The sequence below is a fragment of the Lepisma saccharinum genome, chromosome 6 (genome assembly GCF_977018435.1).
Source record: "Lepisma saccharinum chromosome 6, izLepSacc3.1, whole genome shotgun sequence".
Lineage (NCBI taxonomy): Eukaryota > Metazoa > Arthropoda > Insecta > Zygentoma > Lepismatidae > Lepisma > Lepisma saccharinum.
The window spans coordinates 19,068,152-19,212,330 of NC_139234.1; positions in this window are offsets into that span (position 1 = coordinate 19,068,152).

Sequence of the window (144,179 nt, forward strand, 5' to 3'; positions counted from 1 at the left end):
CTCTTCAATGTCTGCACAGTTCCAGAAAGACTGAACATATTTTGAAGAAAAAACAAGTAAGTAATGCTTTCTCGTTGATACAGCCATTCAAATTTGAAAACTTTCCTTGAAAATCTTGATCCTTTCCGAAATATCAAGACTGTGGTTCCATAACTTTTTATGACGTCGTCTGCAATACTGACATGGTCGTCTTGTATGACTGCTAGAGTTCTCGTATTTTGCATGTTCTCCAATATATCAATGATGGAATGGATAAGAATGTCTTCTTGTAAACTAGTGTCATAACTGAACATGGTGCAAGCTCCAAATATAATACATGAGCAAATTGTGGAAAACAAAAATATGGAATCTGCATTTGTCATGATGAAAATGTGCTGGAAAAATAAAGTAAAATGTAATGTTAAACGTATGATTGAGAAAACATGGTAAATGTATTTAATTCATCACTTCAAATATTAAAATCTATATTTAGAAGACTGAAACAGCAGATCTCAAAAGTTGCAAAGTTGAAGGTCTAGTTTAGAATGTAAAAGATGCTTAAGTGTATGAAGAAAAAAAATATTATGGAGTCCTCACAGCGACAAATAGTACTGAAAGGAATGTTATTTTTGTCCCAATGTATAGACATGACCCCTGTCACAACAACACCTGGCCGCGTCAAATCACAGTTATGTCTAGCAGCACTGGAGACTGGCCGTTCCTGGGAGTAACAGTGATGTTAGTGACGGAAGCTCAAGTACTTTTCTTGAAGAACTCGATGGTCGCAGGACGCACTTGGAAGACTCTTTTCTTGAGGTACAGCCATAAGAAGAAATCAGCAGCTGGCAGATCCGGGGATCTGGGTGGCCAATTGGAGGCAGACGATACGGTAATCTCACGTGCATATTAGTATTATGTCACCGTATTGAGTTAAATATTGGCACATAAATGATATTCCTTTCACTACTCACTGCCAGGAACAACTGAAGACCATTTGTGTTCTTGCATTTTCCATTTCAAACTTTCCTATGTAAATTCTGTATGTAAATATATATGTGTACCCCTACACACATAAATAAGGGACTAATTTTTGAGAATTCTGTAATATTTCATTAGCAATTTAGAATTTATTTCTAAATGTTGCATTTACTTCAAATATGCACTGCATTAATAAAGATGTCTGGGCGAGATAGCCCCAAGCCACATTTTTGTAGTTGTAACAAACACAGACTTTAAAGTTCAAACAAATCCAGACGCATACAGTGACAGTTGAAATTTCTTCTGCTGCTACTGTGTAGTCTAACTCATCGAAAACAAAAGTTGCCTTCATCATGAGGTAACTGATTTTCATATTCAGTTTGGAATGTTTTGTAAGTCTGAGAAACATAAATAGCCTATAACTTGGCAACTATCTCTCTCAAACTCCTTTAATTATAATAAACACTAGCGTTTAAATCTATAAAAAACAATTAAGTGTTATTTAATACTAACCGTGCACACCTTTAGTTACTTGATTGCATTCGTTATATGCACATTATACATCAATTAGTATTAAAATGTACTACGCGAAGCACAATATACCAAGCCTAGAAGCTGATAGAATGAAACTTACAATGAACACTTTCGTTATTAATTCCTTTGAGATATTTTTTGTTCGTTAGAAAAACGTCGATTAATTTATCTGAGATAACAATGCGACCGAGATTCTAGTTCAATTTGTTGTTAGATATACGAAAAGGAAATTAAACTGAAGGCAGTTAATTATACACCTTTGAATATATACAGTAAATTTCTTCTTCATTTTCCTTTAATGATATGCAAAATTGACAAGGTAAACAAGCGCTAAGAAGTCTAGTATAATTAAAGTACTTAGGACGACAAGAAAATTGCCACTTGAACAAATGGTGCTACAACTTGTTTATTAACTTTCTGTTCATTGTGTTTTCACAATTTCCTTTAACACTGTCAGTCTTAGTGTGACGTTAAATGTTCATTACAGCATCGTAATTAGTTCATTAAAGTACAATTGACTTGAAGCAAGTTTAGTTGTGCTTAATATTTGAATTGAAAATTCGATTATTCGATCGATTTCTGCGTCGAGCGATCGACGTCTGTCACACGTTGTCATGTTGAACACAACACTGCCAGGTGTTTCGACTTCGCCAGGTGATTGTTATGAAATAAGCGTCTAGTCACAAAACGTAGTACAGACAAAGTAAGTTAAGAAGTCTATTATAATTAAAGTACTTAAGATGACAAGAAAATTGCCACTTGAACAAATGGTGCTACATTTTCTTTATTAACTTTCTGTTCATTGTGTTTTCACACTTTCCTTCAACACTTTCAGTCTTTAATGAAATAATTACGGTGCTGTAATGAACATTTAACGTCACACTTTTTCCAAAAAAGAAAAGAAGTAAGGAAAATTGGTAAAGTATTATTTGTGTCAAAACCAAAAGTACCATTATCTGTTGCAAAAGAACAATTATATGATGCTACTGAGATTTGCTCACAGTGCAATTCATATTTTACAAATGAAAATAATAAAATTCATCATCATTGTCACTTCACAGAAGAATATTTGGGTATTTTGTGTAATAGCTGTAATCTCAAAATATAAAGAGACAAATTTGTCCCCATATTTTTTCATAATGGCAGTGGCTATGATTTCCACTATTTAATTAAACATTTCAGTTATGATAAAGAAAATATACAAATATAAAAAGAGAGATACATTAGTCTTAGTAAAAGAGTAAAAATTCCTGGTGGTGGTACTATTAAGATGAGATTTCTAGACTTTATGAGATTCCTCTCTGCTGGCGTGGATGCTCTTGCCACCAAATTATCTGATGAACAGCTCAAAATTACAACTAATAGTGTTCCTGGCTTAGGCATAGAACATATTAGATAAAAATTGGTCCATCCATATGAATATGTAACTGACCATACTAAGTTTAATGATGAAGCTCTTCCTCCTTTCAATGAGTTCTACAGCCAATCAGAGAAAAGAATATTATAGATAAAGATTACCATCATGCACAATTAATGTGGAAGAAATTAGGGTGTAATACACTGGAAGATTACCATGCTGCTTATCTAAAATTAGATGTGACAATTCTTGCTGACGTATTTCAAGGCAGCTATGTTGCAAAAAACAAAAATTGAGCTGGAGCTAATTTCAGATGTGGACATGTTGCTTTTTATAGAAAGAGCTATACGTGGGGGCATGGTACAATGCACACAAAGATATGCAAGGGCCAACAATATACATATGACAAAAGAATATAATCCAAATGAACCCTTTAGCTATATATTCTATGTTGATGTGAATAATTTGTATTGTTATTCAATGATGCAGAAACTTCCCTATTGTCATTTTGAGTGGATAGACTCTACATCAATAGACATAGAAAATTTTGATGATGCTGAGTATGTTTTTTTTGCTGAGGTGGATCTTGTTTTCCCCCATGAGTTGCATAATCTGTTTTCTGATTTGCCACCAGCCCCTGAGTTCAAGTCAAGTGTCCACCTGAATCAAAATAAAAGAAGCTTCTGATGACTCTTGAATCTAAAGAGAGCTATTTCATACACTATAAGAATCTCAAATTTTTAATAGAGAAGAAGGTTCATATAGTATATAGTTCGAATTCGAAGAGTCCTCAGATTCAAGCATTCAGAGTGGTTAAAGCCTTATATTGAAACTAACACAAGACACAGAACACTTGCTACTTCAGATTTAGATAAGGATTTCTTCAAATTAATGAATAATGCTGTCTATGGTAAGACCATGGAGAATATCAGGAAGCATGTAGATGTAAGACTAGTCTCTGATCCAAAATAATGTAATAAATTAGTGGCAGATCCAAAAGTTAAATTTCGTACAATATATCATGAAGATTTATCAGTTTTTCAAATGGAAAAGCCATGGTTCTAGTTTAACAAATCTATCTATGTGGGAGCTGCAGTTCTAGATATGTCTAAGCTACATATGTTCCAGCTTCACTATGATACAATAAAGCCTTTTTATAAAAATGACCTTTCTCTTCTGTATATGGACACAGATAGTTTTATATATCATATCAAGACACCTAATCTGCATGAAGATATAAAACATCCTAAGTTGGTTGATTATTTTGACACATCTTCATACCCTCCAAATTTTGATATTCCTTCCCGCAATAAAAAAGTGCCAGGTAAACTAAAAGATGAAAAAGTAATGATATTGTTAAGGAATTTATTGGATTAGGAGCAAAGATGTATGGAATTAGATCAGAAATAGATATTATTAAAAAACCAAGGGAGTAGGTAGAACCATAGTAGAGAATAAACTCTCCTTTGATGATTATTACAACTGTCTCAAAACTAAGTCTCCCAAACTAAGGGAAGAAAAAATAATTCAAAGTATTAATCATATATTAACTACAAATAAAATAAGAAAAATTTCCTGGATTCAGAGGATGACAAGAGACAGATTCTCTCATGTGAAATACATACATTACCATGGGGTCACTATTGCCTAGGAGATGACAACCAATGTAATATTTGCCAATAAAATAACCATGAATCTATTTGGGTTTAGAAAACAAACCATGGAAGTGCCTGTTCAGATAGTCTCACCAAATTTCACTAATCTCTTGTCTAAACTAAATGGACTACTAATTATTCACTTGAACAGTATCCTAACAGAATATAATGATGATACTGGTAAAATATTTTATATTTTTAATAATAATGTAAATTATTACAAATTCCCCATTGGTGCGAAACTGCAATTCACCATAAATCCCTAGAACAAGGGTGAGATAAAAATATTTACTGGGAGTATTATCTATCGTATTAAATATGATAAAATGGATACTGTCACTACTGTCATTGCAAATGATTGTCTGTATATAGAGTTGCTGGGAGATTATGATAAACTTATTCCTCTGTTTTTGGAGTTGTAAATTACTTATCCTATAATAAATAACCATTTCCAAAATGCCTAATTATATTTTTAGGCATACAAAACACAATGATCACCGTGATGAAATTCTTGTAGTTGATATTAGACAAAAAAATACGTACTGATCTACGAACATTACAAGAAACTCTCAACTCTAGTCTCCAATCTGAGATAACTAGCCTCCAGTCTCAGTGTCTGGACCCTATTCTCAAAATTGATGCTGAACTCAAATCCTTACTGCAAAAATACACTAATATAGCCTCAATAGACAATCTTCAAAACGTAGAAGAAAGTGTAGGCAAATTAAAAAATCAGGTTGAGAAATTCAGACAAGCTCAGACTTCTAATGTAGAACAACTGAAACAACAATTAAATAATCAAACAAACAGTATTCGTACAGAACTAGAAACAATTATCCAAAGAATTAAAACTCAAGAAGATTATGATAGTATAATTGCTGATTTGCGTGAGCAGTTTCAATCCTTTGAGATTCCTACATTGGAAAATATAAAAATTGAACTACAAACAGATGAGCTGCACACTGCCATAACTGAAGTCAAATATTAGAAATTTTTATAAATAATCTACCTCCTCCACTGAACTTAATGCCATTGCTCGTAATGTTACTAACATCAAACTGCAGCTTGAGACTTACGAGGATTTTGGGAAAATTCAAAGTACCATAGCCCACATTGAGGATACTTTGACAACAATGAAAAATGAACGAATGAGTGTCCAGGAAATACTGGAATCAAAATTACCTGGCATTACTGAAACTCTGAGTATAATCCAACAACAAATTACTAAGCTGGAAAATCTGAACACTGAATCTGAATTATCTCATTTTCATCATTTGATAGATGACATACAAAACAAATTAGAAACACTTCAACAATTAACACCTACACAAAATGACATAATACAACTCCAAAATGCCTTAAGTACTGTAGCTAATGCCACTGAATTAGATGCTGTGACAAAAGCTTTGACAATACTTCAAAATAGTGTACGTAGCTTACCTACTTCTCAGGAACTAAGAACTGTGAAAAGATCAGTAAATAGAATACTCAAATCTGAAGATATTAAAAACATTCAGGTGGAAATTGCACAAATTCAAGATACTATTGCCACTTTGCCCACCAACCAAATTGTCAGTGAACTTCACTCATTATTTATGGAAATCAGAAGCCAAGTACATGATCTTTCTAGCCAGAGTTCCAAATTGAGGCTTGTGGAAAGTTTACAGCAAATTATTTGAAATATTAAGCTTCAAATTGGGACTATAGAAACAAATCAAGAATCAGCCTTATCAAGTTTCACCACACAGCTTCATGCTTTAAATGAACAATTTAAACAATTGTATGTTGATGTGAAAATCAAACCCAGCTTTGATGAGATTGTTCGTACTATAGGAGAACACTTGGAACCATTGTTGAGCAGATTGGATGAAGTAGAATCTAAAGTATAAATCACCAACCCTGAGACCTTCTCTAAACAAACCGTCTCACCGATTCGATGTATCACTGAACACGGAGACCTTCCCGCACGCAAAGAACTCGCCATGTTGAAAGTGGTACTACTTCCTTGCTGTTCACATGATTATTTTTAGAAAATAACAAATGTTATAAAATATCATTATGTACACAAATCTCTAAGCTCATTGAAAGTTACAATGCATATTCCTACAAAATGTTCACACTTATCTTGCCTTGCCATGTCACCAAGTTATTTTACGAAGTACACTATATTTGGCGGAACAAAAATCGTTATTAGGATGCTTGTCAAATTTTCCAACCGCAATAAACTTACGAACTTTCTTTATCTTGTTTTGATCATCATCATCAATATATTTATTGGACTTACAGCATTGCATATGGCTGTTTATGCCCATTACATATTTTATTTACATAAGATACAATTTATATAAAATCTACAAAGAAATTTCAAATACACTCCTATCTATATCAAACCTTATAAATATAAATTACATTGTTATATCATTTTGTCTAAGCCTCATCTTTTCCTGAAACACAGAGAAAATATCTTAAGAAAGAAATGTTCAAAATAAGTAGTGCTTATTGAAATGTGCAGACTTTTAAAGATTATATTGGGAAATTATTTCAAGTACAAATTATACTAAGTACATAGTATAATTTGATTTTATATTTTTTTTTCAAGAAAAGCTTAAAATATGTTTTTCCATGTTACCTGTAAACATGTTGTGATGGAACTAATTTGAAATTTTTAAACTCTTTGTCTTTACTATAATTGAAGAAGCAAATACATTTCTCCTTGCCAAATGTAAACATTGTGGTTCTGGCGTGTTTGTGTTTGTCTTGTGTAGTAGTTGTGGTGTGCTTGTATGTGGGTTTGTCTTGTGTAGTAGGTTTGCTGTCTAGTGTTGTTGGGATTGTCTTGTGTAGTAGTTGTGCTGTCTAGTGTGTTTGTGTTTATCTTATGTAGTAGTTATGCTGTCTAATGTATTTCTGTTTGACTTGTGTAGTATCGGTGATGTGTATGTATGTGTCTTGTGTTGTAGTTGTGCTGTCTAGTATGTTTGTGTAGTAGTTGTGCTGTCTAGTATGTTTGTTTTGTCTTGCGTAGTAGTTGTGCTGTCTAATTTGTTTGTGTTTGTCTTGTGTAGTAGTTGTGGTGTGTAGTTTGTTTATGTTTATATTGTGTAGTAGTTGTGGTGTGTTTGTATTTGTATTGTGTTATAGTTGTGATGTGTTTGTGTGTGTCTTGTGTAGTAGTTGTGCTGTCTAATGTGTTTGTGTTCGTCCTGTGTAGTAATTGTGCTGTCTAATGTGTTTGTGTTTGTCTTGTGTAGTAGTTCCTCCATTCATATTGGGGGTTAGGCGTAGAGCTGACAACTCTGCACTGTAAAAAAAATGTCAAGAAACAGCAATATAAGGCCATGGATGTTCCCAAGGTAAAATATTCCGGAGGTAAAATAGTCCCCCGTTCGGATCTCCGGGTGGGGACTATTTTGGGAGGTCCCTGAACTAAGGATAAGATATACGTTAGGAGTAAGGATATTAAATTAGGCACCTGGAATGTTCTGAGCCTTTACCGGCCTGGGGCATTTCAGTGTACTGTTAATGAGATAGTGAAGTATAAATTAGATGTAGTAGCTGTCCAGGAAGTTAGGTGGCCAGGAGAAGGGAATTGTAAAACTAAAAATTATACTTTTTTCTATTTTGGTACTGAAAATCATAATTTTGCAACAGGCTTTTTCATAAATAATAAAATTATCTCGGCTCTTAAAACAGTAGAATTTATTAATGATAGGATATCATATGCAGTTTTACAGGGTAGGTGGTGTAAAATTATTGTAATAAACATACATGCACCAACGGAAGATAAAGATGATAATACTAAAGATGATTTTTATACAGAGTTAGAACAGGTCTTTGATAAATTTTCTCAGTATGATATGAAAATTCTGTTAGGTGACTGTAATGCACAGATTGGCAAAGAAGAGACATTTAAACCCACGATTGGTAAAGAAACTCTTCATGAATTAAGTAATGATAATGGTATAAGATTGATTACTTTTGCAACCTCAAAGAATTTAATTGTGAAAAGTACCACTTTTAAACATAAAGATATCCATAAATATACCTGGTCTTCTCCAGATGGTAAAACTCATAATCAGATAGATCATATTCTCATTGATAAGAGAAGGCATACTAGTATAATTGACGTTCGTACACATAGAGGTGCTGACTGTGCCAGTGACCATTATTTAGTAATTGCTAAATTAAGAGAAAGACTCTCAGTGATAAATCATAAGCAACAAAATCAAAAAGTTATAAAATTTGATACAGGAAAGTTTACTGATGAAAGAATTAAGAAAGATTACCAAATTAAACTGTCAAATAGATGTGATGTATTGCAGAATTTAAATGATGATGAAAATATAAATGAAACAGACGTAAATAAGAATTGGGAGCACATACGTAATGCAATAGAATCAGCAGCTGAAGAAAGTATAGGATACCATAAACCGAAAAAAAGTAAGCCATGGTTTGATAATGAATGTCATAATCTAATAGAAATAAGAAATCAGGCTAGACTTAGGTGGTTAAATAACTCTGATGATACAAATCTAAATAATTATAATAGAATAAAGCGAGAAGTTAACCGCACGTTTAGAAGTAAAAAAAAAGAGATTACTTGAAAAGCAAAATTAACGAAATTGAAACAAACAGCAAGAATAAAAATATCAGAGATTTATATAAAGGTGTAAATGAGTTTAGAAAGGGGTGGTAACCTAAAGTAAACTTGATAAAAGATAAAGACGGTGATTTTCTAGCTGACCCAAGCGATATTCTAAATAGATGGAAGAACTACTTTAATGACCTTTTAAATGTCCATGTAGGAGATAAATCAGAAGTAAATGAAGTCCACACAGCAGAACCTTTAGTTCCAGAACCTAACTTGACTGAAGTTAAAGATGCTATTAAAAGGCTAAAGAATAACAAAGCACCTGGCATTTATTTAATACCAGCTGAGTTAATTAAATATGGTGGAAATTCATTAATATGTCAAATTCATAAATTAATTTGTTTAATATGGAATAAAGAAGAAATCCCTCAACAGTGGAAAGAATCCATAATTGTTCCTGTGTTTAAAAAAGGTAAAAAAATGAACTGCAATAAATACCGTGGAATTTCTCTACTCTCAACAACATATAAAATATTATCTAACATTCTCTTAACAAGACTAACGCCATATGCGTTTGGAATACCTAAGAAGCTTGTTAGTATGATAAAAATATGCACCAGTGAAACAGAAAGTAAAATTCGTGTGGGTATTAATATGTCTCACAAATTTACAATTCATGATGGGTTAAAACAAGGAGATGCATTATCTCCATTGCTCTTTAATTTTGCCTTAGAATATGCTGTTAGGAAGGTAAAAGAAACTAAAGAAGGACTAAAATTAAATGGTGTGACTCAGTTGTTAGCATATGCAGATGATGTAGACTTACTGGGGAATGATGTGAATACAATTAAGAATAATGCTAAAATATTTTTTAAATCTGCTAAAGAGATAGGTTTGGAAGTAAACAAAGAGAAAACTAAATATATGCTTACAGGCCGAAACCAAGTGTTAGGTAATAATCAAAATCTAATTATTGATAACAACTCGTTTGTACCAGTTTCCAAATTCAAATAATTAGGAGTAATATTAACAAATGAAAATTATATTAAAGAGGAAATAAAAAGCAGGCTTAATTCAGGAAATGCATGTTACTTCTCTCTTCATAAACTTTTGTCTTCTCGTTTAATATCTAAGAAGCTAAAAGTTAAAATATACAAAACAGTAATTTTGCCTGTAGTGTTATATGGATGTGAAACTTGGTCCCTTACATTGAAAGAGGAACATAAATTGAGATTATTTGAAAATAAGATCCTTAGGAAAATCTTTGGACCTAAAAGGGATGAGGAGACAGGTGAGTGAGTGGAGAAGGTTACATAATTTAGAACTACATAATTTGTATTCATGCCCAGATATTATTAGAATAATTAAATCAAGAAGACTTAGGTGGGCAGGCCATGTGGCACGAATGGGAGAGGAAAGAGGAGTTTACAGGATTCTTGTTGGGAAACCTGATGGTAAGAAACCTGTAGGAAGGCCAAGGCGAAGATGGAGGGACAACGTTGAGATGGACCTAAGGGAAATCGGTAGGGATGGAAAAGAGTATATAGAACTTGCTCAAGATAGGGAAGAAACGATAAAACGTTTAAGAACGTATAAGAACGTTTACTGAAACGTTTCAACATGCGAGAAAAAAGGTTCCTGAGCGTCGCTTTGTTCTTCTGCTCCTACACATGAAACAACTCATGAATCGTCATACATATGGAGTTTAAATTAATCCGATTCAGTTTTTTGTAATAACGAATTCAAAAATGCTACTACAGGTTGACGCCTCAGTAGCACTTTCACCAAATTCAACGGAAACGATGCTATTTCGTAGTCTAGGTTATGTATCGTTTTGAGGTTGTTCAAAACTATACAAAACCCATAGATCATCCTGGCATAGGAATTTTTCGAATTCAAAACAAGTGCTGCTATAGAAGTATTTTTGATTGGGTTCCGCTGCAGGACAGGAACCTTTTCTCTCGCACAATTTAAATTCGGTCCTCACTACGTATGTTTTCCACCTTGATTTTTTTTTTAATTGTTGCAATTCCAATTTCTTTTAAACGCATGCGTTCACGAGACCTCTCTGGAAGAGACAAACATATATGGACGGAACACAGCACAAAACCCCACAGAGGCTTATATTAACTGGTGTCTAAGACGCTAGAGTGGGCATGTATACCGAATCTGTGCGCTTGAGCCTCGTTATATAGCCCTCAACAAATCAGTCCAAAGCGTACTACATAGAGTGCCTTCAGTGACGGTAAGCCGACCTCGGTGGCGGAGTGGTTATCACAGCGTGCTACAATACCACGGATCTCGGGTTTGAATCCAGGCCTAGGCGCAGGTGTTCTTTAGTGTCTCTCCATCAATTTAATCATATCATCATCATCGCGATTAGCCAAAAATAGCAGAAATAAAAAATAAATAAACAAAATCAATAAATCAATTCAGCGAAAATAATCTTACACTCCAAATAATTTGCTGATGTGATAACATGAAAAAAATTTGCTGGAGGCTAAAATTCCAGTTTTGTGCTGGAATCCTGGTGTACTGAATTTACAAACAGAAACACAAAACAAAAAGGGAAAAAAAATTAAATAGACGTCGGGACGCGCTGATCATTCGCCCAATTCACTTGTCCAAAACACGCACAGACTTCCTTGTTAGAAGAACAAGCGGAAAAAAAAATGCGCAAAAAATCCATTGAACTTCTAATAAGCTTGCTTAGTATATCGGTCAGCTACCGTGCATAATGGTTCGTGGGGCTATTCGTCAGCTAACCAAGCATAATGTACAATTTGCACAAGTGACTAACTGGATAGTAGGTATTGGATGTTGGAAACACTGCATGCCCACTACGGTAGTCAAGATTTCCCACTATATTCTGTGTTATGGAAGCAAAAAATTGGAGTTTTTTTCGTGTGAAAAGCATAATGGAACCTTGAACTATGTTCCTCAATACACAATTGGTAAGTACGAACCATGCGAAACACAAAATATCCGATTTTAATGTGTTGCCGATCTATCAAACTGGTACCCTTATAAATTATTTTTCTCCCAAAAAACCTTGTTGGCATTTATTTTTCTTTCGTTTATTATGTGAATAATTTTCGCCTTATTTAAGTAATATTGAACTCATGCATGTTTCAACATTGCTGAAGGAGAAAAGTGTGAGAAAAATATATTTCATGCTCAGTTAGGATATTGCCTTTCAGTTAACATTTCTTGTGCTGCTAAAGTGTGGAAGTGGACAGGTTAATTTCGAACACAAAAAAGATATTTGTGGAGGTTCTAGGTGTCACACACTTATTGCTACAACACCATTAAGCCTTGTTTCTATGATATGAAAAACTCAATATGCTGACCAAGGCAGAAAATTTATTTTATTTTAAAACATAAACTAAACGTAAAATTTCAAACAGACGAACTTAATAATCAATGTAAGATGCATGTCTCTATCGCTTTTTGTACAAAATGAAAACGAACATTGATAGAAGACAACTGTGGAGTCGCTTGCAATAATTTTCTATGCTTAGTGATGGTCTGTGTGGGTATTTATCAAACTGATGAAAAAAAAAATAAGGTTTTACATATTTTATGCACTGCAGACGATTTATGGAAGTGTTCTGGTGTTCTTCCCTATTGAAAAAACTCTGTAAAAAGTACCTTCTTCCATAAGCAAGGATGAAAAAAACTGTTTATTTAACAAATCCAAGTAGCCCTAAACATTTAAGGTTCCGTTGATGGAAAATTGACTAACCAATCGTGTTCCACACAGCACGCCACACCATTAACTTACCAACACTAACCATTCAGCTTTGATCTGTTGAAAATAGGTTATCAGATGACAAGAGTCACATATTCTGTTTATAAACTTCCTTATGAACATAAACATTAGCCTTGTCACTGTGAAGGATTTTTAATTCAATGGAAGCGTCACACTGTAAATTGTTCACGACAACCATTCATAATACACAGCTCTTCATGGATGTATCCGATTAAAATAATGTGCAATAGCATGCGAACGTCTCTCCATAGACGTCACTTTGATCTCGATGCATTACCGAAGTGCTAAACAAATTTTAAGGCATTTTTCTAACACCTCGAAAAAAAGCAAATTGGTACAAGAATTAAGTCATAACTTTTTACTGGTTAAAGATATGTAGAAAAAACCTTCACCATTGCATTTCTCGTGAAATTCTAGCCCATTTTGATATGTCGCACGGCCCCCTTCCCATTTAAAATTCTGAAGTTGAATTCAAGATGGCGGACATCAAGATGGCCGCCGACCGTGTGGGTGGCGTCAATGTGGTTCCCCCTTGGCCTGATAACGATTGGTCATCGCCTGTTGAAACGTTTCAGTAAACATTCTTATACGTTCTTAAACGTTTCAACGTTTATATAAGAAACGATAAAACGTACTGTGATACTTATCTTCACGATTAGTCAAACGTATCATTCATTCGCTCTTCATATTTTCCATCCTTAAATTGTGATAATTATGTATTTTATCTAACAACAGATTAAATTATATACCAAACATTATCGAGAAGCAATTCTCAAAACATTATACTAAGATATTAACATTATAATAAGTGTCCTTCCATAGCCATTTCAGTCTTCAAACTGCTTCCAACGGCTTCCGTACGTTGATTCGTGATTAGTCAAACATGTCAAATATAACTGCTATTAGTAAACGTACGAGGAAAAATAAGTTTTGTAGAAATTCTCTTCTCAATAAGAATACTACACTGGCTGACAAAAAAAGTGAAGCACCCAGAAGGAGTGGTTGGACGTGAATGAAACTACATATGCTGAAAGTCCATGTACCTTTATTGAACTGATTAGAATATAGGATGCAAGAGTCAAGGCCGTTGGCAGTTACAGGTGGAATGGTGGCGCCAGGTCAGTAGGGTGTCGCACCCCCTCTGGCCGCAATGTATGCCCTTATGCGGTTCGGAATAGTGTCAAACAGCCTTTGGATCCTCTCCTGAGGCACGTTCGTCCACAGGTGTTGCAGCTGTACCTCCAGATCCCGCAGGTTGGCACTAGGACGGAGTCTCCGTCCAATGTCATCCCACACATGTTCAATGATGGAGAGGTCCGGGGATCGTGCTGGCCACGGGAGAACCTCAACATGCTCTAGGCAGTCCATAGACACATGGGCTGTGTGTGGGCGTGCATTATCTTGTTGGAACACTGTCCCAGGGTGCTGTGCCATAAGGGGTAGGACATGTTGACGCAGAATGTCTGTGACGTATCGCTGTGCCGTCAAAGTCTGCCAAAGCACTATTAGAGGTGACCTGAACGCATATCCATTGGCTCCCCATACCATGATGCCAGGAGTCACACCTGTGTGTGTCTCCACAATGTATGCAGGATGTGCCCTCTGCCCTCGACGCCGCCACACCCACACACAATGGTCATCGGAGGTCATGGAGAAGCGGGACTCATCACTGAACATGATGCGATGCCATTCGTCCTCTGTCCATGCCTCCCGAGCACGGCACTACACCAACCGCAGGCGTCGGTGTTGTGGTGTCAACGGCAACCGGCGCATGGGGCGGTGGACCCGAATCCGGCGGATGCGAGTCGTCGAGACACCGTGCGGGAACTCACAGGATGTTGTAGAGTGTCCAGTACATGCTCTCGGATGACGGGTGCCGAAGTTGTGGGATCCTGCACTGCTTGGAGTGCCATACGACGGTCCTCCCTCGGGGTGGTGTTTCTTGGTCGACATGAACCTGCACGACGTGCATGGGTGCCCTCGTGTACCCATTGATTCCAACATCGGGCCTCTGTGATCTCTGAATGGACCACATGCCTGGCAATTGGCCGATACGACCAACCCGCCTCATGCAGTCCCACAATGCGTCCTCTGTCAAATGCTGTCAATTGCTGGATCGGCTGTCTAACGCATCTGCGAGGCATCGCCGGTGCTTCGTTTTCCTCTCTGAACTTCGTGCTGCACTGTCTGACTCACAGCAGGTGACTGGTCCCACCTTACCAGCAACAGGAGGTGACGTCACAAATGCCCTCTGGTGGGCGTTCTACACATTACAGATCCTTGTACATCTAATCATTTACTCACACATCAATGGTATTCATGTAGACCGAAATGGGGTAATCTTCGACCACTCCTTCTGGCTGCTTCACTTTTTTTGTCAGCCAGTGTATATTACTACCTTCATTATATTAAATATTAATTAATTAATTAATTCTCTAGCACTCTTGATTCTGAAAATTCGTAGTTACAGTTCAATTTGTACTTATCCTGAGCAAAATTTATATATATTCTATTCCAATCTTTACAGATTTCTTTTAGATTCATCTCCATGTTCGTTTTGGTCCTTTACCATCAGGTTTCCCAACAAGATTCCTGTAAAAATCTCCTTTATTCCTTTCTCATTCGTGCCGGTTTAAAAAAAAACATAGAGAGTTAGTTAGTTAGTTGTTTCCCACTGTACTATTTCAATTTTTGAATAATCACATGTTAGTTATGAATGCATCGTTGACATCCTGTCTGATCATATATGTGTTTGGGCTGAGGCTCCGTATCTACCTGCAACATTATTTCTTTTCTTCTTTTTTCTTGTTATCTGCTTTCTATATTTAACATTAGAAACAACACATTCCCATTAACAATATTTCATGTTATGCAAAACATTTAAGTTTTATACACCATCAGAGGTGTGATTGCAACAAACGTTACCACTACGTCATCCGACAAAAAAACCAGAATCAGTATTGTTATATTTTATTGCTCAGGTCATTTCATTTTTTTAATATGTATAGCTATAGTGAATATACTAACTTAAGCCCTCAGACTCGTAAACCAACAAATATACACACCTCTGTTAACTGTCTTGTATTTTGAGGAGAGGGGGACAATTGTAGCTGTTGGTGCAATACACTTTGAAGTTTTTGTTTTCTAAGTGCCACACATCAATTTCATCATAATTATCATTATTCATCCTCATCGTTGCCATTAGCCTCTTCTTTTTTACAAATTTTTTCGTACTGATATCGCCTTAGCAGATTAACAAAAATCGTCTAAAATTTGAACTCGTGACACCTCCTAATACCATTGCAAGCTTACTTGTGATTGTCCCCCTCAATTATTCAAAATACCTCACTTTCATATTCAAATACACACAAGTAAAAAAAGTTCATATCACATTAGTGATTTTAAATTTTATTCTTGGGGCCACTTTCTAACATTGTTGCCTGATATTAAAATAAGCGAAAACACTCTGCTATGCTTAATAAAAAACAACATCTATTCGTTGCCAGATTGTACAACTGTATAAGTCAAGGTTCATAAGCCTCATTCATCTCATTCTAGGGACTGCATATTTTGTATACAGTTTTTGTAGTGGAATCAAAACACAGGTTGTTAAGAATATCGTCAGTAAATATGAGAATTTTTGCTGTGAAATTTCCATGCTGTTTAACCTAATAGAATTCGAATCTCTGAGAGAGCCAAGTACTAAGCTTTAGCATTCCATATTAGCAAAACCTTTATACGTACGTATTTATAACTTCAATTTACTAATCAAAAAATCCCCCCTAACCAACCAATTAGCACATTTATATGACCTTCTATAGAGGAAGAGGACATGACATTTCCGAGCCGGTATTATTAATGTGACATTCTTAACAGGTTAATGCATCAATCTTTAAGCAAACACTTAGGAATGTTTGAAATTCAAACAATTCTTGTGACAAAAAACAAATAATTAGGAAATTCTTTTTAACCAAACAATCAACACAAATCTCTCTTTTTTATAGAGAAAAGAGGAAGCGCATAACATTCCTGAGACAGTAATAGTGAACACTGTCGTTTGAAATTAGAAGAAGATTAATCACACGAGCATCATCATCGTCGACATCGCTTATCCTGACGGGGATGCACGACATGTTTATCCAACGTATAGGAATACACGTTGATGATTAAGCGTTTTTCTTCTGCATCTCGTGCTCGTGTTTCGAATTTTGATGTATCAGAAATAGTCACCGGGTATTCGATGCCAGACATTACACTTTCAAAACTCGGACTCGTATTGTTTGTAATATCCAACCCACTGTGGATTATTTTTGCAATAAACAGGATGCAGTGCAGCCAATATACACCAAAAAAAACACTTGTTATCGCTGTTCTGTATATTTAACACAGCCCTCTTGTGTTGAATGTTCGGTGGAAGAGGCATAAGTTAAGTACGTGTTGCTAGAAGGCCTTCGTCGTTGCAAGACATCCATAACCCATTCACTAAGAAATAAGAAAAAAAATATTGACGTACTGAAAAAAAAAAAGTGGACTTGTTCACCGAGTTCACAGATGTTTACTCATTGATGACTCCGTCGTTGTCGTCTATCAAAAAACCTAAGTACGTTGGAAACAGTGAGAGAGTTATCGAAAAATCTCCCCCCTTGTCGATTTTTTTTGGTGACTGTAGGTCCAGTTTCGATTAGCCTTACTGTGCATAAAATAAACATAAAAAAACAAATCCAAACCAGAGTATCAACAAATTAAAAAAAAAAAAATTTCCCCCTGTATACTTGTATAATTTAAAACACCAAGTTCGATACCCGGCGGATCCCACTGTAGGTCCAGTTTCGATTAACATTGCTGTGCATAAAGTAGACTTAAAACAACAAATCCAACCCAGAGTACACGCGTCAATACCATCCACCATGAGTAAACTAACATGATCATGATCATCGTCCCCTTCCCCTCCCTCCGATTGTTACCTCGCTTTTATGTTATTCGCAATAAAAAATAGTTTTTTTCAAGCGCACGTTATGTATGCTCATATTTTTTTTTTGTTTAGCGTAAATTTCGATGTTTAATCAAAACACCACTTCCTGTTCACTAACGCAACTCGCAATTATTACACACACATACAAAAAAAATAACAAAAAAAAAACAAAACTTACCTACAAAAAGCTGCTAGCAATTTAACACACACAAAACAGTTGTATAATCGCGTGCAGTTGCAAAAAAAAAAACATTACTCTTCTCTACAGAAGCTTCCACAGAAAACGAAAGTCATCCCCCTCCCCTCCCTCTCCCTCCTCCTCCTCCTCTGCTGTATGACAAATAGCACAAACATAAAATCAATATTTTGGAGAGCAAAACATAAAATTTGCATGCATCTGATGTCGAACTAGGAACTTTATCTTTCGGGGAGTCAACATTATTTTTTACTCAGTCGTCATATAACATAAACACACGCAAACATTCACATGTGCTTTTATTATTTTGTGTCTGGTAAGTACAAGTATATTCTTACATAAATTATTGTTTAATTTAATAAATTGTAAACTTGGAGCCTGCTATACTAACATTCCTTCTGTGTTTCATTATACTATTGAAAGCGAATGTTGCGTGCATACGGAAATAACACAGAAAAAAAAAAGCGGATGGAAGCAATTTAAAATCAGTGGAGCAAGGTTAGTATTACGAGAACGTAAAAACATGTGCTTTCATTCAACTTCGAAAAATAAGAATAAATATGTGCATACAGAACACATATGCTTTCTTTTCACAGTTGTAAAATCATATAAATTGTACATGAAGTAAGTTGCGGGAAGGCTCTCTCTTTTATGTCTGTGTATATGTATGTTGTACAATTAGGTACAAGTATTGTACAATTAGGTACAAATTGTTGTACAATTATTTCCCCCAGTTGCCCATTTGGAGTTGGGGGGGGGCATAACACTGGTACTATTTGTACCCACAGTGTTTACTCATGTATTTTGTTTAATATTTTATTTCAAATTCACTGTCAGAAACTAGTGTTGCCAGTTCCTGGATGTAGGTTTACCTACTCTGTTGGTTGTCACTGTCAAGCTCCCAGTATTCGTACAGAATAAAAAACCATAACCCCCCCCTCAAAATATATACATTGTATACGCCAAGATGCCCAATAGCCTAGCAACACATCATGAAAAAACATGCCAAAAGAACCCAGTGGGTTTATAAGTCAGTGCTGCCAACTCCTATTTGTAGGTTAGCTTAGCCTGTGAAAAATCATATAGTGGAATTTTCTTCGGATGGGTAGGCAAAACCCAAGCCTCAAACAAAAAACATCCAATAGAGTTGCCAAATATAAAAAGAGGACAATAGGTCCCCCTCATAAAAGGCTACAGTAAGAGTCCACAGTGTTGCCAACACTAGGCCCCCAACAGTGTTGGCAGACATAAAAAATACATGGACCCCTCAGGTCCTTTGATAAAAGTTTACAGTGAAAAACCCAGTAGGTTTAACAACACTGTCAAAGAATCTACGGCAGTATTACCAGATGTAAACAGAGGGCAATGGACCCCCCTCATAAAAGGCTACAGTGGGCCCACAGTGTTGCCAACTCTGCCCTCAAAATATACATCATAAAAGGCTACGACGAGCCCCACATGATGATTCGAGCCCCAAATGAGGGCTTAGAACCGGGGCACCTGTACTACTTACAGGTTACCAGGCTTCACTCTTTGGATTCCTACAGAACCCTAAAAGGGAACCGTACCTGAGGACAACGGAAGAATTGGTGCAATCTCATCAACCTTTCGGTGGGTTTAAAGGTTTCCTCAAGTTATTCGAAGACAGAGCAGAAGCCACAAAGAAAGCAATTTCTGAAAATTATGTTAACTTGGATGGGGAAGATTTCAATGAATTGTTCGAGAAAAAAGAAATAGCATTTATATTCCCGGAATTCTCATTTGATTTTGCTATTAGGATTAATCTAGCGATAGATGAGTCAGGTGATCCATTCTTTTACGCACTTCCGGAAACTATCAATTCTGTACCGGCAGTATATCTTCTACGACGGGACTCACTTTTTACCATTTCATTTACGGCAATCTTGGACACCTGTGTAGAGTCTGGTCTTCAAGGCAAGTGGAAGAGAGATACTCTTCTCCTCGTAGATGACGTAGGCAGGAAATCGAAGAAAATAAGACCAAATGAAGTTAATAAGAAAATTGTTATTGAAAACATAACATGTGCATTGTTATTACTTGCTGGAGGTTTATCTGCCTCTATGTTTTTCTTCCCGTTTGAGATCATGGGACATTACCTCAGAGTTAGGAAGAGAAGGCAACCCATGTGATCAATATTCAATGTCACTTTCACAATAGTTTATGCAGAATTTTACAGTTATCAGTATCATTCAGGTATTTTCTTAATTTTAATATTTAAAGTGTTCTTGATGAAATAAGAAACAGCAATTCAATTAGAGACCTAAATATCACGCATTTTGTTAAATCTTGAAAATGAATGACACCGGATCAGTCCTGTGACGTCACGGAAGCTGATGAGTGTCGAGTAGTACTAATGTCTCCTAGGTTGCTGACTGCCGTCATGATGCATAGGAATAATGATGCTTGCGTATATAGGCTGTGGCTTCTTTCTGCTGTCCCAAAAATGGTAATGGTTAAACGGATATCAATTAAGAATTAATGTCTATTGCGGAAGTAGTTCGTTTCTCTCAGTATTTTCTTTAAAAACTAATAAAAATGTCCACTATCGTTGAAATATTATTTACTTCAAAATCTTTTATTGGTGGTCAGTCAATAGAGTTATCCCGCACATGGTTTCGCTACATCTGTTTTTAATGTACAGCACCTGTACGCTTGGTAAAACAAACAACATAGGTATGTTTCTAACTCACGCACCATCTAAAAAGCATTATTTAAGGCTTCGCCTTATTTTTCGCTTCCCCTATGGAATCGTCTCTGCCAGTGCTGCCGCAACGGGATCTGTTGCCTTTGAAACACAGTAGATGTTGACGTTGCCTTTTTCCTCCTAGAGTAGAGATGTTACTTCATTAAATTAGGCACACACAGGAGATGTGTGTGATACATCTCCTGTGTGTGCCTAATTTAATAACATTCCTTGTTATTAACTTCAGGAATTTTCGTATGATGCATGTAAGATGCTCTCATAAGTTGGCACAAAATGGCAATTCTAAAGCTTTTTCTCTATTGGCGCAATGTACATTTACGCATACCCTACGTAATTATTTAATAAATGAATGACACAATTATAATTATAATAATCTTGTTCTTCAGAATGAATATGACAGATTCTGATTAGTTGCATACAGTAACTAAGGTCCAACTTATTATTATTATTATCCTTTTAATGAATATGCGTCAAATACATATCACATTTTGCATATACTAATGTTGTTGAAATGGAATAGTATAAATTGGCTTCCATTAAGTAGATTATCACTCTTAAAATCTTGTAAATCTTATCAGAATTTGCAAATGCTCAACAAAACAGTAAATAAAAATTTTATCTTTAAAAATTTAAATGAATATTTGATTGTTTGTATGTGCGTTTTATTGTAAGAAATAAAAATTGCATTTTCACCATTTTCCAAAGATTATCTTGTTGAAAAAGAATGCATTGCATACAGTATGCAGCATTTATTAAAAATCCCATCAAAAATATCTTATTGTTAAAATTGTTACTAATTGTCCATGGGAACAACGATTCCATGGAAATTCCAAAAGAGAAATGTTATGATCCTTGAGTATTGATTTGTTTTGTAACTGGTTGAAAAAATAGTGACAAAAAAGAAACGTAAATGTTTCCGTCAGCTTCAGCGTTCACAGGAGAATGGTATGTATAGACAACTAGTACACAATCATCAGTTTAGAACTTGCCTTTTCATAGTTATCACAAAATTTAAATATTTCATGAAACTTTTGAACATGTAAATTGTTACTTCCTAATACATATTAGATTTGATTTGAATATAGAAGTGGTATTGCTATTCAAGAAGCTAACTTCTGATCTTAAAATATAATATCGTACGATGAATTTCATAATAGCAAGCGTGTTTCGTTGTTTGCGTATTTTTTTCCGTGTCTAAATGTATTGAACGTTAATAAAAAATATTAATAAATATGTCTGGGACACGCCTCTGGTAATTTTCATCGGCATGACAAGAAGGCGAGAGGGATCAAAGCAATTTCAAATAACATAGACGAATATTTTCCTTGGCAAGGAAATCTTCAGCTCAATAACCCACATGTCACTATATACAGTATATGGAAATATGGAATGCTTTTGAACTCTGGGTACAATTCCAATGGATCAACACGCCTAGAACAATGAATCGTCTTCAATCCAGTGAAGCCTTACGCCTCAAAATTACTAATCCTCTTGAACATGGAGTACATAAGTCTAGAGGAGCCCCACGCCTCAAATTACTAATCCTCTTGAACTTGGAGTACCTAAGTCTTGAGGAGCCAAACGCCTCAAAATTACTAATCCTCTTGAACTTGGAAAGTCTAGAGGAACCCCACGCCTCAAAATTACTAATCCTCTTGAACATGGAGTACATAAGTCTCGAGGAGCCCCACGCCTCAAAATTACTAATCCTCTTGAACATGGAATATCTAAGTCTAGAGGAGCCCCTCGCCTCAAATCACTAATACTCTTGAACATGCAGTACCTAAATCTAGAGGAGTCCCACGCCTCAAATTACTAGTCCTCGTGAACATGTAGTACCTAAGTTTAGAGGAGCTCCACGCCTCGAATTACTAATCCTCTTGAAATTGGAGTACCTAAGTCTAGAGGAGCCCCACGCTTCAAATCACTAATACTCTTGAACACGGAGTTCCTAAATCTAGAGGAGTCCACGCCTCAAATTACTAGTCCTCTTGAACATGCAGTACGTAAATCTAGAGGAGTCCCACGCCTCAAATTACTAATCCTCTTGAACTTTGAGTAACTAAGTCTACATGAGCCCCACGCCTCAAATCACTAATCCTCTTGAACATGCAATACCTAAATCTAGAGGATTCCACGCCTCAAATTACTAGTCCTCTTGAACATGGAGAACGTAAATCTAGAGGAGCCCCACGCCTCAAATTACTATACCTAAGAAGTCTAAATGAGCCCCACGCCTCAAATCACTAATCCTCTTGAACATGGAGTACCTAAATCTAGAGGAGCCCCACACCTCAAATCACTAATCCTCTTGAACGTTGAGTACTTAAGTCTAGAGGAGCCCCACACCTCAAATAATGAGGTGTCTGGACATGAAGTACCTATGTCTAGAGTAGCCGTACGTTTCAAATGATTAATTGTCTTGAGCAATGAGTACCTATAGTGTAAATCACCAACCCTGAGACCTTCTGTAAACAAACCGTCTCATCGATTCGATGTATCACTGAACACGGAGACCTTCCCGCACGCATAGAGCTCGCCATATTGAAAGTGGCACTACTTCATTGCTGTTCACATGATTATTTTTAGATAATAACCAATGTTATAAGCTCATTGAAATTTACAATGCATATTCCTACAAAATGTTCACACTTTTCTTGCCTTGCCATGTCACCAAGTTATTTTACGAAGTGCACTATATTTGGCGGAACAAGGATGCTTGTGAAAGTTTCCAACCGCAATAAATTAATTAACTTTCTTTGTCTTGTTTTGATCATCATCATCAATATATTCGCGTTTATTGGACTTACAGCATTGCATACGGCTGTTTATGCCCATTATATATTTTAATTACATAAGATACAATTTACATAAAATCTACAAACAAATATCAAATACACTCCTATCAATATCAAACCTTACAAATATACACTGCCATGTTATATCATTTTGTCTAAAAAAGAGCAAGTAAAATACATTCAATTCGCATGCAAGAAAGAAGCTAAATGTATGGGAAATGATTACTGGTGCAAAGAGTTAACCATAATGGTGCAGCAATAAATACAAAAGAAAGAGCATTGGGTTTGAAAAGAGACGTCATTTGCGGCAGCGTATCCCATACTACAAATTGGCCGTTGTTTTACCTTACGTAATGAATCCTGTAACAACGCTGGATTTTCGTGTGGATTATTTTACTTCTATGAGTTTGCAATGCTTTCTGCATGCACGTGGTTTTGTTTTTAAGTTTAGAGAATCTCCACGTATCAAATTATTAATCGCGGACTTCCAATGGTTATTACAGCATGGTACGACAACAAGGGTCTCGTGTTCGAATCCCGACTTGGGCATGGGTGTTCTTCCTGAGTGTCACTTCATCAATTTCATCATATCATCACTCATCCTCATCGTCGTGATTAGCCGAAGTGGCGAAAAATCGTCGCTAAATAACAAAAATATTAAAAATCGAATTATTAATCATCTTAGATAAAATATATCTAATTCTAGAAATGCACCACCTCAGTCAATTGGAGCATCACTTTCCTAATGATTAATGTTCTCGAAGAAGGTGTACCTAAGTCCAGTAGAGACCCTCGCTTCGAAGTATATATTACATTATCATGGAACTCTGCAACGTAGAATGTCTTCTGTACAGTTCTTTCTTCTCGCCCTCTCTCTTTTAATCAAGTGGGCGCGAGGACTTCAATTTCGTTAAGTCATTAGATGCATACCATGGCATCATCATCACGTGTGAAGATTAAATGAAGGGAAATAATAACAATGGTCCAGAGGGGAGGCCCGGAAGTGGAACGATAAGCCGTTTAAGATTGCGGAGACCGATAAGAACGTATCTAATGGCAGCCTCTTCGTCCGTCCTCCAAAACTTCCTCCTCCCGAGGCGTTCGTCACATCGGGGAGCTTCTCCCGGAAACAGCCATGTCATCAGCAGGGGAGCCCTCTGTCGCCGGGAGATTTCAATAATCGAGCAATCAGACTCGCGAAGTAATTTCGAGATATCGCGATGCGGGACCCTTCAGTCGGCGGTTGACGATCCGTCTCCCAGATGGCGGGAAATTGGTCGTCTGCTCGCGCCGTACGGTTCTCCGTTTGGTCTCATTTAAACTAGACTTGGGCTTCAAACTCGACCCATTCGCCGAGATGAGATTCCGCGGATACATGAAGCATTCTGTGCAGTGTTTCCAACTGTCGTCGACTATTTTCCACCAAAAGGGACATAGGCATGATTGTACGCAGTCTTTAGAGCCACGTACCGCATGAAATACTTACATATATATATTGTCGGGTGCATATTATCAGTCTTGCGTTAGAGTTATTTAGTTGAAAAAAAGTATAATAAAGCAGTTTTTGTTATTTCTTTCAGAGAGTAACGTTGTTAGGGTCATTGTTTTGAATGAAGGGCTCCTGGGTTTGATTTGCGGTGAAGGTACATTTCATAGTGGTTCGTATCACACTTTAAACCGTGGCTGCAGTCCTGTTTAGCCATTCTGAGTGTAAAGTAGATAATAATAAACAAAAAGTTGTTGTAACTTCAAAATTAACTATGAATAACTCTCCAAATCTAACAGTTCCATTATATTCTCCTTGAAAATGTTTTATACATATAAATATACTAGCCGATTGCCCGGCGTTGCCCGGGTATTTATTTATATTCTATTAGACAGGAAAGTAATGAATTCTAACTATAATGTAAAATAAACTTGAAGTTGAACGGCATTGGCAGTGTCACTATTCATCTTAGCGACCCCGAAAACTATGGATTCCACACTAAAATCGCCAGTTTTACATATCACCCCCTTCCCACCCCCAACCCTAGGAGTGCCAGAGGTGTCTTGCAGTTGAATGGCATTGGAAGTGTCACTATTCATCTTAGCGACCCCGAAAACTATGAATCCCACACTAATATCGGTTGCTTTACATTTCACCCCCTTTCCACCCCCACCCCTAGGGGTTCCAGAGGTGTCTTGGTGTTGAACGGCATTGGGAGTGTTACTATTCATCTTAGCGACCCCGAAAACTATAGATTCCACACTAATATCGATCGTTTTACATGTCACCCCCTTCCCAGGTGCCAGGGGTGTCTTATCACCACAGTATTTGTTTGCAGATGGCAAGTGTACCAAGTTTGGTTGAAATTTTCCAGACGGAATAAATATACATACATACACAAAACACACATACATACATTCATTTATATATATATATATATATATATATATATATATATAAGATAACAGAAGTTTTCAATTTATTTCCATTTATCATTTATAACCCAAGGGAAGAAACTTATCAGGAAATGAAAGGACCTTTGCCTTTCAATCAGCATCTACTTAATTGGAGGACTACATTATAATGCAATTACAACAACAGCGGTGTGTCTGTGGGGCCTCATCCCCCATCCCACCAAACATTTCCTATCCAAAAAAAAAAACATATTATACTTCAAACCGGGAGCTGGATTTATATGCGTCAAATACCAAATGCTCAACAATATACAAAAATATTATTAGGTACGTATTAGAACAGGCGAGAGGAACTCGGTTGCACTTGTGTCACTGAGCTCTCACGTGCGGTGTGAACTTTCTGCCTGCATACTGCTCTAATTTATCAGTATATTTTAAGATATATGTGTCGTTTATCGACCTTCGTTTACTGAACTGTTAAGCACATACTTGAGTAGAACACTACAATAAAACGTCAGCGAAACACGCTACATTTACGAAAACTTTAATTGGGTGGCCGCGGTGGTTCAGTCGGTAACGCGTCTGATTACCATGCTAAATGTCCCGGGTTCAATCCCCGACCGGTTCAAATCCGGGAACTTTTCTAACGTTGGAAGCGGCCCCGGCTCCCACCCAGCGTCCAATGACATGGGTACCTGGGGAAACCCGGGGGGGTAAAGGCGGTCAGGGGCGTGATGCTGATCACATCATTCCCACTCACGACCGGATCACGCCTTCATGGCGTGCTGCTAAGCACTTTTTTCTTTTAATTGAGAATTGAGAGATATTCTCATTTGCACGCTGTTTTATTGGGTTTTGTCTGAAAAGAAACGAAAAAATAGAATAAATTAGTCATAACTAAACACAAGCAATTATTTTAATCATTGGCAAAGAATGTACTTTTTTAAGCTATAAGCTGGAACACTGTCGATCAGAAAATATAGCTCAATGGTAAGAGAATTTGACCTACCGTATTGTAATGTTCATAAGTTTTGATATCCGTATCAATCAAAACGGAAGTCCAACTAAATACTGTGCATAGAGAACGTTTTTGTTAGATCTAACAAGCTGTACTATTTTGTAACTAAATCACAGAAACAATTAAATAATTGCTTGTGTTTGGTTATGACTAACTTATTCTATTTTTTCGTTGTTTTTTTTTTCAGACAAAACCCAATAAAACCCGGGCAAAACTGGGTTTTATTGGGGTTTTTATGGTTATGTTTATAAATACATATATTTTAAAAATGAAATACATTTTTCAGTGATAGTAATGTATTGGAACATTCAATTTGTATTGTTTAGTTCACTGAATAAAAATATATATAATATTTTCTGTTAACATTGTTAAGAATTGACAATCAAGGTCTCACACCTTGAAATGATTAAACTAAAAACATACATAATTCGTTCCGCAACAGACTATTTAGGGTCTAGGCCTACCTACCGACTGCCGGCCATACTATCACCTGATCCTACGTGTGGTCAGCACGACGAACCCCCAGTTGTCGTTGTAGGGTTTCATAAACGGGTTATGCTACTCATTCGTAGCTCCCCAATTTAATCATGATAGTGAGTGTTCACCAATCTCATACGTAGGCCGAAATCTCATGAGAAAAGCTGACACATTTCTCCAAGGAGACTCAAACCTGCACGCGTCCCATAGCCGAAGCCCAAAGCATGACAGCACAGCCACAGCGTGGGACAAATGATTAAATTATCTAAAATACTATGTTCTGAAAAAATTGACCAACAGTTCGATTCTACTCTTGCTGGATGGCGTAATAGTTAATAGATCTGTGATCAGTTCCCAGGTTTGCGCATTGCAATACTATACTAATGCTTGATAGCTGTGGTGGTTTAGTCAACCTCCGTGGTGGAGTGGTTAGCACAGCATCTGCAAAGCAAGGGCTCCAGGATTCGAATCCTGGCTTGGGCATGGATGTTTGTCAGTGTTCATTCATCAATTTCATCATATCATCACTCATCTCCATCTTCGCAAATTAGCCAAAAGTGGCACAAGAAGCGAAGTAAAATAAAGCAAATCAATCAATAGATAATACAGAGAAAATTGATGTGTGTGAAAATTGAGAAAATAGAGAGAAGAAGGGATATACTACTGCTTAGGGGTATTACTTTTATTACAAATGTAAAAAAAAGGTAGACAGGCTGGCTGACTGTCATGCAGAACAGCCGGGTTCGAATCTTGGGGTGGGTGATCTAAGGTCAAATTTTTTTCAAGTCTTTTCCCTGCATAAAGCAGATGAGAACTCACCCATCCTCAAATCAATGGGTCCTGAGGGGTAATGGCAGCCAGAGTTTGGTTGTGATCACATCACCTCCAAAATGGCCGAGATCAAGAATATGTCGGGCCCTACATCCATATCCCCTGAATGTGCCTTCACGGCACGATGCTATATGGACAGGGAACTTTACCTTTATCTACTATACAACATACGGTAGCTGCACACACACTTTTCACTCTGCTTCAATACAGTTTGTTCACAGTTGTGTTTTCTCAATTTTTGTGGATGTTTCAAGTTTAAATATCTCCTTCGTGTATTAAGTATGACAGAATTATAAGGCTGAAATATTTGATTGTCTTGACTGATTTTATCCAAATGGAATACCATATCCATCCTCCAAAATATCTGGTTGCTATGAAACTAACAGTTCCCAGGGACAAAACATTAGTGGCCCCCATTTGGATCCTAACATGCATTTGCACTACATTGTTAAAAATAATATATTTGTCAAGCCACAAAACATAAGTGGCCCCCATTTGGATCCTACAATCCATGCATTTGCACTTCATTGTTAAAAAAAATATTTGTCAAGCCATAGCTTAAGAAATGCCCTAAAATATTTAAGTCTCCATTCTTTATGTCCAAAAATGTAGTTTAGGCAGATATTTGAAAGTTGCTTCAAAATTTGGTGCTACCTCAGAATATGGAAAATCAATTTTTCATCCACCATCTTGAAATGCTTTCAACAAATGCAAATGCAAAATAAAATCATTCCCTGGGTGTATCTATTTGCGACATGAATTTCAGCTTAAAAGCTCTAAATTTGCTACAGATGTCGTGTTCTCATAATTAGTGACTTTCCCCCACCCTTCCTAAACCACACACTATATCACAGAGTAATGCTCAAGTAATGTCCTAACGTAGCTGAGGCTTGGTTGTTTTAATCTACGAAAATCAAACCTCAAATATTTGCATAACTTAAAGCTCTCGCAAGGCATGTTAAATCAGTCTGTCATCTACCATCTTTAGACGTGGTTACGTTTTTTTCTCAAATACTATATGACACCAACCCTTTAAGTTATCTTGTAACTCTAAAAATTGCAACTCAAAAGTTTTACATTTATGGCAAAATGTATGTTTGCGATTTTACCACCACTCCTCTCCTAACTAACTAACTCTCTAGCCTTTTTGAACCCGAAGGTTCATGGCTGCAGCAACACAGGCCTTCCATCTGACCCTATCTTGAGCAAGATCTATATACTCTTTTCCATCCCTACCAATTTCCTTTAGGTCGATCTCAACATTATCCCTCCATCCTCATTTTGGTCTTCCTACTGGTCTCTTACCATCAGGTTTCCCAACAAGAATCCTGTAAACTCCTCTTTCCTCTCCCATTCGTGCCACATGGCCTGCCCACCTAAGTCTTCTTGATTTAATTATTCTAATAATATCTGGACATGAATACAAATTATGTAGTTCTAAATCATATAACCTTCTCCACTCACCTGTCTCCTCATCCCTTTTAGGTCCAAATATTTTCCTAAAGATTTTATTTTCAAATACTCTCAATTTATGTTCCTCTTTCAATGTAAGGGACCAACTTTCGCATCCATATAATACTACAGGCAAAATTACTGTTTTCTATATTTTAATTTTTAGTTTCTTAGATATTAAACGAGACAAAAGTTTATGAAGAGAGACGTAACATGCATTTCCTGAATTAAACCTGCTTTTCATTTCCTCTTTAATATCATCTTCATTTGTTGGTATTACGCCTTATAAGTACTTGAATTTGGAAACTGGTTCAAACTATTTTTATCAATAATTAGATTTTGATTATTACCTAACACTTGGTTTCGGCCTGTAAGCATATATTTAGTTTTCTCGTTGTTAACTTCCAAACCTATCTCTTTAGCTGCTTTGAAAAAATATTTTAGCATTATTCTTAATGGTATTTACATCATCCCCCAGTAAGTCTACATCAGGTGAGTCACACAGTTTAATTTTAGTCCTTCTAAACTAGGAAATATAATTTTAAAAGTTTTACTGCAAAATTGCGGACCGACGAATTATCTACAATTACTGAGTTTAGTTCCTTATACTCCGAAAATGCATTGTAGACAGTTTTTTGGGGGGAAGCATGCTATAGAGCGTGTGTGCAACATGAGGAAAATCAGTTTTTCATTCACCATCTTGAAACACATTGTTCAATTTCACTCACATCTCGTAATACCATTGCAGTCTGTCAAGTTTTCTAGTTGCAGAAACATGTTATCATGGTCACTAAATAGATGACTTGTCTATCTTTGCCCATCCACCCCACCCATGATCCTCCTAAATCGTGCATTTTGTTTCGATAATTTTATTGTGAATTTATAGTGCAACTGATGTCACAATGCTCCTGAAAGTTTTATGCACAAGGCTCGGAATTGTAGTCTCTAAAAAAGTTTCAAAATTTCAAAAATGACCAATTTATGAAAGTATATGTATGCATTGTATTTACTTGAGTACCCAACATTCCCTATTTTTAAGGAAAAAAGAGATTGTGGTAGGTTATGAGAGTGCTCGACTTCTTGGATGTAGAGCTCCTAACCACAAATAGCATTTATCTTACATGGGCAAACAACCCATTGCGTTCAATCAATGCACTGAACTGGTGGGAGGGAGGAAGGGGGCACTGTCTCAGTGCAAAGCATTGGAAAAAAAACATTTGCACACATACTAAATTTTGAGAAATGAAATGAATCATTTGAAAAGTGTTTGGTTTAATTAAAGCACAATTAACTTTATTCTACTTTCACATTTCAATAAAATATACTCAATTCTCCTTTGTAATGGAAAAATTTATTGTAAAAGTTGATCATCACAGGTGAAACTATGTGGCTTGATGCGTTGTTTCTTGAATATATGTTCACATTATTTCTGTTAGAAGCCAATTTCTAACATAATTTGAGAAAAATATCCTTAAAAAAACCACTGTGACTGGTATCACATTAATTATTTTGAGTATTATAAGCTTGGCTAAGCCTTTATTTTACACGTTTTCTCAAACGGCTTGCAATTCTAGAACCTCTCAATTATTTACAACAATAATTTACAACATTTTCTGAAAAAAACAACATTTTGAATAGGTTTTTGTTTGTGGTTTTTTTTTCAAGGTGGGTTTTTCTGAAGAAAAAAAAACACGTCGGGGAAACTGGGTTGGGCCCATCCGGGCGAACCCTGCTTAAAAGTGTAATAAGATAATTACTAAACACTAATTGTCTGCCTTAACAAAACCCACACTCTCAGTTATTATTTCTCCATTTAAAGATAGGGAAATATAAGTATTTGCTGCAAATATACACACCAATCCGCACACAGGCGATACCTTAGTTTATGGTGATACCTTAGTATATGGTGGTGAAATTATTTGTGGGTTAGCAACCGTTGCGCTGTCACCGTCGGGAACTCCTCATTTCGTTCTACAGCTCGGGGTAACAGAATCATTCTCTAATATCATCACAAACTCTTCCCAACTCTCGGCCATTGTCAGCATTTACTTCCCTAACGAAGCGTCTCACTTCGGGAGGGCCCATTTCATTCGTGAAATAGGACACCCAGCGCCACGACGGTGGTGTGACGAAGTTCGGGCGTATAGCTTCTCCCTCGTATCTTCCAGAATGCATTGCCATTACGCTAAATAGGTGAAGAAAGGCAAAGCGGAGACTTGCCATTATACTTTCCCTCTGAAACTGAAAGAATCCGTGACAAGTGGTGAGTTCTCTATGTTCTTCGTGTGTTACTAGCCCACCTGTTAAAACTAGATACAATGAAGCTACTACATATTCTTGATATTTAAGGAAATATTGCCACCTCGGCAGTAATTTGACCCAATCGCTGTGGGTCCGTATTTTCTTTCAAGGCAACTTGCGAAGCTATTGCATATTCTCAAAGTTTTACGTCATCGCTGATTGCATGCAAACGTGGCTTGAAAAAACGTAATTGGTAAACTTCGTTATTAAAATAACATTTAATTAGATCATAATTCCTAATTAATACTACATCATGCTCCAAATTTAACACATATGCAATTGAACGTTTGATATTGTGTAATTTCTTCTTACCCCAATGTTTAAACTGCCACTATTGGCGATCCTTCTTCGGATCACACGTAACAACATTGTAAATATATATATACATATATACATACATAGTACATCATACATACATAAATACATATATACATACATACATACATACATACACATACAGAAAAACATAAACATATATATATTTGTAGATGTGACCCACTCAAATCTTTGGCAGTCATTAAGTCTGACAATTTAATGTTCGTACGTACAAAACAATGCCATATTTCTGAAGGTGCCATTATGATTGAATCGCATAAAACATAAGGCACATGTTCTCAACTCATTATTCAATGTATTGCAAGGTAGCTTCCAATGGAATGTTGAATTACTCTAAATATTTTGTAATATAATGACACATACGTTCATTCATCTGATATCATTGAATGTATGATAAATTATCCTTCAATACAGTGGCACGCATACATACACAGAAATAATTACACTTTGAGAACTAGTTTTGAACTCTGTTAACAAATTCTCGTACCTACACTTAGTGATGCGTATATTACAATACGTTAGTCTATTTCTATGCATAGACAATGCAATCTATATAATCAGTATGGGATAACTACGCGGATTGTGGAATTCAAACAGGTTTGTCCTGCTTTCTTAACTGTAGAAAATACCTTGCACTCTTCTTCATAATTACTATCAACATATACTAACATGTTCTCGTGAAATCTGGGAAGATATGCCCTATGTCTACATCTCACCTTTTTTTACTATAGCTGAATCTCGACGTAGAAGGCGAGAATATTTTGTTAAAACGTACTTCTTGGTTTAACAGAAAACGAAGCTTGAATATCATTGCGTCAAATTTAATTTTCAACTACACTAGGAATAGGCCCAAAGATTGGACCTTGTTGAAAGTATTTTATTCAGCACAAACGGAAGGGCAAACTGTATTCTCGCCTTTACAAGAAACGAAATAGTTTTTATATAATTTCTTATAAATAATAACCACAAGAATTTTCATATCTTCTTTCTTGAAGGAAGTGCATGTCTTTTAACGTCGGACAACTTTTCAGCAATTTGAATGTATAATTCAATACCCACAATTTCTAAAAATAAAATTTGAAAATTAGGCGACAGAAAATTAAATCGTAAAACTACGATCAACGGTGCCATCAATGATAATCATACTGATAGGTAAAACTGAAGTTAAATATAAATTGATTCCAGTTCAGTATCTGCATCGGATAATACAAGAAAAAGTTGAAAACTGCAGAATACTTTGCAATATTTGTAAAGTAAGTAGAATAACTATTCCTTGTTTAGTTTGTGAGGCTAAAAATGGCAATATGTGTCGACGCATCCAAAAATGTTAAATCATTCATTCATTACTTAGATTTTACAAAAAGTGATCCCATTAAATTACAAGTTTAAATTATTTTGCTTCACACAAATGGCAAAATGTTGTCAAAGTGGCAATGACACGGTTTGTCTTCTCTTCCTAGCTCTGAGGCAATGTCCCAAAATCTCGAACAAAAAGAATAAAATAGAGGTAGATAAACCCCCAGCGAGCAATACCAATGCACATGTTATATTTTCAATTACAATTTTCTTATTAGGTTCCTTTATCATTAAGGTTTTCAACTTCCTGGCCAGGACAGTTAAGTAGAGGAGTGTGTCTATCTTCCACTTACCTTGAAGGCCAGATTCCTCGCAGGAGTCTACGATTTTCGTTAAAGGAATAGTAAATGGAGAATCATGTCGTAGAAGATATGCTACTGGGACTGATTTGATTGTTTCTGGAAGTACGTACAGCAGAGGTTTTCCTAGGGAGTCCAGCGCTGCGTTAAGGCGAATAGCATAATCATATGTAAACTCATGGCAGATAAATGATGTGTCTCCTTTCGTGAAAGCTTCAGCAGTAGCTTTATGATCCATGTTGACGTATCTCTCGAAAATAGCTCTCTTTGAGGAATCTGTACTGTCTTGGAACAGCGTGCGGAAAACTTCTAAGCCGCCGAAAGGCTGACCAGATTGGAGTAATTCTTCGATTGTACTCAGATACGGCTCCTTTTTGGGATTTTGAAAGAATCCAAAGAGAGAAGCCTGGTAGCCCGTACTCAGAACAAGAGAACAGAATATCCATAAAGAGAGCACGGTCCTTAAAACAAGTACTCTGGGTGGTAGAGCTGCCGATATGCCTAAAAGCAAAGAGAGGTTGTACAGGATTGGTGACCGAAAGATCAAGTTCTCTTCACGAACAACTGCCTGTTGAAGCTTTGCAAAAATGGCCATCAGCACCAAAGCAAGGAAAGTGCACAGCCATGCTAGGAAGTCGAATGGGAAAATCAACGTCAACCACTTGGGTAGATTAGCAGGTTGTGGCACCACCCACACGAGACGATGGAATTCTCTGGATAGAACCGGATCAAAGTCTATGTAGAACAAAAATGACGGCTGCATTCCAATCATGAGTCCTTCTGACTTTCCAGTCGACACTAAACCCAATATATTGGTGTACGAACCATTCTTCAACTTCCGTCCTATCCCGTAGTCAAAAGGTTCTAGCGCTAACGTCAAATTCAATTTACCTGCTAACAACTTTAGCAGCTCTGCTATAGGACCTATTAAGTTAACTCCACCTCCAGGTTTCTTAAAAATTATAAAGTAAGGTTTTAAAGTATGGCCACTAACGGTTAAAGAGCACGAATGAAGATTCTTCACCTTGTTAGGGTACAATTGTTTATGGTACAACCCCTTGTCATATTGATCGAAAACGTCTTCTTCCCACTGATGACCACATTTGAATCCTTTGTAAGGAAAATAAGTGTATACATGTACCATAAATCCTTTTGATACATCCATACTTGGCTTTGACGTAGCTAACGCGGCAATATTGACCAGTGTGTCTTCATGGAATGCTTCTAGAGCATTAAGCATATCTTCATGGCTGATGGTTTTAGTCACAACTACCAAAACATTTGAACGGCTACTCCAGAAAGAAAACCTCTTCAATGTCTGCACAGTTTCAGAAAGACTGAACATATTTTGAAGAAAAAACAAGTAAGTAATGCTTTCTCGTTGATACAGCCATTCAAATTTGAAAACTTTCCTTGAAAATCTTGATCCTTTCCGAAATATCAATACTGTGGTTCCATAACGTTTTATGACGTCGTCGGCAATATTCACATGGTCGTCTTGTATGACTGCTAGAGTTCTCGTATTTTGCATGTTCTCCAATATATCAATGATGCAATGAATAAGAACGTCTTCTTGTAAACTAGTGTCATAACTGAACATGGTGCAAGCTCCAAATATAATATATGAGCAAATTGTGGAAATCAAAAATATGGAATCTGCATTTGTCATGCTGAAGCTGTGCTGGAAAAATAAAGTAAAATGTAATGTTAAATATATGATTGAGAAAACATGGTAAATGTATTTAATTCATCACTTCAAATATTAAAATATATATTTAGAAGACTGAAACAGCAGATATCAAAAGTTACAAAGGTGAAGATCTAGTTTACAATGTAAAAGATTCTTAAGTATTCATAGTATATTTTTAAACGCAACACGTAAGAAGAAAAGTAACATTTATGAAGTCCTCACAGCGACAAATAGTACTGAAAGGAATGTTATTTTTGTCCCAATGTATGAACATGACCCCTGTCACAACAACACCTGGCCGCGTCAAATCACAGTTATGTCTAGCACCACTGGAGACTGACCGTTACTGGTCGTAACAGTGATGTTAGTGAGGGAAGCTCAAGTACTTTAAAGACTTTAAAGTTCAAACAAATCCAGACGCATACAGTGACAGTTGAAATTTCTTCTGCTGCTACTTTGTAGTCTAACTCATTCAAGTCAATCGGGGACTTTCTTTTTTTCAGGTTTAAATAGACGCCTAGGCTGGAGGTTTTGTATGCAGTAGGAACTGGCAACTGTGTGCTGTTACTGGTAGGCGGCGCTCATTTCCCGCGTTTCTGCATAGATCGTTATTCAAGATGGCGGACAACAGTGTGAATGTCTACATGGAACAGCGTGTTGTGATGAAGTTTTTTGTGAACGAGGACAGAAAACCTGCAGAAATTTACAGAAGACTTCAGGCTCAGTACGGTGATGAGACACTCTGTCGCAGTAAGACATTTGAATGGTGTAAGCGCTTCAAAGATGGCCGTATCTCTATTACTGACGATCCCGGTCGTGGTGGATCAGAGCCCACGGCAATCATTCCTGGAAACATTCAGCGCGTGGAGCAGCTGATCCTGGACAATCGTCGCATAACCTGTCGTGAAATTGCAAGGGTGTGTAATCTGTCGTTAGGAACAGTGAACACAATAATTCATGATCATTTGTTGTCCCGAAAGGTGAGTGCACGGTGGGTCCCAAAGCAGCTGTCCGCTTTTGACCGACACAGAAGAGTTGAAGTCTGCAGAGAACTCAAGGACCGCTATGACATGGAAGGCCAGGATTTTCTGAATCGCATCATGACATGTGATGAAACATGGGTTCACCATTTCACTCCAGAATCCAAAAGAGCATCGATGCAGTGGAAGCATACTGAATCACCACCTCCCAAGAAATTTCGAACAGTTGCGTCTGCTGGTAAAGTGATGGCAAGTGTCTTTTGGGATAAACAGGGGATTATTCACGTTGATTTTTTACCCCATGGTGTCACTATCAACAGTGAGTATTACTGCCGTGTTCTGCGTGATGTGCATAAGAGTTTACGGAAGAAACGTCCGGGTTTCATCACAAAGGGTGTTCTCTTTTTGCAAGACAATGCACGACCGCATACCGCTCAACACACATTCCAAACATTCCAGGAAATCGGCTGGGAGATATTACCACACCCCCCATATAGTCCTGACTTAGCGCCAAGTGATTTTCACCTGTTTGGACCCCTGAAGGAATTCCTTGGAGGAAAACATTTCAACACTGATGATGAAGTGAAGAATGCTGTCCTAGAATGGTTCCGCCGTAATGATAAATCCTTCTACGCGAAAGCATTCCAGGCGTTAGTTAAACGCTGGGATAAGTGTATAACTGTAGCAGGAGGTTATGTGGAAAAATAAATCCAGTTACCACACTTTGAAATTTGTTCTTCTATTTTTTTTAAAAAAAAGTCCCCGATTGACTTGAACGACCTAGTAGAAAACAAAAGTTGCCTTCATCATGAGATAACTGATTTTCATATTCAGTTTGGAATGTTTTGTAAGAGTCTGAGAAAAATAAATAGCCTATAACTTGGCAACTATCTCTCTCAAACTCCTTTAATTATAATAAACACTAGCGTTTAAATCTATAAAAAACAATTAAGTGTTATTTAATACTAACCGTTACGGATTTGAATCTTGTGCACACCTTTAGCTACTTGATTGCATTCGTTATATGCACATTATACCAATTAGCATTAAATATACTATGCGAAGCACAATATATCAAGCCTAGAAGCTGATAGGATGAAACTTACAATGAACATTCTCGTAATTAATTCCTTTGAGATATTTTTTGTTCGTTAGAAAAACGTCGATTAATTTATCTGAGATAACAGTGCGACCGAGATTCTAATTCAATTTGTTGTTAGATATACGAAAAGGTAATTAAACTGAAGGCAGTTAATTATACACCTTTGAATATATACAGTAAATTTCTTCTTCATTTTCCTTTAATGATATGCAAAATTGACAAAGTAAACAAGCGCTAAGAAGTCTAGTATAATTAAAGTACTTAGGATGACAAGAAAATTGGCACTTGAACAAATGGTGCTACAACTTCTTTATTAACTTTCTGTTCATTGTGTTTTCACAATTTCCTTCAACACTGTCAGTCTTAGTGTGACGTTAAATGTTCATTACAGCACCGTAATTAGTTCATTAAAGTACAATTGACTTGAAGCAAGTTTAGTTGTGCTTAATATTTGAATTGAAAATTCGATTACTCGATCGATTTCTGCTGTCACACGTTGTCATGTTGAACACAACACTGCCAGGTGTTTCGACTTCACCAGGTGATTGTTATGAAAAGACGCGTCCAGTCACAAAAGGTAGTACAGACAAAAGTATTTCACCAAATATATAGATCACTGCAGTAGATCCAATGTCAATAACAGCATTCTTTCTTTTACAAAGTGAGTCACCTAAAATTACCACCGGAAATATTTCGCGAACAACAAAAATATTGAAAAACTACTTTCGCAGATATAAAGGTATGAGAGGGGCTCAAGAAATTAGTGGACACAATACCTTCAACTACGTAAGGAAGTATGATTTTCAACACAAACTTTCGTGTTTTAAAATGGAAACCCCATATTATTTTTAGTGCAATTCAAAGTAGAGAAAAAATCGTTATGTATGGCGTTTGTTATATTGTAATACGTCAAATAGTTCTCAAGTAATTGTAACGTGAAGTTGACGCTTGAAACAAACATCTCAGAAGTAGGGCTATTTCGATTTATCGATGTAGAGTCAATATTTTTAAATATCGAAGTGTCGATATCTTAAAAATATCATCGACATGTCGAATATTCGACCCTTCGATATTTAAAAATATCGACTCTACATCGATATCTTTATATCCTTTATATCTGCGAAAGTAGTTTTTCAATATTTTTTGTTGTTTACGAATTATTTCCGGTGGTAATTTTAGGTGACTCACCCTATATATTGTGGTATTTTAGAGAGTATTAACTTTACAAATTAGATATCTGATGATTTCGAAGATATGTGAATTACGAACTCGGTATGTCTCTTCTAGTCAAGAATCGAATCGAATCGATATTTACAGATACTCATAAAAAAATACGAACATAAAAGTAAATGTTCTAAAATACTTAAAAGGTGCTAACTTATTTCAATATAAATTATTCCAATAGATGCATCCATCCGACCAAGGGAACAAAATAAAAAAATCAAGACTTAGCTCTTTAACTTTCCACCTCTCGGAAAAACTAAAGCTGCATACATAAAATTAAGCGGACAAACTTGTATATTAATATTTTTATTTTCCTATCCACGTGTTTGTCAAGCAAAGGAATCTAAAAGTGTTTTGATTTCTCCGAAATTATGACAAACGCAACGATGAAATTTTGTGGATACTGTACATTCAATACATTATAATAGAAAATAACATCACTGGCCAGTTTGTTCAAAAATCTGTAACCAATTAAATATCGATGTGTCATTTTCTGATTAGCACACATGTAGCACCTCGCGGTTACACAGTAACTGAAATTTATTTTACTAGCCGACAAATTTATTTTGTCTTTTTGAGACAAAACCCAATGCTATATTAAGTGACAGCTAATGTCAAGAAATAATGCTTGTTTTAGGTTATAACAATTGATTAGAGTCTCCCCGATGGCGCAGTGGTAGCGTCGTCGTCTTGTAATCAAGGGGTCCTCGGTTCGATACCCGGTAGAGGCACATAGTGGTTCGGATCCCACTTTAAACTTTAGGATCAGTCCCATTTAGCCTTACTGTGCATAAAGTGGACTTAAAACACCAATCCAATCAATCAATCAATAACAATTGGTGACAGATGACTGGTGACTGTTGGTTTCTTCTTGAAATTAGCAGATGTAATTGCTTTCATTGTGAGGAGAACTCTTGAAACCGAATTCTTCAAAATGCTCAAATATCCATCCACTACAACCAAGTGATGCAAGACGAGATATGGGGTTACCCAACTATTTACGTCATGGCTTGTTGATCCAACGCTTGCTGATTTCAGCTAACAAGGTATTTGGCAATATTGGATTACACAGGGTAAGCTATCATCACAAACAATTTAAAATATTTGGATATAATAATATTTTTACTTGAAGATTTTTGTTGACGTTACACCTTCTGCAAGATACTAGGAGATACTTTGAGAAATAGGTTTATATTTTGAATTTGTCTTTCAAATTACTCCTCGTAATATCTTAATGTATCTTTTAGTTGATATTAGTGACTACCCAAAAAGTCACTCCTTACGCCATTATAATAGTAATGCCACTACTGCTATTACAACTAATAATTATTATTATTTGAGTGTTATGAGCAGGTTACTTGCCAGATCCAGCACCTTGCAAGAGGACAATAAATCAATGCTATATGCGGTAATAATAATAATAATAATGCGCAATAGAGACGGGAATCTATGACGGAAGGGTTAGCACAGCGCGCTACGACGCGAGGGGTCCCAGGTTCGAGATCCGGCCTGTTCATGGGTTTTCTTTGGGAGTATTCCTTCATCAATTTCATCATATCATCATTCATCCTTATCTTCGCGATTAGCTAAATGTGGCAGAAAATCGAATTAAAGTAAACGCAATCAATCAATAAAATATCCAAGCAATCCTAGCAATAGCCCCAACATTAGACAGTGCAAATTTCGCAAAAGTCTACATTAGAGGTGCAATGGTGAAGATCATTACCCATATTTACCTGACAATTGCTGTGTGGTTTTTACGCACACAGGTGCAAAATGGAAAGCATATGTGTAAAAGTTTCGATATTTGTAAATGCTCTTGTCTAGGTTGCTTTTGCCCAGGTTGTTAAGAATATCGTCAGTAAATATGAGAATTTTTGCTGTGAAATTTCCATGCTGTTTAACCTAATAGAATTCGAATCTCTGAGAGAGCCAAGTACTAAGCTTTAGCATTCCATATTAGCAAAACCTTTATACGTACGTATTTATAACCTCAATTTACTAATCAAAAAATCCCCCCTAACCAACCAATTAGCACATTTATATGACCTTCTATAGAGGAAGAGGACATGACATTTCCGAGCCGGTATTATTAATGTGACATTCTTAACAGGTTAATGCATCAATCTTTAAGCAAACACTTAGGAATGTTTGAAATTCAAACAATTCTTGTGACAAAAAACAAATAATTAGGAAATTCTTTTTAACCAAACAATCAACACAAATCTCTCTTTTTTATAGAGAAAAGAGGAAGCGCATAACATTCCTGAGACAGTAATAGTGAACACTGTCGTTTGAAATTAGAAGAAGATTAATCACACGAGCATCATCATCGTCGACATCGCTTATCCTGACGGGGATGCACGACATGTTTATCCAACGTATAGGAATACACGTTGATGATTAAGCGTTTTTCTTCTGCATCTCGTGCTCGTGTTTCGAATTTTGATGTATCAGAAATAGTCACCGGGTATTCGATGCCAGACATTACACTTTCAAAACTCGGACTCGTATTGTTTGTAATATCCAACCCACTGTGGATTATTTTTGCAATAAACAGGATGCAGTGCAGCCAATATACACCAAAAAAAACACTTGTTATCGCTGTTCTGTATATTTAACACAGCCCTCTTGTGTTGAATGTTCGGTGGAAGAGGCATAAGTTAAGTACGTGTTGCTAGAAGGCCTTCGTCGTTGCAAGTCATCCATAACCCATTCACTAAGAAATAAGAAAAAAAATATTGACGTACTGAAAAAAAAAAAGTGGACTTGTTCACCGAGTTCACAGATGTTTACTCATTGATGACTCCGTCGTTGTCGTCTATCAAAAAACCTAAGTACGTTGGAAACAGTGAGAGAGTTATCGAAAAATCTCCCCCCTTGTCGATTTTTTTTGGTGACTGTAGGTCCAGTTTCGATTAGCCTTACTGTGCATAAAATAAACATAAAAAAACAAATCCAAACCAGAGTATCAACAAATTAAAAAAAAATAAAATTTCCCCCTGTATACTTGTATAATTTAAAACACCAAGTTCGATACCCGGCGGATCCCACTGTAGGTCCAGTTTCGATTAACATTGCTGTGCATAAAGTAGACTTAAAACAACAAATCCAACCCAGAGTACACGCGTCAATACCATCCACCATGAGTAAACTAACATGATCATGATCATCGTCCCCTTCCCCTCCCTCCGATTGTTACCTCGCTTTTATGTTATTCGCAATAAAAAATAGTTTTTTTCAAGCGCACGTTATGTATGCTCATATTTTTTTTTGTTTAGCGTAAATTTCGATGTTTAATCAAAACACCACTTCCTGTTCACTAACGCAACTCGCAATTATTACACACACATACAAAAAAAATAACAAAAAAAAAAACAAAACTTACCTACAAAAAGCTGCTAGCAATTTAACACACACAAAACAGTTGTATAATCGCGTGCAGTTGCAAAAAAAAAAACATTACTCTTCTCTACAGAAGCTTCCACAGAAAACGAAAGTCATCCCCCTCCCCTCCCTCTCCCTCCTCCTCCTCCTCTGCTGTATGACAAATAGCACAAACATAAAATCAATATTTTGGAGAGCAAAACATAAAATTTGCATGCATCTGATGTCGAACTAGGAACTTTATCTTTCGGGGAGTCAACATTATTTTTTACTCAGTCGTCATATAACATAAACACACGCAAACATTCACATGTGCTTTTATTATTTTGTGTCTGGTAAGTACAAGTATATTCTTACATAAATTATTGTTTAATTTAATAAATTGTAAACTTGGAGCCTGCTATACTAACATTCCTTCTGTGTTTCATTATACTATTGAAAGCGAATGTTGCGTGCATACGGAAATAACACAGAAAAAAAAAGCGGATGGAAGCAATTTAAAATCAGTGGAGCAAGGTTAGTATTACGAGAACGTAAAAACATGTGCTTTCATTCAACTTCGAAAAATAAGAATAAATATGTGCATACAGAACACATATGCTTTCTTTTCACAGTTGTAAAATCATATAAATTGTACATGAAGTAAGTTGCGGGAAGGCTCTCTCTTTTATGTCTGTGTATATGTATGTTGTACAATTAGGTACAAGTATTGTACAATTAGGTACAAATTGTTGTACAATTATTTCCCCCAGTTGCCCAGTTGGAGTTGGGGGGGGCATAACACTGGTACTATTTGTACCCACAGTGTTTACTCATGTATTTTGTTTAATATTTTATTTCAAATTCACTGTCAGAAACTAGTGTTGCCAGTTCCTGGATGTAGGTTTACCTACTCTGTTGGTTGTCACTGTCAAGCTCCCAGTATTCGTACAGAATAAAAAACCATAACCCCCCCCTCAAAATATATACATTGTATACGCCAAGATGCCCAATAGCCTAGCAACACATCATGAAAAAACATGCCAAAAGAACCCAGTGGGTTTATAAGTCAGTGCTGCCAACTCCTATTTGTAGGTTAGCTTAGCCTGTGAAAAATCATATAGTGGAATTTTCTTCGGATGGGTAGGCAAAACCCAAGCCTCAAACAAAAAACATCCAATAGAGTTGCCAAATATAAAAAGAGGACAATAGGTCCCCCTCATAAAAGGCTACAGTAAGAGTCCACAGTGTTGCCAACACTAGGCCCCCAACAGTGTTGGCAGACATAAAAAATACATGGACCCCTCAGGTCCTTTGATAAAAGTTTACAGTGAAAAACCCAGTAGGTTTAACAACACTGTCAAAGAATCTACGGCAGTATTACCAGATGTAAACAGAGGGCAATGGACCCCCCTCATAAAAGGCTACAGTGGGCCCACAGTGTTGCCAACTCTGCCCTCAAAATATACATCATAAAAGGCTACGACGAGCCCCACATGATGATTCGAGCCCCAAATGAGGGCTTAGAACCGGGGCACCTGTACTACTTACAGGTTACCAGGCTTCACTCTTTGGATTCCTACAGAACCCTAAAAGGGAACCGTACCTGAGGACAACGGAAGAATTGGTGCAATCTCATCAACCTTTCGGTGGGTTTAAAGGTTTCCTCAAGTTATTCGAAGACAGAGCAGAAGCCACAAAGAAAGCAATTTCTGAAAATTATGTTAACTTGGATGGGGAAGATTTCAATGAATTGTTCGAGAAAAAAGAAATAGCATTTATATTCCCGGAATTCTCATTTGATTTTGCTATTAGGATTAATCTAGCGATAGATGAGTCAGGTGATCCATTCTTTTACGCACTTCCGGAAACTATCAATTCTGTACCGGCAGTATATCTTCTACGACGGGACTCACTTTTTACCATTTCATTTACGGCAATCTTGGACACCTGTGTAGAGTCTGGTCTTCAAGGCAAGTGGAAGAGAGATACTCTTCTCCTCGTAGATGACGTAGGCAGGAAATCGAAGAAAATAAGACCAAATGAAGTTAATAAGAAAATTGTTATTGAAAACATAACATGTGCATTGTTATTACTTGCTGGAGGTTTATCTGCCTCTATGTTTTTCTTCCCGTTTGAGATCATGGGACATTACCTCAGAGTTAGGAAGAGAAGGCAACCCATGTGATCAATATTCAATGTCACTTTCACAATAGTTTATGCAGAATTTTACAGTTATCAGTATCATTCAGGTATTTTCTTAATTTTAATATTTAAAGTGTTCTTGATGAAATAAGAAACAGCAATTCAATTAGAGACCTAAATATCACGCATTTTGTTAAATCTTGAAAATGAATGACACCGGATCAGTCCTGTGACGTCACGGAAGCTGATGAGTGTCGAGTAGTACTAATGTCTCCTAGGTTGCTGACTGCCGTCATGATGCATAGGAATAATGATGCTTGCGTATATAGGCTGTGGCTTCTTTCTGCTGTCCCAAAAGTGGTAATGGTTAAACGGATATCAATTAAGAATTAATGTCTATTGCGGAAGTAGTTCGTTTCTCTCAGTATTTTCTTTAAAAACTAATAAAAATGTCCATTATCGTTGAAATATTATTTACTTCAAAATCTTTTATTGGTGGTCAGTCAATAGAGTTATCCCGCACATGGTTTCGCTACATCTGTTTTTAATGTACAGCACCTGTACGCTTGGTAAAACAAACAACATAGGTATGTTTCTAACTCACGCACCATCTAAAAAGCATTATTTAAGGCTTCGCCTTATTTTTCGCTTCCCCTATGGAATCGTCTCTGCCAGTGCTGCCGCAACGGGATCTGTTGCCTTTGAAACACAGTAGATGTTGACGTTGCCTTTTTCCTCCTAGAGTAGAGATGTTACTTCATTAAATTAGGCACACACAGGAGATGTGTGTGATACATCTCCTGTGTGTGCCTAATTTAATAACATTCCTTGTTATTAACTTCAGGAATTTTCGTATGATGCATGTAAGATGCTCTCATAAGTTGGCACAAAATGGCAATTCTAAAGCTTTTTCTCTATTGGCGCAATGTACATTTACGCATACCCTACGTAATTATTTAATAAATGAATGACACAATTATAATTATAATAATCTTGTTCTTCAGAATGAATATGACAGATTCTGATTAGTTGCATACAGTAACTAAGGTCCAACTTATTATTATTATTATCCTTTTAATGAATATGCGTCAAATACATATCACATTTTGCATATACTAATGTTGTTGAAATGGAATAGTATAAATTGGCTTCCATTAAGTAGATTATCACTCTTAAAATCTTGTAAATCTTATCAGAATTTGCAAATGCTCAACAAAACAGTAAATAAAAATTTTATCTTTAAAAATTTAAATGAATATTTGATTGTTTGTATGTGCGTTTTATTGTAAGAAATAAAAATTGCATTTTCACCATTTTCCAAAGATTATCTTGTTGAAAAAGAATGCATTGCATACAGTATGCAGCATTTATTAAAAATCCCATCAAAAATATCTTATTGTTAAAATTGTTACTAATTGTCCATGGGAACAACGATTCCATGGAAATTCCAAAAGAGAAATGTTATGATCCTTGAGTATTGATTTGTTTTGTAACTGGTTGAAAAAATAGTGACAAAAAAGAAACGTAAATGTTTCCGTCAGCTTCAGCGTTCACAGGAGAATGGTATGTATAGACAACTAGTACACAATCATCAGTTTAGAACTTGCCTTTTCATAGTTATCACAAAATTTAAATATTTCATGAAACTTTTGAACATGTAAATTGTTACTTCCTAATACATATTAGATTTGATTTGAATATAGAAGTGGTATTGCTATTCAAGAAGCTAACTTCTGATCTTAAAATATAATATCGTACGATGAATTTCATAATAGCAAGCGTGTTTCGTTGTTTGCGTATTTTTTTCCGTGTCTAAATGTATTGAACGTTAATAAAAAATATTAATAAATATGTCTGGGACACGCCTCTGGTAATTTTCATCGGCATGACAAGAAGGCGAGAGGGATCAAAGCAATTTCAAATAACATAGACGAATATTTTCCTTGGCAAGGAAATCTTCAGCTCAATAACCCACATGTCACTATATACAGTATATGGAAATATGGAATGCTTTTGAACTCTGGGTACAATTCCAATGGATCAACACGCCTAGAACAATGAATCGTCTTCAATCCAGTGAAGCCTTACGCCTCAAAATTACTAATCCTCTTGAACATGGAGTACATAAGTCTAGAGGAGCCCCACGCCTCAAATTACTAATCCTCTTGAACTTGGAGTACCTAAGTCTTGAGGAGCCAAACGCCTCAAAATTACTAATCCTCTTGAACTTGGAAAGTCTAGAGGAACCCCACGCCTCAAAATTACTAATCCTCTTGAACATGGAGTACATAAGTCTCGAGGAGCCCCACGCCTCAAAATTACTAATCCTCTTGAACATGGAATTCTAAGTCTAGAGGAGCCCCTCGCCTCAAATCACTAATACTCTTGAACATGCAGTACCTAAATCTAGAGGAGTCCCACGCCTCAAATTACTAGTCCTCGTGAACATGTAGTACCTAAGTTTAGAGGAGCTCCACGCCTCGAATTACTAATCCTCTTGAAATTGGAGTACCTAAGTCTAGAGGAGCCCCACGCTTCAAATCACTAATACTCTTGAACACGGAGTTCCTAAATCTAGAGGAGTCCACGCCTCAAATTACTAGTCCTCTTGAACATGCAGTACGTAAATCTAGAGGAGTCCCACGCCTCAAATTACTAATCCTCTTGAACTTTGAGTAACTAAGTCTACATGAGCCCCACGCCTCAAATCACTAATCCTCTTGAACATGCAATACCTAAATCTAGAGGATTCCACGCCTCAAATTACTAGTCCTCTTGAACATGGAGTACGTAAATCTAGAGGAGCCCCACGCCTCAAATTACTATACCTAAGAAGTCTAAATGAGCCCCACGCCTCAAATCACTAATCCTCTTGAACATGGAGTACCTAAATCTAGAGGAGCCCCACACCTCAAATCACTAATCCTCTTGAACGTTGAGTACTTAAGTCTAGAGGAGCCCCACACCTCAAATAATGAGGTGTCTGGACATGAAGTACCTATGTCTAGAGTAGCCGTACGTTTCAAATGATTAATTGTCTTGAGCAATGAGTACCTATAGTGTAAATCACCAACCCTGAGACCTTCTGTAAACAAACCGTCTCATCGATTCGATGTATCACTGAACACGGAGACCTTCCCGCACGCATAGAGCTCGCCATATTGAAAGTGGCACTACTTCATTGCTGTTCACATGATTATTTTTAGATAATAACCAATGTTATAAGCTCATTGAAATTTACAATGCATATTCCTACAAAATGTTCACACTTTTCTTGCCTTGCCATGTCACCAAGTTATTTTACGAAGTGCACTATATTTGGCGGAACAAGGATGCTTGTGAAAGTTTCCAACCGCAATAAATTAATTAACTTTCTTTGTCTTGTTTTGATCATCATCATCAATATATTCGCGTTTATTGGACTTACAGCATTGCATACGGCTGTTTATGCCCATTATATATTTTAATTACATAAGATACAATTTACATAAAATCTACAAACAAATATCAAATACACTCCTATCAATATCAAACCTTACAAATATACACTGCCATGTTATATCATTTTGTCTAAAAAAGAGCAAGTAAAATACATTCAATTCGCATGCAAGAAAGAAGCTAAATGTATGGGAAATGATTACTGGTGCAAAGAGTTAACCATAATGGTGCAGCAATAAATACAAAAGAAAGAGCATTGGGTTTGAAAAGAGACGTCATTTGTGGCAGCGTATCCCATACTACAAATTGGCCGTTGTTTTACCTTACGTAATGAATCCTGTAACAACGCTGGATTTTCGTGTGGATTATTTTACTTCTATGAGTTTGCAATGCTTTCTGCATGCACGTGGTTTTGTTTTTAAGTTTAGAGAATCTCCACGTATCAAATTATTAATCGCGGACTTCCAATGGTTATTACAGCATGGTACGACAACAAGGGTCTCGTGTTCGAATCCCGACTTGGGCATGGGTGTTCTTCCTGAGTGTCACTTCATCAATTTCATCATATCATCACTCATCCTCATCGTCGTGATTAGCCGAAGTGGCGAAAAATCGTCGCTAAATAACAAAAATATTAAAAATCGAATTATTAATCATCTTAGATAAAATATATCTAATTCTAGAAATGCACCACCTCAGTCAATTGGAGCATCACTTTCCTAATGATTAATGTTCTCGAAGAAGGTGTACCTAAGTCCAGTAGAGACCCTCGCTTCGAAGTATATATTACATTATCATGGAACTCTGCAACGTAGAATGTCTTCTGTACAGTTCTTTCTTCTCGCCCTCTCTCTTTTAATCAAGTGGGCGCGAGGACTTCAATTTCGTTAAGTCATTAGATGCATACCATGGCATCATCATCACGTGTGAAGATTAAATGAAGGGAAATAATAACAATGGTCCAGAGGGGAGGCCCGGAAGTGGAACGATAAGCCGTTTAAGATTGCGGAGACCGATAAGAACGTATCTAATGGCAGCCTCTTCGTCCGTCCTCCAAAACTTCCTCCTCCCGAGGCGTTCGTCACATCGGGGAGCTTCTCCCGGAAACAGCCATGTCATCAGCAGGGGAGCCCTCTGTCGCCGGGAGATTTCAATAATCGAGCAATCAGACTCGCGAAGTAATTTCGAGATATCGCGATGCGGGACCCTTCAGTCGGCGGTTGACGATCCGTCTCCCAGATGGCGGGAAATTGGTCGTCTGCTCGCGCCGTACGGTTCTCCGTTTGGTCTCATTTAAACTAGACTTGGGCTTCAAACTCGACCCATTCGCCGAGATGAGATTCCGCGGATACATGAAGCATTCTGTGCAGTGTTTCCAACTGTCGTCGACTATTTTCCACCAAAAGGGACATAGGCATGATTGTACGCAGTCTTTAGAGCCACGTACCGCATGAAATACTTACATATATATATTGTCGGGTGCATATTATCAGTCTTGCGTTAGAGTTATTTAGTTGAAAAAAAGTATAATAGAGCAGTTTTTGTTATTTCTTTCAGAGAGTAACGTTGTTAGGGTCATTGTTTTGAATGAAGGGCTCCTGGGTTTGATTTGTGGTGAAGGTACATTTCATAGTGGTTCGTATCACACTTTAAACCGTGGCTGCAGTCCTGTTTAGCCATTCTGAGTGTAAAGTAGATAATAATAAACAAAAAGTTGTTGTAACTTCAAAATTAACTATGAATAACTCTCCAAATCTAACAGTTCCATTATATTCTCCTTGAAAATGTTTTATACATATAAATATACTAGCCGATTGCCCGGCGTTGCCCGGGTATTTATTTATATTCTATTAGACAGGAAAGTAATGAATTCTAACTATAATGTAAAATAAACTTGAAGTTGAACGGCATTGGCAGTGTCACTATTCATCTTAGCGACCCCGAAAACTATGGATTCCACACTAAAATCGCCAGTTTTACATATCACCCCCTTCCCACCCCCAACCCTAGGAGTGCCAGAGATGTCTTGCAGTTGAATGGCATTGGAAGTGTCACTATTCATCTTAGCGACCCCGAAAACTATGAATCCCACACTAATATCGGTTGCTTTACATTTCACCCCCTTTCCACCCCCACCCCTAGGGGTTCCAGAGGTGTCTTGGTGTTGAACGGCATTGGGAGTGTTACTATTCATCTTAGCGACCCCGAAAACTATAGATTCCACACTAATATCGATCGTTTTACATGTCACCCCCTTCCCAGGTGCCAGGGGTGTCTTATCACCACAGTATTTGTTTGCAGATGGCAAGTGTACCAAGTTTGGTTGAAATTTTCCAGACGGAATAAATATACATACATACACAAAACACACATACATACATTCATTTATATATATATATATATATATATATATATATATATAAGATAACAGAAGTTTTCAATTTATTTCCATTTATCATTTATAACCCAAGGGAAGAAACTTATCAGGAAATGAAAGGACCTTTGCCTTTCAATCAGCATCTACTTAATTGGAGGACTACATTATAATGCAATTACAACAACAGCGGTGTGTCTGTGGGGCCTCATCCCCCATCCCACCAAACATTTCCTATCCAAAAAAAAAAACATATTATACTTCAAACCGGGAGCTGGATTTATATGCGTCAAATACCAAATGCTCAACAATATACAAAAATATTATTAGGTACGTATTAGAACAGGCGAGAGGAACTCGGTTGCACTTGTGTCACTGAGCTCTCACGTGCGGTGTGAACTTTCTGCCTGCATACTGCTCTAATTTATCAGTATATTTTAAGATATATGTGTCGTTTATCGACCTTCGTTTACTGAACTGTTAAGCACATACTTGAGTAGAACACTACAATAAAACGTCAGCGAAACACGCTACATTTACGATTTGGCCGGGGCGGCAAGTGCGTTGCTGACGTGTGCCTTACCACGGCATCTGTTGACATCATTGAATACTACGCCTATATAACAAGCCAGCCACACTGATTAGCATTTGCACAGGTTAAATGTTGTTCTGCGGCATTATGCGTGGAGTAATACTATTATTTGTAAGCATTGTTTAAAATGCTCATATGCACACCAGACTCTTACTGCGCCTTTATCTGCCCAAGAAAAGGGATTCTAGTATCCCCACACAGCAAAAATAGATACGAAACTTTGCCTCCTAGCAAATCCATCAACACAGCACCCTCTACTGACGTTCTCCTTAATAGCTTAAGAAGCAGCGTCAAAATGGCGTCAAGCAAGGATCATTCTCTTTGAAGAAACCTTCGAGGAGTTCAAAAGTTGTCTCTCAGTTGAAAGACCTCTACTTCTTTCAGCAAGCAGAATAACACAACCTTAGTAGCCGTGTTCCCATCTTTAGCCCCTCCCGAACATGCACAAAAGATTCCACTTGCCCCGTATGCTTTATCAGATACTTGGAAATGCTTCGCCGGGAGGGGTTTTGAACGAAAGAGGGGGGGGGGGGGTTAACTGCCACGAATTCGCCCTTAAGAAGTTTATGTGCAGTGACTTTCCCATTACTGACGTAAGCACTGACGGTATCTCCACTAGTTATAGCCCCAAGTCCTGCTAAGTCTGAATAGAGGTTTCTTTTCAAGACGCTTGATCGATTCTTCGTTCCCTCTCCGAGCAAGGAGATCCTGCCTTTCACAAGTCTATGAAAAAAAAAATCTATATACAAACGAGCCAAGAATAACGACGACACATTTGTTGGTGGTTGCTGGCCTCGGGGAGGATTATCCGTGCTGAGCTCAATCTTGGAGGCACGCTGTTGCAGAAAATTCTGCTGAAGTTTTAGTCGGTAACGGGAGTTGTAAGATGTATGATGGCTTAAGGAGTATTATGCCAAGACTTTATGAACCTCGTGTCGTCGTAAAGTTGGATCCTCTGTTATTCTTCCCAGATGAAACTCGTGAATTAGGGATGGTCTCGACACGAGACTTGGTAAAAGCTCGTCTTTCCTCGTGGGTGAAGAATTGTATCGTTCTCCTTTTTCGCTCTCGTTGTAAACACCTAAGTCGTACTACATCTCGTGTCCATTTATATACATTTGGGGCATTCCATGTCAAAGTCGTCCTGAATCCTATTTTTTTTAAATGAAATGCTGTAATTTCATCCTATATTGTGAGTGAACAATCAAAAATTGTCATTTGGATAAGATTGATTGATTGATTTTACTTCGCTTTTTGTGCCACTTTTGCCTAATTTGCGAAGATGTGGATGAGTGATGAAATTGATGAATGGACACTCACAAACATCCAATGCCGAGGTCGGGCTTCGAACCCGGAACCCCCGGCGTCGTAGCGCGATGTGCTAACCACTCCGCCACGGGGGCCGGCTCATTTGGATAAGAATTCAAGTATTATACATAATTATGTTAGAAAGGTATGTACGTATTTTAGATATTGTTCGTCTATTTTAACTTCTTGATTTACTTACGTTTTGTATTAGCCTTGGGGGGGGGGGGGGTATGGGTACCCCTGGCTCTCGAGTTCGCCTCGGTCTTTGTTCGTTGGAGGTGCAGTTCTAACAGAAAGATAACCACTTACTTAAACAGTCAATCAATGTGGTGCACTACTATGTATTCAGTTTATGCGAGTGAGAAGTCACCATTGAAGCAACTTTGTAAAGAAAAGAAGGAAGAAAAGAGTGGACCATCTAAGAGAAACTTGATGTTTCTTTTGTATTATAATATTAGTTGAGAACTTCTTTCACGAATTGATTTCCCTGAAGATTGTTATCAGATTCTCGCAACGGAAAACAAAACAAAAAAAATTCATTCCATATTCCCCCTCCCCCCCTCCAATGTTAGGACTTTTGTTGCCTGTCTTTCAATCCTTGGAATTCTCAACTAAATCAATACGAGTCCATGACGGAGTTGTCTCCATAGTTGCAAGTTCTCAAGTTTTTATCCCCCTACTGGCAGCCTGGTCGGGATTGACTCCAGTTGACTTTACATTATCCTGGACGCGGGAAAGAGGAAGAAGCTGTCAGCTCCCTGCCTTTCGGTCGTTTTCCAAACTGACGTTTCGGATTGGGGGCGCCACTGGGAGTTTCAGAGGGCGCGGCAGTTGATTTGATTCCGTCAACAGGCATGTCAAATGCTTCCGCTTTGCTTTTAACATTGTTGTTTCGCTTACTGTGTTATAACATCCTCAATAGTGTGCCTCAGTGTGTGAAAATAACTGCTGTTTTGTTGAAATCAGTCCATTTCTGGATTCACGTGTTTAAGCGCAAAAATTACACATATTTTGAAACGAAACTTGCAGAGAAGTGAAAGTGTCACATAAATAGGTTCTACAAGAAGATTATGAACATTACAATATGAAAATAGACACGCAAAATCGAATGATCTATCGTTGCTAGACTCGCTTCCGCTATCTACATGTTACTGGTTACTGCTGCAAAGAAACAACCACGGAACAAAATTATATTGAATTGAAAACATCCACATTCTTCGTTTGACACCCTGTGTATATATACAGCTACTGGAGACATTTGAACGGAAGATATATAAGTTCTCTTAACATAGCCATCGATACATAAAGCTGTTCTAAGGACGCCTCGGTGGCGTAGTGGTAACGTCGCCGCCTTGATTTCAAGGGGTTCTGGGTTCAATACCTGGTGGAGACACATAGTGGTTCGGATCTCACTTCAAACTGTAGGTCCAGTCCTAATTAGCCTATATGTGCATAAAGTTGACTTAACAACAAGTATAAAACTGTTCAAAGGTGAGATTCGACCATGAGGATCTGCTTATGTCCTCTTTAGAAAATTAAGGCTAATCGGGACTGGACCTACAGTTTCAAAGTGGGATCCGAACCACTATGTGCCTCCAACGGGTATCGAACCCGGGACCCCTTGATTACAAGGCGACGACGTTACCACTGCGCTATTGGAGAGGCACATAAAATTGAGTTCGAATTTCACTTTCCGTTCAATAACTTTTGGGTGGCAAGGCGAGCACTAAATATCCGATTACATAAATGAAATTCAACAACTTGCCATTTGATTCCACCGACAACGATGTCCTCTGGTTGAAAACACCCGAAACAGTCTCCCCAACGCCTCAAATTGATTCAAACGTCGGCTTTCCGTTGGGCTTTCCGTTAGCGTCTCCGTCCCGTAAATCTATTATTTGCTTTTTATAGACTTCTGCTTACCAACACTTTTTTTTGTCTTCCTATTACGCATTCGTACCCCTCCCCCCTCCAACCTTTAGCGACGTTTCCCTTTCTCGGAGACGTTCATCAGGAATTCATTAGTATGTTTTTCCCGCCCCCCTCTTGGCTACCGCCCCCCTCTGCCCCCCTCTGGCCTTGTCAGCTTTTTACTCGAAACTCATTTCCATTCCTGTTATTAATGGAACCTTAGGACGAGAAGGCGCCTCAGGATGAGGAAGTTTAGGGTGGGGAGCGTTCCTCAAAGGGGGGCGGGGTGAAGGGGGGGGGGGCTAGAGTGAAAAAGGAAGTTCAAGGGAATATCTTTCTCAGAAAACCTAACCGGCATCAGCGTAGGAAATTAATGAGCCGACGTATTGAATGATATAAAAATTCATAGGAGTTGGTCTCGAATATGATCGCAGGAAGCTGCGAGAACTTAAGTACCAAATTTTTGCCCCCGGCACTACTGGTGTCTGCTAAATGCTTCCTAAGTCCCTCTCGGAATCCTATCCCCTGGCGTGAGAGATAAGCAAGCAGAAATGCTGGCTTGTAATGCAAGAAGGAAATACCTCACGCTTTGTGGTAAGGTTGTCCTCTTGTTCGAGAAAATGAAAAGTACAGCGGAAGGAGGTGGTTGATAAACTGATTTATAGCCATGCCGTTACCTGGTTTTTTTCTTCTCCTTGTTTTTCCGCAACAAATAAATCAAGCAAAGAATTCGTGTCGGTAAATTATGTTTTTCTAGGATTTCTTCGCCTCTTCTTCCTTCGTTTCCACAGTTCCAACTACACAATGGCACAGCAGCGAGACTTGAGACTTAACTTTGGAGGCAGAACACGAATCTCAGATTCCAGAAGGTCTAAAAATACCCCTAAAATAAATTTTAATAAACCTAGAAATTCGGAGGACGAGTACCTCCTTTGTTCCTCCGAGTTACGCCTATGTATTGACAAGCCCTGTGTCGATTTTCATTGAATAGCTTACCGAAATCCAAAAAGGACGGATTCGCCCATTAGTATATTTGTTTATTAAAACTACCTTGGGAAATCATGCCTTTTCATATCAATTTCCATATTTAACAACTCAATTCAAAATTTTAAATCATTATTGTTCTCTGCCCATTGAGCATGTTTTTAACTGCAGCTTTCCGCCCTTACCTCCTACGTTTCATGCCAGCTTAGGAGACACTTAATTTAATATCATCTGCGTATATCAGCTGACATCTTCTTCTTCTCCGGGCATTTTTCCGGTTAACCTTTCCTTCCTGAAAATGTTGTATCATTGAGTTTCTTCTTAGCCAGTGTCACAGACAATTTCATTACATTCTACTGTAGTATGCGGTTTTGCATGGTTCGGCTGAAGGCGGAGAACAAAGTCAAGTCAAAGTTTGTATTGAGTGCACTTTATGCACAGATAGGCTAATCTGGACTTCACCTACTGTTTAAGGCTCGACTGGACCGAAAGGGCAAATTTTTTCAAATTTTCCTCTCCATTCGAAAAACCGCTGTGATATTCCAAATTGTGGAAAATTACATATCTTTAGAATTCCTTCTAGAGCACTGACGTGAATGATCGTGTAGTTTGCTTTCACTGTTATCTAGATATTATCAATAGCTTAATAGACTTATGTAATCGCGAAACTTTTGAGAATTTCTAGGTAACAGTGAGAGCAAACTACATGAACATTCACGTCAATGCTCTAGAAGCAATTCTAAGGATATGTAATTTTTTTCAGATTTTGGAATATCAAAGAGGTTTTTCGAATGGAGAGGAAAATTTGAAAAAAATCGCCCTTACTGTAACATAGGACTTTATAATGATGAAACAGAAATATGTTCTGGCAACATTTCTGACGTCATCGTAAGATCATGGCGACTGACATTTAGAGTAAGCTTCTTACGTAGTGTCCAATGAATAGACTACTGGATAATGTGTTTATTACTAGTTTATAAACACGTTAAAGTACGAAACACTTACTGCTTCAAAAAGTCCAGTCGAGCCTTAAAGTAGAATCCGAACAATGTACAACGGGGATCAGATCCGGAAAACCTTCACTACTATATAGGAATTTCGGAGTTGCTTGTATTGTATTTTTGCTTAATGCCGATTTCTATTCCATTTGTCTAATAGCAGCGATGATGATTAGACGAAGTAGACGAAAGAGCAAACACAGTAAAGCAGCCGTACCCAGGACGGGATTCGAACCCAGGAACTTTGGAGTCGACCCCACTGAGTGGTTAGCACCAGACACGAAGGGCGAACCTCATGAAGGCAGATGTCACCTACCAAAAGACTTGTGAGGGTGAGGGCTTAGGCGAGTCATGAGGGTTAGGGCGTGTGGGGTGAGGCCGAGGGCAATTCGTTACGGGGAGGGGAGGGATGCTTATTCAAAATGAGCACTTCCAATTAGCACAGGGTGCTACGACGCTAGGGATTCCGGGTTCGAATCCCGGCCTGGGGATGGGTGTTCTTTCTTTGCATTAATTTCATCATAGCATCACTCATCCTCATCGTCGCGAATAGCCGAAAGTGAAAGAAAAGCGTAACAAAAATCAAATCCAAGAATTTTGGAAGCGAGATCCTAAGTATCTTGGAAACTGTATTAAAAGTGTCCTGAAGCCATGAGGATGTGATGACTACAAGAGAAAGTGTCCGATAGACAGGGAGGAAGAGGAGAGCGACTACACAGCCGGTTCCTAGGGCATGAATGGCCCGAACTCTTTTGCCTACCAAAGACCTCATCCGCTCCAGCCTACATCCATCACCCGCAGCACACCCTTGCATTCAGACCGGATGAACAATGGCATCCTTTCCAACGTCCAACAAATCACGTTCGAAGGCATCGGCGCCGGACATCACCCTACCCGGAAGATCAAATATCTGAAGGCTACGAGGCTCCGGCACATGTAGCTCCGGAGGGCAGGGACCAATCAGCAACCAAACAACTTCCCGGAGGTTAAAGATCCGGCTTTCCCAGCAACGATGGAAATCCATGAGTTCGGATCATTGATTCGGCTCGTAATAGACATGGACACCGCCCGAGGAATTCAAGCAGCAATGCTCCTCTTCCTAATTGAATTCTCCCTCGCCAAGGTTCAGGAATTCAAAGGAGGGAGCAATGGGTGGATTTTGGGATGGCCGACCCTGGATCCTGTTCGATAAGACAAGAGAGAGATGAGTCAGGAAAATAATACGAGCTTCTTTTCCCGCAGTGGCCTCTGATAGGAATGCAGTGGAATGAATTCAGTTGGGCAACGACTTCGAAGCTCCCTCCCATCTCCCCTTTCTGCAGGAACGGGATGGAATTTCTTCAAGATCCGAAGCTACTTTCTTGTTTTAGCAGGATTTGTTGCGATTGCCCTGAGATCAAAATACGATTTCGGCAAGAGATTTTACGCGGCCTCATTTAAATAAATCTTCTTTTCCAACTTGGAAGTTTGCCCCCGATGTTCTTCGCTTTATTTCGCATGTGAATTAGTCCAGCTGAAATTGGCAATAAAAAGAGAGATGTGGTCTGATACTAATTTCAAGAAGATGTGGCGGTGCCTTGCACCAGAGGGTGGCGGGAGCTTTGACGCACCACTCTCCCCGCCATAGCTACATTTTAGGTAGAGTGGCATTGTTTTCATAACATTTCTCATCTCCGAGTGTTATGCAGGGTTACGACTCCCAAACAATCCAATCAATGAGCCACTGACGTCATCTGAACCAAGCGCCACATATTCTCGATCTCGACCTTACTTGAAGTCACTGAAAGTCACAAGAACACTGAAAAATTCCCATCTGAGATCACCCACGCCGTAAATCGAATCCTGGTCCCTCGTGTGGCCGTCAGACGACTAACCGGCTGCAATACGACGATGACTTGACAATGCTCAAACCACCATTAACAATTCATCCATCCAAATCATTCCTGTGTTGGAACATTTCATCTCCGATCCTTCGACTTGTGGTAAAGAAAGTGAATGCGAAGGCAATAAAGCCAGACTGCAATATAATGTATAGCAAACTCGTACATTTAGAATTTAATATTTTATTTATTAAGCTGGTGACACATCAAGATTCTAAATCTATTTAAGTTCTTGATTGGAATGTAAATGATACACTCGATTAACTTGACATAGTGGTTCGGATCCCACTTTAAACTGTAGGTCCAGTCCCGATTAGCCTTACTGTGCATAAAGTGGACTTAAAACACTAAATCAATCAACTAACTAACTAACTAACTCTCTAGCCTTCTTATACCCGAAGGTTCATGGCTGCAGCAACACAGGCCTTCCATCTTTCCCTATCTTCAGCAAGATCTATATACTCTTTTCCATCCCTACCGATTTCCCTTAGGTCCATCTCAACGTTGTCCCTCCATCTTCGTCTTGGCCTTCCTACAGGTCTCTTACCATCAGGTTTCCCAACAAGAATCCTGTAAACTCCTCTTTCCTCTCCCATTCGTGCCACATGGCCTGCCCACCTAAGTCTTCTTGATTTAATTATTCTAATAATATCTGGAGATGAATATAAATTATGTAGTTCTAAATTATATAACCTTCTCCACTCACCTGTCTCCTCATCCCTTTTAGGTCCAAAGATTTTCCTAAGGATCTTATTTTCAAATACTCTCAATTTAAACTACATCAATCAATCAATCAAAAATCATTCGATTAACTTGAAGTTTATATGATATACATGCATGTACACTCATCTATAAGTATACGTAAGTATGTATATACTTGTATGTATGCGTGTATACATACAGGATCTAATCACATAGTATGGTGGTGTTCTTTGATCTTTGAGGTTAGGTAGGAAGCAGGGGTAGATTCAGTGGGTGTACCATTGTTGTCATAGAGATTACACCGTTGTATTTGCAGTGAAACCTATTTTTATGATAATGTGAGCCTGTTGTTCCTGTCCAAAGGATGTTCCGCCGGCAATTAGGGTTAAAACGTCACGAAAAGTCTCAGACAATAGGACGATCGTAAGGGGGTGGAACATTTCAGTGGTACTACATCAAAGAGACGGCAAGAAAATAAATAACAGCGGGCATACAATTAGTGCAAGGTCTACAAACACTGCTCCAAGGTATTGGACTATCAGACGCATCTTTGTTCTGGGACTGTCTTGAAAAGGACATTTCACTTTCATTATACTGTACACAACACACTACTGTAAATGACCCCCCTTTATCTGTGTACCAGCGTTATTTTTCACTACATTTCTCCTCTCCTTAGTCTTTCAAATCCTTCTATCTCTTTAGCCCAACCCTGCATATTTTGCTAATACGTTACTCCAACACACAATTAACTGTTTTGAAGTAACAAGACGGATAAATCTTTAGGAAATACAACCATAGGCTAGATTGTAAATCTTTCCTATACAAAATATCACATGCAGAACATTCTGATGTTAATTGATGCATTTATAAAACGAACACTTATGTTTTAACGAAAACTGTCAAAAAATCAACACACTAAATATAATATCATTTACGAACATTGAATAATAAATATAGAAAATTCAATATACTTATTGATTTTAGTTTCTAAAAATAAATTATCACGTAAGCAATAACTATATTCGAAAATGTTATTCGTAACGTACAATGAAACGAAATTCTGTTAAATTGTATTTCCCTTTGAAACTGAATAGCACAAGTTACTCACTCAAAACGTCAGACATTTCAATGTATTTACCTCCACATAATCCTCATGTGAAAATGTTGTTAAGTATTTGCGTTTTTCTGTGTACACAGATCTCCAATCACCACAGTGAGGACTGCCATAGTGTTCTAGATTTAACTCGCAAACAATAAAAAAATGCGTTTTCTATCAAATATCCTTGGCGTTTCAATCGATTTTCATGATGTTTGTTCTCTAAGAATTCTTTCCCGTTGAGAATAAAGTAGGCACACAGAGAATTGTCCCAGTTGCATCATTTGTAGTGATAATTCCATAAATGTCTAGGATCACTATAGAAACGTCCAAACAATGATTGATGATTCCGATAATTCGCCCATGTAAATGTTACCGACAGAGTCTACATGTCATGTTAACATTTCCTTGGATACATCGGTTACTGCACGTGGGAAACCCATAGAGGCTTACAAACACAAATCTACACACAATAGCCCTGTGTGCAATTCCTTAACATTTAGAAAAATAGATTGTTAGTAGTAAATATGCTTGCTCCTTCTTTCCAGAACAAGTACGTACACTCCATGCGAGGTGAGAGGCCTCTTGAGAACTGGGCTTCCATAGATTTGATTTCATTTAGTTTATCTTACTACGCTTTTCTGCAGAAAAGTGGCAGCCTACAGTGTTGGCTAATTTCGAAGATAGTGATGAGTGATGATATGATGAAATTGATGAATGGACACTCAAAAACATCCATGCTCAGGCAGGCATTCGAACCCGGGACCCCTGGCGCCGTAGCGGTCTGTGCTAACCACGGGGACCGGCGAGCTTCCATAGAATCTATTTTTCCCTAAATTTCGATGTTGTTTTTTTCTGCAATTCGGTGTTATTTTTCGAGGTTCAGGGTAAATTTTTTAAGATTTTCACATTGTGTTGGTTCTGGAAAATTGAGACAAATTTTATCCTTAATGACAAAAAAAATACGGCTTGCCTTTTTGAGAAATAACCAAATTTCTTCCATTTGGAAAATTATTTCATCTTATCAGACACTAAATATGAAATGTTTATTGAATGATAACACCCAATTCTTTGAACACAATCACACATTTCCCTAACAATGCCAAAAGATCCCTCTGCGACCACGAAGTACTGTTTTGTGTACACACATATACACGCCTCCCCCCCCCCCCTTCCGAAACACAACAGGTTCTTCTCATTGGAATTTTCCGTTCCTACAAAATTTCCCTTCTGGGAAGATCCCCCAAGATAAAACTGTCAGTATGTCTGCGCCAAACTGCAATAAATGAATAGTGACAATCTCTTGTGAACCGAACTATCACCAGCTAGAAAATGCACAATGTTACATAAATATGTCAACCGTTTAATTTCTATTTTCTCTTCCATGAGCGTCATTCAAAAGGTAAAGAAAGGTGAAAATGGAATATGTTATGTCACAGGACAGAATAGCGCTTCACTTCAGGTAGTTCATTTTGAACAGAAGAAGTGTTATCCTGAGTTAATATTGCATATTTCGCGGTGTTTTTCGCGTTAAAGTGTAAAATTCAGTTATTCTAAAAAATGGCACTTCGCGATTCCGAAACAACGAAAACTTGCCTCCTTTACCTAAGCAAATACATTTTAAACACTGTATTTTGCTTTCCTCAACTTTTCGGTGTTGTCGTTAAAACGAAAACTTCACGTCCCTTCGACATGAGGTAATGAAGTTCTCATAGTTATCTTAGTTGCTCCATATTCGTGTCCAAGTGTCTACCGTACCGCTCTACGAAAGCAAGAGTTTGACACGTCCTTTCCCATTGCACTGATATTTATTGTTATTAATTATCTTTTCTCTTGTACAAATGTTTATTGTTCTATAATCTTAATTTCTGTAATTTACCTATCACTGATAATGTCAGGATAGTGACTAACCTATATATACTTATCTTGTAAGGGCTGCTACCATGGCAATTACGAGTGTGTTTTGTCTTGACTTTAAAGTTCGGGCTCGGTTTTTTTAATAGAGTGATGAAGTTGAATTATAAGAAGTTTAATTTCTTTGAGTGACATGGATTATACTATGTTAGGCATAGTATAAGTATTTAGTTTGCAAAGAAGTAAAATAGACTTCCTCTTTCTTAGTGCAAACTTAACTTTGATTTTTATTGAACGAACTAACAGACAGATATTACCCCATACCCTGAGAGGCATCACGCGAATGCTTTCGAGTCTTTCATGTGAACTTATTATTTGCTCTTTTAGTTAAATCATGTTCTTTTGATTAAAGAACGTGTCACGTTCATAGGTTCGAATGAAATGGGCATTTATTTCACTGTTTTGTTCTTTCATCAATTTCGTTAATTAACCTATAGACGTAAACAACAAACAAATAATCAAATTACAAAGCGAATAGCCGACCTCCGTTGCGGAGTGGTTAGCACAGCGTGCTACGACGCTAGGCGTTACGAGTTCCAATCCTGGTCTGGGCATGGATTATTTTTTGTGAGCGTTCCTTCCTCTGATGTGATGGCTTCCCTGCAAAAGAGCCCTGCTCGAATAGATTAAAAAAGAACCTTCTTGACTCATTCTCACCCACTGTGTTCCCATTGCTCGGTCTTGCTCAGATGTGTTTTCTTCCTTGAGAATGAGTCATTTACGAAAAGGATAAATTATTTTTTCTTGACTAGTTCTCACGCACAGTGTTGCCATTGCTTCGGATTGCTCAAATGTCTTCTCGGAGTCCTCCACGTAAATATTAATGTAATCCTCTTGACTCATTCTCACACAGTGTTTCTGGCGCTTGGACGTACTCGGATATGGTGTCTTCGGGAAGATTGAGTCCTGCTCGAAATTGTTAAAATTAGTTAAATTTGGAATCAGAAGACGATTATGAAACAAAGCTCAATGACTTTTATTACAAGATAATTTTTACTGTATCAAAAATGAATGAAGTATTTGAGCAACAGCTTTGAAGACGTTATCTAAATTTTCGTTACTAGTCTATCAGTTGTGGTAATATTCCGAAATGAAGACCAGGCCAGAGCTTGAACCCAGCTCTGGTTGTGACGTCGTGGGTTGACCTTTCGATGGTTTAGACCGCAGAGGCGGCAACTCTTTTATGTGATACAGCACATACACTCACAGCTTACCATTGGCTTATTTAGGAAATCATCGGATATATTTAAAGAGAACGGTTATTCCAACAGATGATAGATTTTTGCTTTTTAAAATTAAAATTGTAACATTTTAAGAATGAAATTTAGCATTTTGAAGCATTATGACAACTAGCAATCTTTTACCATTCTTGGATAGAAATATATTTTTTTATTTAGAATTGGATGGTAAAAATCAGCTTGTTAACTAGTGTATTTTCTACATTTTCCAGTTTCAATTATTCAAAATTACCAAAGGAACATATCAAATTAAAGTGAATTTGTCAACATTAACAAATATTTAAAATGTTATGAAGCATTAAATCATACTATTGTATTAGTTGAATCCTTTCATAGATTCTCACCACGAAATTATGTTTGTACTAAATTGAAAACATCACCATTGTATGTGAACTTGGTGTTATTCGAATACACACACTGAAAGTTTAACAAAGAACAAATTTCAACATTGTTTTCTTTTAATGTCTTTCGTCTGTCTGCAAATATTATACTCTACTTACTGAAAAATCTTTCAGCATCTATACTATTAGTAGGTGACCAGACGAACTTAATATCGTCTTGAACATAGCTTCCGATTTAAAGTCCTTTGAAAGTACGGGGTGGGAAATAACCTTTTGCTAGGGGTCTACAGTAAAAAGTAACAACAATTAAGAAATTACGGTAATGCCAAATGTTTACTATGACAATTGTGGTTACAAAAACAAAATTAAAAGTTAGTATGTCCGCCGTAAGCTTCTCTCACAGCACGAAGACGATCAGGGTAGGAGCTCAGAAGATTCGCAAACAAGTCCGTATACCATTCCGTGTCTTGTTCCAGATGTGCAAGGAGTGTTGGCCGGGAATAGCTGTCCGGTCCGCGTTCCACTATAATCAAGGACTCAACTGCGTCCTTCAGAATAGCCCCAAAGTGCTCCGCTGCATTCAGGTCCGGTGATGCACCCGGCCATTCAGAACTGCTGAAGAAGTCAATGCCACTTCGCCGAAGAAGGACTTGGTTTTAGCATTTGTCTTGAAGCAAAGTGCTTTGTCGTGAACTAACTTTTAATGTTGTTTTAGTAACCACAATTGTCGTAGTAAACATTTGGTATTACCATAATTTCTTAATTGTTGTTACTTTTTCCTGCAGACCCCTAACAAAAGGTTATTTCCCACCCTGTACATGAATCCCTTCATATACACCCCAGATATGTCTTCATATATGCGAAAATGTCTCATAGATACATAATTTCGCTCTTATTACGAGGGCGGGCTGAAAAGTAATGCCTTCTATTTTTTTGTGAAAGTTTAAAGACATTTTAGATATTGAGCAACCATGCATTGTACTCTGTACGTCAGTACTGTATGATGTTGGGCTGTTCATGCTTACAATGAAGACCCCTGCTGAGGAACGCTTAACTCTCAAGAAGTTCCTTGTCACACACGTTGAGAGTTCCTCCGCAGGGGTTTTCATTGTGAGCATGAACAGCCCAACATCATACAGTACTGACGTTACACATTCATTGCCATAAAAAGCCTTCATTCTCTGATGAATGTCAATTGGGGGATACATTTTCTGCAGTTAGAAACTCTGTCACCACCCGCAGTTTCACGTGCACCGACATAGTATGGTTACATGCTGCCATTTTCCTCGCTCTAGTTCAGCAACCCCTGGTGATAGAAGTTTGAACTTGTTATGGAGAAGGGGGAAAGTCTGAAGAGTATAATGCATGGTTGCTCAAAATCCAAAATGTATTTACACAGTCACAAAAAAATAGGAGGCATTACTTTTCAGCCCGCCTTCGTAGTACGTATTTTGAAGTCAATTTCGCATTTTGTACAATATTTTGCATTTTATCGCAGATTCAAAACCACGTTAATAAACTTAGTTGTCTTTTAAACATCAAATGCACTTACTTTTACGGCATTTTGTCGCATTTCGCATTTATCGCGATTGTGGAAATCTATCATTTCTAGTTATATTTGCCCTTGGAGGGTGGATGGTACATAATATACCATAGCTTCGAAATACGTTCCTGGACTTTCTTTCACTGGAACCTTTCTCAAATACCATACTGGAGTCCACGTGCGTCACTCATCTTCCACAAACTGTGAAATCTTAATTTCCATAATACGGCTTTACAACGAGAAGGAAGTTTAACGTCCTAGAGTCTTATCTTGCTTGTGGATTTGAATACTATAGCCTTGTACTGTTTCCAATGCACATACACCTTATAATTACGAATTTATACTTAATCTTCTTCCGGTTTCATCCACAGTCAAGCCATGGATGGCCTATCTGGCTCCTAATCTTTCCAGGTATCCAAAGCGGAACGAAGTTTCGGATGAATGGTATCGTTTATTGACGCAGGAATTACCTGTAGAAAATTATGTATGTGCTCATAGGTTTCATCTCACTTTATAATACCTGAGGTTGGCCTTTCCTGTACGTACGAAAGGAAGTTTTACACAGAAATCAGCTTCATACGCAGTGCGTGAATTTGAACTTTTGCTTATTATATTTATATGCCAGAATGTCAAGTAAAGTGTAAAATATGCATAGAATCCTTGCAGAAAAGGCCACAAAATAGTTTCACTAGATATATCTCTATACAAGTGCGAGATATGAAAAAAACTATAAGAATCAATTAGGCTATGTTGCTTTTTCAATTCTGAACAAAACATGTATCTATAATTTTTTAAAAAAAGAAACACTATTTAATATGATGGATTTTCGTAGTTAGTGCATGAAGCGGTAGCCATCTTCGATTTATGACGTCACACAAGCCTTCTGCCACAATTGCGAGCAAAACACCTGGCAGTACGTTATTGTGTACCACACTAGCAACATATTACCGGTAGTCATATATTCCCTTCATTCAGAATCCCACGAGATTACAAATGCCCCTGGACTATATGGGCAGAATGAAGAAACAATCACCTCTTCATTCAGGTGAAAACGGGAAATGCATATATTAGCAAGAAATTACTCCCCAATTAAAGAAAAGTGATTCAATTGAAAAATATAAAGTCTAGTATATAATCAGCTCTTTTACAAGTTGTACTTATGTGTCTCTCAAATAAAAGATCCTTATAACTTAATGCATAAGAACGTTATGGGATTTAGTAAAATAACTGGAAACAACATGTTTTTTTTCCTTCTACATCTCATTTCTTAAAATTAACATAGAGGGAAAGTAGCGGTCATTTCAGTACTGTTCCGGTGTAAACACGCATTGTTATCAGAGAATGCTGTAGATGGCCAGCCAGCATTAGTGTGGTTGTGCACAACGTTAATTGTGGAAAAGGATAATGCAAAGTGGAGCAGTGGTGAAATACAGTAAAACCTCGTTCCGGTTTATCGGGGTCCGGATTAACGAGGTTTTACTGTAGTGCTTTTCTTGACAAGTGTATCAGAATAATTAACTTTTGTGGAATATTCAGCCCAGTCTAGTTCGCTGCACTCCTTTTCCTCTCTCTGCACTCGCGCGTCTAAAGGTATTTTCTACTATTACGGCGGCCGATCCTAATGCTGGCAAGGGTAGTGCGGAGCGGTGAACCGACCAATCGAACACGATAAGAAACATCAGCAGCCACGAGGTTCACGTAGTACTTCTTCCCGCCGCGTCGTAGCTCTCGGCGTCACCGCTGTTGTCTGGTTGCTCTGCGGCGTAATCCCCGCTCCCCACTTCCCTTGCCAGAACTAGGACCGGCCGCCGTAAGAGTAGAAAAGACCTATAGTTTTGTTACACGGTGCAACACCGACTCGTCTACTTCGTTGATTTCGTGTCAAGTATTGTATTTTGGTGTCTGTACTACATTCTGGAGCGGTGAAATGTGTGGTGCATGGTCACGTGGTGCGTGCTAACTAATGAAATTATGGTTTAAAGCAGCAGACAGGCATTTGTGAATGTGAATCTTTTGAATTTGAACACCGCTATTCGTGTGAAATAGAAAAAAATAAAGAAAGATTACGAGGTATGGCAAGAAGAAAATCGGACTGTTGCTACAAAATATTTTATTGGTTATTTTGTACAATACGAACATTACCCCCTTCAAAGTACTCCCCTGCACTATCGATACACCGCTCCATACGAATCTTCCATTGCTGGAAGCAGTGCTGGAAATCATTTTCTGAAACCATGTTCATGACCCCCGTCGCTTTTGTTTTAACAGATTCTACGGTCGTAAATCTGGTTCCTTTCAGTGCTGATTTGACCTTTGGGAATAAGAAAAGTCACACGGAGCAAGATCCGGCCAATAGGATGGATGCTCTAACATTGGGATTCCATATTTGGCCAAAAAAGCCTTGACTGACAATGCCCTGTGGGCAGGAGCATTGTCCTGATGAAGAATCCATTACTTGCTTTTCCACAAATCAGGTCGTCATCTTCTTACTTGCTCATGGAGGTTCGTCAGCACCGTAATGAAATAATGTTGGTTGACAGTTTGACCTTCGGGTACCCAATTCGAATCAATTCACCGACATTTGCAATGTTTGATTCCGTTTTTGACGTGCAAGGCCGTCCAGGGTGCGAGTCGTCCGCGATCACTTCTCGTCTCTCTTTAAACCTTTGAAACCACTCAAACAATTGAGAGCGTGATAAACACTCATCTCCGTACACTTCCTTCAACAAAACATAGGTTTCTGTGGCGGATTTTCCGAGTTTCATAAGAAACTTCACATTGATACGCTGTTGCACTTTCACACTTAACATTTATCTCAACGAGCACAGATGTACAGCGGAACTGAGCGTCGCGCACCCTGGGCAATCACGCAGTCGATAGGCAGGATATCACGTTATACACTCATGCACCGCTTGACCTTGACGAGCTTGCCGTTTGCAACATAAATCCGTTTTTTTTCTAGCCACACCTCGTATATACCGGTAGTTAACGAACCTTCAAAATATTTGTACGAACATAATTAACAGAGCACGAACCACCAAAACTTCACATTTATTTTTCCATTTCTTGTTTTTCCTGTCCGCGCTACACGTCAGAACAACATGGACTTTCTGGCAGCTTAATTAGACAAAAATAGTCAGCATTTTCAAAGTTGGCGTAAACACAAAAGTGCATTCTGTTCGACCAACCGATTTCTCTGTCTTTCTCTGGCTATCATTTATTCTCTCTCTCTCTCTCTCTCTCTCTCTCTCTATCATTTATTTTTTTGCTAGGCCGACTTAAACAATGCCCGCAGCGCATCGGAACGACCCCAGCGGGGGCGTGCGAACTCTATATTTTGCACTGTTCTGGACCCAATGTTCTGTGCGAACAACAACAATAGCTAGGAAAACTGGCTGTCGCGATCGTCATTTGTCTTGTTGAAACGGTTGAGTGGGCAGCGGCAGAACGTTACGCTTGTTCCCCCTATCCATTCGTTGCTTTCGCCACTGGGCAAGCACCATTAGGTCCTCAGAGTGCATGGCGGCTCGTGGGCACTCCCTCCCCTCCCTTTTCTAGCGACCCCGTGCACTCACCCTTCTTCGAGCCGTGCCATTCAAACTTTGTGCGAGGCGATTATTAACTTTCCATTTACTCCTCTGGAAAACCGGCCGAATAGAGGGGGAGAAATAGGTTTCGGGGAGGCGAAAAGGGGTGGAATGATCGTACGGGGAGTGGACATAGGAAGAGAATGGGCGGTGTATTCCCTCTCTCGAAGTCGATAGATTCTTGTCTCCTTCCTAGAGACTGGGAATTGAAAACAGAATCTGCCTGGCCACATTTGCAAGGGCACCGAACGCATTTAGTAAACAAATGTACAAGATCTAAAAATAGAAAAAAACTAAAAGAAAATACACTAGCCTGTTAGAAGTTATCGCAAAGTTTAACACTGTGCTTGTTAATTTACACAAAAGGGGACACAACCTTCTCTTGTTTTAGTGAGCGCAGGAGCATTCATAACGTCTCTGTGCTGTGGTTAGAATAAGAAGTAAAGATGGTGCTGGTAACAGTCTAAAATATTAAACGCAGACATACGCGCATATATGTTATTATATAGCCCTATAATACAACATTGAATCACAAAAGAAAACATTTGAAATGTAGATTTCTATATTATACCTTGCACAGAAATAAAAATAACGATAGTATAAGCCAGAGACGGATTTCTTAAACTTTACAGGAGAAAAGACGAGAAAGTACTTATGGAATTGCGTTGTTGAGGACTTTTTGAAGCCGGGGAAATTGTTTATTCGAATCGTGCAACTTAGTTGGCCTGTAAGTAAGGTATTTTTCGTCATTCATGCATCTCCGTTGTACGATAGCTCGTGCCGCCATTACCGTCGACTACGTGAATCAAATGTTCCGTGCGTTCGATCATGTAACCCCCTGTCAGTGTAGCAACCACGCGGTAGTTTTACAAGATGACGTGTGAGCGGTTTTTTTTTCCAATTTAAGGTAAGACTCTAGTTTACGTCCTTTTCCTAAGGAATACGTGTCATATATCGATGGAAACCTTATTTTATAAGGAATTCAACAACGTAAATCCCAAAGCGAGGAAAAATTTCCTGAAGGAGTGAATCGAGAAAAACCGATGTTGTCCGGATATGCGTAATTGAACGTACTGAGGAATTTTTTAGATGATGAAGCACATATTTAGGGGTGAAATGAGTGCTAATGGAACCTAACCTAACAGGTCTAACCTAACCTCATAGGCATACCTCGACCCCGTGAATGGATAGTGGGGCTATCGTGAACAGAAAGTGTAAAAAGACAAAGGTACTTACCCGAAGAGTTGCCGGGTGCCGCACCACGATCGCGCACCGCGAACGCAAAGAAGCAATCACCATGCAGATAAGGACGTAAAGTAGTGTCTAGCCTCAATTTTCGCTTAAAAGCCTTTTGTGAATAGTTTGTGCGGCATTTATCGGTTCATAACTTTGGAAACACTGCACATCAGCTGACGACAGACAACGTGAGTCAAGATTTGCCCGCCGAATTAGCAACGACCAATAAATGATTATAATGTTAAAAATAACGCTTTTTTCATGGAAAAAAAGTGATCCCCAGCTTGAAAAATGTTCCGGTATGCATATGAGGTAAGTAGCAATGATTCTTATTTGAAAATAAACGAGTTTAATGTGTCTCCGGCTTATACTACTGTTACCGAAATGGATAATGACTGAAGCCTGCAGTTATGTGTATACACCATAAATATATTTTAAGAACTAATCATTAAAATTAGGGTGAGATTAGACGATATGTATGTATGTATTTGTTAGTAAGAGACTTAATGTCCTTTCATTAGAATAGTTATAATGTGGAAATTCTTTATTGTGGTACAGCCGTCACATATTTTTTGGGGGGTGAGGGGTTCGGCTCAAGTGTGGGAGAGATAATTTTGAAATAGGCTCTGTTTTGCTCTAACTGACAAGGACATGGTTGATCTCTCTCTCTCTCTCTCTCTCTCTCTCTCTCTCTCTCTCTCTCTCTCTCTCTCTCTCTCTCACTATTTTCTGTTCCTATTTGTTCCTCTCTATTTTTCTCTTCATATATTTCAATGTTTTTAATTTTTCAGGCTTCTTTACCTTTCCCCTTTTATTTTTTTTTATCTGATTCTGCTCTGTCTTTTACTCTTTTGTAAGCCATTTATTGTAGTGATAAATATTGAGTGTTCTTGAAATTTTAATATACAGGATGTTACACCCTTTCATAATTTCTCTAGAAAAAAACATTATTTATATGCTAATTTCTTAATAAAAATGGTGCAAGGCATATTCATTTGTCTAAATTTGAAAACGTTTGGACGTCATCAGGCTTTCGTCTGTTCAACTCATAAGGTTTCTTCAGGGAGAGCTTTTATTTTCAGATTACGATACGTTGCATAATTTAACTAGATAAAAATCTGAAAAATTCTGACAGAGTTCCATTCTTGATTTTGTGTCACTCCCAGACACATGCAGGCGAAAATGTTTATAAACAGAGGAATAACAAGTCAGCTCACTTAGCAGTAAGATTATACCACAGATAAAGATATATAAGCAGATCTTCCTCGAAGGCAGGAAAACCGTTCCCACTGAGAACGGCCGCTCGCAAGAAGCTTCGGAATAATACGTTGGGAGGCGTTGAGAGGCACCACTCGAAATCTTGCTTCCACAAAAAGACAAGAGATGGCACTGCTAAATTTCAACGCTCGGGTGCTAAGCCTGACGTCATCGAATTCCGAGACCACATTCACGTGCGAAACCTCAGGTCTTCGGCATTCAAAACTGACCGCGAAGGCGTGGCTTTATCTGTGATTATACAGTACAAAAATATATCTTTATCTATCTGTACCTTACTTTCCGGACAGCCCTCGCGCATGAGTGCTCCATAAATGCTAAAGTTACCAAATCACTTCTACAATGATGCTAATAATGTGACATAAAAATTGATCTCGAGTTATGCCTGAAGGTCACCCACTTCTTCGCTACAAAAAAGAATCGTGCTGAAGCAAAGGATGTTCATAGAATAAAAACTTTATTTCGTGAAAGTTTTTTTTATGTTCAGACATCTTTCATTTCATCCTCTCAAGAAAACATTTAAAATTTGATGGCAAGTTGTTTATTAAAGTCTTAAAACTGCGCCATAAAGTTTTCACATAACCCTGGAGGTAATTATTCAGGGGAATGGAAAGGGGAGTCATCTGGTTGACAAAGTACTCCCGCCGTTTACGTGTCATTTTGCAAAGGAATGGATTAAACGATTCAAATTTTCTAGGAAGGAGAAAACAGTTTAAATTTAGCCAGAAGGGTTAAAGACGATTTTTTTTTCAGGAAGGTTTGGTAACCAGTTCTCGAATATCGTGGTTTTTACTTCTTCTTGTAGAAAGGGCACACGTTGGAGTTCTGTCCATGGCAGCAGTGATATATCCTTATCTGTGGTAAAATACAGTTTCAGTAATAACCCAAAACTTTATTTTTACAAGGGTCGTTCAATGTTGACAGATACTTTTGTGCTTAAAAAAAATCGATAAAACATGCGGGGGCGGCATGACGTATTTGGCGCATGCGTAATAGTTGCAGAAAACATGGTGGCGAGCATTGTGTGTATAGCTATGAAACAGCAATACATAATTAAGTTTCATGTGAAGAAGAACGTTAAACCAGCTGAGATTTTAAAAAGACTGCAAGTATGCGAGGTGTTATTCATGTGTATTTTTGTAGAAATTTGTCAGAATTAATGACCAGTATTACTGCACACTGATGAAGGGTGCCGTTGGAAATGGCATTCGTAAGCGAAAACCTAGGATGGAAGTTATCTGGAAATGTTATTCTTCACCATGGCAATGCCTGGTCTCACACGGCCAACTTGACGACAACTCTCGCTTAAATGTGCTGGGAGTTTTTATCCCATGTCTTTATAGCCCGGACTTAGCCCCCAGTGATTAGCATTTGTTTTGGCCTCCTAAATAGGTTTGATTGATTGCTTTGTTGTTTTAAGTCCACTTTATGCACAGAAAGGCTAATCGGGACTGGACCTACAGTTTAAAGTGGGATCCGAACCACTATGTGCCTCCACCGGGTATCGAACCCGGGACCTCTTGATTGCAAGGCGATGACGCTACCACTTCGCCATCGAGGAGACCTCCTCCTAAAAAGGAACCGAGAGGGAAGAAATTAAGGACAGATGGATCACTGAAGAAATACAGTAAACCCTCGTTAACACGAATCCCAAGTGACCGAAAAATCAAGAGTTCGTGTTAAAAAAAATCGTGCTAACCGGGGACTCAAATTTTATTGTTGCAATACAGTTCTTTCTACACATTAACCATTTACAATACGTATTATGTATGTCATCATAGAAAACACTACTACAGTACTACAGTAATTAACTTTTAAAAAAGTACTCGCAGATCATTTTCTGGTGAAAAACAGTTCAGTATGTGTTGTGATGACAGATTCCCAGGATGCGGTGATAGCTTTTATTGTATCAAGCACACTCCTATTTGGGGTTTCAGTCTTCTACGTTTTAAAGAATAGAAAAACACATCTGAACACACAACTGAATTTCTTGGTTAAATACAAATAAGCTCATTGTTGACGCGGTGATGGCGATTGTCGAGCAATTGCAGCCAAGTTTTAATCTTTATGTTACTCGTACTGGCTATGTTTTAAAGAATAGAAATACACCTTTGAACACATTGTGATCTGAATCGTTTTGTTACAATACTGTATAGGTTGATTGTTGACAAGATGATAGAGGTTGTTGAGCGATTTCTTACATACCTAGCAGAGGAACGACAGAGGAATAACAGAAAAAAATATGAAAAACTTTGAATGTTCGTCTTAAATGAAATTAGATCTATTGACACAACGGACTAAAAAACAGTTCGTAATTCGTGGTGACCGAAATTCGTGTTAACCGATAAAACTTTCTATAAGATATAATACAACATTGACGGGACCAACATTTTGTTCATGTTAACCAAGTGTTCGTCTTAAGCGAGTTTGTGTTAACGAGGTTTTACTGTATATCCAGTGGCTACGACAGCATGAAGAGTTCTTTCTACGCCAAAAGAATCGGGAAACTTCCACAACGATGGCAGTGATGCCTCGGTGCGCACGGGGCATCACTCTTCATAAAACAGACCTAGTTTGGTGCTTGTCGGACTTTACATTTCCTCTGAATAAATAAAAGTCTCGATCAACGTTGAACAACCCTTATAACTGTCTCGAAATGTACCCCATGCTAAGTACTGACGATATCTCAGAGAAGACAACATCGGCACTGGAAATATATACGACAGAAGACCAACAATAGGAGAATGCAAGCAAAATGTCAACTAATGCACGGAAAAATAGTGAAGTTTACAAGTATGGAACTTCTACGACTCTCCCAGTTTAATATGCAGAAATGATTATTTACTGTCCCTCCGTTCATACGTGAAAGACGCTGAGGTAGACATGTTTCTCATACCTAAAGTTCAAATCACCAACCCTGAGACCTTCTGTAAACAAAACCACCTGCATGCAGAAAGCATTGCAAACTCATAGAAGTAAAATAATCCACACGAAAATCCAGCGTTGTTACAGGATTCATTACGTAAGGTAAAACAATGGCCAATTTGTAGTATGGGATACGCTGCCGCAAATGACGTCTCACTTTAAACCCAATGCTCTTTCTTTTTTTACTTATTGCTTCACCTTTATGGTTAACTCTTTGCACCAGTAATCATTTCCCATAAATTTGGCTTCTTTCTTGCATGTGAATTGAATATATTTTACTTGCATTTTTTTAGACAAAATGATATAACATGGTAATGTATATTTCTAAGGATGATATAGATAGGACTGTATTTGAAATTTGTTTGTAGATTTTATGTAAATTGTATCTTATGTAAATAAAATATATAATGGGCATAAACAGCCATATGCATTGCTGTAAGTCCAATAAATGTATTGATGATGATGATCAAAACAAGACAAAGAAAGTTCGTAAGTTTATTGCGGTTGGAAACTTTGACAAGCATCCTAATAACGATTTTTGTTCCGCCAAATATAGTGCACTTCGTAAAATAACTTGGTGACATGGCAAGACAAGATAAGTGTGAACATTTTGTAAGAATATGCATTGTAACTTTCAATGAGCTTAGAGATTTGTGTACATAATGATATTTTATAACATTCGCTATTTTCTAAAAATAATCATGTGAACAGCAAGGAAGTAGTGCCACTTAGTAATATTGCCTCACTTATCCTTAGAAAAATAACATGCCGAGTTCTATGCGTGCGGGAAGGTCTCAGTGTTCTCCGAGCTTGTTATCAAAACACCAGCAAGGACAACCTTTGAAAAGGGGCGAGAAACAGATTCTACTCAATATTTATGTAACGTTCTGTCAGTGGTATCCTGAGAAACCAGTAAAAGAAGTGGTTAAGTTGGTATCCCAGTGCAGTGGTGTGTCAGTGTCTGCAGTTTTAAGGGTTATGAAAGAGAGAATGACCGGGAGAGTAACAATGTATGCGTCTGCATATTCGTCTGATGTTTTGAGAGCGGGTTCTCACATTCAGAGGCTCTTATATAAAATGAATAGGTGCGGCGAACTATGAGTGTAACAGCAGATGATTGCGGTCATGAATCAGCTGACGCGGAGTGATACATCGAATCGGTGAGACCGTTTGTTTACAGAAGGTCTCAGTGTTGGTGATTTACACTTTAGATACATGTGCGCTTACACAAGGTCTTGAGAATAAATATTAGATCAACAGATGGAGCTGGTGTTCCTCAATACTTTGAACCATTCGAACGAAAAATCACAAAACAAAGCCTAAATAAAATAAGTAGAATTTAAAAGAGAATCTTTGTTGTTGGAAAACTGAAATAGATTTTCTTGAGTGTAAGGGGCTAAACATAACTGACTCAATCCGAATACTATCACATACAATTTAATGTGTAATGCATCAAAATATAACACACATTAGTGAAAAAATATAGGTTAGTTCATCGAACGTCCTAACCTAACTATTGTATATTTTGGGTGGGGAGCAGGAAATGGTTTTATAAGTAAATCCTTGTCTTGACGCATTCACACCCAACAGGTCGGTAGGTGCCGGGGCTTGCTCCGATGAGGCCTCCCCGTAAGTCTTTACATTAGAGTACCTTGATGATTCTTTATTTTACGTCACTCCTCTGCCACCGTGGGTAATCGCGACGATGTGGATGAATTGTGATCATATGGATAAAGGTCAAACATATATGGACGACACAACACGAGTCCCACAAGGATCACACTGACTTCAGGTTCAGACGCCAGAGCCTCGTTAGTCTCCAAAGGTTATACTACGTGGAAGAGAGTATCTTCACAAAGGGTCACCCCATACACCTTCACTTGAAGATGACTAACGTCGTACATACTCTTCTGATGGAAAGATACATTGAACTTACTGACTCACTGATTGGTTACTTGAAGATTCGTTGTGAGGTTTTGTTTTCCCGACTTCCATTGGTGTTGGCTGGTTCATTCTCGTTCTATTCTGCAACCCTTGTGACTGTCGCTTAGAGCCCGTCTGGTATTGTGTCCGTGGTTCCTATAAGGGCTGAATGACTCCTTGCAAGGAAGGTGTTACCAGGGGCGTGGAGTACCGACAGTCACACGTGCGTCTCACTTATCGCAGAATACGCTTAATGCCTTCTTAGCACAAATGATACAGTTTTGGTCAAGACCTGAAAAACTGAAATGTAGAGGGAGATTATTTCCGTAAGATCTTTGGCAGTTATGCATTTGAAGCTTCGGAACGAGTCACAACTCCCGAAGCAGCCAATTAACCAATCGAGCCGCTGACGTCATCTCAACCCAGAACCTATCGCTAAGCCCCTTCCTCAGGTTCTACACGCCCACTAGGCTCGCTAGACAGGCTCGCGCAGTCCGCTGGAGATGTTCCGAAAGTAATTCGGCTCTACTTATACTAAGAGAACTGAACCTAACAACGAAGGCATTCCACGCTGACATCAGAATGCAAAGGGCGGGGAGGTTGGTTGAGGCTTGTGCGATAATTGAGACCCGTAATACTAATGCATCTGCTCTGTCATATACTTTATCAAGTGGAACGGCAGTCCTTCCTTATTCATAGTCACTTATTTTATGACGTGTTGTACTGATGTAAAAAAAAAAAAGTAAAGTGCACCCCTGGGCTTTGCACCATGTATGGGAATGTGGAGTTAGGGCCCCACGCTTTCTTGATCACGGGCGAAGGTGGGTGTGATGTGATCAACACCACGCCCTGGTCGCCTTTACCCCTCAGAGTCCCCTCCAGGTGGCCACTTTATACGACGCTGGGTGGGCGCCGGAGCCGCTTGAACAGGTGGGAAAAATCCCGGTTCTCCCCCGCAGGGGATCAAACCCGGGTCTGTCGCATGGTAGTCAGACTGAGCTACAGCGACTTAGACCGATGTTCTTTATTAAATCCTCCGAGTATACTCTCGTACCAACTCCTTTATTCAGAACAAGAGATGTAATCATAACATATCCAGGTAGACCTGTAACAGACTGTAAAAACAGATCATTTATGCTTATCGCTAATGTAACCCGTGACCCATCCGAGCGTCTTGGACTCGTAGGCAAAGGAAGTTAAATTCGAGATCGGGTTGGGATGGGTATGGGAAGAAGAGCACGTAGATCAGGGTACACTGGAACTCGTTCAACAGCGAACAGAAGATGTAGACGGGAAAGAAATAATGATGGAAAGTGCAACGAAAATATTACTAGACTTCCAGGCAAGGGACGTCCGGGAATGGGGACACGCAAATTATATGAATAAAGTAAGAAAGAGAGGGAATAGTATGACTGAGATTGGGGGATGGAGACAAAGTGCAGTGACGAGAGAGGGAATGTAAGGGGAATGACGGGCCGGATCACCTGTTTGCATGTCCGGGAACGCGCGCCCTGCAGGACAAATGGTTGGAGGGTTTGGAAAAGGAAGGAGATCTCAAATTAGTTGTGGAAAAGAGTGCAGAAAGTGTGGAAAAGTTGGAGAAAGTGGGAGTGTTTTTGGTGAGACTGAAGGAAACGAGATGTGAGGCAAGGAAGAAAGACTGGAAGATGAACGAGTGGAGTGAATGATCTGTTGGGTGAGGGGAAGAATGTGTACATAGGGGACAAACTAAGAGACAGCATAAAATAAAAATTCAATGTAACAAAATATTGTAGAAAAATTCAAATATTATGAAATGCGTACAGCCTATGGCTCGCACATGAATGCAAATGAAGAAATCATACCTTTAACTTAATCCTTTATGAACAAGACTCACTACCCGGGAAACATTTAACAGTAGGCACACCCAGACCCCTGGCGACCCGTAGAGCAAGAATAAGGGAGGAAGATTAGTTAAACCTTTCCTGCTCTCCAAAAAATAGGCAACAGCTAGGCGGAATAGTTCAAGGAACTAAGCGAATCTCTGAAATGTGTCCGATAGTAAGAAGTGACATCTATTGAGAATTATTTGAACTATTGCAATGTAACTTTTCACTACGAAAAAAAGGTTAAATACTTTTGTTTGCGCAAAGCTTTGTGTTTGGTCTACCAATGTGTTGTGTATGTATATATATGTAAACAAAACTACAGTTGTTTACGACTCGCTTCAACCTGGATACTAATATTATACACAGGAGTATACATAAAGTTTGAAGAAGGAAGAGAACGTTGAAATTACAGCCATGAAACAGGTCAGGAGAGACTCGTGAAATTTATGAAGAACAGACATAAAAAGATAAAGTAATTAAAGCAGGTTATCCCTGGAGCAAAGGGAATTTTCATAATGTGCAATCCGTTGCCCATGAATGATTATCGATCCCCCGCTCCCCACTCCAAACTTTTGGCGACCCTCCCAAAATTGAAACGTACAAATGGTAAGACCGGAGACATCAAAGGAATCGAATGAATTTTGTTCATTTTTTTCACCACGAGAAGAATGGGAGGAAAATATTATTGATAGGAGTTCAAATGAGCAATCACAACCTTCTATAATAGTCCGTTTGCATCGCTTCAGTGTTGCCAGAATGCATTTTAAACGAAAATGGATGAAGGGGTCCTACATCTATGTGCAGAATTTCTTCGTAAGTATTGTACAACACAGAATTCACGAAAAGAGCATGAATGTCTCGCTTGCATCTCGACACCATGCTTGTGTAGCACAAGATAATAGTAAAAGGTAAAGTTCCCCGTGCATATAGCACCTTGCCATGAAGGCACATTTAGAGGATGTGGGGTAAGGCAACACACATTCTAGATCTCGGCCATTTTGGAGGTGAGGTGATCACCACTACGCTCCGGCCGCCTTTACCTCTCAGGGTTGCCACCCAAGTACCAATTGAATTGATTTTGATTTTGATTTTGAATTTAAAATTTTGGGAGCGTCAGCACTTAGGCTATTTTGCTCCCGTCACATTATATGGGGGCCAGCCCCTTATCATTATAAATAACAACTCTAGCGTTGCATAACTAAAAATGTTAAAATGTTCTGACTTGTTAAAAGCTGAGGCCGTAAACGGGCACTCAGCACACACAAGGACAACAAACAGGACAACAAACAGGACAACACACACATAATTATACTGGCCATAGTGCCAGTCGCCAGAGCCTCGTTAGTCATTAGTCCAGGGTGCACTACGTGGAAGTGAGGTTGACTTTTGGGTGCCTACGTGGAAGGTCACCCCTTACACCCCACCAATTGAATTGAGGCTGGGTGAGCCCCGGAGCAGCTCCCCGGGAATCGAACGCGGGCCTACCGCGTGTTAGTCATACGCCGTACCGACTAGACAACCGCGGCTCCTCAAGAGAATAGTTCACAACAGATTCATTGCGCAAGGACAATTGTGAAACAACAGTGTTATTTTCAAGTGCTGACGAAAATCTCTTCGGAATAGAAAAAACGCAAACTGGTCCGAGAGGTGGTCTAAGTTTAGTCCCACGGACCTCAATAAGTCGAAGTGTAGTAAACTTTAGACCTCTATAACTCGAAGTCGGCGATTTTGTCCCTCAATAACTCGAACCTTGGTAAGTCGAAATCCTTGATACCTCGAATTTTTTCCCCCTCAAGTTCGAGTTATGAAGGTTCCACTGTATTAAGAAAAATGTCCTGATTGGATTTACTGACATCCAACGCAACGTGACGTGCTTGAGAGGTATTGGGGGGAGGGGGAATGAGTCTGTTTTGGGCAGTGGCACCACAGTCTCACAAATTGCATAGCTTCAGAAGGAGAGTATTTCGAAGACTACAAAGGCCTCCCCGATGGCGCAGTGGTAGCGTCGTCGTATTGTAATCAAGGTGACCTGGGTTCGATACCCGGTGGAGGCACATAGTGGTTCGAATCCCACTTTAAACTGTAGGTCCAGTCCCGATTAGCCTTACTGTGCATAAAGTGCCTCTTGCACAACAACCTCTATCATCTTGTCAACAATCAACCTATACAGTATTGTAACAAAACGATTCAGATCACAATGTGTTCAAAGGTGTATTTCTATTCTTTAAAACATAGCCAGTACGAGTAACATAAAGATTAAAACTTGGCTGCAATTGCTCGACAATCGCCATCACCGCGTCAACAATGAGCTTATTTGTATTTAACCAAGAAATTCAGTTGTGTGTTCAGATGTGTTTTTCTATTCTTTAAAACGTAGAAGACTGAAACCCCAAATAGGAGTGTGCTTGATACAATAAAAGCTATCACCGCATCCTGGGAATCTGTCATCACAACACATACTGAACTGTTTTTCACCAGAAAATGATCTGCGAGTACTTTTTTAAAAGTTAATTACTGTAGTACTGTAGTAGTGTTTTCTATGATGACATACATAATACGTATTGTAAATGGTTAATGTGTAGAAAGAACTGTATTGAAACAATAAAATTTGAGTCCCCGGTTAGCACGATTTTTTTTTACCACGAACTCTTGATTTTTCGGTCGCTTGGGATTCGTGTTAACGAGGGTTTACTGTATTGCTTCAGTAATCCATCTGTCCTTAATTTCTTCCCTCTCGGTTCCTTTTTAGGAGGAGGTCTCCTCGATGGCGAAGTGGTAGCGTCATCGCCTTGTAATCAAGAGGTCCCGGGTTCGATACCCGGTGGAGGCACATAGTGGTTCGGATCCCACTTTAAACTGTAGGTCCAGTCCCGATTAGCCTTACTGTGCATAAAGTGGACTTAAAACACCAAATCAATCAATCAATCGAAGACTACAAGTCGCTGATTGTCTCTTTGTGCATGGCAGTCAAGCAATAGAAAATGATCAATAGATATATGTTAAACTTTCGATATCTCAGAACTGAATGAAGCTCAAAACGCGTAATTTGTTGGATCGATAGGTACAGAACTGGACATGTAATTGTTGTTCCAATGTAAAATAAAGTAAAGTACATGTTAAATTAATGTAAAATACGGTTAAGTAACTTACGGTATATTATGTGCATGTTTTACGGAAGACGGTGAATGATAGCAGTACGCCATCCAGGAACGTGCATGTTGCTTAGAACATTATTTCCGAACTTACGGAACAGGACGGAATGGAGGGACTTCCCTGGCACCCGTAGCAACCGGGTTGCAGGACCAATTCCATAAACCTGAACCACCAAATGGAAATGTTCCGGCAAACAGGGTCCATGGATACCCATGTTAGAGAACGTTCCGACAGACTCTCATGGAGTACGTAGTGAATAATGACGGACGCCATGTGGAGCATGTTATAGTTGTGTAAGAAAGGGAAGAATAAAGCTTTGGGTTGAGTGCTAAGTTTCAGTTACCTTATTTAAAACACCCTGTATACAGGGTGTTTACCGGCTGACGAAACAAACTTTCAGGGATGATGGAGAAGGACACATGTATCGATTTGAGATAAGGAATCCTGGTCCGGAAACGACTTAGTCCAAAGTTATAAGCGAAAATCAGTGTATGAAGATGTAATACTTTTATTACGTGCACAAGTTTCACAAGCTGTTCCGTGGCCAGCTCGGTCACCTGATCTGACCCACTTGATTTCTTCTTGTGGGGTCATGTGAAAAGTCTTGTGTACGAGACACCTGTCGAGACTGAAGAGGATCTCCTGGCAAGAATTCTCGCTGCCTGTGACATTGTTCGAACGACGCAGGGATTGTTCCAACGGGTAGGCCAGAACTTTGTGCGACGATGTCATGCCTGCAGCGAAGCTGGGGGACGCCACTTTGAACAACTTTCGTGAATATAGCAGCTTGTAAAACTTGTGTAGGTAATAAAGGTATTACATCTTCATACACTGATTTTCGCTTATAACTTTCGACTAAGTCGTTTCCGGATCAGGATTCCTTGTCTCAAATTGATACATGTGCCCTTCTCCATCGTCCCTGGAAGTTTGTATCATCAGCCAGGAAACACCCTGTATAGTATAGACAGGTTTCAAGGAAATGTTCCAGATTGGTCCACTTGTCCGTTCAGTTAATCATTCGGACCATTTTATTATTGCAAGTAAAATAACTCCAGATCTAAAGATACAGTTTCGCGGACTGACAGAATGCCAGTTTCTGGTGTGGCGAGACATTTATTATCTTGAATGTTTTGTAAAGAATTGAAAACAGGTGTCATTATAGCAACCTACCCGTAACGAATAGAAGTAGGAATATATCGGCGAAACATTAAACCCTTAGGTTCCCAGTACATCCCAACAAAGCAAAATGTATTATTCTCATGTATACAGCGATTCCAAATTATTTCCAGAATTCGCAACTGGAGAGCACTGGATTTTGCGCACTCAACCTTTCCTGCATGTGCTTAGTGACTCCACTGAGAATGAAGCAAGAAGGTTCTTACGGAAACATATTTGTCCCTTCTCCCTCATTCCCAATTTTCCTAAACGTAATTAACTCTACAGAAGACTGGAAACATCTCTTGGCTCCAGTGTGAAGCCGCGCGTGATCATGCTGCAATACGAAAAGGATCGGAGCTGAGCATGCCTCAATGCTGATGAGGAAGTGTTAGGGATGTTACGATGTTGCCGGTGGTGAACGTGGTCTGGGAAGGATGTAGTTACAATTCTGCTGGTTGAAAAAATATTGACTTCTATTTATACCTAAAACGAAAGTCGAAACTGGTTTGAAATTGGCCTCCCCGATGGCGCAGTGGTAGCATCGTCGCCTTGTAATCAAGGGGTCTCGGGTTCGATACCCGGTGGAGGCACAAGTGGTTCCGATTACACTTTAAACTGTAGGTCCAGTCCCGATTAGAAATACTACTATTAATAAAGTGGACTTAAAACAGCAACTCAAACCTATGGTTTGAAATTTTAAATATTGGTACTTAAATTAATCTGTTCCTGCAGTGTACTTGGGGTGAAAAGGGGTATTAGTAAAAAGTTATAATAATCGTAATAATAATCTAAAAGATGTGTCTCGATATCGAGGGCTGCATGTATAACACACCCTTTTATCTGATTATACAGGATGTTCCAAAAGTTGTGCAACCTAACATTTGATACGTACACCGGATTTCTTGCATTATGATGCTTTGTTCAATGAAATATTTTAAAATTGTCTTGGTTGTCAATTTACTCCAAATAAGATATTCTAGAAATTAATTCATGCTTAAGTCACAGCGATTTCTTGTGCCGAATGCCAATTTCAGGGGAGGAAAACGGATATGAAATTATCAGAAGGTTTATAATTCACAGTTTTGTGACTGGCGCCATGCTAATCTATAGCATGCGGGCAATGAATGTCACGCGAATCACGTAATGGATTTAATAATAGCGATCTTATGAGAGATGTGAAAAAGTTGTATTTTTGACGACATATGATCGTGGTTAGCAACACTACCAGTACTACCAGTAAAACATTTTGTACGAGACATAAGGTGTATCTTGTGTATTTTTAATCTGCCATATTTGGTCAATGCTAGGGATGGCCAAACGGATCCGGAGCCAAAAATTACGGATCTGGATCCGGATCCGAAAGTCCCGGATCCGGATCTGGATCCGGGTCTGAAAATTTCGGATCTGGATCTGGATCCGGATCCGGGTCCGAAAGATTCGGATCTGGATCCGGGTCCGAAAGATTTGGATCTGGATCCGGATCCGAGAGTTTCGTATCTCAATCCCATTATAATATTACCACACCTTAAAAGGTATTATGATCTTCGATTACAAAGAAATTTTTCGTTAGTCCTACAAGAATTTTTTTCAAGTGTTGTTCCTAACATACTTTGCTACGCATCGGCTAACACACTCGTGCACACATGTCAGAGGTGATTTTGTAAATGCCAATGAAACGAATATGTATTCATTCGAATGTATTGGAAATGAAAATACACATAAATGTGAGACATTCCATTCCAGGATGAAACCTTTAACACATATAACAAGATAGAAATGTTATACAAAAAATATACAATTGTTCTACAGTTACAGTTCTACAAATTAAAATAAAACATTATAATATATGCAGTGTTAAATAATTACAAAGTGTAAGACTAACAAGGGAGGTTATCTAAGTATCCCCCTCCGATTTCCATTAAACTTGGCAGTATAGTGGGGCCCAAAGGAAGAATTACGTGTTTTTGTTTCAGCTAAAAAACTGTTTTAGGGGGCAAAATCCCCTCAAGTGTCAAGATGAAGACAAATTGAAGTGAGGATCTGACCCCTGTGTCCCCCTCCGATTTCCATGATACTTGGCAGGTGTATAGTGGGGCCCAATGGAAGAAATACGTGTTTTTTTGTTTCAGCTAAAAAACGGATTTAGGAGTCAAAACCCCCTCAAATGTCAAGATGAGGGCAAACTGAAGTGAGGATCGGACCCCTGTGTCCCCCTCCGATTTCCATGATACTTGGCAGGTGTGTGTATAAACGGGCCCAAATGAAGAAATGCGTGTTTTTTTTGTTTCGGCTAAAAAACTGTTTTAGGGTGCAACCCCCCTCAAATGTCAATATTAGGACAAATTTAAGTGGGCATTTGACTTATGTGTCCCCCTCCGATTTCCATGAAACTTGGCAGGTGTATAGAGGGGCCCAAAGGAAGAAATACGTGTTTTTTTTGTTTCGGTTAAAAAACTGTTTTAGTTGGCAAAACCCTCCTCAAATGTCACGATGAGGACAAATTGACGTGAGGATTATCTGACCCCTGTGTCCCCCTCCGATTCTCATGAAATTTGACAGGTGTATAGAGAGGCCCTATGCCCCCTGTTTCTTCCTATGCCATATTTACGTGGTTTCGGGGTCAGATCCCCACTTCAATTTCTCCTCATCTTGACATTTGAGGGGAGGAATGAAAACACACATATATGTGAGACATTCCATTCCAGGATGAAACCTTTAACACATATAACAAGATAGAAATGTTATACAAAAATTATACAATTGTTCTACAGTTACAGTTCTACAAATTAAAATAAAAAAGTTCTGGATTTGGATTTCGGATTCGCTAGGATCCGGATCTGACCATCCCTACTATACGCCTGCCACGTTTCATGGAAATCGGAGGGGAACACAGTGGTCAGATCCCCACTTCAATTTGTCCTCATCTTGACATTTGAGAGGTGGTTGCCCCCTAGAACAAATTTTTTGCCTAAACAAAAAACACGTATTTCTTCATTTGGGCCCTGCAAGTTTCATGGAAATCGGAGGGGGAGACTTCGACGTCCCTTGTAAGTGTATTAATTAATTACAAATCGCGCACGCGCGCACACACACTATATATATATATGTGTGTGTGTATGTATATTATATATATATGTATATTAGCAGGTAACAATATGTTATAAGCACATTCTTACTTTCCAAAGAAGCGCATGTGGGATGGCAAAACGGATCCGGATCCGAAAATTCCGGATCCGGATCCAAAAGTACCGGATCCGGATCCAAAAGTTCTGGATCCGGATCCGAAAGTACCGGATCCGGATCCGGTTCTGAAAATTCCGGATCCGCGGATCCGGATCCGAAAAATTTTAGGATCCGCGGATCCGGATCCGAAAAATTTTAGGATCCGGATTCTTAGGATCCGGAACCAACCGGATCCGGATTTTGGATCCGCTAGGATCCGGATCTGGCCATCCCTCAATGCATGTATGTGAAGATTTTCTTTTGAATGTTATTCAAAGGGGTCTAATATAAATGTCCATAAGTTAACAGCTTACACTATTTTTCAGAAGGATCTATAACTTTCTTTCCTAAATTTCCAGGGATTTTCTTGGATATGTAAGACATTGAAAAAATACTCATGATTAGATCTTTCTTTTTACTAGACCGTAATTTAAGCGTGTATAGCAGAATGAGGTTTCATTATTATGACAAGTTCGTTGTTGGTAAGTGATTTCCTCAACAGTCATGCAGAAATAATAATAGGGCTTAACTTAAATCTCTCTCCTGCATATCAATCCCGAAATGAGTATTTTAAAAGGTATGTTTAAAGTCTAAGGGGGCCATTACTCTTAAAATTCTATAAATTAAATTTTGTTCATTTTATCTTTCACCTCGCCAATTCCTCATTCTTTTGGAAATATAGCTTTGATAAAAGTAAATACATAAAATGCAACATAAGCTTAGAAAGAAACTGAATCATAACTCACCATATTGATGTTAACTCCGTCTCAAGTTTGCCACCTATTTTACAATTTACGACAATCTTAACATTATTGATTTTCTTTAGCATTGTTGGAGAATTTCGTTTGTTGTTTCCAAAGCAGTTTCTCATCTTTGATCATTTTTTTTTTTTGGTCAAACGTCGACTCCTCGCAGCCTCCTCGATTCTTTTATTTGTTGAAGCCACCGCACGCTGGGGAGAGGGGTGTGAACTCGGCCATTTCCTTACGGATCCTTTCGACTCGGCTTGCTACAACTAAAGACTTGCTCAGATTCCCGTGGACATGTTACGTCGAGCTGTGCAGGATGTCTCTCGACGACTGCAGGAGTGTCGTCATCTACTGGACGCTATGTACAAAGCTACCGATCTCTTCAGCGGCATGTAATATAATGAATCTCTATCTACCTTGATAATGAATGGCATCCTTTGCACTATTCATTTACATGATTGAACCTCTTGCAGCTATTTTTCTCTTCTCTATACTCCCGTTTCAAAACGTCTCGCTTTTGAGACACCCTTTATTTTCATTTTAATATTTTTGCTGAGTAATTTTCATTGTAAAAGCTTGACATTAAGTCTGTTTACTTCTCTCATTGTTAACTGTTAAAATTGGTGGTGATATTTTCTATTACCAAGACTATACTGGTGTTAATTCATATTTTAGCTTGCCTCAACGTAGCTCCGCTTGCGCTAAAAAAAAAATTAAAACCGTAATATCACTGCATGTATAAAGTACAACCATAAAACATTGTAATTATCCTCATTGGAAAGTTAGCTGTGGCGCCACATGTGTGAAAACATAATAGCCTAATCATGAACCATGTTAGTTATGAGCAATCGCGAGCAAAGTATATCAAAGAAGGATATGACTCAACTTACTTTTTTGTAAAAAGAATATACTATTGTGTCCATACCGAACGAAAACAAATTCAAAAAGAAGGTTTAAATTTTAAGTGTAACACTTGTTGATATTAATCTATATGGCCTCCCCGATGGCGGAGTGGTAGCGTCGTCGCCTTGTAATCAAGGGGTCCTGGGTTCGATACCCCGTGGAGGCACGTAGTGGTTCGGATCCAATTTTAAACTTTAGGTCCAGTTCCGATTAGCCTTACTGTGCGACTTCAAACATCAACTCTATAAATTGATATTAATCTATGAGAATACATTTATAAACGAAAGGGAGTAGGAAATACCGGGTGTTTCATAAATAATTGAGGGATTACAAACATTTATTGCAAGTGAACTATTGAACTTACGTTAATGAAACCAGTCCAGAACGAACGAGGAACTCACACAGTTTGTGCGCGTATGTTTTGTTAAGCTGAGGCTTCATATCCCTGCCGCTAGGCGACACCCGAATCACCCACATAACTCAACAGTGTTTTGTGTAATGTTTTGGTCCCCGAGATCACCGGACCTTACACCGTGCGACTTCTTTTTGTGGGGTTTCATCAAAGACAGGGTATTCGTCTCACCAATGCCGCGCGATATCGCAGCCCTAAGGGAGCGTGTCATCGCAGCGATAGACGCTATCGACAAGCCCATGTTGATGCGAGTATGGCAAGAAGTAGAATATCGTGTTGATGTGTGCCATGACACCGGTGGTGCACCCATCGAACAATTGTACGTGTAAAAAATAACTGAGTTCCTCGTTCCTTCTGGACTGGCTTCATTAACGTAAGTTTAATACTTTACTTACCATAAACTTTTGTAACCCCTCAATTATTTATAAAACACCCGGTACAAAGAAATGTAACACGCACGAAAACAGTGGACGCAGTGATAGCGTCGTCGTATTGTAATCAAGGTGACCTGGGTTCGATACCCGGTGGAGGCACATAGTGGTTCGAATCCCACTTTAAACTGTAGGTCCAGTCCCGATTAGCCTTACTGTGCATAAAGTGCCTCTTGCACAACAACCTCTATCATCTTGTCAACAATCAACCTATACAGTATTGTAACAAAACGATTCAGATCACAATGTGTTCAAAGGTGTATTTCTATTCTTTAAAACATAGCCAGTACGAGTAACATAAAGATTAAAACTTGGCTGCAATTGCTCGACAATCGCCATCACCGCGTCAACAATGAGCTTATTTGTATTTAACCAAGAAATTCAGTTGTGTGCTCAGATGTGTTTTTCTATTCTTTAAAACGTAGAAGACTGAAACCCCAAATAGGAGTGTGCTTGATACAATAAAAGCTATCACCGCATCCTGGGAATCTGTCATCACAACACATACTGAACTGTTTTTCACCAGAAAATGATCTGCGAGTACTTTTTTAAAAGTTAATTACTGTAGTACTGTAGTAGTGTTTTCTATGATGACATACATAATACGTATTGTAAATGGTTAATGTGTAGAAAGAACTGTATTGAAACAATAAAATTTGAGTCCCCGGTTAGCACGATTTTTTTTTACCACGAACTCTTGATTTTTCGGTCGCTTGGGATTCGTGTTAACGAGGGTTTACTGTATTGCTTCAGTAATCCATCTGTCCTTAATTTCTTCCCTCTCGGTTCCTTTTTAGGAGGAGGTCTCCTCGATGGCGAAGTGGTAGCGTCATCGCCTTGTAATCAAGAGGTCCCGGGTTCGATACCCGGTGGAGGCACATAGTGGTTCGGATCCCACTTTAAACTGTAGGTCCAGTCCCGATTAGCCTTACTGTGCATAAAGTGGACTTAAAACACCAAATCAATCAATCAATCGAAGACTACAAGTCGCTGATTGTCTCTTTGTGCATGGCAGTCAAGCAATAGAAAATGATCAATAGATATATGTTAAACTTTCGATATCTCAGAACTGAATGAAGCTCAAAACGCGTAATTTGTTGGATCGATAGGTACAGAACTGGACATGTAATTGTTGTTCCAATGTAAAATAAAGTAAAGTACATGTTAAATTAATGTAAAATACGGTTAAGTAACTTACGGTATATTATGTGCATGTTTTACGGAAGACGGTGAATGATAGCAGTACGCCATCCAGGAACGTGCATGTTGCTTAGAACATTATTTCCGAACTTACGGAACAGGACGGAATGGAGGGACTTCCCTGGCACCCGTAGCAACCGGGTTGCAGGACCAATTCCATAAACCTGAACCACCAAATGGAAATGTTCCGGCAAACAGGGTCCATGGATACCCATGTTAGAGAACGTTCCGGCAGACTCTCATGGAGTACGTAGTGAATAATGACGGACGCCATGTGGAGCATGTTATAGTTGTGTAAGAAAGGGAAGAATAAAGCTTTGGGTTGAGTGCTAAGTTTCAGTTACCTTATTTAAAACACCCTGTATACAGGGTGTTTACCGGCTGACGAAACAAACTTTCAGGGATGATGGAGAAGGACACATGTATCGATTTGAGATAAGGAATCCTGGTCCGGAAACGACTTAGTCCAAAGTTATAAGCGAAAATCAGTGTATGAAGATGTAATACTTTTATTACGTGCACAAGTTTCACAAGCTGTTCCGTGGCCAGCTCGGTCACCTGATCTGACCCACTTGATTTCTTCTTGTGGGGTCATGTGAAAAGTCTTGTGTACGAGACACCTGTCGAGACTGAAGAGGATCTCCTGGCAAGAATTCTCGCTGCCTGTGACATTGTTCGAACGACGCAGGGATTGTTCCAACGGGTAGGCCAGAACTTTGTGCGACGATGTCATGCCTGCAGCGAAGCTGGGGGACGCCACTTTGAACAACTTTCGTGAATATAGCAGCTTGTAAAACTTGTGTAGGTAATAAAGGTATTACATCTTCATACACTGATTTTCGCTTATAACTTTCGACTAAGTCGTTTCCGGATCAGGATTCCTTGTCTCAAATTGATACATGTGCCCTTCTCCATCGTCCCTGGAAGTTTGTATCATCAGCCAGGAAACACCCTGTATAGTATAGACAGGTTTCAAGGAAATGTTCCAGATTGGTCCACTTGTCCGTTCAGTTAATCATTCGGACCATTTTATTATTGCAAGTAAAATAACTCCAGATCTAAAGATACAGTTTCGCGGACTGACAGAATGCCAGTTTCTGGTGTGGCGAGACATTTATTATCTTGAATGTTTTGTAAAGAATTGAAAACAGGTGTCATTATAGCAACCTACCCGTAACGAATAGAAGTAGGAATATATCGGCGAAACATTAAACCCTTAGGTTCCCAGTACATCCCAACAAAGCAAAATGTATTATTCTCATGTATACAGCGATTCCAAATTATTTCCAGAATTCGCAACTGGAGAGCACTGGATTTTGCGCACTCAACCTTTCCTGCATGTGCTTAGTGACTCCACTGAGAATGAAGCAAGAAGGTTCTTACGGAAACATATTTGTCCCTTCTCCCTCATTCCCAATTTTCCTAAACGTAATTAACTCTACAGAAGACTGGAAACATCTCTTGGCTCCAGTGTGAAGCCGCGCGTGATCATGCTGCAATACGAAAAGGATCGGAGCTGAGCATGCCTCAATGCTGATGAGGAAGTGTTAGGGATGTTACGATGTTGCCGGTGGTGAACGTGGTCTGGGAAGGATGTAGTTACAATTCTGCTGGTTGAAAAAATATTGACTTCTATTTATACCTAAAACGAAAGTCGAAACTGGTTTGAAATTGGCCTCCCCGATGGCGCAGTGGTAGCATCGTCGCCTTGTAATCAAGGGGTCTCGGGTTCGATACCCGGTGGAGGCACAAGTGGTTCCGATTACACTTTAAACTGTAGGTCCAGTCCCGATTAGAAATACTACTATTAATAAAGTGGACTTAAAACAGCAACTCAAACCTATGGTTTGAAATTTTAAATATTGGTACTTAAATTAATCTGTTCCTGCAGTGTACTTGGGGTGAAAAGGGGTATTAGTAAAAAGTTATAATAATCGTAATAATAATCTAAAAGATGTGTCTCGATATCGAGGGCTGCATGTATAACACACCCTTTTATCTGATTATACAGGATGTTCCAAAAGTTGTGCAACCTAACATTTGATACGTACACCGGATTTCTTGCATTATGATGCTTTGTTCAATGAAATATTTTAAAATTGTCTTGGTTGTCAATTTACTCCAAATAAGATATTCTAGAAATTAATTCATGCTTAAGTCACAGCGATTTCTTGTGCCGAATGCCAATTTCAGGGGAGGAAAACGGATATGAAATTATCAGAAGGTTTATAATTCACAGTTTTGTGACTGGCGCCATGCTAATCTATAGCATGCGGGCAATGAATGTCACGCGAATCACGTAATGGATTTAATAATAGCGATCTTATGAGAGATGTGAAAAAGTTGTATTTTTGACGACATATGATCGTGGTTAGCAACACTACCAGTACTACCAGTAAAACATTTTGTACGAGACATAAGGTGTATCTTGTGTATTTTTAATCTGCCATATTTGGTCAATGCTAGGGATGGCCAAACGGATCCGGGTCTGAAAATTTCGGATCTGGATCTGGATCCGGATCCGGGTCCGAAAGATGCGGATCTGGATCCGGGTCCGAAAGATTTGGATCTGGATCCGGATCCGAGAGTTTCGTATCTCAATCCCATTATAATATTACCACACCTTAAAAGGTATTATGATCTTCGATTACAAAGAAATTTTTCGTTAGTCCTACAAGAATTTTTTTCAAGTGTTGTTCCTAACATACTTTGCTACGCATCGGCTAACACACTCGTGCACACATGTCAGAGGTGATTTTGTAAATGCCAATGAAACGAATATGTATTCATTCGAATGTATTGGAAATGAAAATACACATAAATGTGAGACATTCCATTCCAGGATGAAACCTTTAACACATATAACAAGATAGAAATGTTATACAAAAAATATACAATTGTTCTACAGTTACAGTTCTACAAATTAAAATAAAACATTATAATATATGCAGTGTTAAATAATTACAAAGTGTAAGACTAACAAGGGAGGTTATCTAAGTATCCCCCTCCGATTTCCATTAAACTTGGCAGTATAGTGGGGCCCAAAGGAAGAATTACGTGTTTTTGTTTCAGCTAAAAAACTGTTTTAGGGGGCAAAATCCCCTCAAGTGTCAAGATGAAGACAAATTGAAGTGAGGATCTGACCCCTGTGTCCCCCTCCGATTTCCATGATACTTGGCAGGTGTATAGTGGGGCCCAATGGAAGAAATACGTGTTTTTTTGTTTCAGCTAAAAAACGGATTTAGGAGTCAAAACCCCCTCAAATGTCAAGATGAGGGCAAACTGAAGTGAGGATCGGACCCCTGTGTCCCCCTCCGATTTCCATGATACTTGGCAGGTGTGTGTATAAACTGGCCCAAATGAAGAAATGCGTGTTTTTTTTTGTTTCGGCTAAAAAACTGTTTTAGGGTGCAACCCCCCCTCAAATGTCAATATTAGGACAAATTTAAGTGGGCATTTGACTTATGTGTCCCCCTCCGATTTCCATGAAACTTGGCAGGTGTATAGAGGGGCCCAAAGGAAGAAATACGTGTTTTTTTTGTTTCGGTTAAAAAACTGTTTTAGTTGGCAAAACCCTCCTCAAATGTCACGATGAGGACAAATTGACGTGAGGATTATCTGACCCCTGTGTCCCCCTCCGATTCTCATGAAATTTGACAGATGTATAGAGAGGCCCTATGCCCCCTGTTTCTTCCTATGCCATATTTACGTGGTTTCGGGGTCAGATCCCCACTTCAATTTCTCCTCATCTTGACATTTGAGGGGGGGAATGAAAACACACATATATGTGAGACATTCCATTCCAGGATGAAACCTTTAACACATATAACAAGATAGAAATGTTATACAAAAATTATACAATTGTTCTACAGTTACAGTTCTACAAATTAAAATAAAAAAGTTCTGGATTTGGATTTCGGATTCGCTAGGATCCGGATCTGACCATCCCTACTATACGCCTGCCACGTTTCATGGAAATCGGAGGGGAACACAGTGGTCAGATCCCCACTTCAATTTGTCCTCATCTTGACATTTGAGAGGTGGTTGCCCCCTAGAACAAATTTTTTGCCTAAACAAAAAACACGTATTTCTTCATTTGGGCCCTGCAAGTTTCATGGAAATCGGAGGGGGAGACTTCGACGTCCCTTGTAAGTGTATTAATTAATTACAAATCGCGCACGCGCGCACACACACTATATATATATATGTGTGTGTGTATGTATATTATATATATATGTATATTAGCAGGTAACAATATGTTATAAGCACATTCTTACTTTCCAAAGAAGCGCATGTGGGATGGCAAAACGGATCCGGATCCGAAAATTCCGGATCCGGATCCAAAAGTACCGGATCCGGATCCAAAAGTTCTGGATCCGGATCCGAAAGTACCGGATCCGGATCCGGTTCTGAAAATTCCGGATCCGCGGATCCGGATCCGAAAAATTTTAGGATCCGCGGATCCGGATCCGAAAAATTTTAGGATCCGGATTCTTAGGATCCGGAACCAACCGGATCCGGATTTTGGATCCGCTAGGATCCGGATCTGGCCATCCCTCAATGCATGTATGTGAAGATTTTCTTTTGAATGTTATTCAAAGGGGTCTAATATAAATGTCCATAAGTTAACAGCTTACACTATTTTTCAGAAGGATCTATAACTTTCTTTCCTAAATTTCCAGGGATTTTCTTGGATATGTAAGACATTGAAAAAATACTCATGATTAGATCTTTCTTTTTACTAGACCGTAATTTAAGCGTGTATAGCAGAATGAGGTTTCATTATTATGACAAGTTCGTTGTTGGTAAGTGATTTCCTCAACAGTCATGCAGAAATAATAATAGGGCTTAACTTAAATCTCTCTCCTGCATATCAATCCCGAAATGAGTATTTTAAAAGTATGTTTAAAGTCTAAGGGGGCCATTACTCTTAAAATTCTATAAATTAAATTTTGTTCATTTTATCTTTCACCTCGCCAATTCCTCATTCTTTTGGAAATATAGCTTTGATAAAAGTAAATACATAAAATGCAACATAAGCTTAGAAAGAAACTGAATCATAACTCACCATATTGATGTTAACTCCGTCTCAAGTTTGCCACCTATTTTACAATTTACGACAATCTTAACATTATTGATTTTCTTTAGCATTGTTGGAGAATTTCGTTTGTTGTTTCCAAAGCAGTTTCTCATCTTTGATCATTTTTTTTTTTGGTCAAACGTCGACTCCTCGCAGCCTCCTCGATTCTTTTATTTGTTGAAGCCACCGCACGCTGGGGAGAGGGGTGTGAACTCGGCCATTTCCTTACGGATCCTTTCGACTCGGCTTGCTACAACTAAAGACTTGCTCAGATTCCCGTGGACATGTTACGTCGAGCTGTGCAGGATGTCTCTCGACGACTGCAGGAGTGTCGTCACCTACTGGACGCTATGTACAAAGCTACCGATCTCTTCAGCGGCATGTAATATAATGAATCTCTATCTACCTTGATAATGAATGGCATCCTTTGCACTATTCATTTACATGATTGAACCTCTTGCAGCTATTTTTCTCTTCTCTATACTCCCGTTTCAAAACGTCTCGCTTTTGAGACACCCTTTATTTTCATTTTAATATTTTTGCTGAGTAATTTTCATTGTAAAAGCTTGACATTAAGTCTGTTTACTTCTCTCATTGTTAACTGTTAAAATTGGTGGTGATATTTTCTATTACCAAGACTATACTGGTGTTAATTCATATTTTAGCTTGCCTCAACGTAGCTCCGCTTGCGCTAAAAAAAAAATTAAAACCGTAATATCACTGCATGTATAAAGTACAACCATAAAACATTGTAATTATCCTCATTGGAAAGTTAGCTGTGGCGCCACATGTGTGAAAACATAATAGCCTAATCATGAACCATGTTAGTTATGAGCAATCGCGAGCAAAGTATATCAAAGAAGGATATGACTCAACTTACTTTTTTGTAAAAAGAATATACTATTGTGTCCATACCGAACGAAAACAAATTCAAAAAGAAGGTTTAAATTTTAAGTGTAACACTTGTTGATATTAATCTATATGGCCTCCCCGATGGCGGAGTGGTAGCGTCGTCGCCTTGTAATCAAGGGGTCCTGGGTTCGATACCCCGTGGAGGCACGTAGTGGTTCGGATCCAATTTTAAACTTTAGGTCCAGTTCCGATTAGCCTTACTGTGCGACTTCAAACATCAACTCTATAAATTGATATTAATCTATGAGAATACATTTATAAACGAAAGGGAGTAGGAAATACCGGGTGTTTCATAAATAATTGAGGGATTACAAACATTTATTGCAAGTGAACTATTGAACTTACGTTAATGAAACCAGTCCAGAACGAACGAGGAACTCACACAGTTTGTGCGCGTATGTTTTGTTAAGCTGAGGCTTCATATCCCTGCCGCTAGGCGACACCCGAATCACCCACATAACTCAACAGTGTTTTGTGTAATGTTTTGGTCCCCGAGATCACCGGACCTTACACCGTGCGACTTCTTTTTGTGGGGTTTCATCAAAGACAGGGTATTCGTCTCACCAATGCCGCGCGATATCGCAGCCCTAAGGGAGCGTGTCATCGCAGCGATAGACGCTATCGACAAGCCCATGTTGATGCGAGTATGGCAAGAAGTAGAATATCGTGTTGATGTGTGCCATGACACCGGTGGTGCACCCATCGAACAATTGTACGTGTAAAAAATAACTGAGTTCCTCGTTCCTTCTGGACTGGCTTCATTAACGTAAGTTTAATACTTTACTTACCATAAACTTTTGTAACCCCTCAATTATTTATAAAACACCCGGTACAAAGAAATGTAACACGCACGAAAACAAAGTTGTCAGAATGAACTTTCGAAAAAACAAAGAAAACGAAGCAGCGTGTTATGTGAGAGAAGTCGTTTTGAGAGAAAGAGAGAGAAAGAAGGAAAGACCAAAGTGGGGAAATTAAGTTAATTAGATGCAGCGCGGAGAAAAGGGAAAACATACCTTAAGATAAGTTCAGTAAGGGGTTGAGAAAAGGCGTAAGGAAACCAGCGAGAAATCGAGGCGGACAAATAAATATTGATATTAACCGTAGCTTACCCGTGTCGTACGAGAAACTTATTTACCTGAGGGGAGGATGGGGATCTCACAGGCCCACACCTATTGTAATCTAGAGGTCACGGGTTCGAATCCCGTCCTGGTTATGGGTGTTCTTTGTGAGTGTCCCTTATAATTGCATCATATCATTCATTCTCATCTTCGCAATTAGTCACAAGTAGCAGAAAAGCGAAGTAAAATAAACTAAATCAATACTATCCAAACCCCCGGCCCTCCCCGATGGCGCAGTGGTAGCGTAGTCGCCTTGTAATCAAGGGGTCCAGGGTTCGATACCCGGTGGAGGCACATAGCGGTTCGGATACCACTTTAAACTGTAGGTCCAGTCCCGATTAACCTTACTGTGCATAAAGTGTACTTAAACCACCAACTCAATCCAAACCCCAGTACAAAATCATCCCATCTAACATCACAGATTGCATAACGAAGCGAAGGAAAATAGAGATGGACAATTTGCCTCCAAATATCTTTGAATTTGACTGTACTGTGCAAGCTTATGCAGATTGAAAATATAAAAATGCTTCTAATGTAATAAAAATCCGGTAGAGTGGGGATCGGTCGCGTGCCGCCATAGTGTTAAATAACTTATACGTTTTGCCTGACATTGCAAAAGTTCATAAACTAAATGTTTAAAATAATGTACCCCATAATGAATCACCCATGACACATGAACTTATTTCATTAATTTTACAATATTGGAGGCGAAAGTACCCAAAATTCGCTCACTTTTTTCTTTGTTTCACACAAAATCTACTGCACTACATATGACAAGTAAAACATTAAACTAAGTATACACAAGAAACCAACAGGAATATCAGCCAAATAATATGAGAAAAATGTATTTTCCCAAAACAATAAGAAAATAGTGATTTTGAAAAAGAGCTCCAAATTTCGCCCACTGCGTAGTTTACATAGATATAGGTAGTAGTTACAAGTAATGAAACTAAATAATAGGCAATATATAATAATTAGAATTGCATGACACCATAAGCATTTGGTTTTAACTGCAAAAGAAAACTTAAAAAACAAAAACTAGGCTTCACTGTGAGCTGAAAACATGAGATCTGAAAATAGTCTACGTAAGTGTTCTTTTAAGATCCCAGACTAGCTGTTGAAGCAATTTTCGCAAGTGAAAAGTTGGTATTTTGCTGCGTCATCAACACAATGCTCATGAAACCAAACAGGTGTGTGAGATTTCGATCCGTCAGGGTCTATCTACTTGATGCCGTTGAATGAGACTCTCCCGTAGTTAGAGCAGAACTCTTAACTGCCAACAAAAAACTGTATATTACAGCACATTTCTCACTAACTAACCATACTTATCGGTAACAGTACAGAACCGACCATTTCCTGCAGCTTTTATAAAACATCGGAACCTCTAATAAAAACTTCCAGTGGGAAAAATAAACTTTAAATGCCCAATGGACACACACAATAAAATATACAGACTTCAATGTCTCATAGTTGACTGCTTTCGCACTAATTCTAACGTTAAGACCTATGGCAGTTGTTGACAACTCATACCAGCTGTAAAACTCAGGTGGGCGAAATTAGGTTAGTGGGAGAAATATGGTTACCTTCCCCTATGTATTTTATATTGTTTGCATAGTGTACTTCTAGAGTTAATATTGAAAGGATATCGTTTCAGAACGCACACACATTAATTTATTCTTGTGATGAGAGTTAAATTTGGATTTGTGATTGAGAGAAATAGGCTACTGTATTCCATTTCACATTTTTAGCGCGGACAATATCCAGCTTGCTTACTGCTAATAATGAAATATGAAAAGTATTCAAGTAAAACTATCTTCCGTCCAGGCTTTTGAAGCAGAAGATATAGTACACTGCCATTAAAATGGCACGCTTAGATCGTGAAGATTTCGATCAATTATCAGCAGCCGCCATATAATGGCAAATAAGTGGGGGGGAGCCCTGAAGATGAATTTCTCAGTATATTACAACTTATTCTGCCAAGGAAGTAAAATTAATTACCACCAAACACTATTTAAATTAGATATTTGTAGAGTTTCGGGGGGAGCTTCAGCGACCCGAGCCCTCCCCCTGGCTACGTGCCTGATGTAAAGTGACGTAAAAAGACAAATAGATATTCTGGCCTTCTTGCTCACTTATGGCCTTTCCGGTGGCACAGTGGTTACGTCGTCGCCTTGTACTCAAGAGGTCTCGTGTTCGATACGCGGTGGAGGCACATAGTGGTTCGATTCTACAGTACATTAAACTGTAGATCCAGTGTCCACATGTGTGAGGTTCTGATGAGAACCGATGCAGTAAACGCAGTTCCAACGTGTTTGTGTTCATAGCAACTCTCTTAATGCAGAGAAAGAAAACAAACAGAGGAGAGGGGAAAAAATACGTGGGAGGGAGTTGAAAATAGCAGCCGATCCAGTTGCAACGGCCCGAGGTGGTTCAGTAGTTTTGCCTTCGAACGGAAACAACAGGCTTTAAATCAGTACGTAATAGGAAATTGTAACGGTACTCTTCCGCAGTGGTTTATTCGTAATAGGATTCAGAGATAGAATGAAATGGAGCAACCCCATGTTCGATTTCCAGACCCCCACCCCCCTACCCCCCGCACGCGATCACTAGCAATGGGCAATAGATCTTGCCTTTGGGCCCATTTGCACTGGTTTTACGCATTCGTCACGCACGCACTTTCCCTCTCGCATGAATTGCGTCTCGCGCGGGTAGCAAACTTGTCGCTATTCTCTCGTCCGACGCATGAACAAGGAAAAGATTGAATTTTTAAAGGGATGCGAGAGGGAAAGGCGTGGAAAAAGGCAAGAGTGAAACTTGTGTCTCCAGTAGTTCCCTAATGAGGACAGTTTGTGCATTTGGAGATTTATCACGGTGAAATTGTGGAAGGGCGGAAGGGGGATTGTTGTACAGGGGAGCTAGGGACGATGATGAAATTTAGATCTGTTTTAAACAGGATCGTTTCTTTCGGTGGTTACCGTAATTGGAACATTCAAGAAATGTATGTGTGTGAATAAGACAAAGGGTGCTGCATGGACAACTGCGCATGTGAAAAAAAATATCGTAACAGAAGCGATGGCCTACGTATACTACTGGCCTCAATCTGATGTGCAAAAAGCCTGATGACATCAATAGATTGCTCTATGTTTTGGAAGATACTTTATTTCCGATTATAACACCATTAAGCCTTGTTTCCATGATATGACAAACTGAATATGCTGACCAAGGCAGAAATTTATTTTATTATAAAAACATAAACTAAACGTTTCAACCTTCTACCAAGGTCTTCTTCAGACTCTGTACCTTGTACAAATGAAACAAGGTACAAAACAGGACGATATATATACACAAAAATTACGCCCCTCCAGACTGTTAGAAAGTAGTTTTTCCTGTAACATTCCAGCAAGTGACCTTCCCTTGTCAACTGTACTTTCACCTGACAGGCGATTTAGATAAACATTTCCTATCATCTGGAAAGTGGTTGGACTCTTTATCTCACGCTGTTTTTCCTTTCTTTCTTCATTCCTCTTCCTTCTTCTCTCCTCTTTCTCTCTTGTCCTTTCCACTCTTTCTAACACCTTCTTCCATTCTTTGTTTATCTTCATTCCCCCATTCCAGTTTATTGTGTTTTCTTCACCTCTCTTCTCTATTTCCTTGGCCTCCTTTCATTTTCTCACTAGTATTCTCTTCTCCCTTCCAACCTTGCTAGAAGGTTGAAACGTTACGTTTAGTTTATGTTTCTATAATAAAATAAATTTCTGCCTTGGTCAGCATATTGAGGTCTTTTATTTCCGAGTAGGTTATTTTATACGTTTCTACTTCTTCGGTTAATCTCGACGATGGGGATGAAATTAATGATGGAACAAACACAATGATACACATGTCTTCACAGGTTCGAACCTGGAACCTCTATTAGCGTAGAGCAGTTAGTTCGGAATTATCCAACTGACATACGCTACTGGGCGGACAAGATCGTATAGGTATAAGCAGCTCTGACAGGGTCAGAGTTCAGTTGAAATTTGGACCAACAGTGTGACAGCTTGTCTGTTGCCTTTACCAGAGCGTAGTTGGAGAATATGTTAGTTCACTTTTGAGGAAGCAGGAAAAGGTTTTTTAGGAAAACCTTTTTTTATAGCCAGATCTCAGTTGACTGCCGACATGATCCGAGAGAACTGATCCCGTCCATGTGCTGCGCGGAATCGAATTTTACTCTCTCTCTCTCTCTCTCTCTCTCTCTCTCTCTCTCTCTCTCTCTCATATGTATATCTCTTACTTATGGAGATGGTGCTCGGAGATGTGTGTGTATGTATATGTATGTGTGTGTGTGTGTGTGTGTATATATGTATATATATATATATATATATATATATATATATACACACACACAAAAGTCCATGAGAAGAATGACTGACACCAGGACAGAAACCTTCTTTTCCTTGGCCCACATGTGTGGAGGATATGTATAATAAATAAATTTAAAGTGAAGCTTATGTATCCAAATAGGCGTATTCATAACTATTTCCCCCTACCTAGAATGAAGTATAAATGGTGAAATAGATTGGGACGGGAGGGTCGTGACATCCGGTAGGTTTTATCTATTAAGGCGGCAGAAATCCTGAAAAAAAGCATAAGTAGAGAATATTTTAAAGTAATGAATTCCGTAAACTATAGGTATTCATTCAAAAATGGTAGTTCAATACGACTCACACAGATAAATCCATTGTCTGTTTACTTTGAAACTTACCATGTTGATTTCACTTGCCTTTTTCACTTGGTTCTGATTTATAAAATTATCAATTCTACGTATCTTTCAAAAGCTCCTTTTTGCGGTTAGGAAAGGAAACTGACGTTCGTGGCAAAATGTTTCTCTAAGGTTTAGAACTAGAAAACATGGCTGCCAATCACATTCAACGTGTTTTCCTCTACGAACATAGAACTCAGTTGAAATGCAAATAGAGCGCTTCGCCGTCTTTCATCTTTTAACAGCTTATCAAACCGTAGAACCATCTTTTAAGGGGAAGGGTTCCTGTGTAACAGTTAGCGCTGTCTCATTGCACAAAGAAACCTCCAGTCCCTTCCCTCCCCTCCTCTTCAGGCTGAGCAGCTTCGATGGTTTCCATGACGTCAATTCAATTATTTACTCCTAGTTGAATATAAAACCACAAGACTGGGGACCAGGGGTGATCACAGGAATTGCATAAGGATGGGTGGCCCTGCTTCTTTATTTAGTAATCAGTGTCATGTATTGACACCATTTCATGAGTCTAATGTTCTTTTTTTTTTTAGAGAATTTGGTCCATACGAGGGTTATAATTTTCACGAATTGTTACGGACCCAATAGAACTAACCAATGTAAATAGTTTGCAAAAGAGGAACAGAGATGGCAGCATCACCCGTGCAAGATTAAGAATTAGCCTAATATATGTGAATAACCTTATAAATAAGAACAAAGCAAATTGGAAAATTGAAAAACAATAGGATATATTATAAGAAGACAAAGAATAAATATAAAAGAAATAAATTAATGTATATACTTGATAAATCAAACTAGTTATCATATGTAAATTGATCAGAAAACTAAAGAAGTCAAAGCACTGCTACAAATTTGTGCGCGTTCCAGTCGACGCCCCACAGCACTTTTGGTTGCGCGTTTCAACCGTAGCACCTACTTGGATGCGCGTGTTAATAGTTTGGCACAAAGTATACACTCTGTTGTACCCAGTTAGTGTTGGCGCGTTCCAATCGCAGCCGCAAGGGAGGATATTAGTATAATTCCCAAAGCTTAAAGGATAAAGGAATTCATTAAATCGTCAAAAATAATGGAACTGCAGAGGGAAGTTCACAAAGAAGGCAAGAAGGAAGTCCAGATCCATAACGTCCATTAAGAAGGAAGTCCACATAGAAGAATATACAAATCAAGAAAAGAAATAATAAAAGACATATAAATATAAAACTTGATTGTAAACAGGAATTTACAGAAGAACGTAGCTTATGTAAATATTCTCATTCCATGTATTCTGTGTTTAAATAATATATTCGTTTAAACGTCTCCATTGGAAGGCATCCTGTCTGGTTTCGTTGTCTACAAAGAACCCTACCCTGTATATTGTTGTAACCCCGTTTCCTGGGGTTAGAGAGGTCACAGGGAAGTTTCATTTAAACATTTAGGTAGAGCTAATAATGTTTGATGGCTAAACCTGCTCCGTAGGAGGGTAGAGATATGGAAAGTTGGTGTAAGGTTATTCACGCTTGTTCATACCTGGTAGATGTGTGTGTTGTCTTGTCCTAATGCTTCTCGCAGACCGAATCGTGACAGTTCCAAGGTTCTATCCAGCGACCCTCAGTTCACCAAGCCAAGCGATCCCTTGCGCCTTGTAGCATGCTAGGCAGCGGTAACTCCGTGTTCCATCGTCGTAGTTAGCAGTGTAACGTGTTGTAGTCGGACTAGTTATCCATGTAGCGTCGATGAGTGTCAGAATCAAAAGAGAGCGAGCTCCGGGTAGGAGCTTGCTTTTATCATTCTAGGCGTCGAAAGGTTGTTAAACCTTTCAAACGTGGTAGATCCTGTTTAGATCCACGCGTTTGCCTTTCCAGTTCATTGTTTTACGAAAGTTACAAGTTAGCGCATTCTTGGGATCGCTCGCTGGTCGGACAAGTCCAGGAAATAAGCAAGTGTGAATATTAACATGACGAGGTTTTCTCGGTTTAATAATCTCCATATCTCTACATTCCCCTTGTTGAAATAATCGAACCACTCTGTGATGGTCGACTACCTCGGCCGGAGTAGGTTATATTTAAAAATTAGGATTTATTAACAAATCAAACTCGTAGAAAACCATTACAGGAAATCACTAGAAGAGTCGCATCACCATAAAAAAAAAATTGTAATCACCAGAATAGTCATATCATCAAAAATATTGCAGCTCCAAACACCGTGGAGAAAAAAAATATAAAAACACGTAGAATAATAAAAAAAATGAAAACTGTAGGTTATAGCCTCATATAAACTCAAAAAGTACGAGCACAATTAACTAAGTCTTGAGGCATGGATAAAAATAATTACATAAGTGTGACACTGAACTAGTTTTGATTGAGTGATGACACCACAATAATAAAAAAAAAACACATGTCAGCACAGTGTGAAGAAACGCCGGGAACCGCAAGCGGTTGTAGTTACTGTTTGCTGAGTTCAAAGTACACTCGGCGGAACATACACGATGCTGGGCGGAGCCTTGAGGTATGTTACCTATGGCAACTCTGTAAACTGCATGCCGCCATAGGCTGGACGTGCTGTGCAGCTGACGATAATAAAAAAAACACAAAAGAAAGAGACGTATCTCTAATCCAATATGGGTAGCACCCATGGGCACTAACTTTGGCACTGTAAATGACATATGTTTGTATTAATTGCGTGTGCCTGACGGTACTTGAAGTAGCTGAGCACCGGAACACTTGTAGCCGATGTAAGATAACAATAAGTATCATGTGTCGTCAGTAAACAAGTGCAGGAAGTTGCACGGAGTGGGCGTGGCCTGTCGATGAAGATCGCCGTGACGTCAGCGAAGTTGAGTCTGGAAGTCAAATTTGCGATGGCGCTTTGGGTCTAGAGACGTCCTGGGTAAAGCGCTCCACGTCTGGGTCGCGGCGTAGGAGATGGAAAAATCAGCCATGGGTCCAGACGGGAACGGGTCCTTGTTGGTGCTGGAAGTCCACAAGATCGTTGTTGGTCTCTGCGATGAGCCTAGGTCTGTCGCTCGATGGTACAAGCCGGTGGTCGTCATGGGTCCAGGAACATCCGTGGCGATGAGATAATGAAACAAGCGTAAAGGGAAAAATTAGGAAAAAGCAAAAGGTAGTGGAGCAGATTTACAATAAGTGATGACGGGTTATAAAATCAATTGAAAAAGGACTTTCAGTTAAAACTGGTGAATTATTTTGGGGGGGATGGGAGGTAATATCTAATTTGAATGACGGCGAAGGGGCGTTGTTGCTTATGTGACGTAGAGTTTTTAAGGGGACCTGTTTATGATTAACAGGTTTACATGAGGGAAGTTCGCCGGGGGGGAATGGGGGGGGAATAGGTGGAATAGTCGGCTTAGCCGGGATAGGGGCCGGGGGCGGCGGTGGCGTGACTTGAGGTGCCGGAAGTCGGCGTCCTTTCGAAAGAATGGTGGTACATTGAGTTGGAGTATTAATTTGTTTCGTACCAGTAGTGAAAGGGGCCGGGGGAAGAGGGGGTGGTGTGGGAATGACTGGTGTCTCCGGGGCATGCGCAAGTGATTGTAAAGCAATCGGGGCACTGATGGAAAGTTTCTTTAATTGTTGTTGGGGTGTTGTGACACGTGATTTGTGGGAACAACAGCAAGATATAATTAATAATGCCAATAAAATAAGTATGCCGAGAAGAGCTATTATGATGGATGCGATAATAGCATAATGAGCAGGAGACATCTTGTTGTAGGGGTCTGAAATGAGAAAAGAAAAGGGGAATTCAGCGATAATAGAACGAACTAAGTGATTACGAGACATTTCCTTCTGTAATATGTGTAAATGTCGTTTATAAAAGCAATTGCAAGAATTTTACGTGTATTGTGGACAAAGGTTTAAGCGCCTTCGATTCGCTGCTAATAAAAAAAATGAAAAAGAAGTGAAAAAGAGTAAGTAATATATTTGTGTAATAGTTCATTGAAAAATACAGTAGATTGTAATTTCATGGGATATGAGCTATACCATGTTGTATGCTATCACTATTATAATATTAAAGGAGAGAGTGGGAACATTTGCCTATTTTATTATATGCTTTATTAACATATTTAGTGCATTGCAGCTTTCAAAGAAGCAGTTCGCGTTACACCTGAGCGTAAATAAAAAAAATGCTGTGGCCAAAAAGCCAAAAGTTCAAGCAAGTTCTACGCAGTTCATTTGTTCTTTAAATCATTGATCTTGTTCTATCTTAGTTCATTCGTTCTTTATTTCTTTGTACTTTTTTCTTCATTTGAGCGTATATGTACCAGCAAATGGGGAAAAAAAAATATTTGCTAGTTAGAATCATAAACACACTAAGTACTTATTAGTCAAATCAGCTAAGTGATATGTTCTGACTATTACCATGCGTTTAATCGCATATTATAAAATAACATGAAAATATCTGTAAAAAAAATAATTATTAGGCAAGAGATGTATTATAAATGTTCCGACGATTGAAATAGCATTCTATAATCCTGGTCTTGTTAAAAAATAAAAATAACCATGTTGTATTAAAAATAAAAATGAGTTCGTTCCAACGCAGAAATGCAGTGCGAGCACTGGAAGTGGAAAGAGGGAGGAGGGGAGTCGATGAGCGTGAGAAAATGCTGGATCATGGGACGCTAGCATGTGCAATGTACGGAGCGATGAGGCTAAAGAGAGGTTAACGGAGTGGCGTGTTAATGAATGTTAGTGGGGTTTTTATGGCACTAGTCGTAGCGGGCTTTGAGTCTAGAAATAGTAATAGTGTCAGTCTTTTGTTTACTCCTGCCGTCGATGAAAGTTACTTCGTAGGAATTCTCATTAACTTTGCGAAGAATAGTTCCTTTGTACTTATAAGAGGACGCAAAAGCTTTTGACACGCCTGGAGTTGGAGTGGCATCTAGAATCCATACATGTTGTCCTGGTGAGTACTGTATTTGCCTAGAAGTGCTGTCTGCGTACTTTTTCTGCTGTTCGTAACGCTTGTTCAAGTTGTCATGTGCGGTCTTTCGTATGGAGGTCAGGAGTTCAAGTCTCTGTGCGTTCGTCTGGGAAACATTGTCGGGGTTCGAAGGAAGGACAGCGTCAGCTAAGATCCTTGGGTTGTAGCCAAATAAAGTAAAATACGGGCTCTGGAGGGATCCAGAATGGATTGTAACGTTGTGGCTGAACGCTGCGCTAGCTAAATAGTCACACCATGAAGCTTTCTTTTCTAACACAAAGACTCTCATAACTTTCTTTAAGTAACTAAATGAACTTTCAACTAATCCATTCGTGAAATGGGCACAAGTATCTACATATTTTAGTTGTACACCTGTAAGATTAGCTAACTCTCGTAAGAGTAAACTTGAATTGGGCGTTGAACGATCTAAATAGATCGTTTCCGGGATGCCATGGACTAAAAAGACTTTCTCAACTAAAGCTGTTGCTATGTTTTGTGCATCGTGATTAGCCAAAGGAGCTGTTATTACGTACCTTGTACAACTATCGACTACTGATAGGAAATATTTGTATTTGTGCGTTTTTGAAGAGACTAAAGGACCACATACGTCAATATGAATTCGTTGGAAAGGAATTTGGGCTGGTTGAAATGTTTGCAGGGTATGCGGTTTAGGACCTTGTGGTTTCTTTGAAATCTGACAAGGGATGCAATGTCTAACCTTATCGTACACAAATTTCTTCATATTGGGGAAAAAGTAACGCATAAGCATTAAATTATATGTCTTTTGTGCACCTTGGTGACTTCCGTTCATTTTGTGTGCATGAATAAGGTCGAAAACTTGATTTCTTAATGCATGGGGGATACAAAGTCTATCCCTATTACCAGTTTTGATTTTATTAGTCCTGTATAAGACTCCATTTTTGAGTACATAAGAATACGAAAGCTTTTCTAGTTTAGGGTCACTAGCTTTATCTTTGTTTTCTAATACATCAATAATGTCTCTGAAATAGGGGTCTTTACGTTGTTCTGAACTAATATCAAAATCTGCTGCTTGTGCATGAAATACTTGATGAAAAAATAAGGCATCATCATCATCATCATCTTTCTTATCATGATTAGTCTTGTCAAGCGGTAAACTTGCACGGGAGAGTGCATCCGCAAGTTCATTTTTACTAGCGCTGACATGCCTTATTTCGAAATCAAAATTCTGAAAATAAAGGGCTCTTCTTCCTAAAATAGAACTATGGTGTTTAGTTGAACGAAGATAAGATAAGGCTTTGTTGTCTGTGAAAACCACAAAATGTTGATTCATAAGAAAAAATTTGAAAGTTTTCAAAACATAATATGCACCTGCAATTTCGAGTGAAAATGTGTCAGCTCTTTTCTCTGTGTCTGTTAAGGCTCGTGAACAATAGGCACATGGATGTAAATTTCCTTCGTCATCAGGCTGTAACAGCGATCCTCCGATGCCAATTCCGCTCGCGTCAATGTATACATATGAGGGGCGTTTAGGGTCATAAGGGCGGAGGATAGGGGCGGACGTGATCATTTCTTTCAGTGTTTCGAAGCTTTTGTGGTGTTCATCAGTCCATTGAAACTTAACATTCTTTTTAAGAAGCTTGAATAAACATTCTGTTGGTCCTGCAAAACCTTGCACAAATCGTCGAATGAAATTGACAAGTCCTAGAAAACTACGAAGCTTGCGTTTGGTGGTAGGGGTGGGATATTCCAAAATAGCTTTAAGAATGTGTTCTGAAATCTTAACTCCCTTTTGAGATACCAAATTACCAAGGACTTTAACTTCGGTAAAAGCTAGCCTACACTTAGAGGGTGATAATTTAAGGGATGCTGTTCGTAACTTTTGAAACACTCTGTCCAGTATGTTAAGCATGTGTGGGAGATTTGAACTGTAAATAATAATATCATCAGTGTAAACAGAAAGTTCTGAACTGTCTATTCCGCTAAGGGCAAGTTCACTTACGCGATTCATTACACCGGGGGATGTTTTCAATCCCTGGCATAACCTAGCATACCTAAAACTACCCAGATTGTTAATAGAAAAGGCGGTAATGTCCCTAGAACGCTCTGTTAATGATACCTGAAAGAATGCACTGGACAGATCTAGAATTGAGTAATATTTCTTTCCAGCCATCTCTGTCATGATGGTTTTTATGTCTGGGGATTGTAAGGAAATCGGAGCTATTATCCGGTTTAGGTCGCGGAGGTCAGAGATAAAACGGTAAGTCCCATTGGGTTTCTTAACTAATAGGACTGGGTGTCGATAGGGACTCCCTTCACAGCGTTCTATAACACCTTGGTCTAGTAATTTCTGAACTTCCTGTTTCATGGGTTCTCGGTAATGAAAAGGAATAGGGTAGGTTTTGGCATACACTGGGGTGTCATCTGTCAGTTTGATATCATACTCCAAAATATTAGTTTTAGTCAATTTATCCCCTGGCCAGAGAAAAATATCTGCATACGTGTATGCGAGCTTTAGGATTTTTTCTCTTTCTTCTCGGGGAATATCAGGGTTAACTGTGAGGAGGGAGGGGTCAAATTTCTTTTGACTGTCACTAAGTTGTTGCTTTACTGTAGTATTTTCATTACAAGAGTATGAAAATGCAACATCTTCACTTTTTTCCCAAACGGAAGTAACGTCAGTTAAAATTTCACATGTCGATATTTCGCCTACTATTGTGTCACTTTCCAAAGTGATTGTGGTTTCCGTAGGGTTGTGTATGTGAATGACAGGTGACTGCGGGTTTACTGCAGCATTGGGAAGGACTACTGGATGCTGGCTCATAAGGGAAGCAGATGGGGTAAAAAGTACAGGCTTATGGGTATTAGGTGTCGTAGTGGTGATGTTCAAATTGATATAAGTCTTGGATCGTGGACTTAACTGAACTGTGTTTGAAAGAGTAGCTTTTCCCTCATACACATTTACATTCTCAATTTGGGTAAATATGTCATGCGACAGCTGGTGAGTCTTGTACTTTGATCTTAAAATACTATAATTAGGAGTACGTCCTAAATGACAAAGAGTTATTGTATTGTCTTTTAACGACATTTCGCACCTCTGCGTTCGTAAAAAGTCATTTCCTAAAAGGGGAGGGACGTTAGTTGAATCTACTATTCTAAATGGGTGCGAATATTTACGCTTTCCAATTATGATAGGAAGAACTACAATTTCAGACACACTCAGTTTCGATCCGGACACACCTTGGATTGTGGATTGTACTTTGTATGTTTTTCTTTCAGTAGGGAGAAGATGGGAAGGATAAATTGAGATTTGGGAACCCACGTCAATAAGTAAATCTACCTGTTTTCCTTGTATGCTACTATTAATAAAGTATAGGCCATTTCTCTCAATTATAGGAACTTTATCTAATCTGGTATTATCTTCGATTTCGTCCCTGCAAGTCGAAGACGATTTTAGTTTAAATCACTGTCTCGTTGTGGCTTGTAAAAGCAGTTGTCGCTCTCGTGATTATAACGACCACAAAACTTGCAGGCTGAGGTATTTGCATCGTCGCGATTAGCCTGATCTCGACGTTGAAACCTCTTGTTACTATGACCTCTGAATTGGCCTCGGGAGTTGGATCTATAATTACCTCTGTGATTAGCTCTATGATTATTATTATTTCTGTAGGAAGAGTTAGTATTCCCCTTGTTGAAACCTCTGTTATGTGCGGTTTGATTAGCCGTTTTCGCAAATTCCAGTACATTTGAGCAAAGGTTGAAAAGAGAACTGGCGTTCATCTCTTCGGTTGAATGCAAAGCTAAGGTCGACATTTGTGACGAAAGTTTGTTTATTTCATCACCAGAGGTAGCATTTTGAGCGTGTTCTACTCTGGGTACGGCTGGTATCGCCGCGCAGCGGGCACTATCAGAACTCGGTACAGCAAACATGCCAGATTGTAACGCTGAGAAACTGGGTGCTTGATAGGTCTGGGAAGGAATTACAGGAGCGGGCTGTGATTGTAGACTTTGGACTTGATGAGTCGATGGTGGGAAAAAGGGAGATGGACATTGGTTGTATGGTGCAAAGTGCTGAGTCAAGGTGTGAGAATTACTGGGGAGGGGGGAATAGACCTGTGCATGCGAACAGCTGTGAAGTGGTGACGGGGTGAATGTCTGGGGTAAGCTTGCCTGTGCAATTGCCTGATCTATTTCCAATTTCTCTTCCAACATACGTGAATTAATTAATGACTGCTGGCGTTCGAAATTCTGTAGGTGGGCAATTAATTCTTCTGTTCTAGCGAAATGCTTGTTGGTTAAACAGCCAATGTATTTGGCTCGCAGTCCCGTGATGATATAAGAGAGAGTTTGTTCTTCAGTGGCGTTCGGGAAGTATTGCTGGACTAACGCCTTTTTAGCAATAACGTAGGTGTGAATGGGCTCGGTTACCACCTGTTTTCTCTGGAGAATTATCTGTACAGGGTCCGCTGAAAGGTATGATCCCTTAAATAGCGTACTTAGCTCGTCTTTGATATGGGTGTATGTCAAGTCTACAAAATTGGGTCGTTTCTGTATGTCATGAAAATAAGTTAAAGCGGTGTCAGTCAAAAATAAAGGTAACATCTCTTTACGCTTAGCTTCCGACCATCCTGCGGCGTGTGCTACATTTTGAAACTTGAGGAAAAATGAGTCAATGTGCTTAGGGTCATTTCCGCTAAATGGTGCCGGGTATAATGCAGTTGGAATTTGGGTGGCCATGTTAGTGGTGGAAATTTGTACAGCTACGTTACCAGAACTATTAACAGTGTTAGAGGGAGTTGAAACGGGAGCTGGGGTACTTGCTAAGGGCTGAGGTTGGTTTCTGTCGGGTGTTGCTAATCCAAGGACAAATTGAGGGTAATTTCTATTAGCAGACCTTAACCGTGTTAGTGGAGGGGAGGGAATTGGGGATAAAGGTCGTGAATTTATTGGATTTGCCGTGATTGCAGTTGCTAACTCTATGATTTGGTCGAGGGAGGAATCTAGGTGTTCGTGCAACGCTATCTGTGACGTATTCATAAACGAAGGTTCGTCGTGCTGACCAAAGAACAAATGAAAGTATGGGTATACAGTTATTTATGTCATTAATATATCGCTGGTCAAATAAGTATAAGCAAGTGTTCTCATTCCTGTGTGAATGATGCTTGAATACATGTTATGCAGAAGAACTAGATTTTGTTGAAAAAAAAGGGGGGGGCTCGGCATAAAAGAAAAAGAGGGGTTGTTGTCCCTAGGGTAATACACATAATTGTCACTGGGTCTGACGCATCTTAAGCGTACTGTGGAAGTATGAGTTGGAATTACTAAAAATTTACTTTAAAAATGCTCCCAAAGTGGGAGGGAGGGGTGGGAGGGAATAATTTAATGTAAAGCAATTCGTACAGGAGGGTACTTAATTGCAAAAAGGGCCTGAAGCACCTCCACCATGTTGTAACCCCGTTTCCTGGGGTTAGAGAGGTCACAGGGAAGTTTCATTTAAACATTTAGGTAGAGCTAATAATGTTTGATGGCTAAACCTGCTCCGTAGGAGGGTAGAGATATGGAAAGTTGGTGTAAGGTTATTCACGCTTGTTCATACCTGGTAGATGTGTGTGTTGTCTTGTCCTAATGCTTCTCGCAGACCGAATCGTGACAGTTCCAAGGTTCTATCCAGCGACCCTCAGTTCACCAAGCCAAGCGATCCCTTGCGCCTTGTAGCATGCTAGGCAGCGGTAACTCCGTGTTCCATCGTCGTAGTTAGCAGTGTAACGTGTTGTAGTCGGACTAGTTATCCATGTAGCGTCGATGAGTGTCAGAATCAAAAGAGAGCGAGCTCCGGGTAGGAGCTTGCTTTTATCATTCTAGGCGTCGAAAGGTTGTTAAACCTTTCAAACGTGGTAGATCCTGTTTAGATCCACGCGTTTGCCTTTCCAGTTCATTGTTTTACGAAAGTTACAAGTTAGCGCATTCTTGGGATCGCTCGCTGGTCGGACAAGTCCAGGAAATAAGCAAGTGTGAATATTAACATGACGAGGTTTTCTCGGTTTAATAATCTCCATATCTCTACAATATATTCTAGCTGAGGTTTAAAATTAAGGTTTATGTACCTTTGCACAAATGGAGGTAGCAGAACGCATTACCCTGGACTCACGGAAGTACTTAGTTAAAGTATCATTCGATAGTTTATATCTCAATCGATCTATTTATCCGCCAAGGGGAGTAAATACAGCCATTGGGAGAATCCACTCCGTTCGAGATTCTTTTAAAATCTTTTTCGGACTTTAAAATTACTACTTTTATTTCTCAACGCAGTGGTGGATGGGTCTTTAGGAAAATATAGCTATGGATTTCTTAACATCGTATGATTTCCTTGTTAACACGTGGTTCCATGAAGTTCTCACATTCTTTGGTTCTGATAAAGAGTTATGATGATATCAGTACATTTTTGTACACAGTGGACTCTTTAATTGAACTTGGATAATTCAAATTCCTCGGTAATTCGAACAGGAGTTTATACTCATCTTTTCTCTTGAAATCATCTATAATGATACATGTTTTTTTTCTTAATTTTGGATAATTCGAACCTTCTTCGCGTCCCCTTGGATTTCGAATTTACTGTGTGTGTAATATAAATATAGACTATATTAAATATCGTATCAACTATTCAGTTGTCATTTCGCAATTCAGGTCTATGACTAGGGAGCGGATTTTTAGGTGCCAAAAAACTGAAATAGATTTTTTTTTTTCAAAAACTCAATATGCTGACCAAGGCAGAATTTATTTTATTTCAAAACATAAAACTAAACGTTACGTTTCAACCTTCTAGCAAGATCTTCTTCAGACTCTGTACCAAATACAAATGAAAAATGGTACGAAACAGGAAGATATATATACACAAAAATCATTCCCCCCCCCCCCAGATAAAAGATAATTAGAAAGTTGTTGATCTAGGACATTCCTTTCTAGGTATTCTAGCAGGTGGACTCCTGTCCTGCTGTTTAATGTTTTAAAATAAAATAAATTCTGCCGTGGTCAGCATATTGAGTTTTTGATTATCATGGAAACAAGGCCTATTTATTGGTGTTATAATTTTTTATGTTCTATAAACAGTTAAAAGTTAAAAATATTTTCACTCAAAATTCCAAAATTCTCTTAAACAAATAATTATATACTCTTCAGTGACAGCAGGAAGTTAGTTGCTTGATGCATTCTGTTGACTACAATGAACAACAAAGCTCATTTTCAAATTATCCATTGAAAATGTACGCCGATCATCTCTTAACAATGACTTGTAATGTGAATTCGACTTTTCCACATCACACGGATGTAATGCTCACTTACACCACCAATTCACCTACATGCTTGGGGCCTTGTAATCAAGGGGTTGCTGGTTCAGGTCAGTACTGCTGCTCCATTGTAGGCGCTGTAGCAGTAGCGAGCGTCTATTTTACGCATTAACTTCAAAATATGCATTCACACATTGAATTCGGAAACTTTATTTTGTCTGAATGTCTAACGCATGTGCATTTTATGTTCTTTCCACAGAAATAGAGTGTTTCGTGTACTAAAGGTAAAATTATGCATTTTTATGTGAAATAAAGACTTTGCAGATTCCATTGCAGCCATGTGCTTGACACGCCTACTGAGTTTGACGACTTCCGAAGCAACAAAAAATATGTTTTTACCTAAAAATCCGCTCCCTATTTATGACATAATTTGGGATGCCTCACAAAAATATCACGCATGGTTATAATTCATTATTTGTCCCATTTTAGAACACTTCAAATGCCAAGCCATATTTGCATATTTCAGAACTGGCTTAACCATTGTTCTGCAAAGCTTTGCCTTCCTTGCCCAATGTCAAGGGATCAGCCACACAACAGTTCAAACTATTGTCTAAGATGTGGGTTTAATAATAAGCGCAAGGCACGAGATCGATGACATCCGGTGGTCTTCAAAGGAAGCCTTGCGCGACTCCTCTCCGGCGAAAGGGAAGCTGCTCATTTCGAGGGCCCCGCCGGCCATATTTCAATAATCTTAGCTCTGAACTCCAAGTTTGAAATGCCAGGATGTCTTCTTGTCTGTTTCTTGGAGACGATCAAATGAAGTCCCCGAAATTGCAGGCTCCTCGATGGAAGAGCTTATCCTTCACAATTCAGGAATATTGCATCTCCGTTTTGATCTTCCCTCGGGAGAGAGAGAGGTTGCAAAATTCCGGGAAGGCGGAATTGATTGCTCCTGCGATATTGAAAACTTGACACCCCGCGGTGACATAATGAAGTGTCCGCCACTTGATCCTTATTTTCTGCCTCGTGTCTTTGTTCGCTGTGTTTTCAGGAAAAGACGAAAACAGAAATGTGTTGGCGGTGAGGGAGGGGGTTCCTCCAGTGTGAGTGTCGTGCGTGTATGACAAAACACTTGCACGAATAGAGTGAAGGTGTACTCACAATTGTTTACGAACAGTGTATTCTTATATTTATTCGCAATCATTTGCTTAATTGTGATGACGTCAAAATGTATTGATGTGCCTTCATTTCTATATCTTGTCACGGTAATTACGATATATATGAATACCAAATTTATAAAGATAAAAATTGTGCGTTGTAAATAGAAAAATACCATTAGAAGTTTCCTTAAAACTTGGATTTGTTTTCAGTAAGTAGGGACAAAGAAGAATTTTACGTAACTTGTTTGACATCTTATGTTTGCTATCGAATCTCATGTTTATCATTTCATGTGTTTACTGAAAGAACGTGTCAACACCTTGAATTATTAGAAAAATCAAATGAAGCCCCAGAATCACATCACTTCATCTGTGGTCGAGATTGAGAATGTGTGCGCCAGTACCTTCACACCCCATGTGCCTCCATGGCGCGACGCAATAACTTTACCTACAGTATTAATTTGTCTCGATACTGTTCCAAAGTCGTGTTGGGATCCGAAATAAATAAACCAGATCGTGTGACGTGAAACTATCAAAATCTGACGAGGAAATGTTCTGAAATTCTGTATTACCTTTAGATCAAAAACATCAAAAGTCTGGGAGCGCAATAGCAGAAGGAACATCATTGAAAATTTAGTTAGAAAAGCAAAGCCATTCCCGAAACTTGAAATTCACTTAGAAATGCACGAGGCGCAAGAAGTCACACACAGGTACCCTCACCGCGCATGCGAAACAAAACCGTTTGTAGCTTTATGCCAGCTAATTATGCAAGGTGGGATTTAAGAAAGAAGCTTCCAGAAGCGAAAGGATGCTTTCTACATCAGAGAGATGCTCTCTCAGATTTATTCTTGTTCGCGACTTTCGCACGGGGAGCTTCTAAGTGACAGAGGAAGACATCGCAGAAGAAGTTAAATGAATATTTCATGTAGTGCATGAAAACATTAACAAGATCGTATCAGTCGCAGGACCTGCGCCCCTTGTAAATAAAAGCGGAAACAGGCTGTCAGTGATGCTTAGTTTCCTTGGAAAATTCGAGATGATTTCTCTTCGGGAGGCTGTCTTCTCCCTTTCTTGATTCCGTTACCATAACATGGAAAACCTCTCTCTGCATCTTTCGTGTACTATTTCGAAGCACGGACGGCCCAGGGGATGATGGTTCAAACTTTCAGGATACGTGTAGCGAAGACTCTGTTGTGTGAATGCTAGCTTGGGCGTTTGAACAGGCGTTTAAATATCCAGAGCGTTCAGTACAATGATTATGAAGACGAAGTCACCAGAAGTTTTATACAATCGATAGGTGAAGAGATGGCAAGTGTAAACACTGATGTCCATTCCATTACCTTGCCTTCCATAAGACGCAATTTATCTTGTAAACTAGAGTCAGTAGAGAATTTTGCATGTAATTTTTGGATTCAGCAGCCCAAAATCTACAAAGAAACCAACTTTTATTTGAGTAAGAAAACAAAAAGTTAAATTTTCTATATCACTAGAATCAGTCATGGCTCTCCCTACGGATATAATACTAATAATACTTATTATTATTTTATGTCAACGGTCCGACTTCCCTACAAACGTTCCTGGCGACGCCCATGCCTGAATATTCTGATTAAAGTTGTAGTTACATTTAGCGGAATATATATACAGTTATTTATATTTATAATTGTTTAATATTTAATCAGTTCACGTATAAATAGATGAAGGAAAAGTTTCTTTCTATGCAATACTTGACAGCTTTTCTACACATTCTAATTTATGTTAGAGTTGTGTTCACTGGCAGTTCGTGACTTTTCCAAGATTCGTACTCAAATTTCGATCTCGCCACAGAAGTTCCCGAGTTCGAGTCTTGGATATGACATGGGTGTGAGTGTCCCTTCATCAGTTACATCTAATCTTCGCTCACCCTCGTCGCCACGATTAGCTAAAATTTGAAGAAAAGCAAGAAAATTATTTTTAAAATGTAGATTCAGTCCCGGTAAAAGATCAAAGAGGAGACTAGAGTGAGCCATTGCCCCATCCCCTTCCCTCCCATTTCCCCATGATGTATTACGTACCTCCTTCAATATATTGAAAATTATCAACACATTTCTTTCTCTGTATAAGGATATATGTCCTACATAAAAATTTTAATTTATTCTTAATTCCTTGATTAGTTAATTAATTGGCCCTAATGTGGTATAATAAGTAAAGTCTGTTCTACTATCCGGAAGATAGATGGAACGCAAAAACAAATGAGAAGTGGCATTCAGGGATAATGAAGATATTTTTCTAAACTAATAACAGCACTTTAATATTGACCATTGGCGACTGTGGATTATTTCATAATGATAATCGAATCCCACAAATAATCTTCGTGGCTACAGTTAGTTTCTTAAATGACTGCTGTCCTACTTTTGATGTTCTTAGAAAATTCAGTATTGTTACATATGTTCTCCAAATTATTATTTGAAATCCCTCTTTTACTTCGATTTTGCCTATGGAGCATATTTTCCATATTTTGTTATATATGTGCATCTTTTAACAGTTAAGTGCATACTTTCGCATGTAAGTTCCAATATAACATTCAAGTGCATACTTGACATTGTAAGTGCCTATTTCATTGTTTGAGTGGATTTTTGTTGCATTAAAGTACATAATGTGGCATCGAAGTGCATATTTTGAAGTTTACATGCATATGTCCATCTATGGTCATTGTCAGAGAAAGAGATGCTCTCACTTGTATGGAAATCGATACGGGGGTAACAAATGAAGCAACCGACAGGAAAGAATCAAATGCAACGGCTTTAAAGAAGAAGAATTTATCCACGAATTTCAGTTCGAAATCTTTCGAGAACTCTCAAATGGAAAGTTGCGGTTCTATACGAATCCATTACCCTTTCTCAATGAAAAGTCACTTTTCTTGAAACAAGTTTATCCCCCCCCCAAAAAAAAAGGAAAGCAAAAAAAAAGTCCTAGACTTACTTGATTTTCGTTTCACCCCCTCCCCCATTTTACCCCACTATAATTTTGTTTCGGTCTGGATACACTTTAGACCGATGTCGGGGACTTTGAAAAACACTTCAGCCTCGGACAAAAGGCTTCGATTTCTACTTCATTCCGGTTCCCGCCTTTCATCAGGCTCCACCGACCCCTGCCCCAAGGTCATGTTTACTCTTGAGGAGAGGCGAAAGAAAAACACGGTTTCCCTTTCATGACCCTGCCCTGTGGGACATCAATCACTCGCTAATTTCTCTTTAAATCGAAACTTTGCTGCTCAACCGGTCTACGCTCCACATTCCTCGGGAGATCTTATTGGTTTCCTCAAGAAAGGAAAGTCGAGGTGTCGAGTGGTGGAGAAGCCTTCTGAGCCACTAGTTTCAGCTTTCTCTCCAGTTGGAAGATCAAATATATTGTGCCCCCAACCCCCAAAAGATTCGCCACAATCCTTCGTCTCCATTATGTCGTTTCTTCCCCATGAGAGAAGTCGTGGCCTTCTTCGGTTTAAAAGGCCTTTGGGATACATCTGACAATGTATGACGTCAGCAGTCAGAGGCTGCTTCGTTTATAACAAGCTCACTGTATCTTGAGCCTTCGGTGATATTCTTTGAGTAACAAGAGTTCCGGGGTGTCAGTCACTTTTGCAAGCGGTTAGAAAGAGCCATACAGCACAAATCTTCAAAAGATATTCACAATGTTCAGATCATATCCATGGGTATTATGCATATCCATGGGAAATACAGCCCTGGATATCCAACTCTCATTCAAGTCCAGAAATGCTCTTATCGTTTCCGAAATATGTGTGTAAAACATCAAGAAAACGTCCGTGTTAGATCGTATTCTAGTCCAAATCTATATCCTTATTGAAATAAAAAAACATCCTGATAACATCCCGTTCACGTCAACCAAGTGCCAGAAACGTCCAAAAATGATCCATACAATATCCAAAACATATCCTTCCTGGATATGCCATGCACATCCACTGGACGGACATGTGGATATCCAGGAGATATCCAATGAATCTACTGGATATTTCTGGATATCTTCTGGATATTTGAGTGCTGTATGTGGAGAGGCTGTGTTGGCCCTTGAACCAATGAAGGAAGGTTCGTTACCGTGGAGACGATTTGTTTATGTTTTGAACTGCATTATGAAACTAAACGCGCCTCTGTGAGCCTCCGTGGTTAGTTACAATGTGTAGAAGGTACAAGACGGTACGAACAGGGTTCACGAAAAATGACCGAGAGACCATAAAACATATTCAATAAGTCTAAAACTAAACAAATTCCATACAGCAACAGCTTTTTGTTGGGTGACTCGCGGTCAACGCATATAGTCCCTAAGTCTCTGTTTTCTCACTTTCGACACCGGAGTCCCCTGCCTTTTGTTTTCAAGTAGCTCCCCAAATGCACTCTCACGATCCTGGTTCAGCGCCGAAATGTTTATTTCCCATCGGAGATCGAACACGGGACCATTCACACCAAAGTCAAGAGCACCATTCGGCCAAGCATGAGGTCATGGAACAATCAGACAATGCTCTCATTTTGATTGAAATTTTAATCCACAAAATGATAATGCAATGTAAGACAAAATTCTTGTGAAATCGTAACATAGACATTTTTGTGAAACTGTTATTTGTATAAATTAGCGAAGTGGTGGTAAATCGTTTTCATATTACGTTAATTAATAATGAATATAGGGAAAACAAGAAGATGTAATAAAGTGCATCTCATCTTACGATCCCGACTTCATATTGTAAACCCATCTTCAAATTTGATTTAATTTTTTAGAAGCAGCATGCATGCTATTAAAACAAGAAGGAGTGCATAATAATAATAACGAAATAACAAATATCATAACCCGTATGTAATTTTATATCCATATATAAGCATGTATAATAACTATACATGGTCGATTTACTCCATGCAACGATCTGGAACCTTCTTCAAAGAAAAATTACAACGCAAAGCATTTTGTTACAAGTTCTCAGATAAAAATAGTGGGAGAAAATTACAAAATGAAAGCCTCTATTAAAAAGGAAATGCTATACATTTTAGGTTAAAATATTAGAAATATTTCTTCCCATAGCGAAGTATTAAATAAATAATTATTTTAATGTAATGTAATTGTTGTCACCCCTGTTTCAGGCTAATGACCGTCGCATATTCATTATATTGCATTCCACTTTGCAAACAATTCTGTAGCCTTATTTCTGCTTCCTATGTATTGAACTTATTCTTCAATTGTTGTTCACGTGATATTGATTGTTGACTCTCATGAGGAAGGAGTAGAGAGGAATCACGATGAGATTTCTTTAAAAGAGCTCGTGGAATTTTCATTATAGTAAATTTGTATAGATCATGGGCACACAAATCTATTAATAGGAATTAAATATGTTTCAAAAAAACATTATTTATGAAACCTTTGGATTTACGAAATTTTGCATTAGTATTTTTCTTAGTTACCGAGATATCGAGTCTGTGTTTTTCTTATTAAACGTCTCTTTTTCTGCCTCTTTGGTTAATTGAGGCGATGAGGATGAAGACTATTTGGAATTGATGAAGAAACCTGACATAGGAACAGTCATGTCTAGGCCAGGTCTGGAATCCGGAATCTTGTGAGTCGACTATTCAACACACAAGGTTCCCAGTGCCTTTACATTGATTGGTTGATTTTTACTTCTCATTTCTGCCTCTTTTGGCTAATCGCGAAGATGAGGATGAGTGATGATATGATGACACTGATGAAGGGACACTGTGCTAACCACTCCGCCACGGGTGCCGGCTCCAAAGCCTTTACATTATATGGCATAGATTGGAACCATAAGTATAAAGGAACGATGTAATTTAGATAAATTACCGTTGTCAGCCAGTTTTAAATAAATCTTTCAATCAAATAAATCTTAAATGTTGGTTGTTTCAAAATTAGAGAATAATTTAAGTTATTTTTGGGGATCGGCACACACTCAGCTCGTATGCTGAGTCGTTTCAATCCTGGGATATGGACACTATTCATATGTGTAAATTGGGTTGCCTACCTGTAAGGCTTACTCCCTTCTCGTATACTCAACAGTCATCTGAGTAATGGAGCTACAAATGGTAAACTCAACATTTTATATTCATTAATTGGTTCATTAAGACTTTTTAAGATGTAATGAAATTATTGCTTTTAATGATCAGACGGACAAGGCAATAAAAAATGTCGCGTTAAACGCATTTAGCGGTCGGCAAATCACATGACTTCTGTCTCTCACGGTCTGATAGATTGATCGAATTAATTTATGTTGCTCTGAGTTACTATTTCGTAGATCTATCAATCCAATATTTATAGTTATAGCTCTCGTAGTTACTGACATAACTGATAGTTGACCAGGACGGACTGACATGGCCTTGCGACTGCCATGAACTGCTCTTCTGTTTTACGCGAGATTTGTGCATCTGGTTTAATATTCAGAGCCACTCATTTTGATAAATGCTGTACATTAACATTGTCACACAAGTAAGGGACCGTAGATTGATGTCATTCTGGTTTACAAAGTGCTCACTGTTGTATTAAGTCATAGGCCAAGAAGTTGCTTTCACTCGGTCAGAACTCTTTTTACTTGTAAATATTTCACCTCATACGCCGTGGATTTCAGGTAAACGGTAAGCGTATTAACAAACCCTATAGTATTGCCGAACCTCCAGCGACATTTGGCTACTGATTGGCTGCCATTCCGGAAGTTGATGCAGCGTTCCTTCAAGTTAACGCTAGATGGCAGGGTTCAAATTGACAGTGTAGATTTCAGATATCCATCCCAATAAGATAAGAAACCCATTTACAATAAGGTTCATTTTTTAGCAAAATTATTTAGATTAATGTTTTAGAAGATAGAAATCAGAACTCTTCTTGAAGTGAATGTTTTTTTTTTTTGTATTTAAAGTCACATCAGTGCAAGCATTGTAACTACCAATGACTATTGAGAAAATTATGTATATCCAACTATCGCATTTTAAACATTATATTTTATTATATAAACATATATTTCTTAACATAATTTCGACAATCTGTTTACAAATATTATTACTATATAATCACAAATCTAATTTTTCCATACTTTTGCTGTAAATTAAGAAACAATGGACACGGAACATAAACACATCCGGTTCACACAGCCAATAAGAAAGTGTTATATACCTCTGGTTCTGCAGCACTCCAGGGTTTGTAAATACGCAAACGGTAAAACCACCCTCGGCGCATTGCAGCATGCCATGAAGACATATGGCGATGTGACGGAAGTCCCACCCCCACATACATGACCTCAGCCATTTGTGGAGGTGTGTGATCCACGCCACACTCCGGTTGCTTTTACCCTTAGGGTTGACCCGAGGTACCCATTTATTATCATATACTGGCTATGAAAATTGCTATTCTGTCAAATCCCCTCTAGGTGTTTATCCTGGGTCCGCCTCTGGTCAATCACCAACCGCAGGAGAAGTCACAGTGTGGAGGGAGGGGGACGAGTTCGTCTCTTTTACAGTATTCTGAATTTTTGTTATTGAATTCTTAGATTTGTGTAGAACACACAATACTAAACACAATGTAAATTTCGTCTGATCGTATTTGACGCTGCGTGCTGTCTTGTTTCTCGCGTGTTCAGTATGCGCGCACGCACACACACATATGTATATGTGTGTGTGAGAGAGAGAGAGAGTGTGTACATATTATTATTACTTTAGCACATGCAATTTGAAACATGTAGTGCTTCCCCGATGTCGTAATAGTAAAGTCGTCGCATTGTAATCAATGAGACCCGGCTTCGATATCCAGTGACAGGGGTACCACAGAGGGGGGGGGGTTATGGCGCAGTCTGGGAAAATTTCGGGGGAATTTTTTTCGTTCAAATGATATAAAATTCAACATTTATATATTTTTCCAAAATATATGTAAAAATTTTACACCTTGAATACACCATATTTAATCCATTAGATGAAGAGCAGAATGTGATTAAGGGCATTATCGAAGGGGAGGGAGAAATATCCAACTCTTACATATTGACACGTGGATTCTAGGAGGGGGATTCTGAATTAAACCTTGGGAGGGGGGGACAGTATCCAACTCTAGGTCTTAGATTATGGCGGGTATTTTAGTTAGAGTGGGAGTGAGCATTAAATTGAGGTGGTATCCAATTCTTGTGTATTACTATTATTTTTAGACTGTTGCGGAAATTCTAGTGTGCAGACTGAGCATTAATTTTTTAGAGGATGCAATATCCACTCTTCAATATCAACAGTAAGTCTAAAATTGGCATGGAAATTTTGGTGGTAGGAATGAGTACTAAATTTAAAGGGGGAGATAGGAAGCTCTTGATAAAGTGTTAAAATCTTAGGATTGTCAAGGGATTTCTGTAGTGGAGAGAGAGTTCGAACACTAAATTTTGGAGACTGTATTTAGCGATATGGTATCTATACGTTTTCGACCACGATCGTACTACATATCTCTGGATCCTATAGAAGTATTGACATCCCATTAAATTAATATTCTTGAAAGCCTGCAGAGAAATGGATTGTAAAAATGTTCTTGCTCGCTTCTCTCGCAATAATGTGTTACGGGAATGCGTGTATGGAGCTTTGGTGAGGTGAATGTGAAGTTCAATACTATAGCTACATTACAAGATATTCTCGATATTCATAATAACATCACTTCTTAGAATATAATGCTTAGTGTTGGTATACTACTTACTTTAAAGCAGATGCATCATTTACTAAAAGCTAAGAATAAAGTTACTTTCGGTAGACACGCTGTCGTAATTAAATACTTTGTACTTTGTAGGAATTACGATATGGTTTGAGGGCGCGAATGATATAATTAGGGGGGACGCATAACATGATTTGGGGAGGAAGCGCCATTGGCCTTGGGGGGAATGGGCACCCCTACTCAGGGGAGGCACATTGCACAGTGATTCCAATCCCACTTTAAACTCTAAGTCCAGTCCCAATTAGCCTATCTCTACATAAAGTTGAGTTAAAACAAAAACAAAAATTCCTAATATACAGAGCATTCCCTGACATTCGCTACGAGACTCGGCGGCAAGCGGCCCGGCATCAGCGCTTGTGTTTCCCGATGAATGGGTCCGCGCCAGTCGGTGGCCTCCCCGATGGCGCAGTGGTAGCGTCGTCGCCTTGTAATCATGGCGTCCCGGGTTCGATACCCGGTGGAGCCACAAGTGGTTCGGATCCCACTTTAAACTGTAGGTCCAGTCCCGATTAGCCTTACTGTGCATAAAGTGGACTTAAAGCAACATATCAATCTATCAACCGCGACAGTCGGTAGAGTCGGCTATTAAAATTACAGTTTTCATATTGTGTACTAACCTTGACTACAGAAGGTGTTGAAAATGATATCCTTCTGCTGAAACACATTTCTGGCATCGCCGAAGGAAATTGGCATTTACACGTGCAAGTTCGTCTACTGTAATTCACCAGATTTCTCGTATAATGCTCTCTTTTAACTCACGGATGGTGTGCGGATTGTCTTTGTATATTTTATTTTTTACATTTCCCCATTTCTCTTTCAACTTTTATTCGGAACTGACCTTGTTACTCTAAACTTTTTTACTATGTTTAATATAGTGGTCCTATGTGGAACGGGAACACCAGGAAATTTCGTTGCAAAACGTCGTCGCACTTCTCCACAATTCCTCTTTCCAAAGTAACACTCGACAAGATAAATCCTTTGTTGTAACGTAAACTTTTGTGGTGCCATATTAAGCCACAATCTTCAACACACGGACACGACACAACACAACACAACTTCCGAGGGAGGATTATAATGGCGTCAGTCTGCAACGTCAACAGAAAGGGAAAGAGAGCGACGGCAGGGAGAGCGAAAAAAAATAGACTGTAGCGTGCGATTGTCGCGGACCCGTTCATCGGGAAAGACAATCGCTGATGCCAGGCCGCTTGCCGCCGAGTCTCGTAGCGACTGTCAGGGATGCTCGTATATGTGTACACATGTATGTGAATATATCAAACTATATACCTTATTTGCCCCTGAAGTGATTGGTTTAGAATGAAACGTTCCACATTTTCAATAAATTATAAACAGCTTTGGTGCAGAATAAAACACTTTTGTTGCACGACCATTCGAAATTTCTCGACTGTTCGATATCCTGAACATTGGTAACTGATTGCAAGCAATCGGAAACGGGACCTGATTTTTTCCCTCCAGTTCCAGTACCGAAAATTCGGGATCCGTACACTCATGGTGATTTGCAAAATCTCGAAATGCGTGATGACAACTTTGATTGCCACTTGCACGTCATATTTCTTTCTTTGTTATTGCTTCTTTATTTTTTCGCTTATTCTACGTACATTTCTGAAAAGAAATTATTTGCATACTAGTAGACACAATTGGAGAGTTCTAAATCCTCTTTTGAGGCTCGAATCATCATTTGAGGCTTGTCGTAGCCTTTTATGATGTATATTTTGAGGGCACAGAGTTGGCAACACTGTGGGCTCTTACTGTAGCTTTTTATGAGGGGGTCTATTGCCCCCTGTTTACATCTGGCAACACTGCCGTAGATCTTTTGACAGTGTTGTTAACCTACTGGGTTTTTCACTGTAAATTTTCATCAAAGGGCCTGAGGGGTCCATGTACTCTTTATGTCTGGCAACACTGTTGGGGGCCTAATGTTAACAACCTATAAACCCTTACTGTAGCTTTTTATGAGGGGGACCTATTGTCCCCTTTTTACATTTGGCAACTCTATTGGATGTTCCTCTTTTGAGGCTTGGGTTTTGCCAACCCATCCGAAGAAAATTCCACTATATGATTTTTCACTGGCTAAGCTAACCTACAAATAGGAATTGGCAACACTGACGAGTCTCGAATTATCATTTGAGGCTCGAATTATCATTTGAGACTCGAATCATTATTTGAGACTCGAATCATTATTTAAGGCTCGTCGGTGTTGCCAACCCACTCTACAAAAATTCCACTATATGATCTTTCACAGGCTAAGCTAACCTACAAATAGGAGTTGGCAGCACTGACTTATAAACCCACTGGGTCCTCTTGGCATGTTTTTTCATGATGTGTTGCTAGGCTATTGGGCATCTTGGCGTATACAATGTATATATTTTGAGGGGGGGGGGGTTATGGCTTTTTATGCTGTACGAATACTGGGAGCTTGACAGTGACAACCAACAGAGTAGGTAAACCTACATCCAGGAACTGGCAACACTAGTTTCTGACAGTGAATTTGAAATAAAATATTAAACAAAATACATGAGTAAGCACTGTGGGTACAAATAGTACCAGTGTTGTGCCCCCAACTCCAACTGGGCAACTGGGGGAAATAATTGTACAACAATTTGTACCTAATTGTACAATACTTGTACCTAATTGTACAACATACATATACACAGACATAAAAGAGAGAGCCTTCCCGCAACTTACTTCATGTACAATTTATATGATTTTACAACTGTGAAAAGAAAGCATATGTGTTCTGTATGCACACATTTATTCTTATTTTTCGAAGTTGAATGAAAGCACATGTTTTTACGTTCTCGTAATACTAACCTTGCTCCACTGATTTTAAATTGCTTCCATCCGCTTTTTTTTTCTGTGTTATTTCCGTATGCACGCAATATTTGCTTTCAATAGTATAATGAAACACAGAAGGAATGTTAGTATAGCAGGCTCCGAGTTTACAATTTATTAAATTAAACAATAATTTATGTAAGAATATACTTGTACTTACCGAACACAAAATAATAAAAGCACATGTGAATGTTTGCGTGTGTTCATGTTATATGACGACTGAGTAAAAAAATAATGTTGACTCCCCGAAAGATAAAGTTCCTAGTTCGACATCAGATGCATGCAAATTTTATGTTTTGCTCTCCAAAATCTTGATTTTATGTTTGTGCTATTTGTCATACAGCAGAGGAGGAGGAGGAGGGAGAGGGAGGGGAGGGGGTACTATCAGCGCCATCTATTAGCAAACAATAGAAATAAAAAGTAGGTCAAACTTTTTCAACACCCAAACATTTTGAACGTCTTCGCTTAGTAATACGATCTAGCTGAAGACGTTTAAAAGAGTACTCTTAGTCGACGAAGCTAATTGCTAGGGCCTTATATTACTAAAATATTCTTTAATTTGCATATTTCTCATACCGCCATATGTTGTTCTAGTTGACTTCTTCCAAAAAAAATGCTAATTAGCGAGAGTTAATTAAGCAAGGCAAGTAAAAGAAGCAAAATAGAACAACATATGTGCCGGCGTGAAAATATGTAAAAAATCGATTCAGAGGTGGATCGAATTAAAATTGGGGAATATTTTGCATTTTTTCCCTATAATATACAAAACATTTACCGTACATAATCTTTTCCATTTACAACAGTATAAAATAAGAGGAATGTGTGACAATATCCATATTAATTAGGAAGGTATGTTGTATGCTAGGTTAGCTAATTGTGTCTTCTACAGCTTCACTGTATAGAGGGAAGATGGAAAAAGAGAGCTCTACGGAAACTGACGCTCTTAACAATATTGTATGCCCGTGAAAATTATATATAAATAAGACTTAAGCGTATTATCTGCTTTCATATCAGATTTTGCCAACCTGTAAGCTGTAGTGTTTAGGTGACAAGCGACCTGCTCAAATATGATACTGTTGACAATATTGTACGCCCGTGAAAATTATATATAAATAAGACTTAAGCGTATTATCTGCTTTCATATCAGATTTTGCCAACCTGTAAGCTGTAGTGTTTAGGTGACAAGCGACATGCTCAAATATGATACTGTTGACAATATTGTACGCCCGTGAAAATTATATATAAATAAGACTTAAGCGTATTATCTGCTTTCATATCAGATTTTGCCAACCTGTAAGCTGTAGTGTTTAGGTGACAAGCGACCTGCTCAAATATGATACTGTTGACCATATTGTACGCCCGTGAAAATTATATATAAATAAGACTTAAGCGTATTATCTGCTTTCATATCAGATTTTGCCAACCTGTAAGCTGTAGTGTTTAGGTGACAAGCGACCTGCTCAAATATGATACTGTTGACAATATTGTACGCCCGTGAAAATTATATATAAATAAGACTTAAGCGTATTATCTGCTTTCATATCAGATTTTGCCAACCTGTAAGCTGTAGTGTTTAGGTGACAAGCGACCTGCTCAAATATGATACTGTTGACAATATTGTACGTTCGTGAAAATTATATATAAATAAGACTTAAGCGTATTATCTGCTTTCATATCAGATTTTGCCAACCTGTAAGCTGTAGTGTTTAGGTGACAAGCGACCTGCTCAAATATGATACTGTTGACAATATTGTACGTTCGTGAAAATTATATATAAATAAGACTTAAGCGTATTATCTGCTTTCATATCAGATTTTACCAACCTGTAAGCTGTAGTGTTTAGGTGACAAGCGACCTGCTCAAATATGATACTGTTGACAATATTGTACGTTCGTGAAAATTATATATAAATAAGACTTAAGCGTATTATCTGCTTTCATATCAGATTTTGCCAACCTGTAAGCTGTAGTGTGTAGCAACAAGTTATTACGTAATATAATGATGTCATATCAGTCGTGTTGTTTTCTGATTGGCTTAGTGTCTCGAGTAAAAAACAGAGATTTTGATTGGCTAATAATTTATACGTGGTGTTTTCTGATTGGTTTAAGTAAGCAAGATTTCTATTGGCTGTCTAAATCTCACCTTTACTAAATTAACAAAAGAACTCACATGGCGGGGGATAGAACCTGAACAGGCTCCACCAAAGTATAGGAGACTAGAAGTATATAATTTGGCGGAAAAACCCAAGTAAGGTCATAGAGAATATTTCAAAAATAGATTTTTTTAAAAAAAGTTAACAATTATATTTTGCATTGCACAGCATTGGGTATTAAATAACATACCCCCAAAAAATCCTCTGCATTATGCGTTCTGTAAAAAATTGCCCTACGTGCCAAACTGCTGTGTCAAGTAAAAATTTTCAAAGGCACTGTCGTACTTGTGTGCCGGGAAAGCGAATATGTGCGACCAAACTGTGCTCTAAGTGTGGAGAAAATATTACTATTGCCAACTTCAAGCGACACCAGCTTACTTGCAAGAGCACTGGAACATCTCTACCGCAACCTTCCAAGCGAAAGGTAGAAGTAACCTCCCTCGATGCATCGCCACCTGCCAAACGCGTCAAGCTGGCGAAGAAAGCAGACCGGTTTGCGTTTGAGCATTTATTAGAAGACTTTGACATAACATCAGACAGCTTCTGCGATGTGCGTAGTTTTCTAGAGAGCGAGCGAGCTAAGATAATATCCATCCTCAACGATGCATTGGCCACACACCCCACTAAATTCTATGCTGTGCTATGCTGCAAGTATAAGAAACCGTCTGATGAAATATATAAATTCTTCCATGCCACAAAAGCAAAAACACTGCATCAGGCAGATGTCACTGACCTCGACAGCATCTACGACAAGTTTGTCGAGGAGCTTGTGGCAAAGCATGAGGAGCATCAGGCTGAAGGCTCGGGCGGCTCGCTGTGTGGCGACCCCCACGAACTTTGTCTGACACTTAACAAGTTCCTGCCACTGGCAGGGTCTAGCTATATTGCCCTGCCACCCGAGGTTGAAGCAAGGAAAGCTGTTCTCAATATTCAGAACAAAGACACCAAATGCTTCCTCTGGTCGGTGCTGGCAGCATTGCACCCTATACCTTGGGAAAACAGTCCACGCCGTGTTGCACACTACAAGCAGTATGAGTCGGAACTGGAGGATGCAATGGCCGGGATTGCCTACCCTGTAGAAGTCTCGCATATTCGCAAGTTTGAGGTTCGTGCTCGTGACTTGTTGGGCCTGCAATTAGCCATCAATGTTTACGGTCTCACCGAGGCAAACATTGTCTACCCTATTCGGGTAAGTGATGTAGATGATGATAGTGGACAGCAAATTGACCTTCTTCTTATCAAGAATAACACCTGCCACCATTATACGCTTATTCGCTCTCTTTCCAGACTTGTTTCAAATCAGAAAAATAGACATAATGGTCACATCGTGGTGTGTCGCAGGTGCCTGTCCACTTTCGACAACCGAAACCATTATAAATTCAAACACTCTCGAGGACCCAACATTGCTGCTGAGAAGCTAGCTCGCCACATGCTCTACTGTGGTACCAACAAGCCTGCACAAACTATCCTGCCCGAACCTGGTGCAGTAGAGTGTTTTCGCATGCACAGTGCTATGGTGAAGCATCCTGCCTATATTGTAGCAGTCTTCGAGGCCTTTCTTCAACCTCTGTCTAACTGCCATCCCAACCCCGAAACATCCTCTACTATTCCTTTCCAAATCCACGAGGCCTCGAGTTACTCCTATGTTGTGGTGTGGCGAGACCAACATATAGCCTCCGAGCCCTATGTGTATCGCGGTCCCGACCCGGTCAAACACTTCCTGGAGAGAATGCAACAGGAAGGCATCAAGATAGGGAAGGTGCTGTTGGCCCCCAAGCCCATGCTGCCTCTGTCTCCGGAAGACAAGCATCAGCACGAAATGGCTCTAAATTGTCCTGTTTGCAACTCAGTCTTCAATGACGATAACAAAAAGGTCCACCACCATGACCATTATGGGACCGGAAGCTACATTGGCCCGTGGTGCAACAGGTGTAACTTGAGAGCCAGGGACCCGCGCTTCATACCGGTCTTTTTTCACAATGGCTCGGGATATGATTTCCATCACTTGGTCACACATCTAGGGTACGACAATGCAAGAATCAATGTCCTGGCACAAAACGAGGAGCGTTATATTAGCGTCAGCAAGTGGGTGCCGATCCCCGACTCCAAAAGCAGGAGCATCGAGCTTCGGTTCCTCGACTCTCTGAGGTTCCTCCAGGCAAGCCTGGATGCTCTTGCTGGGAAGCTCAGAGACGGCCAACTAGCCATTACCACATCAAGTTTCCCGAACTTAGATGTCGCACTCATCAGACGTAAAGGGGTCTACCCCTACGAATACGTCACCGACCCTTCCAAGTTCGAAGAAGAGTTGCTGCCTCCCCAGGATAAGTTCTACAGCCAGCTGAGAGGTTCAGGTATTACCGACGAGGAGTACAAGCATGCTCAGTCTATGTGGGTCAAGTTGGGTTGCCGAACGTTTGGTGATTACCACGATGCATACCTGAAGCTTGATGTGACGCTTCTTGCCGATGTGTTCCAGGCGTTTCGGGCGACTGCGATAAAAATTTACAACCTGGACCCTGTATATTTTTACAGCCTCCCTGGACTGGCATGGTCGGCCATGCTCCTGCTGACTAAAATTAAACTTTCACTTATCTCCGATATTGATATCATGCTTTTCATCGAGAGAGCTATCCGGGGCGGCATGGTCCAAGTGTCGCAACGCTTCGCACACGCCAACAATCACCACATGGCCACTGGATACGACCCCTCCCAACCATCAAGCTACATCATGTACACTGATGTGAATAATCTTTACGGGCACTCCATGATGCAGCCACTCCCGACAGGACAGTTTGAGTGGGTTGATCCTTTATACCACGACATCGAAAAAGAGTGCGACGAGTTTGGGTTTTTTGCCGAGGTGGACCTTGACTTCCCCGAGAAGCTGCAGGATACATTCTGTGACCTTTCGCCTGCTCCGGAATTCAAGTGTCCACCTGGCTCGGATCAACCGAAGCTCGTCATGGACTTGGAGCCCAAAAAGCGTTATGTGCTACACTACCGGAACCTCCAGTGGTTAATGCAGCAAGGGGTCTCGGTCAAAGCAGTTTACCGCGTGCTCTTGTTCAGGCAGTCTCCATGGTTGAAGCCGTACATCGAACTGAACACCAAACATCGCACTACTGCCACTTCGGAACTTGATCGCGATTTTTTCAAATTAATGAACAATGCGGTATTTGGGAAGACCATGGAGAATGTGCGAAATCGCGTTGATGTGAGGTTGGTGACGAAGAAAACACAGTGTCGTCGACTTGTTGCAAGCCCGCTGTTCAGGTCTCGAACAATTTACAACGAACAGATGTCTCTGATTCACATGAACCGGGGCGAGGTGCTACTCAACAAGCCCATCTATGTGGGAGCTGCAGTTTTGGATCTGAGCAAGTTGTGCATGTTCGAGACATATTACGACATACTACGTGCACACTACAACCACAATATCTCGCTCCTCTACACAGACACAGACAGCTTGGTGTACCATGTTCGCACGGCCGATGCGTATGGTGATATAGCCAAAGTTCCAGCTCTTGTCAAGCTCTTCGACACATCGGGCTATCCCCAGCTAAACCGGTATGGAATTCTGCCCCGGAACAAAAAATTACCCGGCAAACTCAAGGACAAGAAAGACGGGGATGTGATTGTGGAGTTTGCTGGACTTCGTGCCAAAGCCTATGCGATCCGGGCTGAGGGTTCTGTAACAAAAAAGGCAAAGGGTGTAAGCAGGCAAGTGGTTCGGGAGCACCTCAAGTTTGAGGATTACCTCGAGTGCCTCAGAACAAAATCGCCCATTCTACAAAAAGAGCATCGTATCCAAAGCGTCGATCATGTGCTTACAACTAATATTGTCAGGAAAGTTGCTCTGGATGCACACGACGACAAGAGGTGTATTCTTGAATGTGGGGTCCATACACTTCCGTGGGGCCACTATCGCCTCCAAACTAGTAAGGCCTGCCCAGAGTGTAACAAAAAGTAATAGGCAATGCGAAAAAAAAAAAAAATTTAATTTACTTCCACTTCCTCGATTACATGCATGCATGGCACAGCAAAATTAAACTTCTGGAAACTGCTAATTGCAATTTGTACTTATATATATAAAATTCCACATTTCTTATTGTGTGCTATTTTTTTTATTTATTTAAAACTGTTCAGTCACTCTTTCATTCTTGACGTCATACACAAATGTTTTCTCTGCAATAAGAATGACACTGCACAGAGTATCTGCAGGCAAGGCGTCGTGGAACTCGCATACAATCTTGATGTTGGTACGATCGTTAACAACCACCTGTTTTCTTTTCGTGGTGTTGATGACAAACATGGGTCTGCGAGCTATGAACTCGTTGGGGTTGTAGTACACGTCCACATTGCCGGAGGTCACTCTCTTGTAAGCCGTGTAAGCTTCGTAAAGTTTGAGGTAATCGTCTTTGGTCATGTCGAGGTTGTAATTCTCGCGCGGGAACACTTCGTTCCTACCGTTCTTCAGATAAACGTTCTTGATCTTGCAGTCGTCGAACTTGCTGGAATCTTTTTCCTGATTCTTGTCCCTCCCGGTCTGAAAAAGCACTACGACGAAATCTGGCATGTCGAACTGTATGTTGTTGAACTGTGTCGTCACGTCGAATTCCATGTGAATTCCCGACGCCATCTTCTGCACGCACTGGTAACCGTGAAAGTGAATCGGCACCTGCGGACTTTTCAAGATCTCCGCTTTGTACTTGAGGGCGTAGTTCGTTTCGTATTCCACCACCGGCATTCTCAATTCCATGCTCCGGATGACGCATTTCGCTGCTTCGGGTAAAGTATTGGCTATCGGCGTGGTGCCGTCCGGACCCAAAGTAGCGTATCGCATTAGTGCGTCGTTGTCGTTGGCCGCTCTTCGAAACGTGATCCTCAGTCCTCCCTTCCACATGATCTCCTTGTAGTCCGAGAAGAAACCAGGCAGCAGACGCATGGGAAAGAGCACCGTGTGACTTCTCGTCGATATTTTGGTCCCGGCTTCGAATCCCCCGGCCTGGTAGTACGCTGCGTCCGTTTTGGATAATTTCAACGTTGCCACTGCAGTCGACGTGATGCCTGGATAATCTATTCTGTCGATGACGGTGTTGTGTTTCCTCACCTCCACCTGCGAGAACAGGTGAGGCACGAAGTTGTCCACGAGTATCAAGTTTGCTGCTGCAGGAAACGCGTCTCCGCTTTCCTTCTTCACCACGTCGAATTGAAGATAGAGGTCCGCTCTGTGAGGATGAATAAACCCGTCGCCTACGTCCACGTCGTATTCGATCTCCCTGTTCGCTTCGTTCAGATTGGCGAACGTGCGACGGTTGGGAGGGAAAGATTGCAATTCGTAACTTTCGATTTGCTCCATTTTACATGTATGGTTATTTATTATACGTTGATCTCCACGATGGCCGTCGTAGTGGCACCTGCGAAATCCACCACCTCTCCTTTCTCGTTCGTCACCACCAACTCTATGTCGTCTATGCGGTTGCGACATACTGGAAAATAGATCGGCGAAGAGGGCGTGTAGATGATCGGTTCCATGAACTCGGAACTTGGTTTGAAAGTGGCTATGATTCCCGTCTGCTTGTGACTTCCTAATAATCCGTCCGAAGATTTCGTGATCATGCCTTCCGCCACGTTGCAGTGTACGTTCAGAGTCTCTATGGCCAAGAATTTAGGAATGTTGGTTGCTACGTGCTTGATGCCAGCTTCGAGTTTTGGGTGGTTGTTCTCGAAACCTAAAAGTTCTCCCATGGTGCCCAGGTCCACGGTCTCCGTCGCGGATAGGATTTCCACTCTGTGCGTGACCGAATTTTGAGAAAGGTATGTGACTTTGGGTAATTGAGCTTGCAAAGTGGAAAGATTGTATTGTCCTGGCGTGACGACGATGTGTTCGCTTCCGACGCTAATTTTGTTGTTGTGCTGCGTGACGTTAGGTATGAGGTACATGCTGTAGAATGCACGCAGAGCCACGGATTTAGGATAGACGATGTCGTCGTGCAGCGTGAGTTTCAAGATTGAAGATTCGCTCGTGAGATGAAACACGCCCATCCTAGTGATGCTGTTTGAGGTTCCACAATGCTTTCTGGAAATCCTCGATCGTAGGGTTATTTATTTTAGAGAGAAACGCGAGCACGGAGAGGCAGAGATGACCGCAGTTCACGTCTCCGAAATTTTGAATGCGTTCGTCGTTGTAGTATATAGAGGTTTTGTTCGTTTTCAGATAATGAATTAAATTTGTAGGTGGAACACCTCCGAAAGAATCGAAAACGAATGCTTTATCATCATTTTTGTGGTAACATATCCAATGCGTGCCTGGATTTTCTTGACCGTCCAAGTTGACTACTCCGCATTCTCTTCTTTTAACGCTTGAAGGTAACGAGTCGGACATGAAAACTCCTCTGAAGTGTTTGATTTGTAACGGTTCGATCAGAGATTCAATGTCTCGGTTGGTGAGTGCTGTTGTTTCTTTTTTTTAAACTTCTTCATCACGCCCTTCCCCCCTTTCTTCTCCATGGCCAGGTTTTGACGTTTCTGTTCTTCCAATTCCGCCTTGTTCTTCTTCGAGTCGATGACGGTTTTCGCGATGGCGGCACTTCCGAAAGCCAAACTTCCAACGGCCCCCAATGCTGCTAGGATGGCCGGGATGCTGAATATGAAACCTCCGATCTTTTGCTGTTTCCGCGAACGCTGCAAGCGTCTCAATTGAGGTGTGCTGAGAAGTAATTTCATTCCGTGTCCTTTGCTCAAGCAAGAACGTTTCTTCTCGCGTTGTTTCTTGGTGAGTAACCCATCGAGGGCACCTAGATTTTTAAGATTGGAGTATGGTATCTGGTACACGACACCCTTGGGCTTCATGTTGATGCTCTATGTGTTATTTTCACGGTATGTTATTTATATATATATTCTGAGATTTTTTCTTGTGTAGTTTTTTTACGGTATGTTATTTATATACCCCACCCCAATTTTTGTTTCGTGTTCATGGCGATGGTGGTACCCAGTGCGGCGACCCGTTCACCCAGCGATGCGTCTCTGCTCACGAACCTTTCGAAAGCTGCGTGCTCTAACTTTCTGTCTGCTTCGTGACGTGCATCCAGATCCGTCTGCGTGGTGTTGTAAGCGATGTCGTGATCTTTGCATGCGGCGTCCAACGGATTCACACCCTTGTCTCCTCTCTCCAATCTTTTCTCGAGTTTGGTACCCGGTCCGCAGTACTGGTAGCCAGGTAAATGCATCTCGAAAGGTAACTTGTTGATGATGTCGTTCACGAGTCCTTTTCCTTCGGCCACGTTCCAGAATCTCGGAGGCAGCGTGTTGATGATTTTGATCAGGTAACCTATGCCCTTGTCGTCGTTCACGATGAAGTTGGAAAGTTTCGTGCTGATCATGTCCACGATGCCAACCTTCTCGTTGTAGAAATTACGGTTGCCTGCATTCTCTTCGCCGGCTATCACCAACAATCGGTCCACGAGCTTCCTCACGTCGTCCACCCAAACGAATTCTTTGGGTAACGTGTTGTAGCGTTTGACGCCGCTGCCTGTTTTGACCTGGTTCCAAATCGGTTTGATGAGATTCCTGTACTTCTCGCCGCTGCTCGATTTCACCCTATTCTGCGAGGCGTCGTTGTTCTGGTACAAGGCATCCGTCATGATCAGAATTTCCTTGTAACTCTGGTAATCTTCGTCGGTGTAATCTTTCGGCTGCTTTTTGGCAACGAGTTCCCACAGTCCCACCGTACCCGGATACCTGGTCCAACTATCCTTCTCGCCTAAATTAACTTTAATGTCGTTGCCTTCGAAGGTCACCTTCGATTTCCCAATCTTCCACACCACACCACCGCCTTCGTTGGTTTCCATGCTAGGATACAATCCGAACACTTCATCCTTGTCGAATTTCCCCGTACTCAGGTAGTCTCGTGCCAAAGGTCCCAACTCGATTTTATCCGAAGACGACGTGCTACCAATGGCTCGACGTCGTGCCGGTGCATCCTTCAGTTCGAACGGTGTCGAAGGAATGCTCGAAATGGGCGTGGGTACAGCGTAACTTTTAGCTGCGAGCGGTACGAGTTCGTTGATCAAATTTTTATTTTGTTCCGTGACACTTTTAATTTCTTTACCTAGACCGCTGATGGCATCGATCACAGGTTGATCCTGACGTTTCTTCTCTTCGTAGAATCCGCGATTCTCGGATTTCCAACCTTTGAAGCGTTTCGCGAGGTAATCGCGAAGCTTGAGATTTTCGTCTTCGATTTTTCGTTTCGTCATAACGTTTATTTATATACGTCGTTTCTCACAACGTTGCAACCTTTAGAAAGTCGTTGATTTTGTTTATGTATTTTCCGTCGTTGGGTTTCCTCGTCATGTCGATCGTCGCGAATCCGAAATCATCACCGTTCCAGCAAGTAGAGCGGCAGCGTTCCGAAAATTGATTGTAGTTCATGTCTCCGCCTACGTAGTCATCGTACGCGTGCTTGAGGTTGGTGTGATCTTGACGAAACAAACATATGAAATTAGCGTTGTCGCGTACTAACTGTTTTGGAATTTTGGAAAACGTTTGAGCTAGGTAGAAGCAATCCATTCCTTTGTGACGACCTTGCGTGAAAAAGTTGCGAATTTCATTTTGATTTTCCAGGATGGCTTCGTCGAACACAACGACTGAATTTTCACGACAATCGTCGAGTGGTTTTATTTCCGAAGCGAACGTTGCAATGTCCAGACCATCGTACAGTTTCATCAGTTGCTGGTATTTGGATTGCTCCAAACTTTTCGAGAACACGTACAGGTGCCTGTTCTTCCAATCTAACCAATTCGGTGCGAGGAGAAAATTGTCCACGAGCAGTGTCGTTTTCCCACACCCCGAAGGACCTACGATCAGACAGCGGATGCTGTCGGGAAGCAACTCACCGTTCTTTTTTTTTCTCGTTTGACTTTCCGGATCCGGTAGACGCTTCACCACGTTCCACGTACTCACAAGATCACTTCGTTCGCGTCGATCCAACTCTTTTCCGGAAGTCCCAGCCATTTGACAAACAGTTGGTCACCTTTCCTACGCAATACTTTTCCTCTTCGTAAAATCTTCCTTTCAAAATCTCGCCGCTACTATCTTTTATTATATACGTGTGTCGGTTTCCGGGTAAAACTCGAACCACCGTAAAGAGTTCTGTGCTCCAATTTTTTGTGAATCCCTTCTCGAAGGTGCGTTTGAATTTGCTGATCCTCACCTGGTCTCCAATTTTGTATTTAGCTCTTTTTGTCGTGGGTGTGTACTTTGGACAGTAAACTGTAGAAATTAAACGCTGCTCGTCAGATTTCGTAACGTCAACTGGCTTCATGCCTATCGTTCTGTGTACCGTATCATTATAGGTGTCGACGAGTTCCGGCAGGATGTCGACCCATTTGTAATTTCCCCGAAGCGTGAATCGTTTCCACATGTGTGTTTTCAAGGTTCGATTAAATCTCTCCACGATGCTGGCTTTGATGTGACTGAAGGTCGAATAATGTCGAATGTCATGTTTTTGAATAAACTTTTGGAATACGGCGTTGTAAAATTCTTTACCGTTGTCCGTGTGCAGAAATCGAGGTCGTCTGCCGCCGCTTTCGCGAAAAATTAATTTGAATGCTTCCGTGACGCACGATCCCGTTTTCGCCTTCAAAGGTAGAGCCCATGCGAATTTCGAAAATGTGTCTATGACGGTGAGGAGGTACTTGTTGCCCTTGTTCAATTTATGTACGTTTTTCAAATTGCCGCTACTCATCTCCACGAGATCGCTTTGCCAGAGGTCGTCGATGCCCTTGGTTCGTAGCCAAACGTTCGTAGTTACGGCGTGCAGGTTTATGCAATTCTTCGACGATGGCTTGCCTAGACATTTTTTTAGAGATTACGTTTGAAAAGAAGGACAAGCGTGATGGGATTCAAAGAGGGTGGCACTTCGCTCGCGTTTTGAATGATCAGCTTATCGCCGGCAGTCACGTCGAAAACGGTAAGATCTTCGTCTTCGTGTATTTCATATATGTTGCGCGTTTCGTTCCAACGTGCCAGAGGAATGTTTCCTGCTTTCTGGACACCACGATTCGATATCAAAGTTATGGTGGGAACGCTAGCTTTTCTACCGTGAGACCAGTACGAAAATTCGTTTATCTGAATCGTGCCATCGAGGAGAAACTTGTAGTACGGATGATAAGGATGTAACATGTACAGTTTGTTACCTTCGACGAACGTGGAGATTCTCTGTTGATTGGGAACGCTGTTTATTTCGATGGCTTGCAAGGTGAACAATTTGGCGAATTTAGTGTCGAAGGTGACGAGATTACTGTGAACTTGTCCGAGTTTATTTTCGATGGGCAGCAAATGCTCGATTATGGTATCCGTTACGGTAGAAAACGACGGTTTGATTTTCACTTCCACGTTCAACTGCTTGTAGTTTTCGTTGAGTTCTTGCAACTTGGCACCGAAAGAGGCCAGCGTCGATTCCTGCGTGGATTCCAGCACTCCAACTTGATCTCTGATGTTGACGACAATGTTCTGAAGGTTCTCGACTTGATTCAATTTCGAGCTCTTCTCGGTAAGATCGTTCACGATCCTTCGCATCTCTGTAAACTGCGTGTGAAGGTCGGCGACGCTCTGCGAAGTGGGCAGCGTCGACACCAGCGAACTAATTTCGTCTCGAATCTGTTCCACGTTCGCCGTTTCCGTTTCTAGTCGTTTCAGCATTCGAGATATGTTTCTTTTCAAAGCGTGCAATTCTTTGGAGGTGGGGAGATTGGCCACCCTACTCTCGAGATCGCTCAATGAACTTTTGATGTCGTTCGAATCGGATAGTGCCGTCACCGCCGTTTTCAATTTTTCCAAATCTTCGCTCGAAGGCACGCTCGTCCGTAACGATTCCAAGTCACCCTGTATGTTGTCGAGTACGTGATGAAAATGAGCGAGATTCGTTTCGACGTTCAAATTTTCTAAATATTCGATCTTCTGCTGAACCGTGCTTAACGTGTCTTGAATGCTCGTCAACGCTCTTGCTTCAGCGTGAATATTTTTAATTTCTTCGTTGATCAATTCCAAGGACGCCTGAAGCGTAGCGATGGTGGTTTGAATGTGTTCGAAATCTCGATACGCCTCCAATTGAATTTTTATGTTCGCGACGCTTTTACCGATGACCTGCAGTTCGTCCGACGATGGTAGGTTCGTCATTGTATCTTCCAAAGTCTGCAACTTGGATTTAATTTCTTCCAACGTGCTGGTGAATTCTTCTTGTAATTTGGAAACGACGACATGTAAGCGTTCTGCATCTATATCGTTCACGACGGTTTGAAGTTCAGAGAAATTCTTTTCTATTGCGGAAGTTCGTTCTTCGATTTCGAGTTTCAATTTTTCCAAATCTTCATTTTTCGATTGAAATTGCTGTAATTTGGCCAAATCATTTTGAAGCGAATCCACGCTCAACTGTATATTTTGAACGTTGTCGTAAGAAGGTACGTCGACATAATTTTTTATCAGCGTCTTCAGTTCGGAATCGATTTTCAGAATGGGGTCGAGACATTGCGTTTGGAGCGTAGCGATTTCCGACTCTAAACTTTTGTTTAAGGTCTCCTGCAAAGCAATCAAATCGGTCCTCAACTTCTTAACTCGAATGTCCAACATGAGAATCTCTTCTGCGTGGTCTACACGCTTGGTGTTGCCGAAAATGTCGTTAGGCATTTTTGGTTAACGGTTATTTATAATAGGATAGACGATTCGTAATTCTACAAAGAGAGGAATGAGTTTGTCGTAATCTCCGAGAAGTTCCATGTAAAGATAATCTCCTGCAGAAACATCGTACGTAATGTTAGAAAGCATCTTGTCGTGCTTGATTCGAAAAATATTCTTGCCGGTAGAAATTTTGATTTCGCCTGCGTTTTCCGGATTCACGGTGATTTGAAGTTTCCCGTCGATCGGAATTTCGTAGAAATGTAAATTGTTATTAAAAACATAAAACATCTTGCCCACATCGTCATTCAGTTTCGTCCAAATGCTGTTGAGATGAACAATCAGTAAACCATTGAGTTTAGATAACACGGAAGGTAAGAGGTTATTGAAATTTGGCGGTGCAGTCTCCATGTTGATCTGTTTGCGGAAGCCAAAAAGATTCATTGTTCTTGTTAGTTATTTAAGAATACGGTCAAAGTTTTTTTTTTGTAATGACAGGCAAAGTTTTTTTTTGTTTGCTTGCGTCACAATACAGGCACGCGCGCGCGCGTGTGTGTGTGCGACACATTGTTCCCGAAAGAGGTTTACAAAAGTCACGATATATAAACATTTGGTCCCACAGTTGGAAAATTACGATAAGGTGCATTCATCCTTCAAGGATGAGAGAGTGCATTCGTCACAATACACGCGCGCGCGCGCGTGTGTGTGTGTGGCACATCGTTCCCGAAAGAGGTTTACAAAGGTCACGATATATAAACATTTGACCAGGACTTGGAAAATTACAATAAGGTGCATTCATCCTTCAAAGGATGAGAGAGTGCATTATTTACTCATCACGCTGTGTCAGCGCAACGAATAAATGCGCGGAACGTGGAGAGAAAGTGAGGTTTTGAGGTTTTGATGAAATTTTCGTAGGTTTTGCAACACTGTGGCTCACTTCAGTGAATTGAAGTGAGTTTTTTGATGTTTTGGTGCTGTTTTCTTCGCTGCGAAACATCATCACCGCAATAAATGAGTCGCGGAACGTGGAGAGAAAGTGACTTTTTGAGGTTTTTTTTTTATCCTCACTTAATAACGTTCAACCGGCCCACCTGTACTACTAAAGCCCTTTTTCTTTACCCCCTACGTATGTTTGCTTCGTACAAAAAAAAATTAGGTTAAATTAACCTCTCTCCGAGAACTGACCCCGAGCGTCCATTTTCAGCGAGCATCATTTCAGCAAGCGCCATTTCAGCGAGTTTAGTGTTTTGTAGAGCGAGTTGGTAATACCGTTAGTGAGGTTAACATACATTATCAAAAGCACATCGTGAAAAGCTACGTTTTGTTCGGGCACACGTACACTCACACACACACAAAAAGCTAAAAAAATTATACACCGTGAAAGGCTACAACGAGTTGGAAACACTGCTAGTAGGAAACACTGCTAGTAAAATTAACATACACCGTGAAAGGCTTCAAAATATCATATAGTGGAATTTTTGTAGAGTGGGTTGGCAACACCAACGAGCATCAAATAATAATTCGAGCCTCAAATAATAATTCGAGCCTCGTCAGTGCTGCCAACTCCTATTTGTAGGTTAGCTTAGCCAGTGAAAAATCATATAGTGGAATTTTCTTCGGATGGGTTGGCAAAACCCAAGCCTCAAAAAAGAAACATCCAATAGAGTTGCCAAATGTAAAAAGGGGACAATAGGTCCCCCTCATAAAAAGCTACAGTAAGGGTTTATAGGTTGTTAACATTAGGCCCCCAACAGTGTTGCCAGACATAAAGAGTACATGGACCCCTCAGGCCCTTTGATGAAAATTTACAGTGAAAAACCCAGTAGGTTAACAACACTGTCAAAAGATCTACGGCAGTGTTGCCAGATGTAAACAGGGGGCAATAGACCCCCCTCATAAAAAGCTACAGTAAGAGCCCACAGTGTTGCCAACTCTGTGCCCTCAAAATATACATCATAAAAGGCTACGACAAGCCTCAAATGATGATTCGAGCCTCAAAAGAGGATTTAGAACTCTCCAATTGTGTCTACTCATACTTTTATGTATAATTAAATAAATAGTTTTTACCTTTCTGAATACTATAGTTTGGAAGTAAGTTCTCGGATCTTAGTAACAAATTACTTGCCAAGAGGCGCTACTGCAGCTCTTCCAAGAAGGCAAAACCCTAAGAGAGCCAAGGTGCCGTGGGCGATGCAATCAGCAGCTTACTTCCCCTGCGTTGCCGAAATGTGCTGCTTTCCTCAACACATTGTCATCTTCATTCATTGTCAAGTGTTCTTATTCTATTGAAAGGGAAAACCGTACACGGCAAAAGAAACTTTTTCAAGTTGTTTTTTTTTTTGACAACGAAACAAGGAAGGAAGGTTATATGGGGACACAAGCTGCAGGACAACAAATGACTGTCCACTTTACTTCGCAGGTTGGCCGCGGTCTTTCTCTGCTTGGTACGACCATAAATTTCACAGTGGTATTTAATTAAGCCAATTGTACATTATTTTATTTTGATGGACAACGAGTTCAAGGGGTCTTTCACACGAAGTAGGGCCCGTGGGGCAAATGCCCCCTTGTCCTAGCACGCCCCTGAATAAAAGTAATGCATTATAGCCGTTCGTAAAGAAAACAGCAGTGTACAAGCCTGCAAGTTTTCAAAGAGCTTGAATTAATTACTCGACTCGCTAATGGCCATCGAGCAAGAGGTGACCACTTGACGGCTGAAGAGTTCTTTGCGACCGCAGAGTCCTCTGGTGTTCGACCCCAATTTCGTGCTCAATGGCCCAGCGTTCGCTCATTACCTCACACGGGTTGTCGTCACTTAGCGACACATTTGATGTTCAGTAATTGAGATTTAAATAGCGCAATGATGGAATACGTGCCACGTCGAAGGTGAGTCGGGATTCGGTCTGGAGTGTCAAACGCGATTCTTGTCCCCTTGCCGCTAAAAGAGGCTTCGCTTGGAAGAGGAGGAAATCGCATTCTGAAGGTCCCTGGATGAGCTCTCTAGGTGGGACTTCAGCAGTGGAGCCGACTTTTGGGAAAGAGGCAGGATTGAAAAACTTTATGTCATACCTGTATACAGGGTGTTTCCGCGCTGATGATACAATCTTTCAGGGATGATGAAGAAGGGCACATTTATCAATTTGAAATATGGAATCCTGGTCCGGAAACGACGTAGTCGAAAGTTATAAGCGAAAATCTGTCCATTTTGGGCTCCAAATTCTTAGAAACAGTGGGAGCTATGCGTTTTTTGTGTGAAGACGCTCCAGCCATTTGCCTCGCTTGGCGACACAGAGTAGAAATCGCTTGGCGAGGCATCACAGACTATTGACTAAGCGCTCGCGGATGAGCAATTCTACATAATAAAATTTTACGTATGCACAAGTGTGGTACATTGCGAGTAATATCATTTTAATGACATGAACTCTTATAATTTCTAGTCATATAATGGTATATAATATTGTTTTTACATCGTATAAACATACGAACTTGTTATTATTCATTATAAGGTTTTTATATTCATTATAATGTCTATTCATTATAAGGTTTTAGGGAATGAAAATTTTTTAGGGATTAGGACAACAAGAGAAAGTTATGTTTTGTTGGTTTTATATTTTGTTTGTTTGTTTTTCTAAGAAAATACATGGAATTGGCAAACTTGGGTCATGTCAAGTTTTGCGATTTGACTTTTAAATTTTCAACAGGGAATTTTTTTTCTCCGCGCGGGCGAACGTATCAATCCATAAGATTGTATATTTATTTTTATTAAAGTTTCTCTGAACGCTTCACGTTGACCAGGGCATTCACTTGTTTTTCTCAGTTGTCTCAACCTCTGAGGCATGTTTACAATGCATTGTGTTGTGCCATGCAAACCTCCTGAGCATTCAGGAAACAGCTAATACTTCTGGTTATAGAGTCAGCGGTTTGCATGGTAGCAATTAAATAACACGATTCGGCATAGAGGAAGAGCTCGATGGCCTAGTAATATAGAGGTGAGACAAGCTGAGAGGGGACTGACTTTTGGGATTGAGTTGAGAGAGAGAAGGTGGTCAGGAAGGCACTAGGTCAGAAGTGGAACGACGCTCTGGTCGACGAATTGCAGAAGCTTACAGAGGACTTCGCTTATTTTGATTCAGCTAAAGACTTCAGATAGACAGGTAATTATCCTACACCCAGCCATGATTCAGGTTCAACGGTTCATAAAACCCAACGAGTGACCATTGTCTTTTCTGTAGTTAAGTTCCTTAGTGTGATTTTGTACCTTTCGCATTGCCAAGCGTTAACTCGTCATGCCAATGACGAGTGGTCTCATCAAGAGGATGAATGATGAGTAGTCAGAAATACCCATTGATTAATTGGTTAACAGTTTAGGTATTCATAAGATCCCACGAACTTTAAGGTTCGTTACGATATGAAGATGTAATACTTTTATTATCTGCACAAGATTCACAAGATGCTCCATCCACAACAGTTGTTCAAAGTGGCGTCCCCCAGATTCGCTGCAGACATGACATCGTCGCACAAAGTTCTGGCGTACCCGTTGGAACAACCCGGGGGTCGTTCGAACAATGTCACAGGCAGCAAGAATTCTTGCCAGGAGATCCTCCCCCAGGGTTGTTCCAACGGGTACGCCAGCAGCGAATCTGGGGAACGCCACTTTGAACAACTGTTGTGGATGTAGTAGCTTGTGAAACTGGTGCAGGT